The sequence below is a fragment of the Mustela putorius genome, unplaced genomic scaffold (genome assembly GCF_011764305.1).
Source record: "Mustela putorius furo isolate JIRA1106 unplaced genomic scaffold, ASM1176430v1.1 tig00001033_pilon_pilon_pilon, whole genome shotgun sequence".
In the NCBI taxonomy this organism is placed as follows: domain Eukaryota; kingdom Metazoa; phylum Chordata; class Mammalia; order Carnivora; family Mustelidae; genus Mustela; species Mustela putorius.
Genome location: NW_025421540.1, coordinates 92,592 through 236,770, shown reverse-complemented (window position 1 = coordinate 236,770; position 144,179 = coordinate 92,592). Strand labels below are relative to the sequence as shown.

Below are 144,179 nucleotides of genomic sequence, written 5' to 3'. Positions count from 1 at the left end.
ACTGGTCAATCAGAGAAAGACAATTATCACATGATCTCACTGATCATGAATTTGAGAAACAAGACAGAGGATTATAGGGGAAGGGAGGGAAAAATGAAACAAGATGAAACCAGAGAGAGAGACAATCCAGAAGAGACTCTTAAACTCAGGAAACAAACTGAGGGTTGCTGGAGTGGAGACGGGTGGGAGGGATGGGGTGGCTGGGGGATGGACACTGGGGAGGGCATGTGCTATGGTGAGTGCTGTGAATTGTGTAAGACTGATGATTCACAGACCTGTATCCCTGAGACAAATACTATATTATATGTTAATTTGAAAACAAACAAACAACAACAACAAAAAAGGCACCTGCAAGATAGACTAACTACTAAGTGAGAAGTTAATAGAGCAGCCAAGGTAAGTGCTGGATCTATTACATAACAGGTAAGTTCTCTGCACACATAAAGCATTGATATTCTGGCATATTGGGTCTTTTCTGTGATTTTGGTTAGCATAAATCCTTTCTTCAAATCTGATAATCTTCAAGTAAACTGATGAAGTCATAATAATGAAAACAGAAAACTGAAGTTTCTGCACAATTATGGAGCTGAGTTAGACTCAGTCTTAGGAACCAGCTGGCCTCCATCTGGTTATTTCATTTTAATAGTTACCCACATTTTACATTTCTTAATGAATTATCTCTCTCTAAATTTAAACACTCTTATGTAATTATTTCAAGGTGTATTTCCAAGACTGAAAAACATCTGGAAACTTCTTTCTTTTTCCCGTGTTCATTTGTTTGCCTGCTCATTCATCCCAGCTTCTCCTCTATTGTATCACCCAGTTGGCTCTCCAAACCAAGGTTCCTTATCTTGCCATATCTGTGAGCTCAGCTTTTAAGAGAAGCATTAACACTTTTTTGAAGTTCCTCAATTCGAGTTCTCCCCAGCAATCCACTACTTTTTACTGAAGTGAATACAATTCGTGGATTCTAGTAAATTCAATAGCATCAGACCACCTCGCTTACCATCACTGTGTTGTGTGATTTGTGTCATTATAGCGAGGTCAGTCCCCACTAAGTACAGAGAACTGAGTGGCTCTGTTTGTGAATCCTTACCTCCTTACCTTCACATTAGATCAACTTATGGAACACAGAAGAATATATGCACATTGTATGTATATCTAAAATATATATCTGAGTATATTTACAAATGCATGTTATATATTGTATGTGTGTATATATGTTTTATACATAATAAACTTTGTATAATATACGTGTATTTATAATGCATATATTTATACACACATATACTACTTAGAATATGTGTGCAAAGACACAGGCACACAGTCAGAAAGAATTACTTTCCCTTGAGTAAATATTCTGCCAAACCATTTTAATTATCTAAGCATTAATATACCCTTTGTAGTGACCTTAGGATTCCGTGTTTCACATAAGTGACTCTTAATCTCACAAAACAAACTGAGGGTTACTGGGGGGAGGGGTGGTTGGGAGAAGGGAGGGTGGGGTTATGGACAATGGGGAGGGTATGTGCTATGGTGAGTGCTGTGAAGTGTGTAAACCAGGCGATTCACAGACCTGTACCCCTGGGGATAAAAATATATTATAAGTTTATAAAAAATGAAAAAAAAAAAAGATTCCGTGTTTCAAAGCCTCATTTTGAGGCATCTCATCACAAAATGTGGCTGAATTTATCAAACAGGCCAAAATGGATCTATTAGGTTAAATTTTTTTTAAAAAGCTTCTTGGTCTATGAAACCTGTATAGCTTGTGGGAAATATTTGTATTCATTTAATAAGCCCAAGTTACATATAATATATAATATTCATATTCATTTAACAAATATTATGTTCAACAAAAAATTACAGAGCTCAACACTGTTCTAGGGGCAGGAACAGAAGACAATAAAACTTACATTTTAACGGTAAAACTTATTAATGAATTATAAACAGATGTATATTATGGTATCAGGTCATAGTAATCACTGATAATAAAGATATAGCAGGTGCGGGAGTAGGAAGGACACAAGGTACTATGTTAAACAGAGCAACCAAGAGAGTCCCCTGTGGGAAATGACACCTGAGCAGAGAATGGACCAAAATGAGAGAGATGCCATTTATTTGAGCATCTGGTTCACAAGCTCTACACCATCAAGAATGGAGAGGGTCTTAACAAGGTAGCAAGTTAGCCTGCCACAATGTCATCAATACTGGGAAAAGATAAGAAATTCCCAGGTCAGAGACAAAGGACTGTGTTACTCATAGCACCGCAGACCTTACGATTTCCACCTTGCCCTTGTTCCCCAGCCCCGGGGAGATGCGAAAGCTGACCCAGGTCAATGTTGCCCATAGATAATGGGTCTATGCCATAATAAGGAAGCCCAAACATAGGGAACCCCCACTCTTCTAAAGAGGGTTTCTAGACAACCTATCCAGTCCCTGCCCCAGAGAGGGATACTGTCTTTATTACACTGGTTGTCAACAAACCTGCCCCATATCATGTAAAAAGATACTACCTCTGTTTTCTAAGGCTATGCAAGCATCCTTGAAAAGAATCCGAAACAAAAACTGATCTGAGATATGCAGACATGTCCAGGAGAATAGTCTCCTCATGTCAGCTTTTAACAAGTACCAGAATCACCGGGAAGGCTTGTTCCAACACATATTGCTAGGGCTAACCCCCAGTGCTCCTGATTCAGTCTGTCTGAGGCAAGTCTCAGTGCTTGCATTTCCTAAAGTTCCTGGGAGATAGTGATATTGCTGATCAGGAATCCATACTTTGAAAATCACTGCTTTAAGTCTGTTAAACAGACCGTGTTCTGTTGTGTTGTCCCTGATTCACTTCCATTTCACTCTGCTTTATAATCAGAAAATCACGATTCTAAATTGCATCTGCATCTTGGGATCTTTCATTTCATTAAATCTGGTAAGTAGTATCTCTTATTAGAAACAATTCTCGTATCTTATAATGTGGTTCAACTCATTGACTTTTATAGTCCATTCCAGACACAACACAAAGGAGACAGTTGCAATAATAGAGAAAAAAAGAATCCTGTTTACAAAATTACCTTAGTACTCTTATAATCTGAATAGTAACCTTGTGCCTAGAGTTGATATTAATGACATTCCAGTTTTTAGCTACAAGATGTCTTGATGGAAACGCAGATGTCTGCATTGTCTAAAGAGCATTGATCATTTCCATTTACTGTAACCTACTCTTGGTTACTGCAGCTCTAAAATTTTTTGAGATCAAAATTGATCTTTAAATGACCTAATAATATTAGATGTTTCAGATTACACACATGTCCATAAAGCTATACCATTAACACGTAAATATGCCTTACAGCTATGTCAAAATTGTCTCAAACACTGCAGTGTTTTGTTGTTATAGCTCAAAAATCTAACCATTCTATGAAATTAATTCCATAAAGCGCACAGACATGCAGTTTATTCTTATGATAAAAACACTCATTCCTATTTAAAATATTTTCACATTCACCATCTATTTTAACAAAGAAATTTTGTAAGAATTATTGCATTACCCAAATTTTGCACTAGAATGTAGATTTGGAGATTTGCTTTCAGTTTTTCTTAATCCAAGGATTAACTCTATTTCACTTATAAATGGTGCTTGTGCCCATATTACTTAGCATTGTAGTAAAAATTGTGAAAAGTTCTCTCTTAAAAAAAAATGGCATTAAGTATTTGAGAAGTTCACAAACAGAAAGTAGGGCAAACTCTCACTTTATATATGACATCACAATTCCCGCAAAAATACTACAAAATTGACAATATATCAAGGATACAGAAAATAAATTGTGTGTGCATAGTCTCCCTCTCCCTGCAAATAGTGGAAGCGGCATTTGAACTCAGGTCGGCTTGACCCCAGTTTGTCAGTATCTCATACCAAACACCAAGTCCTAATACACAGAAATCCTTCACATGATGCTCTGCTACAAAGTCCATTTTTGCCTTTGTTAACACTCTTCCCTTTTTGTGCTGGACCTCAGGGATGTGTAACAGATTTTTTCACAGCTTCTCCCTCTTCCCCTCCCCTAGGCTCATGCTCTTTCTCAAACTCTCTTAAATAAATAAATACAAGATTTTTTTAAATAACTTTTTTAAAAGTCTTCAAGCACAAAAATTGAGAAAGTAGTGGAGCCCCCAAAGATCTCTCAGCCAACCTATCCATATTTCATCTTAAATCCCATGGCCAATTTTATTTCATCTCTACTCCCAACATAATGAGCAACAGATTGTTTTAAAGCAAACTTCCAGACATCATATCATTTCATCTGGAAATGTTTTATGATGTAGATCTAAAGCATAAAAAATTTTTTAGAACATAACCACTATGTCAGTACTACCCCTAAAAAACAAGCAAATAATGAATTCCTTAATATTATCAAATATCCATGCAAGGTTCACATTTCTGTGATTGTCTCATAAATGTACTTTCTATAGTTTGTCCAAATCAAGAATAAACACTCCCATATACTGCATTTGGTTTATAGGCATCTTAAGACTCCACGTGGGACACCTGGCTTGCTCACTTGGTATAGCATTAATTGTTGATCTCAGGGTCATGAGTTTGAGTCCCATGCTGGGTGCAGACATTACTTTAAAAACAAACAAACAAACAAACAAATTCTTTCTACACCAGTCTCCTTCCTGTTTTCTTATTTCTTTATGCCTGTATAAGTTTACTGATGGTATCCCCCAATCCCAATAATGTAATTTATCCTTGAGAAAACTCTCTATTGATTCCTTTTCTGTAGAGTTCAATCTGTTTCCTCTAAGACAATAAGTATATCCAATTTATATCCCCAGTTTACCTTTCAATGATTATCTTCTTTCCCCAAATGGCCATGTTAAACTCAGTCTATCCAAGGACTATACCCCTAATCCAGTTCCACCCCTCAGTCCCTCCCTGCAATCATCTCCTTCCACACCATGTCCACACCACATAGCTCCAATCCTCAACCTCACACCAGGACTGGAATACTGAAGGCTCCTTTTTTGTGATCCCCATCTCTCCTGACCAGATGCTACACAAGGAGCCACTCACACCTTCTAGCAGTTGACTTAACCCAATTTCCGAATTTCTCTTGAAAAGGTCTTTTTTCATTGTGATAGGAAAAATTCAAGAAAGTGTTGCCATTCCCTGAATTTCCACCCTTCTATTAAAATATCAAGGTATGCCTTCAAGAATAATTAGTATGTGATGGGAGGTTTTTCTTCCTGGTCTCATTTGGTTACTCCTTTTTCCATGTTAGGATTTGATTTCATTTACACAATCTCCAAATGAGCTAACTAACCTCACTGACTACTAAAAGCTGTTTCTAGAATCTCTTCTTACACCAAAAGAATGCACAGCATGGTGGAATCAGAAAGACACTTCTGTCCAGAGGAGCTCTGGTCATCAAGGACACAGTAAGGTGGTTGTTTGAAAAGTATATTGTCTGCCATTCATCCTGAAGGAAGAAACCAGAATGAAGTCATTCATGTGTGTTCTCAAGGTATTAAGCGAACGTTCTCATTCAAAATTGTCTCTTAGGTATGCCTGGGTGGCTCAGTTGGTTTAGCTGTTGCCTTCAGTTCAGGTCATGATCCTGGAGTCCTGAGATTGAGTCCCACATCGGGCTCCTTGCTCAGTGAGGAGCCTGCTTCTCTCACTGCCTCTGCCTGCCACTTTGCCTGCTTGTGTTCTCTCTCTCTGACAGATAAAAAAAAAAAAGACTCAAAATTGTCTCTTATAAGGTCCAAGATAAAGCTCTTGGATTTGAAAGCTGAACTCAATTCATACAAAAAACAACTGAGCTCTTAATAACAGAACTTTGACCATTAAAATACTTGAGAATACTTATTGCTCTTAAAGCCATGGTTGGTTTGTTCAGAAGATATAAACACAAGCTGATGAGAATTTTTTCTCACTTGGGATGCCTGGGTGGCTCAGTCAGTTAAGCATCTGCCTTTGGCTCAGGTCATGGTCCCTGGGTCCTGGGATCAAGTCCCTTCCTCAGCAGGGAGCCTCCTTCAACCTCTACCTGCTCTGCCTCAGGCTCCTCCTGCTTGTGGTCTCTCTCTGTCTCTAACAAATAAATAAATAAAATCTTAAAACAAACAAAAGAATTTTTCCCACTATTTGTTCCTTATCATTTTTTTTTCATTATTGCAAGAAAGAATAGTAGGACACAGGCTTTAGAACCTGGACTGAATCCAGATTTCAATTCATGACTTTTTTTAAAAAGATTTTATTTATTTATTTATTTGTCAGAGAAAGAGAGAGCCCGAGCAGGCAGAGTAGCAGGCAGAGGCTGAGAGAGAAGCAGGCTCCCCGCTGACCAGAGAGCCCGATGTGGGACTCGATCCTAGGACCCTGGGATCATGACCTGAGCCAAAGGCAGCAGGTTAACCAACTGAGCCACCCAGGCATCCCAATGATGTCCATTTTTGATAGGCTTCCTATCATCTCAAAATTCAATTCAAGATGGCTAAGACCCATCTTGTTACTCTCATTTGAATATTTTTAACAGATTAGTCTTAAATATTCTCAAATAGTCTTATTCTTTTAGTCTTAGTAGAATTTATACTTTCAGCAAGTTTCCAAAAATTATTGCTGGGATTTTTATTAAATCTATGTTAAAACTTTTCAATAATTCTTAGGCTGCCGGGAGACTCAGTTGTTAAACATCTGCCTGGCTCAGGTCATAATCCCCAGGTCCTGGAACTGAGCCCCACATTGGGTTCCCTGTTTGATAGGAACCCTGCTTTTCCCTCTCCCACTCCTTCTGCTTGTGTTCTTTCTCTTACTGTGTCTCTCTCTCTGTCAAATAAATAAAATATTTTTTAAAAAATTTTCAATAATTCTTAAAATATTGATAATTTTTCAAGTAGAATCTTCTTCAAATAGTGTTTCTGGACTTCTGTTCAAGTTGTCTTCTATGTCCCTTAGTAAAAGTATGTAATTTCCTATATATAGGGCTCTCTCATATCTTATCCAAGAAATTCAATTTTATGATTTTGTGGGTAACATGAATTAGATTTTATCCTATTCTAGTATATATCTCATGAGTTATTACTGGTGCAGAGCTGTGATAATCAACCAAGGAGTTATAAAATCACTTGTGGGATTTTTTCCAAACGATATTCCCTTGACGTTCAGGGATTCTGGTGTATCTTCTAGAATACAGTCCCCCACCACCTTATTTATGATTGTATATATTGCCCTTAGGAGCAGGAGCAGGGAGCAATATTAACTGCAGAGAAGTAAAACAAAGCTATGGGGTCATTGTTTTTCTTTTTGTTTGTTGTTGCATGGAATCATTTCATTATTCTCTTATTCTGAAAGTTTTCTTTTTCATTGAGCAATTTGCTTTCTAAAATAAACCTCAAGCATTTCCTCTATTAATCAATAACCAGTGAATGTAATGTGTGATAAAGCCTGTACTGAATGCTTCAAGGATACACAAACCTGAAGATCTGAACTTGCCTTTGATCAGTCAGGTTTGGGTAGGAAGTGGTACGTAACAGTTGGGTTAATTGCGCTAAGCCGAAAACAGAGCAACAACAGAAAGAAGCATGTGCGTTTTCATGAACCCTGCTAATAGTCTGTCCTTCCGCATATAGGCATCAGGAAAGTAAAAATAATTGCTGAAGGAGGATACTGAGTCAGGAAATGACCTAAATTTGGGGGGAAAAAAGTCAAGTTTCACATTTCTGCACATCCTATAATTTCATTTATATATATAAATCAGATGTGCATGGAAACCTTATGTTGACCAAGGATGTCAGCTAGATCACTCTCTTGAGGTTGGGAGAGGTGGAGGGGAGGCTTTACCATCTGATCTGGCCCTTGGAGAGAGCATTCACAGCCCTCTACCTAAAGAAGGGATTAGGTCTTCTCTTCATAAAGCCAGCACTGTCTACACTAATAATGGGCCATCTCCGAATGGTGATTTCTAAATGGTTCATTTGGAATTTGCAACACATTTTCCTATGAAAATGATGCTTTATGGCAGAGCTTCTCAGACTTCAGTCTACACCACCGTTTCCTAGAGAGCTAGGTAAAACACAGAGACTCAAGTCCAGGATGTTAATTGTGGACACAGAGAGCAGGCCCCAAAGAAATTGCATTTGTGTTGATTACCAACAAATACAAACACACACATGCTTGTTTCCTGCCTTCTGAAGCCTCTCCTCCTGCAACCCAGCTTCAAGCAACCACGAAGGCAGGTGCAGAGCCCCTGACAGTCATCTTGCTGCTGGTCAGAAATAAAACTTTGAAGCGAACCTGTGGAATCCGTTCGCCTCTTTCCTTCAAAGCCCGGTCCAATGGTTTCTACTGTTGCCTGCAGTGCTCTTCCCCGAGATTTTTCTGGAAGCATACGTCTCTTTGTTTATATTTCAGCTGCACCCCTTTTAGACAACAACATTTTCTACATGCTTGTCCCGCCAGAAGTTTGTAGCCTGCTGTCTCAGGATGTGCGCCTCTGGGGTGGTGGGTGGCAGGCTTAATAAGCTGAGAAACTTAACTTTTTCAAGTTTGGTAGATCTCCACACATGATTTTAAAAGAATCTTAAAAGTTGCTGTAGAGGGCTTACCTGGATTCCACGTAAGTATGCAGTCCCACAGGCTGAACATCACTTGAAATCCGCTGGGCTCTGCTCCTGGGCTGCTTCCAGAGTGGGGAAGGAGAGCAGAGCGCACATTTTAGGGACACAGAGGAGGTGAGGAGCCTCCAGGTGCTGGGTCCAGCTTGGGTCCATCTTGCGGGTCAACCAGGGGTCATGTCCTCTCGGTGACGGCCTCCAACACAGCCTCAAAGTTGTCAAAGATCGGAGATTGTGAATTTCAGGGGCGAGCTTTTGGAGAAATGTATTACCATGCTGTGAATCCCACCGTTTTCTCTCCTTCCGGATTCATGCTTGTCCTTCAGTTCAGGCCAAAAGGACTTGGAGAGCATAATGCATATGCTCTGCACTTTGGGAATCAGAAACCTGGTGTCTGACTCCTCCTGCAAAGCTAAGGATGGAGGAATGTCTTGTGTGGCTGCTTTCTAGGCCAAAATGGGCTAGATGGGGCCTGGGAGAGGCAGTCCCTGTACGCTTTTATTTCACCTAGAGGACCGCCTGGAAGACCAAGAACCATCAGCAGGAAGAGGCCAGAGTTATCACCAAATAACTTGGCACTTCAGGTAAGTAAGTGTCTGCAATAAAGATGGGAGTCCTCTGCCCAAAGAGCTAAGGACAGGTTTCTCCAAGGAATCCCACAAGAGAGTCAGTTTTCAATATAATCAAACCACGTAGTAAATGCAATAGGACAAATAGTAAGAGCTTGCTCCCCTTTTATCTTCTGTGTCCCAATTTAGGGGGACCAGAAACCAAAGTTCAAGAACCCAAAGAGAAAGGGTAGAAGCACCCAGAGAGAGTGTGTGAGCCAACATACTCCCTTTCCTAAACGGACTTCTGATCTCAGGCTGATGGAACATGGGCTCAGAAGGTGCAGAAACTTTAATTTTAAATCCAGATTGAATTGTGATCCTTCTTGGAAACATTGTGGGATTTTCCTGAGTTTTCAGCCAGATGAGAAAAATTACCTCCATATGGCAGATGTATAAAATCAGTAAGAAATAAGAAGGGGTTGTTCCACTAACATTTCACTGGTTCAGTGTAATGGCCCTAGAATTCTGGCCTGGAAGGCCTGAGATGCCTGCTTACCCAGGCCTTATCCTTGACTGACACTGCACATGTAAGTCTCACCAGGCACCCAGACCTTTACCACGGCTCTACCAAGGTCACTGATAATTGCGTACTGTCTTTTATTTGCTGGTTCCGAAGTACTCCTTACATATAAAGATGACTAACTCTATTCCATAAGTTGTAAATATTTTTCTAAATTCATTGATTTTGAAAATTCTTTATGCTGCTTTTAGGAATGTAGACCTAATTTTACATGGCTTAATTAATGATTTATTGTCATAATTCCTGCCTTTGGACATATTTAGAGAGCCCTCCCTCACTCAAATATTATAAAAAATATTTACCTACATTTCCTTACAACTTGATATCATTATATTTTGCATCTAAATTCTTAATTTACATGGACTTTCTTTTTGGAATTGGAATGGTGCAAATGTTTACCTTTATTGTGTTCCAAGTATTTACTCACTTATTCTAATGCCATTGGGGAACAATTGTTTATCCACACATCTTTTTTTTTTTCTTAATGTTTTTAAGAGTTTATTTATTTGAGAGACAGAGATCACAAGTAGGCAGAGAGGAAGAGAAGCAGGCTCCCTGCTGAGCAGAGAGCCTGATTCGGGGCTCGATCCCAGACCCTTGAATCATGACCTGAGCTGCAGGCAGAGGCTTTAACCCACTGAGCCACCCAGATGCCCCATATCCACACATCTTAAACAAGGTTTTATTGTGTTCTGAAGCCTAGGCATTTTGATGAATTTTCACAGTGAAGGTTTCTATGATATTATATACTTTTGCATAGCTAAAAGGAATCCATGGTAGTGTATTATATTTGCTAATTTTTTATTTAACATTGATGTATCTTCATTTATACATAAGCATGGTCTGTAATTACCTTTAACTTTTTTTGATTCTATTGTTTTCTATGAGGGTTATTCTATTTGGATGCATTAGAAAAATCTTCTTGATGCTCTGTAATAGTTTAGATAGCCTACGAATTGTTTGTTCTTTCATGATTTGATAGAACTCTAATCTACGACTCCTTTAAGTATAATGTCTTTTCCACGAAGGGATATTTTACTGACTTTTAATTTTTTTCTAAGATCTAATCAGATTTTCTATTGCTTCTAGATTTAGTGTTAATCATTTATTTTTCACAATAAAGCTTCCATTTCACCCAAAAACATCCATAAAGCTAACGGGCCTTGTGAATCTCTAAGTATAACATAAAGGGTTCTTACACATTTCTGAATCTTTTGTTGTTCTTCAATCTTTCTGTAGGACTATTCTTCTAAGTTATATAATGTCCTAGAACATTCCCTTAAATTTGTTTCTAAATTCTGTCTGAACAAAGAATTGTATTCCCTTTCTTATTCTGAATCTTTCATATTGCTTTTCTTCTATTATAAACAGTTATTTTTACTCAAAGAATTAGTTTTTCAATATGAAGAATTAGTTTTTGAATATTCTTCTGTTTTTCAAACTCTTTAAAAAAAATTTCTTTCTTCCTTACGGGAAAAGGGAAAAGAAATTGAAATCAGGAATTCACAATGAATTTGTTTCATAAAACCCAATTGGATGTACTTTTAAGTATTTAAACTAAATAAAATAAAAGGAAGCTAGAAGAATGAACAGGTATACAACATAAAGGTTTGAGTTACATATATTGTGAAATGATGTCATGGTAAGTTCAGGTAGTATCCATCATCTCATACAGGTACAATAATAGAAATGGAAAAAAAAGAGAGGAAAAAAGGTCTCTCCTTGTAATGAGAACTCTTGGATTCATTCTCTTAACTTTCTAATAAGTAACACAGCAGCAGTAACTACAGTCATCATACTATACATTATATCCCTGCGTTTATTTATTTTAAGTGGAAGTTATCATTGGATCACCTTCTCTCAATTCCCTCTGCTTCACCTCTCAGCCTCTGCTAACCCCAAATCTGATCTCTTTTCTATGAGCCTGTTTTTTTCCCTTAGATTTCACATGTAAGTGAGATCATATAGTATTTGCTTTTCTCCATCTCACTTATTTCACTGAGCATAATGTCTTCAAGGTCCTCCCATGTAAATGGCATGATTTATCTTTCCTTCTTAGGATTGCTTTGGCTATTTAGGATCTTTTATGGTTCCATAGAAATTTTAAGATATTCTTTTCTACTTCTAAAAAAACCATGGAATCTGGATAGGGATTGCATTGAACCTAATGATAGCTTTTGCCAGTATTGACATTTTAACAATATTATTTCTTCCAATCCCTGAACATGGGATACTTTTCCATATATTTGTGTCTTCTTTGATTTCTGTTATCATTGTCTGATAGTTTTAATTGAGATCATTTACTTATTTGGTTAGATTTATACCTAAGTATTTTACTGTTTTTGATGTTATTGTAAAGGGCATTGGTTTTATTTTTATTCATTTATTTTTCAGAGAATTTATCGTCAATAAACAGAAATGCTATTTATTTTTGTATGTTAATTTTGTATCCTGCAACTTCGCTGAATTTGTTGATTAGATCTAACAGCCTTTTGGCTGAGTTTATGATTTTATATATTAAAAACATGTCAGGGGCACCTGGGTGGCTCAGTGGGTTAAGCCTCTGCTTTCAGCTCAGGTCATGATCTCAGGGTCCTGGGATTGAGCCCTACATCGGGATCTCTGCTAAGCAGGGAACCTGCTTCCCCCTCTTTCTCTGCCTGCCTCTGTGCCTACTTGTAATCACTCTCTCTCTCTCTGTCAAATAAATAAATAAAACCTTAAAAAAAAAACATGTCAACTGCGAATACAAACAACTATACTTCTTCCTTTTCAATTCCAATGCCTTTTACTTCTTTTTCTTGTCTGATTCCTCTGTCCAGGACTTCCAGTACTATGTTGAATAGAAGTGGGGAAAGTAGGCATCCTTGTCTTTTTTGTGATCTTAGAGGAAAAGTTTTCAACTTTTTTCCCATTAAGTATAGTGTCTCTATGGGCCTGTCATATATCAGCTTTATTATGTTGAAATATGTTCCTTCTATTCCTATTTTGCTAAGTGTTTTTATTGTGAATGGATGTTGAATTTTGTCAGATGCTTTTACTGCATATATTGATATGACCATAGATTAATATGGTATTACCACGTTGATTAATTTGTGTATATTGAACCATCCCTGTGTCTCAGGGATAAATTCCTTTTAATGTGCTGCTGAATACAGTTTGCTAAAACTTTGTTGAGAATATTTGCATCTATATCCATCTAGAATATTGGCCTATAGTTTTCTTTTGTAGTAATGTCCTTTTCTGGCTTTGGTATTAGGGTAATGCTGGCCTCCTTTAATATGATCTCCCTGATATGAGGAAGTGGTGATGCAACATGGGGGCTTAAGTGGGTACGAGAAGAATAAATGAAAGAAGATGGGATTGGGAGGGAGACAAACCATAAGTGACTCTTAATCTCACAAAACAAACTGAGGGTTGTTGGGGGGAGGGGGTTTGGGAGAAGGGGGTGGTATTATGGACATTGGGGAGGGTATGTGTTTTGGTGAGTGCTGTGAAGTGTGTAAACCTGGTGATTCACAGACTTGTACCCCTGGGGATAAAAATATATGTTTATAAAAAATAAAAAATTATATTAAAAAAATATGAATTCTCAAGTTGCTGGTAAAGATAGGCACCAGAGACAATTAGTCCACAGATAAAATATTTTGAGTGGAAGAGGAATTATTTTATCTTTTTGCCTCTTCCATTTTATAAAATGGACAGACTTGATCCTTTCTGTATATACAGCTCATTGGATAATAACACAAACGTAGTTAAACATTGACTTAGAAATCCCATTTGGGCTGAATGATACCTTTTTCTGTATTTCAAACATATGGACTGTCTACAAACGACCATTTTGACTACGAGACCTGTTACAAAATATCAAATATCTATATAAGAGGGCAATTCAGGCATTTGGTGTTAGGAATTAAATGTTTTGGAGAGTCTTATCTGTCCTCCCCCCACCCAGCTAGTTCTCTAAGTATTTATAACTTCTAGGAATTGTTTTCTTACCTGTAAAATGAACATTATAATATATACTGAACAGGGTTTAGGTGACAATTTGAGTTAAAGGGTTGGTCTCACTATCCTATTTCCAGAGGTTATGGCCTTTTAAGACCCCTACGAAATTTTAAAAAACGATCTTTGGGGCTTGCAGAATCCTGGTTGATTTAACTTCATGATATATCAAAACATGCAAGTTTTTCAACCCATAGATATATCTGAATTGTGAAGCAAATTCTTACAAATATCTTATGGTCTAAGCCTTTTGATTTAACTCAGTGTGGCTGAATTATAATCTACATTTCATGGATTTCAAAATGCCTTTTTTTTTTTTTTTTTTACATTTTCATATCTCGGTACTCAGAATGTTTCTTACAATTGATGTCTTATGAGTATGGCTGATGTTTTGTTTCTTTCCTAGGAGTACATGATATAATGAAAGTTACATCTTATAAATAAGGACATCTTAGATTCAACAAAATACTGTAAGTTCTTTAGTATTTTCAAATTTAACACCCTCCTCCCTGGGAAAATCCACAGGCCTTAAGGAATTACTGCAGTCATCAGGAGAGGGAGTGAGTTTTTTTTTTTCCCTCCCCAATGTCCATAACCCCACTCCCCTTCTCCCAACTCCCCTCCCCCCAGCAACCCTCAGTTTGTTTTGTGAGATTAAGAGTCACTTATGGTTTGTCTCCCTCCCAATCCCATCTTGTTTCATTGATTCTTCTCCTACCCACTTAAGCCCCCATGTTGCATCACCACTTCCTCATATCAGGGAGATCATATGATAGTTGTCTTTCTCCGCTTGACTTATTTCAATAAGCATAATATGCTCTAGTTCCATCCATGTTGTTGCAAATGGCAAGATTTCATTTCTTTTGATGGCTGCATAGTATTCCATTGTGTATATATACCACATCCTCTTGATCCATTCATCTTTTGATGGACATCTAGGTTCTTTCCATAGTTTGGCTATTGTGGACATTGCTGCTATAAACATTCGGGTGCACGTGTCCCTTTGGATCACTACGTTTGTATCTTTAGGGTAAATACCCAATAGTGCAATTGCTGGGTCATAGGGCAGTTCTATTTTCAACATTTTGAGGAACCTCCATGCTGTTTTCCAGAGTGGCTGCACAAGCTTGCATTCCCACCAACAGTGTAGGAGGGTTCCTCTTTCTCCGCATCCTCGCCAGCATCCGTCATTTCCTGACTTGTTGATTTTAGCCATTCTGACTGGTGTGAGGTGATATCTCATTGTGGTTTTGATTTGTATTTCCCTGATGCCGAGTGATATGGAGCACTTTTTCATGTGTCTGTTGGCCATCTGGATGTCTTCTTTGCAGAAATGTCTGTTCTGTCCTCTGCCCATTTCTTGATTGGATTATTTGTTCTTTGGGTGTTGAGTTTGCTAAGTTCTTTATAGATTCTGGACACTAGTCCTTTATCTGATATGTCGTTTGCAAATATCTTCTCCCATTCTGTCAGTTGTCTTTTGATTTTGTTAACTGTTTCCTTTGCTGTACAAAAGCTTTTGATCTTGATGAAATCCCAAAAGTTCATTTTTGCCCTTGCTTCCCTTGCCTTTGGCAATGTTCCTAGGAAGATGTTGTTGCGGCTGAGGTAGAAGAGGTTGCTGCCTGTGTTCTCCTCAGGGATTTTGATGGATTCCTTTCGCATATTGAGGTCCTTCATCCATTTTGAGTCTATTGGGAGTGAGTTTTGATGTTTATTTTGTCCATGTGCCTTGCTTCCCTGTGACTCATAATCTCCAGCACACTCTGGCCCACAAAATAGCAGGTGCCTATACACATAAGCACATACAAAAGGGCTTCAGCGCATACCTCTGGAGGATGACATCCCCTAAAATAAAAATCTTGAATCTCACAGGTACTTTAGGTTCCTACCAACCCACAACAATACTGCCCCAGGGGAGAGTACACAAAGAAAATAAATCAAAACAATACAAGTCAGTACAACATCATGCACACACCAAGGCATAGAATCTCATTGATGAAACAATGCCAGATCCCTGGCTCCAGCTTAAAGGCACATATTTTTATTTTATTTTGAAAACAATGTTTTTAGCTCAGTTTTAGGTTTATAGCAAAATGGAGAGGAAGGTACTGAGATTTCCCATTTATCACCTGTCTCCACAGGTGCGTAGGTAGCCTCCCCATCATCATGAATCCCTGACCAGAGCGGTCCATTTAGAACCAATGAACCTACTTTGACACATGGTCATCACCACAAATCCGCACTTTATTTTAGGGTTCAGTCTTGTAAACTGTTGTGAATTCTACTAGTTTCAGCAAACGTGTAATGATTTGCATCCAGGATACTACCCGGATAGTACAATACAGAGTATTTTCCTTTTGCTCAAAACCGTCTGAAGGCCCAGATTTTAAAATGGGCTCAGACTGGGGATCCAGTTCCCATCCAATGTGAATGTTGCAATCCCTTTAAGACTTCCCTCACCCCCAGCCCCTGGAGCATGGTTGCTAGATAGGCACACACACACACACACACACACACACACACAGACTACAAGGATGAGCCTATAGCAGGAGTTAGACAGGGATTACCCTCTCCTTTCCCTTACTCTGTCCTAATGCCCTGGAGGTTTTAGAAATCATGATGAAAGAGGAAGGAAGTGTTCCTAAAAGAGCATGTACTCCTTCAGCAGAAGGCCGGAAGAAGAAGCAGCAGAGTAAGATGGGCCCTACCCCCAAACAGAGAGAAAGCATCTTTGTCCTGTGCCTCGGTTATCTAGGAGTTGGGGAATAAGATTAAAGAAAGCACAGATATGCATGTAAAAGTAAATATGTAAACAGAGTTGTACTTCTGTTCACTGAGTCAAGTCATAGATGAAAGGAATAGAAAAATGACAGATTGACAGAGAGGTTTACATCAGCACAACTAGCAAAAGAGGTAGAGAAATACATGAGAACTTTCAGCACTGTGGATGGAAGCCCACAGCCTATTCTAGAACAGTCTGGCAGCATACAAGAAAATTGAGCAAACAGTATGATGTATGACCAAAAGATCTCACTTCTAGGAATAGATCTCAAAGAAATTCTTACACATTTGATAACAGGGAGTGTAAATGCTAATGTTTTTAACAGTGAGAATTTTGCAGAAATAAAATTGTATGTCTGACTCAGGGGAGACAGGATACTTAAAAAAGAGATATCGCAGGGACACTTGGGTGGCTCAGTTGGTTAAGCACCTGCCTTTGGCTCAAGTCATGATCCCGAGGTCCTGGGATCGAGTGCCACATCGGGTTCCCAGCTCAGTGGAAAGCCTACTTCTCCCTCTCCCTTTGCCTGTCTCTCTGCCTACTTGTGCTTTCTATCTTTCTGTCAAATGAATACATAAAATCTTTAAAAAAAAAAAACCCACACAGATATTGCAGAATTCTGTGGGACAGTAATTAAAAATGAACCAATGCACAGACAGGAACATGCTGTGTTCTCACAAGCAGGGCCGACTTGATAGTTTACTTCACATATGCAAAGCGTAGGGCCCCGTGCTCAGAATGTTCTCTCACTGTTTACTCCTCGGCTGCCTACATCTTGAAATTCTTCATCGCTTTCAGCATGGCATCCTGTGTTGTCCCTTTGCACTGGCTCTCGTCTGTTAGGCCCTCAGTCCTGCTCATAAGAATAGCATAGAGAAAAGTAAGAAACAGGATGAGATTTAATATAAATACCATATGGAAAGGTAATATACTGTATTCTTTACAATGATATGCTAAAGTGACAGGTTATGGTGGAAAGGAGGTCAGGCGTGTGGGAGCAGGGAACAGAAACAAAGGTCAAAGTTAAATAAGAACAAACAAATCCACAAAGGGCCCTTATATGGGTGAATAACTCATTCACTGTGTCTCCAAACAACAATGATTTGGATTTTCTTTGGGTAAAGGGTGTCCTGCAGAAAACTCTGGGTAAAGTAGTTTAATAATGCAGTCATTGAAAACTTCAATTCAAAATTAAAATAATTTAATGCAATACTTGAAAACTTCACCTTTCCATTTCTTTTTGCCTCAGAATATTTAATTTTCTAGCATGGACTAGATTCCAGATGTTTCTATATTGCCAACACATGAACCATCTTTCCGGTGGGTTTCGTTTTTCTTCTCAAGACTGAAAATGGCGGGCTGGTAAAACATATTACCTTGTAAGTGGAGCTGCCTATGAAAAACATAGAGATATAAAAATTTTCTAATAAAAAAGTCAATCTCTAAAACATTTTAATTAACTACCAAAACTATTACAAGACAGGAGCAAAACCAATGCTGATACAATTCTTAATCAAATCAAGTCCAATCTTATTACTCACAGACACAATCCAAAGAGATTTGTTGGTGTTAAAATCAGCCTCATGCCACATAGTCCTGACTGACTGACCCCATGAAACTGCAAGTTCTCCTTTTGTGTGGGTTTTGTTTTTGTTTTTTTGTTTTTCTGAAGATTTATTTGATTGTTTGAAAGAGAGCACAAGAGTTGGGGAGAGAGGCAGAAGGAAAGAGAAACTCCTCAGCAGACACCCCATTGAGGACAGAGCCTGATTAGGGACTCGATCTCACGACCCTGAGATCCCAACCCAAGCTGAAATCAAGAGTGGGCTGCTTAACCGACTGAGCAACCCCGCAAGTCGTGTTGTGACTTCGCAACCATGTCCTGTGCTCTCAGTGGCCACAGAGATGCCAGAACCTATGGGGAAAACTCAGGGGCTGAATCAGGAAGACTTAATTTTTCTTCAGATGACTTTCAAGCATGTCAAATGTTAGTGTTTGTATCGTTTTAGAAGTTTGCTTGGTTTAGTGTCCTCAGATTGGATCTGCAGCCTCCCAGTTGTGAAAACAGAAAGCAGGATTCCACATAGGTCTAACACTCCCTGCAGGTTACATCCCACACCCCTCCAGCACCCCCACCCCCCAGTACAGACCCGGGAGCTGCTCATTTAGTATGAAAGACACTGGTTGGAGAGAGCAAAAGCCCCTGCTTCTGCCGTTAGCTGGCTGGAGACCTTGAATGAGACACAGTGTTTCTAGGTTTCCGTTGAAAGACTTGGATACACTTTCTCCGTTTCCTGCCTGTTCTAATACTCAATTTACATAAGAAGATAGCTAAAATTTGGGAAATCCAAGGCAGGAATTGGGAATGAATAACACCACATGTTTTGCAACTAATGGTGCTGGGCTGGGTCGGGGGTGGGTGAGGGGTGAGGCATTTTATGAAGATGCTTGTATGACTGGTCATAGCATCCATCCTTGGGTGGAATTATTTTCTGGATGGAGAGTCTGTGTTCTTCTGAGAATTTTCCAATCCATCTGACCCTTGAGGCACAGAAGCTGGGGACCAGCTTGGCAGGAGCAAGGTTTTAGTCCATTCATACTTCTTTTTTCTGCCCAGCTAAGAACTCACCTGACAAAGTTGCCTGGGCGGCCTCTGTCATATTTAAAGCCATGATTAATCTGCCTCGAGTTGAGAACTTTCTGGTTGTGACATCTCCCTGGCTGGCTGGAACAGAGCATGTTCTCCTGGCAACTGCTTCTGGAAGGAGCTGAAATCCATCTGAATCTTCCAGGGCTTGAAGACAGCAGACCCCCTTGTCCCAGAGACTTCAGGGATCAGGTGGGTAATGACTACTGATCTATTTGCAAAGCCTGAGTCCTAGTATTTCAATGAGACTTGGGAAATATTTGGAGACACAGAAACATCATATGTTGGTGAATAATGTTGTATTTGTTTCTACCTCATGAAGCAAGTGATAATGCAGGTATAATGGGACCACCAAGAAGACAGGATGCTGTTGGAAACTGTTTGCATTGTTATGGCTCTGGAAGCCTAGATAAAGAAGTGAATTTGGACACACTTGGGGATGCCCTTGTGTGCCAAGGGAACTTGGAGCAAGTCCAGCAGGGACGCTCGCATGGCTTGACTCTGAAAGGCTATTCAGGGTGAAAATAACATTTGTGTAGTTTTATGTGATTCACTTATGACTTGTCTTGAGAAAAAACACATTCTTGGAACCTTAAGATTATCACAAATTTTGGAGGTTAATAGCCTGTTAACATCCTGCCTGATTCATTTTTCACTGACGTATATGATTGAGTATTAATACCAGCATTGTGCTGAAGCTGTATAAAAGTGGTTACCTGAAGAAATAAAGTTGCTACTCGCCTGAGATTGGGTAGTCCTCCTGAGCCCGCTGTCTCTCTCTCTCTATTTTCCTTAAATCTCCCAGCCCTACTTTCAGGTGTTGTTCTCCGGCTGGACTGGCAGGATGCAGAGTTTTCCTGAGAGAATATCATAGCAAGTTTCAGAAAGCTGTAGCATTTGGATAGGAGATGTATCTATATTTGAGTTTCCTCAAGAGGAGGTAATGTAAGTCCACAGCTGGAAAAGGCAAGTGGCAGATTTCATGGATTTAAGAGACCATTCTCTTGGATTGTACATCTAGGGGTTTGGGAAGAATGCTTGGATACTGTTTTCAGATTTTTTGGAATTTTCAAAAAGCCTTTTATTGTCTCCTTCCAATGGCCTTGAGCATGAATATTCCTTCTTAAAAGCAGGGTCACCTGTGGGAAAATGTGGGGCCAAGTGACTAGCTGGCATTGCTGTTCTAAGTGACATTCTTACTTATGGAAATTATGAACATTCTTCCAACAATATCTGAGGACGTGTCATTCTCCCTTTCTGTTACTTTGTAATGAGTAGCCTCACTGGGCAAGGAGTGAAAAAGTGGTTCCTATGAATGCAGATATAAGAGTCAAGTGCTCCTTCAGCCCTCATAATTTCAGACCTGTGTGAACCCCCCCCCCCCGGGGAATCAGAGATTAAATGATGGTCCTCTCAGTCCACATGTCAAAGCCAAAGGTTTATTTTCTTGCTTTTACAATATCCCTATCTTTTATTCTCTGTTTTCAGAAATAAGAAAGTTGTTACCAGACGATCATGTTTGGATAAAGACAGTTGTTCAAATATAGAATCCCCTGAGCCCACTTAACACTTCATACCAGAAATATGACACCCTGTGGAGCTAACTGGGGGATAGGAAAATGGCATCAAAGGAGTCATTTTACTCTAACACAACCAGCTTCACTGACCTATTCTATGTGTCCTTTACTGCATAAGAGAATTATCTCTTCCACAGCTCCTCCTTTGTTATCTTACTTTTTATAAATTTTGATGCAATGGTTTTCCAGAGTTCAAGGGCTTTGTCCTCAACATAGTAGAAGAGACATGAAAATGCAATGCCCTCTGGTGTTTGCTCTTTTTCCTTTTCCTCGTGAGCATTTTATTCCCCATACAGCCTGAAAGTCTTTTTTTTTTTAATTTAATTTTATTTTTTCAGTGTTCCAAGATCCATTGTTTATGCACCACACCCTGTGCTCCCTGTGTTACATGCCCTCCATAATACCCACCACCAGGCCCTTCAACAGATGAATGGATAAAGAAGAGATGAAAGTTTTTTTCTGTTGGAATTCCCCTGGCCTTGATGTCCAGAGCTATTAGCCTCTCAACCCCATTTGTAGATCCTGTTAAAGCTTTGGGAGTCCTTCTTCCTTTGACACGAAGTGCTAAGTCCTCACATCCCAGATTTGCAGGCCTGGATGTCCTGTTGCGTAATGATTTCCTCCCATTCATTTGTTGATAATAATGTCCTCACTCTTCCCCATTCCCTCTTTCACTCTGGGTGGAGGACTTCAGGAAACAGAGAACCAGATTGGATCCAGATTTTGATTAACCTGGTTGCTAAATAGTGATTTAGCCTTGCGAGGCACACTTCTTTAGTGAGAGATAAGAATATCAGAGCTTTGTGGAGCATGCTGAAGAATGGACGAGACAGAATTAAAATTTTTGTAAATGCCCCATTGGTTTTGGATAGAATATGTTGGATAAAAAGGGAAAGTGTGGCAAACACCAAAACATCTTCACTGACAGACAACAGTCTTCCGGCCAACACAGTCATTGGCATCACTGCCCAAAATCCTGTAATCAACAAAAAGTGAAGGGGGATAGGGAGCTGCTGATATGGTTATTACAAAACAGAAATACTAAAACGTGTCAGCTTTTCCCCCTCAGAAGACTTCCAGTGAAGCAGGAGAGTGAGGCTTTTGTCTCACTGGATCGGAGAATGAAATCTCATGGACAAAATAGAGTTTTATTAGGCAAGGATATAGAAAAAGCTCTCAGGAGTGAGAGGGGTCCCTCACTGGGTTGCCAATGTGGGCCTCCATCCACAATCTTTTATTTGGAGCTTGTGCCCTTATTATTGTTGTGATGTCTCGTTTTGAGTGAGAGCTGGTGATAGCATGTTTAAGGGCTTACTTCTTTGGGGTCTGGTCACAGTGTGACTGCCACAAAAAGACCCCACCTCTGAGGCTCAGGGCGGCGTGGTCTGGTTTGTTCCTTTATCTCTGGTTTTGTTATACCTCATCATTTCTGGGATTTCTGTGAGCCTGACCCTGTGATACCCTACTTACCTCTCCCTACCTAGCCCCGCCTGTCCCTTACTCCATGAGACCCTTTAGATGTATGGTGGGTCATATACTTGAGAGGTGATTGCCAACATGTATTCTGGGGGTAGAGATAAAGGAAGTTTCCAAAGGAACTTTTGTATGTTAAGATAGACTTGCAGGATCCTGGGGGTCAAGGCTAAGACTGCCTGTTGTCCAGGCAGGTGAGTCCCTTAGAGGAATGTCTCTCTGCCTGTTTCAAGGACTTGACAATGGGCTGTAACTGGTAAGAAAATTTAGTAATTTTTCTTCTGTGTTTGTCTCCCACATCACTACGGCATTTACGCAGAGGTCATTGGGTTTAAATTTATACCTAATTATTTCTAAATGTCTTAAGTATATTTATATTATAAGAGTAATTCAACGTAATAAAGTCATCAAGGAAAAATATATAAACAATAAGTAGCAAAAGAGGGGAAGTGTTTATTCCTAGAATCCAAACATAATCATCATTTTGGAATAATCCTTCCAGTCTTTTTGAAGATCATACTTTTTGGTTTATTTTTTTGAGATCTTTTGAAAGTATGTATTTAAAAATATATCTGTAATTTGCTTAAAAATTGTTTTTGCCTCTGTTGTCCCAAATTGTGCAAGACTCCATGAATATGTACAAACTTTTAGGTTGACATAAAATTGTTTTTAACATAATTTTAATTATTTTTTAAAGTTTTTTTTATTTATTCATTTGACAGAGAGACAGAGATCATAAGTAGACAGAGAAGCTTGCAGGGAGAGAGAGGGAAGCAGGCTCCCCGCTGAGCAGAGAACCCAATGAGAGGCTCGATCCCAGGACCTCGAAATCATGACCTGAGCCGAAAGCAGAGGCTTAACCCACTGAGCCACCCAGGTGCCCCTATTATAATTTTAAATGATTGCAAGGGATGCACCTTAAGGTATATTGTAAACAGTTTAAATTGAAATTATTACACAATTTTAAAAATATATCCAATAGAATGTGATTTGAAACTTAATATCATCCTTTGGAAAAAAAAACAAACTCTTGTTTAGTGGATTAAAAAATTATATCTTTTGTTTGTTCCTTGAATTCATATTCCCATTCCACTTTTTTTCTTCATGTGCTTTATATATTTCTATAAATGTATATCCAAATGTATTTGTATGCTTAAAAAGTCTTTTATTGATCAATTGGTGCTTCTCTGCAGCTGAAACAGTGCATATGCATTGAAATTAGAATTGTTTTTATTTTCTGATCATAAAGTTGCATTTTCTTTTAATTTTTTAATGACTTGCCATTGTGACTTTCATTAGCATGTATTCAAAGGATCATAAATATATTAAAGGTTTAATGAATAATTATTAAGCATTAAAACCAAATGTTATTAGGAATGCATATCTTTTTTTTTAAGATTTTATTTATTTATTTGACAGACAGAGATCACAAGTAGGCAGAGAGGCAGGCAAAGAGAGAGAGAGGAGGAAGCAGGCTCCCTGCTGAGCAGAGAGCCCGATGTGGGGCTCGATCACAGGCACGCCTAGGAATGAATCTTTTAATGACATGAATGGAATTTCACTTTTTAATCCATACACCCACTGAGGATGATTATTGACTAGCAGATAAAACAAAATTCATCATCAATTGCTTTCCATTTATTCAACAGATGTAAGTGCTGAAAAACCATGTTTATATAGTGTCATTCAGTTCCTCAAATTCTTTCTGAAGCTCTCTGTCACAAATCAGATGGTAATACATTCACAAAAATTATTTTTAATGATTGACCTCCTGACAAGTCAAGTAGATTTTTTTTTCCAATTTTTTGAAAGCAAAGAATTAAAAATCAACACATTTGCAGAGGTAACTTGCCCTTGGAAAACGATTGCTTCTTTATCAGCAATGCTTTTGCCAATACCAGTGTTAATATTGTCAAGTGTTCCTCTGCATGATTTGCGGTCCTATGATTCAGGAGATGGGATGGGTAGACCTTCCCTTGTGGGGTTCAAAAACAGAAACCAGCTTGAAGTCAGAAATTCTCAGATCATATCAGTTTTAGGAAAGAATATACAGGAGTCAAAGATCTATAATCTGATTTTTTTAAAAAAGCTATTTACATGCCTACATATTTCTTGGAAAGTCATCGCATATCCCGGGGTGAAGACCACTGATATGTACAGTTCTTCCTCCTGACAATTTTTTCCTCACTAAATGTAATATCCTAAGTGTGTCTTCATGTTATTATGTAGTTTTCATGAACATTTTCATGGTTTTTCTCTACAATATTTAATTAATCATCTAACCTATTATATTTTATTTAAGCAGCCCTTTTCAATTGAACATCTGTTTTTATTTCATTTATTTCAAATAACAAGCCTGAAAACAACTTTGTAAAAAAGATGCCTCCCCAACCCAACCTTCAAAGTGAAAGATATATTCTCTTAGTATCTATTTATTGAGTGGAACCTCTGGGACATAAGATATGAATCGTATGAAGTCCTGGTAAATGTAGCAATGTTGTTTACCAACTGACTTGCACTAATTCATTCCAGAACTAGTAATCATTGAGAACACCTGCTTTGCAACATAGTTTCCAGGGGTTTTTTTTTGTTGTTGTTGTTTTTTAATTAATTTATTTATTTTTTATTTTTTATAAACATATATTTTTATCCCCAGGGGTACAGGTCTGTGAATCGCCAGGTTTACACACTTCACAGCACTCACCAAAGAACATACCCTCCCCAATGAGATGGGATTGGGAGGGAGGCAAACCATAAGAGACTCCAGTTTTTTTTTAATCAAGTTGTAATCATATACAATAAAAATGCACAAATCTTAAGTGTGCAGTTTGGTGAGTCTTGACAGTCATCCTGGTCAAGATACAGAGCACTGTCATCACTCAGAAGCTCTTGTACCTTTTCTAGTCAATGCCACCACCAAACACTATTATTTTTTCTATTCCAACATATTTATTTTACCTGTGCTTTTTTCCCCCTTAGATTTTGTTTTTAAGTCATCTTTACACCCAACGCAGGGCTCGAACTCACAGCCATGGCATCAAGAGTCATATGCTCCACCAACTGAACCAGCCGGGAGCCCCTAATTTTACCCATTCTTGGTCTTCATAGAGAAAGAATTATCAAGTAAGTGTTCTTTTGTGTTTGGCTTCTTTCACTCAGCAAACATTTGTGAGATTTATCTATGCAGTATGTGTCAATGAGTTGCACTGTATAAATGTAATCTAATTGTGTGTCCCTTCTAATATTGATGGGCATTTGGGCTATATTCAGTAATTCACTATTCTGGAGAAGCTTCAAGAAACAAGTTTGTAAACAAGTTTTTTTTTTATAAACATATATTTTTATCCCCAGGGGTAAAGGTCTGTGAATCACCAGGTTTACACACTTCACAGCACTCACCAAAGCACATACCCTCCCTAATGTCCATAATCCCACCCCCTTCTCCCAAACCCCCTCCCCCCAGCAACCCTCAGTTTGTTTTGTGAGATTAAGAGTCACTGATGGTTTGTCTCCCTCCCAATCCCATCTTGTTTCATTGATTCTTCTCCTACCCACTTAAGCCCCCATGTTGCATCACCACTTCCTCATATCAGGGAGATCATATGATAGTTGTCTTTCTCTGCTTGACTTATTTCGCTAAGCATGATACGCTCTAGTTCCATCCATGTTGTCGCAAATGGCAAAATTTCATTTCTTTTGATGGCTGCATAGTATTCCATTGTGTATATATACCACATCCTCTTGATCCATTCATCTTTTGATGGACATCTAGGTTCTTTCCATAGTTTGGCTATTGTGGACATTGCTGCTATAAACATTCGGGTGCACGTGTCCCTTTGGATCACTACGTTTGTATCTTTAGGGTAAATACCCAATAGTGCAATTGCTGGGTCATAGGGCAGTTCTATTTTCAACATTTTGAGGAACCTCCATGCTGTTTTCCAGAGTGGCTGCACAAGCTTGCATTCCCACCAACAGTGTAGGAGGGTTCCTCTTTCTCCGCATCCTCGCCAGCATCCGTCATTTCCTGACTTGTTGATTTTAGCCATTCTGACTGGTGTGAGGTGATATCTCATTGTGGTTTTGATTTGTATTTCCCTGATGCCGAGTGATATGGAGCACTTTTTCATGTGTCTGTTGGCCATCTGGATGTCTTCTTTGCAGAAATGTCTGTTCATGTCCTCTGCCCATTTCTTGATTGGATTATTTGTTCTTTGGGTGTTGAGTTTGCTAAGTTCTTTATAGATTCTGGACACTAGTCCTTTATCTGATATGTCGTTTGCAAATATCTTCTCCCATTCTGTCAGTTGTCTTTTGATTTTGTTAACTGTTTCCTTTGCTGTACAAAAGCTTTTGATCTTGATGAAATCCCAAAAGTTCATTTTTGCCCTTGCTTCCCTTGCCTTTGGCGTTGTTCCTAGGAAGATGTTGCTGCGGCTGAGGTAGAAGAGGTTGCTGCCTGTGTTCTCCTCAAGGATTTTGATGGATTCCTTTCACACATTGAGGTCCTTCATCCATTTTGAGTCTATTTTTGTGTGTGGTGTAAGGAAATGGTCCAATTGCATTTTTATGCATGTGACTGTCCAGTTTTCCCAGCACCATTTATTGAAGAGTCTGTCTTTTTTCCATTGGGCATTCTTTCCTGCTTTGTCGAAAATTAGTTGACTGTAGAGTTGAGGGTCTATTTCTGGGCTCTCTATTCTGTTCCATTGATCTATGTGTCTGTTTTTGTGCCCTACCATGCTGTCTTGATGATGACAGCTTTGTAATAGAGCTTAAAGTCCGGAATTGTGATGCCACCAACGTTGGCTTTCTTTTTCAATATCCCTTTGGCTATTCGAGGTCTTTTCTGGTTCCATATAAATTTTAGAATTATTTGTTCCATTTCTTTGAAAAAGATGGATGGTACTTTGATAGGAATTGCATTAAATGTGTAGATTGCTTTAGCTAGCATAGACATTTTCACAATATTTATTCTTCCAACCCAGGAGCATGGAACATTTTTCCATTTCTTTGTGTCTTCCTCAATTTCTTTCATGAGTACTTTATAGTTTTCTGAGTATAGATTCTGTGTCTCTTTGGTTAGGTTTATTCCTATGTATCTTATGGTTTTGGATGCAATTGTAAGTGCGATTGACTCCTTAATTTCTCTTTCTTCTGTTTTGCTGTTGGTGTAGAGAAATGCAACTGATTTCTGTGCATTGATTTTATATCCTGACACTTTACTGAATTCCTGTACAAGTTCTAGCAGTTTTGGAGTGGAGTCTTTTAGGTTTTCCACATATAGTATCATATCATCTGCGAAGAGTGATAATTTGACTTCTTCTTTGCCGATTTGGATGCCTTTAATTTCCTTTTGTTCTCTGATTGCTGAGGCTAGGACCTCTAGTTCTATGTTGAATAGCAGTAGTGATAATGGACATCCCTGCCGTGTTCCTGACCTTAGCGGAAAAGCTTTCAGTTTTTCTCCATTGAGAATGATATTAGCGGTGGGTTTTTCATAGATGGCTTTGATGATATTGAGGTATGTGCCCTCTATCCCTACACTTTGAAGAGTTTTGATCAGGAAGGGATGCTGTACTTTGTCAAATGCTTTTTCAGCATCTATTGAGAGTATCATATGGTTCTGGTTCTTTCTTTTATTGATGTGTTGTATCACATTGACTGATTTGCGGATGTTGAACCAGCCTTGCAGCCCTGGAATAAATCCCACTTGGTCGTGGTGAATAATCCTTTTAATGTACTGTTGAATCCTATTGGCTAGTATTTTGTTGAGTATTTTCGCATCTGTGTTCATCAAGGATATTGGTCTATAGCTCTCTTTTTTGATGGGATCCTTGTCTGGTTTTGGGATCAAGGTGATGCTGGCCTCATAAAATGAGTTTGGAAGTTTATCTTCCATTTCTATTTTTTGGAACAGTTTCAGGAGAATAGGAATTAGTTCTTCTTTAAATGTTTGGTAGAATTCCCCCAGGAAGCTGTCTGGCCCTGGGCTTTTGTTTGTTTGGAGATTTTTAATGACTGTTTCAATCTCCTTACTGGTTATGGGTCTGTTAAGGCTTTCCATTTCTTCCTGGTTCAGTTGTGGTAGTTTATATGTTTCTAGGAATGCATCCATTTCTTCCAGATTGTCAAATTTGTTGGCGTAGAGTTGCTCATAGTATGTTCTTATAATTGTTTGTACTTCTTTGGTGTTAGTTGTGATCTCTCCTCTTTCATTCATGATTTTATTTATTTGGGCCCTTTCTCTTTTCTTTTTGATAAATGGGGCCAGGGGTTTATCAATTTTATTAATTCTTTCAAAGAACCAGCTCCTACTTTCGTTGATTTGTTCTATTGTTTTTTTGGTTTCTATTTCATTGATTTCTGCTCTGATCTTTATGATTTCTCTTCTCCTTCTGGGCTTAGGGTTTCTTTCTTGTTCTTTCTCCAGCTCCTTTAGGTGTAGGGTTAGGTTGTGTACCTGAGACCTTTCTTGTTTCTTGAGAAAGGCTTGTACTGCTATATATTTTCCTCTCAGGACTGCCTTTGTTGTGTCCCACAGATTTTGAACCATTGTATTTTCATTATCATTTGTTTCCATGATTTTTTTCAATTCTTCTTTAATTTCCCGGTTGACCCATTCATTCTTAGAAGGATGCTGTTTAGTCTCCATGTATTTGGGTTCTTTCCAAACTTCCTTTTGTGGTTGAGTTCTAGCTTTAGAGCATTGTGGTCTGAAAATATGCAGGGAATGATCCCAATCTTTTGATACCGGTTGAGTCCTGATTTAGGACCAAGGGTGTGATCTATTCTGGAGAATGTTCCATGTGCACTAGAGAAGAATGTGTATTCTGTTGCTTTGGGATGAATTGTTCTGAATATATCTGTGATGTCCATCTGGTGCAGTGTGTCGTTTAAGGCCTTTATTTCCTTGCTGATATTTTGCTTGGATGATCTGTCCATTTCAGTGAGGGGAGTATTAAAGTCCCCTACTATTATTGTATTATTGTTTATGTGTTTCTTTGATTATGTTATTAATTGGTTTATATAGTTGGCTGCTCCTATGTTGGGGGCATAGATATTTAAAATTGTTAGATCTTATTGTTGGACAGACCCTTTGAGTATGATATAGTGTCCTTCCTCATCTCTAATTATAGTCTTTGGCTTAAAATCTAATTGATCTGATATAAGGATTGCCAGTCCTGCTTTCTTCTGATGTCCATTAGCATGGTAAATTCTTTTCCACCCCCTCACTTTAAATCTGGAGGTGTCTTCAGTCTTCAAATGAGTTTCTTGGAGGCAACATATAGATGGGTTTTGTTTTTTTATCCATTCGGATACCCTGTGTCTTTTGACAGGGGCATTTAGCCCATTCACATTCAGGGTAACTATTGAGAGATATGAATTTAGTACCATTGTATTGCCTGTAAGGTGACTGTTACTGTATATGGTCTCTGCTCCTTTCTATTCTACCCCTTGTAGGCTCTCTCTTTGCTTAGAGGACCCCTTTCAATATTTCCTGTAGAGCTGGTTTGGTATTTGCAAATTCTTTCAGTTTTTGTTTGTCCTGGAAGCTTTTAATCTCTCCTTCTATTTTCAGTGATAGCCTAGCTGGATATAGTATTCTTGGCTGCATGTTTTTCTCGTTTAGTGCTCTGAAAATATCATGCCAGCTCTTTCTGGCCTGACAGGTCTCTGTGGATAAGTCAGCTGCCAATCTAATATTCTTACCATTGTATGTTACAGACTTCTTTTCCCGGGCTGCTTTCAGGATTTTCTCTTTGTCACTGAGACTTGTAAATTTTACTATTAGGTGACGGGGTGTGGGCCTATTCTTATTGATTTTGAGGGGCGTTCTCTGAACCTCCTGAATTTTGATGCTCGTTCCCTTTGCCATATTGGGGAAATTCTCCCCAATAATTCTCTCTAGTATACCTTCTGCTCCCCTCTCTCTTTCTTCTTCTTCTGGAATCCCAATTATTCTAATGTTGTTTCGTCTTATGGTGTCACTTATCTCTCATATTCTCCCCTCGTGGTCCAGTAGCTGTTTGTCCCTCTTTTGCTCAGCTTCTTTATTCTCTGTCATTTGGTCTTTTATATCACTAATTCTTTCTTCTGCCTCATTTATCCTAGCAGTGAGAGCCTCCATTTTTTATTGCACCTCATTAATAGCTTTTTTGATTTCAACTTGGTTAGATTTTAGTTCTTTTATTTCTCCAGAAAGGGCTTTTATATCTCTCGAGAGGGTTTCTCTAATATCTTCCATGCCTTTTTCGAGCCCGGCTAGAACCTTGAGAATTGTCATTCTGAACTCTAGATCTGACATATTACCAATGTCTGTATTGCTTAGGTCCCTAGCCTTCGGTACTGCCTCTTGTTCTTTTTTTTGTGTTGAATTTTTCCGTCTTGTCATTTTGTCCAGATAAGAGTATATGAAGGGGTAAGTAAAATACTAAAAGGGTGGCAACAACCCTAGGAAAATATGCTTTCAGAAAGTGGTTGTTTTTCTGTTTCCAGAATTGCTGTTCTTCTTCTCTTCGATCTGCCGATGGATTTTCAGGTGTTTGCAATCTTTAGATAAGCTATCTAGCTGATCTCCGGCTAGCTGAAGTAGTCTCAGCCTGCTACTTCTCCGCCATCTTCTTCATCTCTAGAGATCCCATTTAGGTCTATTTTAGATCTTCCTTTTCCTTTTTTTTTTTTTTTTTTGGCTTAAAATCTAATTTAACTGATATAAGGATTGCCACCCCAGCTTTCTTTGGATATCCATTAGCACGGTAAATTGTTTTCCACCCCCTCACTTTCAATCTGGAGGTGTCTTTGGGTCTAAAATGAGTTTCTGCAGACAGAATTTTTTTTTAATTTTTTATTTTTTATAAACATATATTTTTATCCCCAGGGGTACAGGTCTGTGAATCACCAGGTTTACACACTTCACAGCACTCACCAAAGCACATACCCTCCCCAATGTCCATAATCCCACCCCCTTCTCCCAAACCCCCTCCCCCCAGCAACCCTCAGTTTGTTTTGTGAGATTAAGAGTCACTTATGGTTTGTCTCCCTCCCAATCCCATTTTGTTTCATTGATTCTTCTCCTACCCACTTGCAGACAGAATATTGATGGGTCTTTTTTTTAATCCATTCTGATGCCCTATATCTTTTGATTGGGACATTTAACCCATTTACATTCAAAGTAACTATTGGAAGATATGAATTTAGTGCCATTTTATTGCCTATATGGTGACTGTTACTGTATATTGTCTCTGCTCCTTTCTGGTTTGTTACTTTTAGGCTCTCTCTTCGCTTAGAGGACCCCTTTCAATATTTCCTGTAGGGCTCATTTGGTGTTTGCAAATTCTTTTAGTTTTTGTTTATCCTGGAAGCTTTTATCTCTCCTTCTATTTTCAATGAAACCCTAGCTGGGTATGGTATTCTTTGCTTTATATTTTTCTCATTTAGTTTTTCCTCTGACTCATCTTCCCTATTCCTCTTTTCAAGGGTGTTTTCAACATGAAGTACCATTGTACTGGAACTTACCATGATTCTGCTGCTTTTCATTTTCTTCCACCAAACTCCAGCTTCCCTAGCTATATTTCACAGTTCCTCATGACCTGACTTCACTTGCTTTTCTAGATATATCTGCCTCTGCTTCTCTAACCAGATGCCCATCTTTCATTTGAATGAGGTCTATTTATTGCAGTCTTCCCATGCATCTTCCTCATTCTCCTCGACACATGATTGGCCCAGGCTGTTTGCCCTAAACAGAATGGAATTCAATTAAAATTAAGTCACAATGTTGCATTTCTTGATCAGGTTGGATTTTCTTGCCTTTAGTGCTGTCTCTTAAAAATACTCTTTAAGTTTATAATTTATTTTCGGTAAAAGCTTCAAGGCACATCACTATCACTCTCATCAATCATGTAAATATCGTATTTTTAGTTTGATTTTGTATTACGTGTTCAGGAATCTGAATATTGGCAGCTTCCAGAGGGGAGAAAGCTTTGACATGGAACCACTTTTCAGTTTCACCCTAAGCCTACTTTGTTCAGGACCAGGGGGCTAAGGGTTCTCCATCTAGGGGTGTCTTTGTGACCCCCCAACAAAGAAATTTGTAAACAACTCCTCAGAGTTACAAGTCATTCTTTTAAATAAATGTACTCTGTGGGGCACCTGGGTGGCTCAGTCAGTTAGGTGTCCAACTCTTGGCTTCAGCTCAGGTTATGATCTCGGGGTTCTGAGATCGAGTCCCCCTTTGGGCTCTACACTGAGTGTACAGTCTGGTTGAGATTCTGCCTCTCCCTTTGCCCCTCCCCATGCTTGTGCTCTCTCTAAATAAATAAATACATAAATAAAATCTTAAAAAATAATTTACTCTGGGGCATCCAGGTGGCTCAGTGGGTTAAAGCCTCTGCCTTTGGCACAGGTCATGATACCAGGGTCCTGGGATCCAGCTGCACATTGGGCTCTCTGCTCGTCAGGGAGCCTGCTTCCTCCTCACTCTCTACCTGCCTCTCTGCCTACTGTGATCTCTGTCTGTCAAATAAATAAATAAAATCTTTAAAAACAATAATAATAATTTACTCTGCACCTCCTATGTGTCAGAGGCTGGAGATAATAGGACATTAAACAAGGAAAATGTGGTTCTCATCTTATGACTTATACCGAGGTTAAAAGATGCTAGGGAATTTCAACCCAATGAGGGTAGTAATAAAAATAGCTAACAGTCTTTCCCACTTACTGACTTCTAGGGGATTTACCAAAGGCATGGCCTGAGCCACTTATCCCTGCCCAAATCTCGGTGATAAAGGGATTAGGCTATTTCAAAGACCACAGACGCCCAGAAGCCTTGCATACTACCTCGGGCCAATCAGGGGCAAGTCTGGGTCTTAAAAGTTCTCTGAATCTGGATTACAACTCTCATCACTTCCTTGTGTTGTCTCTATAAAGAACAGATAAGGAAGCGCAGGCGAGACCCTCTGGTAAGGGAGGCTCTTGTTTGGTATGGGGGTGCCTGGCCAGGCCAGAATTTCATACTGATTTTAAGAAACAGAGCAAGTAAAACAAAATCTGTGTCACCAGAACTGCAGAAAGGGAGCTGCCTAGCCAGCCCCAGGGGCAGGGGTGAAGTGGGTCAGGTCAGACTGGAGCAGGCAGGTCCTCCAGTAGGTGAAACAGGACACCCCAGTTCTGAGTTGAACCCACCCCAGCAGAGAGGAGAGCCAGGTTCAGCAGCTGGGTTGTTATTCCTCTGATGGATCTGTTGACAGGTGTGTTAGGGTGGTTCTCTCACAGCCACAACACATCAGGGTCACAGCCAGGAGTCATACCTTTGACCCCATGCAACCCAATTCCTGTCAGGGAAGCCTTGCCCTGCCCCACTGGAGAATTACCCAACCTTCAACAGAGCCCTGTTCCCTCTGTGGTAAGGAGAACTGGAAAATCTGAGAGGTTGCCATCCTCTGCAATAACACACCTTTCCTCCTTCTTCACCCGAGCTTTCTTATCTGAGGCTGCACATTTTCCCATCTTTGGGTTTCCATCTTCTAGGCTCCTCTTCCAGGCCTGGTGGCATCTGCTATCCCACCCATCAGCATGGCATCAGAGGGATGCATTCTGTTTAGAGAAATGAACCACCAGTTCTCAGCCCTTCCTTCAAGGGTATCATGGGGACCCTTGAACAGTTATAAAGATCATCATTACACACACACACAAAGCAGCAAACCCTTCTCTCTATGACATCGCATGCTCTTTTCAAAACAGACTGATCATGGCCAACATTGAGGAATATAAAGGATTATTGAAACAGTGTGTTGTACCCCTGAAACTAATATAACATTGCAAGGCAGTTAGACTTCAATAATAAAGAAATGATAAAAGAAAATAAATTTTTAAGTGCTTTCTCATGCATGATCACCTCTTCTCTTGACTGAGCAGGAACATGGAACTGCTATGGAAACAATCCTCATGGTCACATTAGACACTGGAAGTTCAGAGCTAACGTCACTATTTATTAGCTGTGTGACCCTAGAAAAGTCATATCTCATGGATTCTAGCTACTCGTTTTTTTTTTTGTTTTTTTTTTTTTTTTTTTTTTTTTTTTTTTTTTTTAATGAAATGGAGACCCTCATTCCTGCCTCGGCTATATGCAGCCATCATGAAGACTGAAACTGTTTGTGAAGTAAATTTGTAGAGGACAGCACTTCATCACAGACCCTGAACTCTTTCGGTTTGGTTCCTAGTCCACTGTTACCTTTATATAATAGACAAGTTAGTTAATCACCCTAATCCACATTTTTCCTACCTTTAAAATGGAAATATTGTTAAGTGCCTCTATATTGAGTTGTGAGGTAATAAAGCAGAAGAATTTAGCACAATGCCAGTTCCATAGAAAGAGGTGGGTAGATATTATTATTTATAAAGTGCTGGGTACATTATGGTTTCAGATTTCCAGTCATGATCTATATCCCATATGGAAAAATAGAATTCTTGTTTCACATAGGAATTAGGTATACCAAGACGTTAAATGGCACATGTGAAGTCTTATTTAATCACAAGACCTGTTTCCTTGGACATACTTATCTGAGTAACATTACTAGAAGTCATCTCTACTTATTTCTTTGAGATACATAACACTTGTCAACCATGCTGTTTAGTGATTTCTAGATGGTTCTCTCATTGCATTCTCACACTGACCCAGAAGATGGACTCCATGGTTCCTCTATTTTACAGATAAGAAGATGGAATGTTTGAAAAGCTAATAAGTTCCTCAGGCGATGGAGTCATTTTTGCAGGGATAGAGAGGATAAACCCAAAGCTGTCTATAAGTTCAAGAGACAGTACTGAATCACAGTACCATATTGCCAGCATCATAGTATTTGTCAATCAATTATTCCCCATTTATTCACACAGTCAATTAAATCATCCCTGATATTTTGTCTGACACTCTACTCTCCAGTGCTATAGGGAGAGAAGGGGAAGGGTACTGAGTGTGGCATGGAGATGAGAATGAATATTCTCATAGTGTCTCTGCTGTGTGACATAATGAACAAGATGCACATTATCTCCCTTAATCCTTTGGATAGTTTATGACCTAGATATTAGTATACCCACTTTACAAATGAAGAAGATTAGTACCAGAAACAATTAACTAAGGTACCCAAGGTCAAATAACAAATAACCAGGTGGTCACTCTAGTTCCCAAAAGCACTTCTGCATGCTTTCAAGGAGTGGAAATAAAATCACGTGTACGTAGAAGCTGATAGCTTGTCATAACAGACACTAAGCCCAAAGTGTTACTGAACCTCAAAGAAAGGAAAGATCACAGAAGGCTGAGAGTAGAGAAGACAGCCCAGAGGAGAAAAGGAATGGCCTGAATCATAAAGGAAGTCTTGGGTGGATATACTGAAAGAGGAAGGGACAGGGAATATAGAGATTAATCTGGTCTCCAAATGAACTTGGGTGGGAGTCCAACAGCCTAATGACTGTGGATGTTTCTCATTATGATTGTACAAAATCAGTCGTCAATAAATAGCTGCTGAATGGCTAGGAGTGTCCTCTCTGTCCTCTAGCACTGGTTTAGGTCCTGTAGGAATTGGAGTACTTTCAAGATATATGATTAATATATTTGGACCAAGACTCCTTTCTCAAGAATTTCTTATCATATATAAAGGAGCTTTAGATACGAGGGGGACGGTATTGAATGGGGAAGTTTGGCTGGCAGGACAACAGAAGGCTTCACAGGGAAGACCCTCTTCAGTGATGACGGCGTATCAGCCTGGCATATGGCGACTCTTGTTCCTAGCAGTGTCCCAGAAGTGATGGCGCTTATGTAAAACTGAGCCACATAACTAAAATTACCATAAAGTGCAAAACATAAATCAATACATGTGTTTATAATTTTCATTGGGAAGTATAGCTGTCGAAAGAACTGTATCATTTTTATGACCAAATTAGTTTATTCTTTCCCTGTAATAAAACACCTAAGTCCTAGTATGTGAATGTTACCTGGTGTCCAAGGGAACAAACACAAAGGAAGTATATGCTTTGGCAAAAATCACCATCTACACATCCTTTAAGAACATTGAGTCCTTCCCACATGTAAATAACAGTCTCATCACTTTATGTCTGTTATTTACATCTATTCGGTTTAATCTTCATAATAATCTCATAAAATGGTAATTTCCTCATCCTTTCTTTCCAGATGAAGGAACTGAATTTTGTAAATATTGGACAACTTTCCCCCACAATATCAGTTCTCTAAAATTTGGGATCTTGACTTTACCAAGTTCTTCATCTTTATGTTATGAGGCTGTGAGTACCTATTACAACCTAACTGGGCATTCAGAACGCAAAGAGCAATAAGGTAGACACTGTTCCTGTCCAAGTGAAACTTATAGACTCATGAGAAAAGCAGATATCTGACAGCTGTTTACTCACATAATTAAATCTTTAATTATAATATTGATACATCTACCAGCAAGAAGGACACTCTCATCTAGGTGGACAGGGAAGGAAGTCTCTGAGCAAACAAAATTTCATCTCAGATCTGTCAAGTGTTCTAGATATTGCAGGCAGGGAACTGGATCAGGTGGCAAAGAGCTAGGCTTGCTGGAGACAATTAAAGAGGCAAGGGGAGCCAGGAGAGAGTGGGGCAAGATGAACTCCAGAGGGAGGCTGTGGGCTTTCCTAGACAGTCACAGAACTTTGAATGCAAAGCCATTTAAGAGTTTTAGTTACAAGAGTGCTCAAAACAGACTCAGATGTGTGATTTAAAGGGATGACAGTAGCTGCAACATGGATAAGGCATTACTAGAAAGTTCTAGCGCTCCAGCTGAAGGTAAGGCTGCTTTGGATACCACAGGTCTACTTGGAACCACAGATCTAGGCATGGACAAATACTTTCACAATTCTACATTAAGGACTCCATCACCTTTTAGGGATAATCAGTGAAACTGTGCTGATACCCCTGGTCTCAAGGTAAAAACCTCTGAAGAAAAGCTAGACTAATCATACATATATATAACTACTATTTATTCAGCCAACACTCAGAAGGAGTGGATCTAGGAAGCTCTCAATCTTGTAAATGAATTTAAATGATGGCAAAACTATTCTAGTGACTTTTAAAATATTTATTTATTCATTTGAGAGAGAAAGCATGAGCAGGGGAAGGGGCAGAGGGAGAGGCAGACTCCCTGCTGAGCACAGAGCCCAATGTGGGGCTCTCCATCCCAGGACCCTGAGTCAATGACCTGATTCAAAATCAAGAGTGGGGCACTTAACTGACTGAGCCACCCAGTGGAAATATGAAATCCTTTAAAAAAAAAAAAAAGAAAAGAAAACTTTTTAAATAACAGTTTAGCATTTGTTATTGGCATAGAGTTAATGTAACAAGCTCTCTATCTAGATTTACTGAGCTGGAGAAGACTGGTGATCAAGGTTCATTTGATGAAGTATTATAACTAAATATTGGTGAGCAAGATGTTTGGCTGGACAGGAAGACTCAAGGCTCAGCTGGGGAGAGCAGAGGCTGAGTACTTGAGAAAATACGTTCGATGAATCAAAGAGTGAACAGTCATCTAATTCAGGTCAGACATATGACACAAAGCTATGTATCTGGGTAGAGTTCCAGTGAAGAAATAAGGTATCTGGTTGGAGAAAAGTGCAAGCACAAGACTGATAGGACAGTGCTGTCCCCTCCAATACACAGTCACTAGTCTGATGTGGCTCTAATGTTTTTACAATGTGTTAGTCCTAACGGGGATGTGCTGTGAGTGTCACATAGTCACCAGGTTTCAAAGACTTAGTGCAAAAATCATAATAATAAAAGAAAGTCTCTTGTTAATAATATTGATTACATATTGAAATGATAATATTGGGGTTCTATTGGTTTAAAGGAAGTATAATATAAAAATTAATTTCACCAGTTTCCTTATTCTTTAAAAAAATGTGGTTACAAGAAAATTTAAATGATATGTGTAGTTCACATCACGTTTCTATTGGACAATGCTGGCATACAGAAAAGGGCTATCTCCTAAGAAATCTGGTTATTTGTAGAAAAAAACTTGAATGGTTCTACATTGATGAGTTGTGTTTTTTTTAATGTATGGAGAAATTAAGGAAGAGAGGTTGTGGGAAAGATATCTGATTATGCCATAATAGACTTAAGGGTATATTAATAATAACAGAAAAATGACTCTCCAGTAGTAATTTTTTATTGTATTAATATGCAATGTAATCTATGACTAACGGTGGAATTATACCCATTTAGTACAAAATCAAAAACAAGATTGACTTTTCCTATGAGTTTACTCTCTTATTAAATCTACTATATAATGAAGTTAAGAAAAATGTCCTTCAAAGCATACTTAAAAGCAAAGAAATCCAGTAGAATCTATAGAGTAACGAGGTAAAACACCTGATACAAAGTAAATAATAAATAGTTAAGATTTCACTATTTTTATGAATAATAATATTATGCCTCAGTAATTAAGCAATGTTTTCTGGACTTCTGGATTCATCCGTTTATTTATTCACTCACTCAGCAAATACATTAGAGGTTGACAGTGATTAGGAGAGGGATGAAATCAAAGCCATTGGCCCATTTTTCAGGGGTGTTGAGGGGATTTGAAGGTGATTTAACAGCAATGTAACACAGCAGAAAATTCATTCAGAAAAGAAACAGGAGCATGTATCAAAATAGTCAGTGTTATCTTGTTGCTCTTTCCAACGGCCTTTCATTTACCCACAAATTGATGAGATGGTGTCTAAAACTAGATACGACATAGATTCCTGGCCAAGTGTCTTGTGTGTGTGTGTGTCTGTGCATGTCTGTGCATGTTAAAAAAAAAAAAAAACAAACAAAAAACAAAACAAAACAAAACAAATTCCCACTTGAACATACCCCCTACAGGAATCAAATACAAAATGAGCTATAGGGAATACCATACATAAATTCTGCACATTAAGTAGGCAGGCAGGCAGGTAAGCAGACTTGGAGGATTAGATGCTATAAATCTCCTCCCAGCAGATGATATGGCTCCTCCTCTTCATTCCCTTGAAGCTTTGACCTTTGCCATGAATGTGGTCCTGATCCAGCCACTCCAGGACGTGGAAGTCATCAAAGGCAAACACCTGCACTTTTGGTAACAACTTCTCTTTAAATGGACATGATCTTTCCTTTGCACATTTCCGATCAGGATGAGCGTCCATTCAATTAGCTTTTTATGACCTCTTTTCAAAAACCTTTAAAATTTCAGATATTTATGCTAGATCTTTTCATTTGCCTTTTCTCTCTTCCGCCTCTCTATCCTATAGCCATCCAGTGATTGAAGGTTGGTACAGACTACTGGAGCTGACTGGGAGATTCACCAACAGCAGCCAGCATTAAAGAGAGCGTGCTCCATTCTGATAGGTAACTTCAGAAACAGCATTGTTTCTTAGACATGTCATGAGCATGGCCAACTCTGCTTGATGGGTAAAGAAATAAAATAGTTAAATGTAATTTAAGTGCCTTTTCTAAGGCCAAGGTGGGCTAATCAATCATTGTGTGTGTGTGCGCGCGTGCGTGCTTAAAGCTCTGTTTGAATTTTAGGATGCATAATGAATTAGATAAATTATCCGGTGAACAAGCAACAGATTCTGTCTTTCTGTTCATGCAAAGTCTTTTATTCCAGAGGAAAATATGTCTAAAGGGGGTAAGGCTTATTTGTTTTTCTAAAATTCTCATTCCTTTCTATTTTTAACCTCGACTTGCTTTCAAGGGAAAATGATTTCCCCTTTGACACAAAGTTATGTGTTACAAAAAAAAAAATCAATCTTGGGGGAGAAAGAAGCAAACAAACAAACAAAAAAAGATAAGATGTAATAGCAAAAGTATTTTGAATTAGAACATCAGAAGGAAAATAATAATCATTGTCACCAATAGATACCAAATTCAAGGATCCATGTTCTATGTTCAAGCACATGTTTTTAGACACCTTGATATTTGAATGAGGATCCATCATTTAAAAAATTGGCTCAGACTGCAATATGATCTTTGGACCAAGGTTTCAGAAACACCACCTTGCTTAAGAATGCTTGGATCAACCAGGAGATCAAAGAAGAACTTAAACAATTCATAGACACCAATGAGAATGAAGACACTTCGGTCCAAAACCTATGGGATAGAGCAAAGGTGGTCCTAAGAGGGAAATACATAGCCATCCAAGCCTCCCTCAAAAGAATTGAAAATCCAGAATGTACCAGCTGTCTCTACACCTTAAAGAGCTGGAGAACAAACAACAAATCAAGCCAACACTATATGTAAGAAGGGAAATAATCAAGATTAGAACAGAGGTCAATGGGGTAGAAACCAGAGATACAGTAGAATGTATCAATAAAACTAGAATCTGGTTTTTTGAAAGAATCCATAAGATTGATAAACCATTGGCCACACTAATCCAAAAGAAAAGAGAGAAAGCCCAAATTCATAAAATTATGAATGAAAGGGCGAGATCACAAGTAACACCAAGGAAGTAGAAACAATTATCAGAAGTTATTATCAACAGTTACATGCCAATAAGCTAAGCAACCTAGATGAAATGGATGCATTCCTGGAAAACTATAAACTCCCAAACTTGAATGAGAAGAAATTGACAACCTTAATAGATCAATATCTAGTAACGAGATTGAAGTGGTGATCAAAAACCTCCCAAAAAACAAGACCCCAGGACCTGACGGATTCCCTGGGGAATTCTACCAAACTTTCAAAGAAGAAATAACACCTATTCTCCTGAAGTTGTTTCAAAAAATTGAAGCAGAAGGAAAACTTCCTGACTCTTTCTCTTGACTCTTGCTGGAAAAGCCAGCATTTCCCTGATCCCCAAACCAGGCACGACCCTACCAAAAAGGAGAATTTCAGACCAATATCACTGATGAATATGGACGCTAAGATTCTCAACAAGATCCTAGCAAACAGGATCCAACAGCACATTAAAAAGATTATCCACCATGACCAGGTGGGATTCATCCCTGGGCTATAAGGATGGTTCAACATTCGCAAATCAATCAATGTGATAGAAAAAATTAATAAGAGAAGAGAGAAGAACCACGTGGTCTTCTCAATTGATGCAGAAAAAGCATTTGACAGAATCCAGCATCCGTTCCTGATTAAAACGCTTCAAAGTATAGGGATAGAGGAAACATTCTTGAACTTCATCAAATCTACCTATGAAATACCCACAGCAAATATCATCCTCAATGGGAAAAAGCTTGTGTCCTTCTCGTTGAAATCAGAAACACGACAAGGAGGCCCACTCTCACCACTCTTGTTCAATATAGTATTAGAAGTCCTAGCAACAGCAATCAGACAACAAAGGGAAATAAAAGGTACCCAAATTGGTAATGAAGAAGTCAAACTCTCTCTATTCGCAGATGACATGATTCTTTATATGGAAAAGAATCCACCCCCAAACTACTAGAACTCCTGCAACGTGGCAGGATACAAAGTCAATATGCAGAAATCAGTGGCTTTCTTATACACTAACAATGAAAATACAGAAAGGGAAATTAGAGAATCAATTCCATTTACTATAGCACCAAGAACCATAAGATACTTGGGAATAAATGTAACCAAAGAGGTAAAGGATCTGTAATTGAGGAACTACAGAACACTCATGAAAGAAATTGAAGAAGACACAAAAAGATGGAAGACCATTCCATGCTCTTGGATCGGAAGAATAAACATTGTTAAAATGTCTATACTGCCTAGAGCAATCTATATTTTTAATGCCATTCCGATCAAAATTCCATCAGTATTCTTCAAAGAGCTGGAGCAAATAATCCTAAAATTTGTATGGAATCAGAAGAGACCCCGAATCGCTAAGGAAATGTTGAAAACCAAAAATAAAACGGGGGGCATCACGTTACCTGATTTCAAGCTTTACTACAAAGTTGTGATCACCAAGACAGAATGGTACTTGCATAAAAACAGACACATAGACCAGTGGAACAGAGTAGAGAGCCCAGATATGGACCCTCAACTCTATGGTAATTTAATCTTTGACAAAACAGGAAAAAATGTACAGTGGAAGAAAGAAAGTCTCTTCAATTAATGGTGCTGGGAAAACTGGACAGCTATATGCAGAAGAATGAAACTCGACCATTCTCTTACACCGTACACAAAGATAAACTCAAAATGGATAAAAGACCTAAACGTGAGACAAGAATCCATCAGAATCCTAGAGGAGAACATAGGCAGTAATCTCTTCAATATCAACCACAGCAACTTCTTTCAAGATATGTCTCCAAAGGAAAAGGAAACAAAAGCCAAAATAAACTACTGGAACTTCATCAAAATCAAAAGCTTCTGCACAGCCAAGAAAACAGTCAAGAATACAAAGAGGCAACCCACGGAATGGGAGAAGATATTTGCAAATGACAATACAGACAAAAGGTTGATATCCAGGATCTATAATGAACTCATCAAACTCAGCACACACAAAATAGACAATCATATCAAAAAATGGGCAGAAGATATGGACAGACACTTCTCCAATAAAGACATACAAATGGCTATCAGACACATGAAAAAATGTTCATCATCACTAGCCGTCAGGGAGATTCAAATTAAAACTACATTGAGATATCACCTTACACCAGTTAGAATGGCCAAAATTAACAAGACAGGAAACAACATGTATTGGAGGGGATGTGGAGAAAGGGGAACCCTCTTCCACTGTTGGTGGGAATGCAAGTTGGTGCAGCCTCTTTGGAGAACAGTGTGGAGATTCCTCAAGAAATTAAAAATAGAACTTCCCTATGACCCTGCCATTGCACTCCTGGGTATTTAGCCCAAAGATACAGATGTGGTGAAAAGAAGGGCCATCTGTATCCCAATATTTGTAGGAGCAATGGCCACGGTCGCCAAACTGTGGAAAGAACCAAGATGCCCTTCAACGGACAAATGGATAAGGAAGATGTGGTCCAGGTCCATATACACTATGGAGTATTATGCCTCCATCAGAAAGGACGAATACCCAACTTTTGTAGCAACATGGACGGCACTGGAAGAGATTATGCTGAGTGAAATAAGTCAAGCAGAGAGAGTCAACTATCATATGGTTTCACTTATTTGTGGAGCATAACAAATAGCATGGAGGACATGGGGAGTTAGAGAGGAGAAGGGAGTTGAGGGAAATTGGAAAAGGAGGTGAACCATGAGAGACTATGGATGCTGAAAAATAATGTGAGGGTTTTGAAGGAGCAGGGGGTAGGAGTCAGTTTCCAGGTGGTGGGTATTATAGAGGGTGTGGATTGCATGGAGCACTGGGTGTGGTGAAAAAATAATGAATACTGTTATGCTGTAAATAAAAAATAAATTTAAAAAATAAATAAATAATTAAAAAAAAAAAGACTGACCTTTAATCTACATTTTGCCCAAGATCATGTTCCAGCTTTAATATCATCTAATTGGTGGGGGGGGGGGAGTGAAGCAGGGAAATTTTGAGCTTTTAGAAAGTAGGAGCTATAGTTTTGTATTTCACAGGGCCAATGAAGAAGTTGCAATGTGTTTCATTTTAGCTTATTTCAACAGGTTGAAAGCATTCAAGAGGGGATCTGAGAGGGCCACGAGGTAGGGCCACAAGTTAGAATTCTGAAATTCTCCCTGGTCTGCAGCCTGTCAAGGCTGGAGACATTTAGCTCCATTCCTGCTGCTCCCACACCATGCATGGTCACAAATCTACATTAATACTAATAACATTGTGCCTCTCAGAACTCCCCAGAGAGTTTGCTAAGTTCTGTTTGAAGTGATTCTGGAAGTCAGAAGCCATGTGCATTTCCCAACAGGTCCTCACCCCTTTCACTGGGCCGTCTTTGTCAGGAACAGTGGAATCTTGCCTCAAAGGGGGAATAATCTGGGCGCCTAGGGGGTTCAATGGGTTAAGCATCTGCCTTCAGCTCAGGTCATGATCCCAGGGTCCTGGGATCCAGCCCCGCATTGGGCTCCTGCTCAGCCGGGAGTCGACTTGTCCCTTTCCCTGTGCCCTGCTTGTGCTGTCTCTGTCTCTCTCTCAAATAAATAAAATCTTTTAAAAAGTGGGAGGGTGGGGGGGGCAGAATAACAGATAATCCTCCCACCTATTCCAACAATCATGAATTCATGAATTCATGAATCAACTGGCATGAATTCCCCATTCCAGTGGAACAGATCTGAGGGTTTGGACAAATGGAAGTAATAGCTTTGTTTTTGAAAGGGGTGCAGAATGAGTCCAGACTCAGAGAACAAAAACTACTGCCTCTGCTAGGTAGGACTTCACTGTCTCCCCACTTCTTGTCCCGGAGAGCTTCAGTCATTCCTGGGGCCCTAGAGGGTTACTGAATACAGGGTGAAACAGAAACCCTGTTTGTGTGCCTCCACTAGTGTTTGGGGAAGAGGGTGGAGCTAAGTTTTGTCATTCTCCTCTGGCCTCTTTTTCTACTTTGTTTTTTGTTTTATTTTTTGTTTTTAAGATTTTATTTACTTATTTATTTTAGAGAGGGAGAGAGTGAGAACAGGGGGAGGGGTAGAGTGAGAGGGGGAATCAGGCTCCCTACTGAACAAGGAGCCCGATGTGGGGCTGATACCAAGACCCTGAGATCATGACCTGAGGCAAAGTCAAGAGTGGGACACTAGGCCCACTGAGCCCCCCAGGCACACGTGCTTCTGCTTTGCTTTAATTCAAGGTGAACTGGTCTGTGGTTCAGCGCCCACAAGGGTCACTGCCTCCCTTGGATGTATGATGCTCTGCTAGTTCTAAGTCCTACCGACCTTGGGAGCCCTGGAGTCAGGGTGGCCTCATCCTCACCATTTAGCCCACCATTTAGCCCCCTCCTCACACCACATGGTTGACATCAGTAGTTTTCTAGACTTGCTTCATCTGACTCCGAACAGAAATGGTCTGGTGTTGAGGAGATAGATTTTGCTTCTATGCCTGGTTCTGTCCATTAGGATCCCGAGTCCGTCCAACTACCCCATTTCATGCCAGGCTTGGAAAAGATAGCTTAACCCTCCCGACAGCAGCTGCCACTCCAAGGAAACATAAAGGATTCAGTCATACTGGTCACTTGGCACTCCGCAGATCACTATTTCCCAATCTGCAAGCACATCAGGGCATTTGGTGCATCAGGAAGACATTCTGGGAGGTGCCACGGCCTGGGGTTTCCTCATTGCCATTGGCTTCCGGTCTCTGCTCTCTCTAGCTGCTGTCACTGCAACTACATCTTGTTCTTCAACCTGATGTCATAGCCAGAAGTTTAGAGGTTCTTAGTCGGTAAGGAGTCTTCTGGAGCAGAGGGCACTCATTGAGCTAGGCAAGGTCAAGATCTATCACAACTGGGAGGTGGGTTGGGGTGATGGTCAGATCCAAGGGCACTGCTGGGAGGCTGCCTGCCTTCTCCACCCAGTTCTGGCACCAGTGGGTTCTGTGACATGGGCAGATATGAAATCTCTCTAAGCCTTGGGTTTTTTTTATCTATAAAGTGAGGATGATAGGACCCACTTGATGGAGTTTCTTTGAGATTTAAATAACACACCCCAGGCATTTAGAAACATTCTCTGCACAAGCTTTAGCACTCAGTAGATCTTAGCTGTTGCTAGTTTTAACAATGTTTTAAATAATATAACATTTGAAGATATAAAATCATCTTCAACCCGACAGCAAATGCATGGGAAGCTATTTAAAATCTTCAAAAGTAAAGCTCTAAATTTCTAGAAGTCGGTCATTAATTTGTTACAGCTCTCTGATGTTACTTTCTGGCTCATATAGTGAAAGGACTGACCTGTTTCTTGCTTTGTAGGTCATTTAATCCTTCCTGTAAACCCTGCAGGGTAGGCTACATTATTATTCTAATTTCACCCACAAGGAAACCAAGAGACAAAGCTGCAAAATAACTTGCCCAAGGTCAGATATCTTGTCTGTGGTGAGGCTGGACCTCAAAGTCAGGTCACAGTGGGGATGGGGAGGGTGTCATAGGAGGGTCAGTCTGGACAGCCATGAGGTTGTTCTGCCTTGGAAGGCATAATTTAAGCCCTGCCAAGGAAGAGATCACACATTTAAATGTGCAACCTTCCCCTTTGGGTATCCACAAGAGAAATAATCCCATCCCTGGAAGCCCATCTTCCTCCTCTCTGCTCACTGTTCTTGTTTGTTTTGTGGGAGGCCGGTTAGAGTAGAGAATAATGCCCCTTTTCCCTTTACTGTGGCTTGGACACCTGTCCAGGTATCCTGGCAATTTGCAGGTAAGCAAAGACTTAACATGATTCAAAACCTTTGATTAAAGGACAACCAAAACAATAAGTCTTGGTGCTTGATGAAATGTCTTGCAAGAAATGGATTGGGTCAAAGCACTTTCCATGCGAAGAATGGATTCCCACGCTCAGAATTAGCTCACTATGTTTGTTTGCTCCCTTCCACAGTTTCTCAGTGTCCCTAGGATGTCCGTCCAATTTTCCGTAGGGCACTATTTCCATTTCTTAAGCAATGTTGATGTATAAAATTAATCTGTGATTATTAAATGTCTTATGTCAGGCATTCCCACAATGTGGCTGGTTTTAACAACAACCTGTTGTTTGATCTGAGGAACTTTAAATGCTGGTAGATTCTTCAATTTGGAAAATGAAGCCAATCCTGGAGTGTGGATGAATATTGTAAGTCATGCCAAGTTCCAAAGGACATCACATAAGGCAGATGCATGGTCTTGTGAAAGCAGAAAGTCTCAAATAAGAGAACAGATAAAACATAGGTGATATGTAAGGTTTCTCTGAGAGTCAAGCTAGGGAGAACTTCCCTTTTGGCTGAGTAAATAACACTTTCCAGTAATGTAAAGCAAAAAATAATTTATAGGCAACGTCCTTGTTTGAATTTATATTTTTAAAATATTAAAAATTTCTATTCTAAGCCCCTTGGATATTATATATGACCACCTTCTCCGCAATCAAAAGGGGTCTCGAGAATTAGCTGGAGAACATAGTTCTGTTAGAAAAATGGGTCAATACCTAATACCATCTCTACCCACTACCCACCCCCAAATTTGCCAATAGCAGACATTTTTTAATATTCTGCTAATTTTTCTAAATCAAGACTTTACATAGTAAATCGATTTTGCAGTTACCTGGGGCTACAGATTTCAGATAATTCACCCCAATAAGTACACACAAGATACTTTGTTCTAGTTCCTTCCAAAACCTTTTAGAGAAGATGTAGAGCTAATGTCTGTGTTTTCACCGGGCAGAGTGAGATCATCACCTATAATGGCTACCCCAGTGACGAGTATGAGGTCACCACTCAGGACGAGTACATCCTCAGTGTCAACAGAAATCCCCATGGACGAAGAGATGCCCGGAGCCCAGGTACGAGATGCGTCTATCCTGCGAAGGCGACAGCATATCACTACACCTTAGGACTGGCTTTCCACTGAGAGAATGACTGGTTTATCAAACTTGGTTCAATTCTTAGATTAGTCTTTAAACAGTTAAAGGGAGTCTCCTTCTTTTCCAATTTTCTGAAGACAGCGAAGAACCTAAAAATATGACGGGCAAGACAGATCTTGTTGACAGCAAACAGGCTCGCTTGCTGGGGGTGTGAATGCAAAGGTGGGACCAACATTTCTTTCGTTCATGACTCATTTCTCATGCAAAAAATTGCTGCATCCCAGGAACGGGATTTCCTCACTCGCAAAGAGGTTGGCTGGGTTGCATGAAGTCTCTCCTGCCCCCTTTAGAATCAATAGGCCCCCTTCGGCAGGACTAAAAAATCAAATTAGATGCTTCTGAAACATTTTCCAGCTAGGAAAATTGGAACATTCTTCCTATATTTTGATCAGAGGGACACAAGTTTTGTGGGAGGAAGGAGCATGGTGTTGATATGGCCTAAATTCTAGCATGAAGAGTCAGCCACGCAAAAGCAGAGGAAATTACTCTTTAAGTAGGGACAAGTCACTGCAAAGCTGAGGATGAGTGAGGAACAGAGAAGAAGGAGCAGAGTAACTGGGAAGACAGGAGGGCAAATACTGTACCCCATCACTGCACTTGTCTATCCTGCCATTCATATTCAGAGGTGGCTAAAATCGCCATTTGACTTCTGTCCTCCAAGAAAGAAAGGCATAATTCTAGAGATTCAGAATAAAATTTGAGAGTGGGACAAAGGTGAGGGTAAGAGACAAATGGCAGAAGTCGAAGTTGATTCTGTGATCATTAACAAATCAGTTTCTTGGACAAGTTCCTCTTTAGAATGTATTTGACCAAAAATTATTCATCCTGTATCTGAAATTCAGATCAACGCCATCCTGAGTCTTCCTGTTAATCTTTGTTTTCTTTCTTTCTTTTTTTTCTAAATCTGGCAACACCAGGCTTGGAGGGAGGGGGCTGGGAATCATAAAAGGAGGGCATTTTTCTCCTTTCCAAGGATGAAGAATTTGGGGAAGGTTTGGAGTTAAGAACCATGGGTTAAGTGTATTATTCTAAAAACTTTACATTAATTTATATCTGAGAAACCTCTCAGCATCCCTAAGAGGTCAGTACTATGAATAGTTACCATTTTACAGGTGATGAACCTGAGCAGGCTGTGTAACAGGCTCAAAGTCACACGCACATAGTGAGTGATGGAATCAGTACTCAAACCCAGCCAGCTCCATAGCCTGTGCTCTTAACGCACTAAATTATGGTGCCTTTTGGAACCTTCTGCGCTGGTTCACCTCATCTCCCTGAATACCCTCTCCCTCAAGAATTTGACAGTCATCAGAGGGATGTTAAGCTGACTCTATTATATTTGGGGTTTTCAAATGCTCTCTGGTGGGCAGAGGCTTGGGATTTGGCTAGAAGCTTGGAGAGAAAATCAGTCACTGTCCATTTATGCTCCCATCCTCCTCCTCCCTGGAAGAGGCAAGGGATTCCATCAGACATGATCATTTTCCTGTCTTTGCCAGACCCCTGATATATGCAAATGTGAATTCCTAGAGCTGGGAGCACAGTTTACAAGCACCCACTGTGGTGTGAAAAAGAACTGGGCTTGTGTCCTGGTTCTGCATCTTGTTAACCAGGTGGCTCCTTGGGAAAGGTACTTCACTACCTTAAAGCTCAGTTTCTGCAGCTGCAAAATGAGGATCCTTAAAGTAGTAGCTACTTGGTAGAGGTATAATGAGACCATAACAAGCTCCTGCATGTTCATCCATCAGCACAGCACATGCTTGAGAATAATAAACATGCTTGAGAAACTTACACGTGACTCTCCCCCTCTACACCAATGAATGACAAGGGGAAAGGTGAATGCTGGTTTTGGGTTTTGCTTCTTCTGGTGTGGGGTGTGTATGTGGGAGGGGTTTCTATCATGTTCCTGAGATGTTCTCTTTATCATAAGTTATTTTCTCTCCCCTCTCTCTCTTCTCCCTTCCTCCTTCCAGGATCCCGGCCAGTCGTGTATTTGCAACATGCCTTATTTGCAGACAATGCCTCTTGGTTGGAGAATTATGCCAATGGCAGCCTTGGGTTCCTTCTAGCAGATACAGGTTATGATGTCTGGATGGGAAACAGTTGGGGGAACACTTGGTCAAGAAGACACAGAACACTGTCAATCACTAAAGAAAAATTCTGGGCCTTTAGGTAAGCCTCATCTAAGAAAAATCATGTGGAAAGGTGGAGACAATTTATTTGAATATAATAGTGTGGGTGATATTAATACTAATCCATAACATTGGAAGGCACATAGTTCCTTGTAGTTTCTACTAATATCTCAAAGCAAAGAAACAGCAGGAATTTAGATTTCCACTGATTGGCCCACAAGTTAGTTACATCATTTTAACGCGATGGTTTTTTAACATCCAATTTTATCCAATACTATACTATATAAATATGTCCCAAGAGACAGCTCAGGGAATTCCTGTGACCAGGGCACACACTCATTCAATCAATGTTTGCTGACTGTCTCCTGTATGTACAGTTATAGGCTCTGAGAACTCAAGAGTGAGAAAAGTGCCTGTCTTCGTCTATTCATTCTAGTGCAGCTAATCCAGGTCTTTTCTCTTGGACAGAGATGGGGTGTGCCAGTACTGTATTTTATTTAGAGAAATTCTGGTTGTAACTGTAGTAGATACCATTTTCAAGAGAACCCCAATATAAGGTTTTTAAAACCTTGCTGATGGGCCATAGAGAACAATCTCCTCATATGCTACCTCCTTGTTTTACTGAAAGTATTTCTGCTGTCACCAGAGGACAGGCTGATTCTTGCAAGATATTTCCCTGTTCATGGCTAAGCTCCCTGTTGGTTTGCAAGCCTACTGCTAGAACAGAGTGTGCTTTCCTACCATGCTAATGAAATATTCAGCACCCGCTGGCAGGTGGGGAATCAAGGAAGGGTAGAATAAATTGTTAGGGTCAGAACCTTTGGGCAGGAACAAACATCAGGAAATATTTTGTGTCACTGCCCCTTGGCAGGGAGCTTGGAACTTGTTTGCTGTAAGACATCACAAGAATTTTCTTATACTTGGGAATGTCAGTCTACAGATTTCCTTACATGTCCTTTTGATAAGCAACCCTCGAGCTCATAGACTACCTGGAGCCACTGAGTATTTTGAAGGTCTTTTTGTTCTCCTGCGTGAATGCCAGCTGAACTGGTGCTGTGGCATTTTGGTAGATACGGAACATGTCTCTGATATGGGAAGAAACATCAACAGCAGGTGCACCTGAGTCATGCCTTGCCTGTCATCCAGTCCCTTGAGCAGGCCTGCTCCCAAATGGGCATGATGATCATTTCACAGATGAGCAAACTGAAGCTCAGAGTGTTTAAGTAATGTATCAAGAGTTTCTCAGCCAGAGTCATGATCTGCCTCCAGTTCTGCTTCCAAAGCTGAGTGTTCTGTAGCCTGAAGGTCTGGAAGGGCCCTGTGGCTGTTTGAAGAAGAGGCGGGCCGAGCAGGGGACGGGGGAGGGAATGGGAGGAGGAAGGGGTGGACAGGCCTTCAGACATACACACAAGGCTGAAATGAGTCCTGCTATTAGACAGTAACACACAGAAATGCAACAAATGGGAGCTACACTAGCCCACGTGAAATTGGATAAAGAATGAAGTGCCCACCAGCATTCTGGGCATGAAAAATAGGTGAGCAGGTGCTCTGAGTGTTCAACTTGGTGGCAAGTACTTACAAGCCCCTGTTTCATTTTGCAGTTTTGATGAAATGGCCAAATAAGATCTCCCAGCAATAGTGACTTAATTGCAAATAAAACCAGTCAGCAGAAGATGTATTTCATCAGGCACTCCCTTGGCACTACCATAGATAGGTTTACAAATGTCAATGTTTTACAAGGGTCAAGGCCTCGTAGGCGTTCACCTTTCTTGAATTTCAGAAACTGTGTGTCAAGCAAATCTTTCCTCCATTTCTGGTTACAATAGCACTTTTGTAATGGTGATAGAATTTCCATGTGCCCCAAATCTAACATATTTCCAAAGAGTAAGTTTCTAGGTCCCTTATGCACGAAACTAGTAAGGCCTAATGACATGAAATATCCCTGAAAAATAAGTATGTGTTGATCACATCTTCCTCACAACCCATTTGGGATTTTAAAAAATAGTAAAAGAGTGAGGTTATACTTACATTTAAATGAATTGAAAATAATACGATCACTTTTTTTTTTAAGATTTTATTTATTTATTAGAGGGAGAGAGAATACATGAGAAGGGGCGGGGTGGAGAGAGAGGGAGAAGAAGACTCCCGGCTGAGCAGGAAGCCCAATGCGGGGCTTAATCCTGGGACTCCAGGATCAGGGCCTGAGCCAAAGCAGACATTAACCAACTCAGGCGTCCCTATGGTCACTTTTTTTTTTTTTTAGTTGATACACAAAAGCATATATAAGCTGGGTTTATCTATTTAACATGCAATTTAGTATTTATGGACTAGCAATTTAATTTAAGTACTATGTAGAAAATGTTTAGAAGTCCAAGATCCTTCTCTTTGAAAATGTACTTCCTAATGATTTCCTAGATCTTTTCAGAGAAAATAAAAAATCCAGCTCCAAATAAAAATTTAGAGGAATCATTATATGAATATTGTGAATTTGTTAGTGATCTTCCACTAAAGCTTCCAATTTTAAGGACACAGATTCAAATTAGGTCCATCTGAACACCCCCTCCCACCCCCAGTGAGGGTGTTTGGGCATGTGGAGGAACCAGATGGAGAAGGAATAGCTTGAATAGGGTCTAGAAAGTGGGCAGGATGTAGATGTGCTCTTACATCTGATCTGCAAAGAAAACAGAAAATATCTGATCAGCATTGCTCTGCCTTATATGTAACGCATGAATTTTTCAGTGGGCATCTTCTGCATTTGGGGCAGAGCAATTTTTGTTATGTGGGAAGGACCCACTCTTCACAAGACATTTAGCAACCCAGGCTCTGACCCACACTGCTGGTCAGTGTGAGCACAGAACAACTCACCTCCATATACTTCCAGAGATCTTCTACAGGAAGTGTTAGACCAGTATACAAGTTTCAATTTTTGTATCAATTGCTCAGCCAATTAATACAAAGTCAGTTCTTTTTCTGGCCAAGATGGTTTTAGTGTTTCAATAAGACTTTCAGGGAGGGAAAAAAAAAAAAAAAGCAAGCGTGTGTGTGCACACGCACACACACACACACGCTTACACACAGTGGGGGGCCCAGAAAGGCATCTTAGAGAACCAAAATACACAGATAGATCACATCCTTGCCCATGCAGGGCTGCTCTCCACCCTTATCTTCATGGGGCTTGAAATGCTTGCTATGCTGTTGCTGACAAGTCAGAGCGGATAGAGATGGCTGGTCCTTACCAGGACCACAGGGGACTAAGAGAAATCAGGGAACATTCTAGAGGTCGGTCAGCACCCAGTAAAGCCCTGGAAGGGATGACATCTCTGCACTGTGAGAAAAAAGCAACTGCGGGATCACTGGATAATACCGCATCAAGAACTGATGCGTTTCCCTCCCGTGAACCAACTGTTTACTTCTGGAAGCTCTGTGACTCATCCTGGCATCTCAGGGTTGGGGTAAAATGACAGCATTGCCAGTGCTCAGCCCACACTGGGGGGTGAAGCTGTCCCCGAGACCCCTCGACAGTGGAGGCTCACTCAGTTTATCCCTCACTCTCCCCAGAGGAATTGAATTGTCTAGAATACAAGAAAAATGGACATGAGAGCAGACAGGACTAAGGGCATATTATCTTCACAGAAACTCAGAAGAGTTTCTCAGTTCACCCGTGGGATTATTGCAACAGAAGGAAAAAGTGTCAAAGCAGAATCCCACTTTTGTTAGTAGAAACGTTGCCTCAGTATTTTCCAATTTTTACAAGATTGTCTTGTCTCCTGTTCTCTTAGGGTTTGTAGCCTTTTCCACCATGCCTGAACTGGCACAAAGAATCAAAATTAATTTTGCCTTGGGTCCTGTGGTCTCATTCAAATACCCCATGGGCATTTTTACCAGTTTTTTTTCTACTTCCAAATTCCATAATCAAGGTAGGCTCCTCATTGTTGCCAAAATGTCTCTGAGGATTCCATTTTGGATCGTAGATCCTTACTACTTTAAAATCTATTATGAAGCAATAGTGGGAAAGTAGGAAATTTACATGAAATCTGTAGAAACCAGACTCTGTGACCATGTGCTGTGTGTGTGTGTGAGTGTGTGTGTGTGTGTGTGTGTGTACCCATGTACATGTCTACGATTCCCATACATAACTTACTATACTCAGATCTATGAACAGATCTGGATTGTCAGAATTTCTAGATGAAGTGAGCACAGTGTAGCTAAAAATCCACTCAAGGTTTCTTGTTCCATTCTTATTCCACTGGGCAGGTCAGTAAATTCACAATGCCCAAATGAAAGACATTTTTCAAGTTCCCTATAATTCCTGACATTTCTGACTTTAATATTAGATGAGCCTGGATACTACAACCCCTTCCTGTAGGGGGGTTTGCTTTAATTTACCAAGGTTACGATTCCAAAATCTAAATGTCTAACAGCTCAATTATTTGTTCAGAATTTATTGGTTAATTTCCAAGGTTGAAGATGTAGTTTGGTTGCCAATTGTGAATTTGGGACTTTATCCATCAGAAGTCTTTTATATTTTTTTTTCTGTTTGCTTTTTCTTTTTATAAAAAGGTCATTGCCATGATAAACATAGTATTTTGGCAAAATTGCCCCTTCAATTTGGGGTGTCAGCTAAAATGGATATTGGCCAAAATGAAATCAAGTAGACTGATAAGGGCTTCACAGTAATTCACACGTAAAATGAGGCCCGGGCTTAAGGTGAAGGAGGGAGAATGGGAAAAAAAAAATTATTTGTGGGCGAACACAAGGATGAATTTCCATAGAACCTAATGATTGGTTGCATAGTTTATTGTGTTGTTTACTATAAGCTCAGGTGATGCAAGTTCCCTTTTGTGGGGTTAATGGTTCTGTTGCCAAAATGTGACTAACATCGGTTAGTTTGGGATGTTTTCTACATTTGGGTAGAGTTGAGCAGACAAAATAGTTACATTACATTGGGAGGCAGATACGTCTGTCTCTATGTCATTTTTATAATATATGGCTTTGTGGGCATAGGTAGGGTCTGAGGCTTATCTCAGTTTCCTATAATTGACTGTCAGATTTCTTGCCCCTTTCAGTGCCATTCCCTGATCCCTCCCACCACTTCATGTCTGTGGCCAGAAACTCCAGTCTTTCCAACTGGGAGCCCCGCTCCCAAGCTTACTCTCTCAAACCCTACACGTTTTAACTCTACTGCATCCCGTGATTTCAAGTATTTTCTGTCCAGTGGTCCCCTTCCCTCAGTACGAACACCATAGTCTACTTTCCAGTCCAAGAGCTGGCTCCACTGGGACACTGCTAAAAAGACAGTGTGCCCATGGGTAGTAGGGGAAACCCTGCTTTTCCTTCCTAGTCAAGGCAATGTCTAGCCTTAAGGAGAAAATGTTCTGGCTCTCTTGCCAGTTAATGAGAAAGGAGAAACACAGGCAATCACTGATTGGACGGGATAGGGGAGCTCCACCATGGAGAAGTGAATTTGGAGTTGAAGAGCCTGACTGCAATCTCTTTTTAAATGATAATTGTTGATCTTCCCTGGATAGAGATGGATTCATAAGTAGTTCCTTTTCCCAAGTGACTTAGTCTTCTTAGCAGAAACACCAAATACAAATGGAAATGGATCTCTAAGAATCCTTATTCCTGGGATGAAGGGAATGTCAAGAAGCCAGAAATCAGTTCTTGAAAGAATAATTATTGTTTATTTTCACAGGGTATTTTTGGTACCAAAGGTGTATTTCTAAAGACAGGAAAGGAACCCACTCTCAAAATCTGCAACAATAAAATATTATGGGTGATTTGTAGTGAACTTATGTCCTTACAGGCTGGATACGACAAGAAAAATATGAATATGGTATGTACAATGATTATGGGGCCATTTGATGCTTTAAGAGATTCTAGCTTTTTTAGACTCACTTTGGTGGATCTATCACGCTGCATAAACAAATGTGGTTCTCTAAACTGTAAAGGCAGAGATTTGCTATGCCTAGATTGAGTATTCAATGGTGCATGATTATGAAAACTGGGGGGGAAGAGTATGTTGGAACATTGTTCCATCCATGGTCATATTAGGAAAACAGATGTCCATCATGAGTTTTGCACATTCCTTATCAGCCACCATTACTATAGTTAATGTGATTTTAGAAATGATACCCTGCATTAAAAAAAAAAATCACAGGGCACCTGGGTGGCTCAGTGGGTTAAAGCCTCTGACTTCAGCTCAGGTCATGATCTCAGGGTCCTGGGATCGAGCCCCACATCAGGCTCTCCGTTCAGCGGGGAGCCTGCTTCCCCCTCTCTCTCTGCCTGCCTCTCTGCCTACTTGTGATCTCTGTCTGTAAAATAAATAAATAAACTCTTTAAAAAATAAATAAATAAATAAATAAATAAATGAAAATAAATCACAGAAAAGAAGAGAAGTCCATATAAGTATACAGCTTATTTCCTCTGTGCCTTCCTTTGTTGGGTGACTTTGGCCCCAGTTAAAACTCCCCACTTAACTTGGAAAGCACAAGACAAAATGGAACAAAGATAGAAGTCTTCTCCCTCAAAAGATGGGCAAGGCTGCTTCATCAAATCTTTGTTTCCTGTTATGGAGAATTCAAGGAGGAAGTGTGTACATCTGCGGGGTACTGTGGTTGGATGGCTAGTTCTGTCACATTGCATATGACGGCCAGCAAGGCTGATACAGTGAAGCCAGTCCCCAAATGACCCTTCTCGCCAGCCCATCCTACTCCTATTCAAGAGGCGAACTTGTACCAAACCAAAATAAGAGAAGGACCATTGTTCAAAGTTTGCTTATTCAACAATAGATATTTTCAATAGATTACTTTCCTTCTGCAGAGTTCTAAAACATAGGATTCCCATTACTAGTATATCTCTATAATTTTTATCTCTATAATGTTTACAAAGACCAAGCACAGTGCATCTGAAGTGATTATATTTAGCTTTTCTTCTGCAATATTTTATTTAGCCTCAAAAAAGCCTGGCACAGTATGATTTTTGTATCTTCATTTAATAGGTGAAAATACAGAAACCCACAAGTTGTCCAAAGTCACAAAGCTTATAATTAACAGAGTTAAGTTCCAATGCTCAGGTGGTGGGATGTGCCCATCAGGGACCATGCACACCCACGCACATGCGCACAACACCCCTCCACGCCCCGAAACCCCGCTCGCAATTTACCCTGGAGCTAGTGCAGGATTGCGCTAAAGCAACCCATGCTTTTACTCATAGTCAGGTGCCTGACATGAGCTCTTCTTTACCTACGTGATTCAGCCTCGTCATTTCCCAAACCCCATCTTGGTTTGCTACTCTTAGAACACTCATTCTCTGCTTCTGTGAGGTATCGTTCCTTTCCCTGGGTGATTTCTGCTATAATATGTTTTCTTTCCCTCCAGAGTCGAATGGACGTGTATATGTCACATGTTCCCACTGGATCATCAATGCAGAACATCCTGCATATAAAATAGGTAGTGTCTTTGCCATGGAAGGACTCTTCGATCTTATTTCAGCACATCTGAAAGGAGAGAGTTAGCAGGTCTAACCCCTAGAAGTTTTGAAACTGGCTTCTACTTTGTCTCCATCACCATCTCTGGTTTGATTTTCCCAGATTGTAAGGAAAAGGGCAAGTTATGGTACAGACCAAGTATGTGACAAAAATGAACCCAGTCTTAGATGGGAGCTTGGAAAAAAGACCCTGAGCTGAAGCAGGAGGTAACCGGGGGAAAGCCTCATGGGATTGAACCTTCCTGGACAGAGAACTACCTGAGCTTTGACTTCCCCCTGAGGAGTCCTGATTTTCCCTTAGCTGTCCCTTCAAACCAAGGGCAGTCATTGCTTCCCTTTCTGCTGGCCTTGTGCTTCTAGAGGTAAAAATGTATTTCTATCCTTCTAATGACACAGGAGTCTTATTTTCTTCCCAGGGCACAGTGGTTTTCTAAGATTTACTGTTAACAATTGTGATTCTTACTCTGATGATTTTTTCCAAAAAACATGTATTTCAGCTTTACAGATCTGATGAATTCAGAGCTTATGACTGGTGAAGTGAAGCAGAGAACATGCATCACTACAATCAGGTGAGCTGTTTGGAACGGCCCCAGAAGGGTGGTTTTGAGACATTATAATAAGAAATTATTGGAGGGTGAAAAGAATCCAACCTGACGATTGGTGGCATTCCCACTGACAGAGCTTTTTAAAAAGTGACTAATTTAAATATGCGTTCATTGCAGAACATCTAAAAATAAATAGGCTAGAAATAAAAGAGGCATGTCCGAAGGAATTAATATAATGTATAATCCCTCCACTCACAAAACACAAGATGTATCAATATTTTACTGCATTTATCCCAGTCTTCTCAATGTTGCCGCTTTCACACAATTTTTAATCTTGCTTTTTCATGTACAGTTATGCAAGACCTAGCCAATGCCATGGAGGTGGTTTTTAACATATTTTTCGTTGACTGTATAATAATGAAAATTGTTTTTTAAAAATCTATAAAAGTATACAGGGAAAATGAATACCCAGTTCTTGATACCAACAGAAAAAAGTATAGGATCCCACATGAAAATTATAAGAATATTATCCACCCATGATGAGTTGAGCCATTAGCCACTTTTTGTTGTTGTTGTTGTTGTTTATTAAAAGATTTCATCTATTTCCTTGACGGAGAGAGAAAACACAAACAGGGGAAGCAGCAGGCAGAGGGAGAAAAAGAAACAGGGTCTCTGCAGAGCAGGAGGACCCCAATGTGGGACTTGATCCCACTGACCCTGGGATCATGACCTAATCCGAAAGCTTCACCAACCAAGCCACTCAGACACCCTTTAGCCTCTTTTTTCCATCTGATATTTCACACTAAACTTTGTAGACTCATCTAGGCTCTCTGTTCCTGTGATAAATCCTGTTGTCACCATTTCTTTTCTCAAATTCAGGTGCTGGGCTTCTCCATATGAACCAGACACATTAAATTAAATTTTCCCAATGTTTTCCCAGACTGATGTATTGAAGGCAATTTATTTGTGCAAATATAGACCAATTACATTGTTTCTAAGCATCAAAACAGTCAATCAGACCAACTGATTTCTCCATTAGTGAATGGATTGAATTGTGGGACAAATGATTCTACTAGCCCTAAGGACAACTTAAGAGAGCTATGTATATTTTTATTATTTTTTAAGCTTGATTAAGGTGTAATTTATATATAATGAAATTCACAAATTTTCCAATTCAGTGAGTTTTAGCAAACACACTCATTTGGGTAACCATGCTATAATTTAGATATAGAAGTTACCACTATGCCCAGGTGTTTTCCCCTGCCCCTCAGACTATATATTCACAGATGAATATATTTGCAAATGCTTAGAATAAGGCCAAGAAAAAAAGAAAAACAGAAAAACAAAAACAAAACAAAATTTTTTTAAAAAGCCACAACAAATGTGAAAAGAATTACCTTCAGAAAGGGGAAGAAAGGCAGACTGAATGGGGAGAATGTGAAGGAATTAAGGAGACTCTCAATTTGGATTTGACATAATTCTTTTTTCTTCCATTATTTTTTAAAAGATTTTTATTTATTTATTTGACAGACAGAGATCACAGGTAGGCAGAGAAGCAGGCAGAGAGAGAGCAGGAAGCAGGCTCCCCGCTGAGCAGAGTCTGATGTTGGGGGGGCTCCATCCCAGGACAGAGGGATTTTAAGGCAGAGGCTTTAACCCATTGAGCCATCCAGGTGCCCCTCTATCATTATTTTTAATGGGCATATTATACTTATAAATTGTTTCCATTTACAAGAAAATAAAATAAAAATGTCACCCATACACTTAAGACCATTGTTAGTCAAGCTCTTTCTTTTTCAGCTTTATTGAGGCAAAATTGACAAAATTGTAAGATTGAAGGATACAACGTACTGACTTAAGTGTGTGGGAGGGTCAGTGTCCTTAGAATTTATCCATGGTTCGCTGGTTCCACCTGAGTCCAGGCTGAGCCTGTTTGCTTTGAGTATGATTTTAGGTCACTTGAAGTTAATTTTTATTCTATTCTAGCCTCATCACTTTGTCATCTTCTTAAGTTCCCAGCGCAATCTTTGAGCCTGTCACATTTTATCGAGAATAGGGAGATTCAACCATGTAAGCTCCACGAGGGTAGAGATTTTCTTCTGTTTTGTTCACCAGATGTTTTCTCAGCTGGGAGAGGCCCTGGCACTTCGTGGGCCCTTAACACCTACTTGTTGCATGAATAAAATTTCTTAAAGTCCCTCTTATGCATCTTAAAATGTCACTGTCCCCTTCTCTTCTTCCTTCCTCTTTCAGAAAATGAAGACACACTTATTTCCCAAGTTTGTGGGCCTGTGCCCTTGGGCCCATCTCTTATTATCTCCTCTTTTTCCTGGTTCCCATTACACTCTTTTTTTTTAAGATTTTATTAAATTTTTTGACAGACAGAGATCACAAATAGGCAGAACGGCAGGCAGAGAGATGGGTAAGCAGGCTCCCTGCTGAGCAGAGAGCCCCATGTGGGCCTCGATCCAAGGACCCTGAGATCATGACCTGAGCCAAAGGCAAAGGCTTAACCCACTGAGCCACCCAGGTGCCCCTCCCATTACACTCTTAAATGAATTGCTGTTCTTTATGAAAAACAAACAAAAAAGCCTTCCATCAACCTATGGATTCTATCACTCATCATTCCAACCCTCTCAATTTAATCAACATTTTTTTAAATATTTGAAAGGACTGAGTTTCTCCATTTTTTTCCCTCTTCCATTCACTCCTGAACCCCAGAGCTGGAGTTTGGGTCTTCATCTTTCTATTACAGCTACTGTATTTAAAGTCACTTGTGCCTTTTGATTGCCACAATCCAGTGGCCTGCTCCAATGCATGTTCTGTGAGCTCCCAAGGCACCTTTGCCATTCACTTCCCCAACCCAGACTTCCATAATGTGGTGATCTTGAGTTTTCCCTTCTCTTTCTGATTATTTCCCTCATCCTCCATTGCCACTGGCTGCTTTCTATCGCCCCCATTCACAAATGATCAGCCTTCCTCCTCTCTCCCTTTCTCCATTGGAGAATGTAGTCCTAACCTGTAGCTTCAATTATCCCTTCTCTGGACCATCCCTGCTGCATGTCTAGATTGTTCCAGAATCTACCTCCAGCCTATTCCTTCCTCAAGGCATCTCAGACCGATGGTCCTTACAGTTACCCTCAGACAGAACTCTGAGAAATGACCCTGCCTCATCCTCCCAAACTTCTGAAAGATGTCAAAATACCTTAGGCTAGCCCTTGACTATCTGTCTCGAATCTTCTATCCTCCTGCATTCTCTCACACAGTTTCATCCCGGGGTTCTCTGGACAGCTTGTCATCCTGACCGTGGTGTACATGTTCTTGCTACCTGCTAGGAAGCCCTCTCACCCTCATCCCTATGTGACAGAATCCAACAATCCCTCCAGAGTCATTTCAGATGATTCCTCTTCCTCAGAAGCCCCCAGGTGGAAGTTGTGTCTTCTTCACCTTCACTGCCATTGTATTTGGGGAGTGTTTAGTGGCATTTGACATACCCTACTTTGTAGGCAAATGTCTGTTGACCTATCTTACATCCTTCCTTCATGCTCCTTGAAGATGCAGACCATTGCAGGTGTTCTTTCTACTTCCCTCAGTGCCTGAAAGAGCTGCACTTGTAGTCAATGCTGAGCCCAGTAGCTGAACCCAGCAGTTGCCATGAGGAGATTTCACTCACAAATGCTCTTTCTCTCTCTTCCGTAGAGCCGTCCCCTGCTCTATGACTTGACTGCCATGAAGGTGCCTACTGCTATGTGGGTTTGGGGCCATGACAGCCTTGTGATGTTCCGGGATGTGGCCAGGGTAATTCCCCAAATCAGAAATCTCCAGTATTTCGACCTCTTGCCTGACTGGAACCACTTTGATTTCATCTGGGGCCTGGATGCTCCCCAGAGAGTGTATAGTAAAATCATAGCCTTGATGAAGTCATATTCCTGATGGCAAGGAATTCCTTTTTGTTAAAAGTTGCTTGCCAGACCAGGGGAGGCTTTGGGAAAGAGACTGATCAGCAGGGAGGCCTCCTCTGGCGTCCTTCCACTCATTTGTGTTGCTAAGGGTTTCCCTTACCCACCATCCCCGCTAGGAGTTATTTCAACTGTGTTGCTCACCAGCTGAGAAATCTCCAACCTTCCCCCCTCAGTCAGGGGAGGCCCCATTTTTCATCTCTGCGAAATATGCCCATGGGAGAGTAGTTCAAGGCCTTTTTCTTTCCTCATTAAAGTCAATTTCTTAAAAGGAGAGACTTTGCAAAGGCAGCCATTTAGAAATATATTTGGGGAGGCAGTGATCTTATGACCTACCTGTAATCACCGTTAGGGCCAGAGACATGATGGCCATCTGTAAACAGGCCATGAAAATAAGCTCTGGCCCACATCCAGTAGGAAAGAGAACATCACGCTGGAAAAGACTAACAAAATGGAAGTATTCCCATGAATGACTAGGTAGGATATGCTGAATTACTGATTATTCTGAAGGTACAACACATAAGAAGTAAATCTCTCACATCTTGCCCTAAAGATAAGTTAAACTGATCACCAGCAGTGTCTTCATGGTCAAAGTGGGATTTATACTATTGTTTGTACCCAAATGACATTTAAAGCAGCTTCCAGAAAGCCTATGTTGCGGGGGGCACTAGGAATATTCCCAGTCTTGCTCTATTTTATTCTCTAAATGATGCCAGACATTGATTCTAGGATTTAGTACAGAGTTCCAAGAGCAGCATGAAGTTTTGTGTCCGTTTCTGGATTCCTGAGCAGTAGAAACTTGGAAAAGTTCTTTACCCTCTGTGAAGATGTCACTAATGGACTACTGTTTACATCCCTCAAGGAATGAACATACCTCCCACAGTTAATTTTTAAAAGGTAATATATGTTAGCCCCCCCATATTTGCATATTGGACCAGGGTCTTTTGGATGTCAAATACCACATAATCATTCTTTAATAAATAATTCGTACCTCATCATTTTTAACCTTAATTTTAATGTCTTTCAAAAGAATAACAATTTTAATACACTTGGGAAGCCATTTGAAATGCAAATCCATCCATATTTATGTAACTTTTATTTACCAAGATTATACTATCCAAGTTTATCAGTTTTAAGTGAGTTTTATGGAACTCTTCTGAAGAATGAAATGTAGTTTTCTTTTTTATTTTTTTTAATTTAAATTCAAGTAGCCAACATATAGTATATCATCAGTTTAAGATGTAGTGTTCAATAATTTATCAGTTGCGTATAATGCCCAGTGAAAATGTGGTTTTCATACAAACAATTCAGCCTTTCAAAGTCACATTTAGCCAAATTAACCAAAATGTATTAAATAATATAACTATTATAACAAATAGAAGAGGCATAAGTAAGTCTGAGAACAAACATTTAACTCTTAGTAAGCTTACAGTTCAACTGGAAGGAGGGGGAAGATGTGACCGAAATAGATGAGCCTATTTGTTAGGACTATTTAAGAGGCATTGGGCATCAGTTAAGATACCTACAAGAGAGAAAAGAGGCACTGGTTCCTATAGGAAACTACTTATGTGGAGTTCAGTTGAGAGAGCTCCTAAGAGGATTTATCTAACTCGGCTATTGCTATAGTAACACTGTGCAGCAAACAGTCATGAGGAGCCCACTGGCTTCCAACAGTGAACTTTCCTTTTTCATGCTCACAGCCCTGTGGTTTGACTGGGGTGGCTCTGCCTTGCACTGGGATCACCAGAACCCCGCTCAACCCTGTGGGATGGGTCCTGGTCTTGATGAGGGAGCAGGAGGCTGGCTGAGGACACAGCAAAAGCTGGCGCCTTGCACCCCCTCTTCACCCGCTCCCCTCCATATGTGTAGCATTCCTCAGGCACCCCTGATCATCATAAAATGATAAATAGTTAACTTGCAGGGATCGCAATCCTGCAGAACAGGAATCTCCCTTGCTCTACAAGATGTCCTAGAGACCTAAACAGGGAGGTTACCTTATCAATAGCACAAATTTCCAGAGGCAAATAACTCTTGGTTCCTGAAGCCCTAATGTCCCCCTCCCACCATAAACTGGAGGAGACTGGGGTAGAAGGGAATGTAAATGATAGCCTGATCATAATGCCCCACCAAGAATCTCCCAATTATCTTGATGTTAATGCCTGACCTAAAGACGACATTGATCAGGCCATAAGGGCAAAGACTCCCCCCCCCACCCCCGGCACCTTGTAGGCCCTCCCTAACATGTGAGAACTCTGTTGAAACCTCCCATCCCTTTGCCACCTCCCCCAACCGTGGGGTATATAACATGCCCACCCTCACAACCCGGGGCAGCAGCTCTTCCTGCCCACGGGTCCTGTCCCCGTGCTTTAATAAACCACCATTTTGCACCAATGACGTCTTAAGAATTCTTTCTTTAGTCGTCGGCTCCGAACCTCCTCACCCCACTGAACCTGACTTAGGTTATGGGACTTCATCAGTCTGATGCACATGCAAGTTCATTCTGGAACGAGCAGCTAACGGGACTCTGTTCTTCCCAGGGTAGATCCCAAGAGCAGGAGAGGACTAGCTAAATCACAGCAGTGTGTTTACAACTCTGATGGCTGCTCGGCTGCTCCTACACTTTTCCCTGCCTCCAGTCACAAAGCCAGGTCTGTCCCCAGTGGGTGGGGTAGTCAGCCTCGCATATGGGGGAAGGATGCTCAAACTACAGGACAAAGAACATGTACCCAGAATGCTGTGATTTGGGAGTACAGAAGTGGGAAAGAATCCATCCTACCACAGACAGGCACAAAACTCAAAAGATGAAAATAGGGAATATAATAAAATGTATGTCCCTCTCCCTGCCTTGGCTCCAGGCCCCACAGTCTCCCCTTCAAAGACAACTCTTTCTTACAGTGTTTTTGAAGACTTTCTAGGGATGGTAGTGAACATTTTCAAATAGATTTATAGAACTCATTGGGTTTTTTCACCTAAATGTACCATACTACACCTACTTCTTCACATTTGACTTTGATCACTTAATATATCTTGGAGACCTTTCTCTATCAATCAGTTCACTTAGAATATTATTATAGACTATGTGTAAATTCATAATCAACAGAGATTCAGATGGATTAGGATCTTTTGTAATTACCCACATTGCTGTAAAGAATATCATACAGACGGGGCGCCTGGGTGACTCAGTTGGTTAAGCATCTGCCTAGGGTTCAGGTCATGATCCCAGGGTCCTGGGACTGAGTCCTACATCAGGCTCCCTGCTGAGCCTGCTTCTCCCTTGGTGGCTCCCCCTTCTCATGTGTGCTCTCTCTTTCGAACAAATAAAAAGGTCTTTTAAAAAATTATCAATCTATACCTTTGCAATGTGTGCACTTTCTCTGATTTGTGCATTACATTTCAAGAAGTGTGTATTAAAATACCCTAAGTTTTTCTGCTTTAAATCAACAAGCTATGAAGTACAGAAGGAAAGAACACTTTTTACTAATACCACTACTTTTTTTTTTTTTTTTTTAGCTTTTTTGCTCTGCATATGGTAGCAAATACATTGACTATGATAGCTCTGAATAATAGTTCATTTTTTGCTAGGAGTTTTATAGGAAATCCCTCATTTAAAACTTATAAGCCTATAGAATAGAACTATGGTCACATGAGACATAGAGAATAATGAGATATAAAAGCCAGCTTTTCCTCAGATTGCACAAGTGAAGGAATCTTGATTTTAATCCCAGATGTCTAATAGTATGTATCTGTATAAATGTGTCCAAATGGTATATAAATGTCATTGTGACACCATAGAGAAAATCATGTTTGTACTACCCTAGACCACAATTACTTGGAAAATTAAGGCAAGAGATGAGAAAATGCCTTGGAGTTTGGGGAGGTAGGGAGGTTGTTGTATTTTTTATAAACTCTAACCATAAAAATGAGATGAGAAAACAGAACTGCCCTATGACCCAGCAATCCTACTTTCAGGTATATATCCAAAGGAATGAAAATCACTGTCTCAAGAAGATATATGTACTTCCATGTTCAATGTCAAATTATACACAACAGGGGTGCCTGGGTGGCTCAGTGGGTTAAGCCTCTGGCTTCGGCTTGGGTCATGATCTCAGGATCCTGGGATTGAGCCCCACATTGGGCTCTCTGCTCAGCAAGGATCATGCTTCCCTCTCTCTCTCTGCCTGCCCCTCTGTCTACTTGTGATCTCTCTGTCAAGTAAATAAATAAATTTTTTAAATGTATTCACAACAATCAAAATATAGAAACAAACTAAGGGTCCATTGACAGATGAATGGATGAATAGTACACATACACACACACACACATACACACACACACACACACACAGAGTAAAATAATACTCAGCCATAAAGAAGGAAATCCTGCCATTTAGGACAACACAGATGGACCTTCAGGGCATTATGTTAAGTGAGAGAAGTCAGAGAAAGAAATGCATTGCATCATCTAGTTATTTTCATAAGAAACAGAGTAGAATGGTGGTTGCAGGGTGGGGGGTTTGGTGAGGGGGAAATGAAGAGATGTTGCAAAGGGCACAAACTTTTAGCTCAGATGGCAAGTTCTAGGGCTCTATTCCAGCATGGCGACTATAGTTAACAATCTTGTATTGTGTGTTTAAAGGTTGTTATGAGAGATTTAGTGTTCTCACCATAACAACAGAAGAGTAATTGTGTGAGATGGAGGATGTGCTAATCTTATTTGTGGCAGACACTTCACAACACCTAAGTGTATCAAGTCATCACATTGTGTATCTTAAACTTACACAATGTTTTATGTCAGTTAGATCTCAATAGGCTGCATAAAAAACTTAGATGAGTAGAAGATAGCTAGTCAGGTCAATTATAACACATTTTTCATCACTTTGTCTGAAATTCCAGAATTGCTTCCGAGGAAGCATAGAATCTAGCAATCCACTGATGCTGAATTTGGTTATAGACTTTGTAATATAAAGTTATCAAAAATTTAACGTTTCTCCTTTTTTTTTCTTACCCTTACATTTACACAAAGCAGGAAACTCACAACCCCATAACAGACTCTCTGGGGAACTATACTTTCTCAAGCCTGAATATCCCATTAATATTTTGTATAGAACAAGGAAAATAATAACATTAATTTCTAGTACAATTCCATGTCACATGTAAAGTCTTTGGTGAGTTTCTTTGAGGAGGCATAATTAGTTTCAGAGAGGCGAGACTGGACTAAAATAATGGTTTTCAAGACTCATTAATCAAAGAGCAAGGAAGTTATCTGATCACCTAGGGCCTTGGTCAGGTCTGACCACTTCCCCGTAGTCCTTCTATGCAAAGCTCATCCACTCCTTCCAAGGTCTGGCTCAAACACCACCATTTCTGAAAAGATTTCCTTGAACTTCACACCCCCAAATGAATACTTCTGCTAAATAACTTTTTATCATCTCCTGAATTATCTCTTTAGTCTATCTTCCTAATCAAAGTAGCTTGATAAAAGGAGCTTGGTGTTTCTTAAAATCTTAAAAATATTTTAACTTTTTAAAATCTTTATTTTGAAATAATATAGATGGCTGTGAAATTGCAAAAATAGTACAGAAATGTCCCACATACTTTTCATTGTTTCCCCCAAAGGTAATACCTTACATGACTATAGCGTGCTCTCAAAACCATGAAGTTGACCTTGGTATAATCCACAGACCTTATTCAGACCTTGCTATGCTCTCCCGTGTGTGCATGTGTGTGTGTGTGAGTGTGAGTGTGTGTGTGGTGTGTGTGTGTGTGAGAGAGAGAGAGAGAGAGATCCGTGTTATCACGGGTGTAGATTGTGTAAGACAACCACAATTAAGATACAGAATGGCCCATCACCACAAAAATTTCCCTCCAGCTTTCCCAGCATAGTTAACAACCACACCCATCACTCCCCAGCCCTCCTTGAACTTAATTTGAACAAACTCTAATCTGTTCTACATCTCTGTAACTTTGTGTAAATGGAATCTTGCGGTATGTGACCTTTTGATAGTGGCTTGTTTCACTCGCTTCAGAGCCATCCGAACTGTTAACTGTTAAAGTGTATCGCATTTGCTCCTTTTTAATGGTGAGAAATATCCAGGGCATGGCCCCACTATAGTTTCCATTTTAGAAGTTAAGAAGTACTTTGGGGTCCAGTGAAAACAGATTCCTGGTACTCACACCTTGGTGGTTATGAAATAGTCCCCCAGCCAGTACCACGATGTGAGAGGGTCTCTGATCTCAACATCTCCATCAGCATCATCGCAGCCCCACAGAGCCAGTCCAAATGAAAAGAAACATGACAATAATACTGTGCCATCATTAAAACTTTTGGTGAAGCACTTTTTCATGTGTCTGTTGGCCATCTGGATGTCTTCTTTGAAGAAATGTCTGTTCATGTCCTCTGCCCATTTCTTGATTGGATTATTCGTTCTTTGGGTGTTGAGTTTGCTAAGTTCTTTATAGATTCTGGACACTAATCCTTTATCTGATATGTCGTTTGCAAATATCTTCTCCCATCCTGTCAGTTGTCTTTTGATTTTGTTAACTGTTTCCTTTGCTGTGCAAAAGCTTTTGATCTTGATGAAATCCCAATAGTTCATTTTTGCCCTTGCTTCCCTTGCCTTTGGCATTGTTCCTAGGAAGATGTTGCTGCAGCTGAGGTCGAAGAGGTTGCTGCCTGTGTTCTCCTCAAGGATTTTGATGGATTCCTTTCGCACATTGAGGTCCTTCATCCATTTTGAGTCTATTTTTGTGTGTGTAAGGAAATGGTCCAATTTCATTTTTCTGCATGTGGCTGTCCAATTTTCCTAGCACCATTTATTGAAGCGGCTGTCTTTTTTCCATTGGACATTCTTTCCTGCTTTGTCGAAGATTAGTTGACCATAGAGTTGAGGGTCTATTTCTGGCCAACAGACACATGAAAAAGTGCTCCATATCACTCGGCATCAGGGAAATACAAATCAAAACCACAATGCGATATCACCTCACACCAGTCAGAATGGCTAAAATCAACAAGTCAGGAAATGACAGATGCTGGCAAGGATGCGGAGAAAGGGGAACCCTCCTACACTGTTGGTGGGAATGCAAGCTGGTGCAGCCACTCTGGAAAACAGCATGGAGGTTCCTCAAAATGTTGAAAATAGAACTGCCCTATGACCCAGCAATTGCACTACTGGGTATTTACTCTAAAGATACAAACGTAGTGATCCAAAGGGGCACGTGCACCCGAATGTTTATAGCAGCAATGTCCACAATAGCCAAACTATGGAAAGAACCTAGATGTCCATCAAAAGATGAATGGATCAAGAGGATGTGGTATATATACACAATGGAATACTATGCAGCCATCAAAAGAAATGAAATCTTGCCATTTGCGACAGCATGGATGGAACTAGAGCGTATCATGCTTAGCGAAATAAGTCAAGCAGAGAAAGACAACTATCATATGATTTCCCTGATATGAGGAAGTGGTGATGCAACATGGGGGCTTAAGTGGGTAGGAGAAGAATCAATGAAACAAGATGGGATTGGGAGGGAGACAAACCATAAGTGACTCTTAATCTCACAAAACAAACTGAGGGTTGCTGGGGGGAGGGGGTTTGGGAGAAGGGGGTGGGATTATGGACATTGGGGAGGGTATGTGCTTTGGTGAGTGCTGTGAAGTGTGTAAACCTGGTGATTCACAGACCTGTACCCCTGGGGATAAAAATATATGTTTATATGTTTATAAAAAATAAAAAATTATAAAATTAAAAAAAAAACTTTTGGTGAAGTATAAAGGTACCAATACTTTGCTTTTCAGTAACTCCTACCTTTGTTTGTCACTGAAAAATTTTCTTTTTTTTTTCCTAAAGATTTTATTTATTTTATTTGACAGAGATTACAAGTAGGCAGAGAGGGAGGCAGAGAGAGAGAGAGGAGGAAGCAGGCTCCCTGCTGAGCAAAAAGCCCAATGCGGGGCTCAATCCCAGGACCCTGGAACCATGACCTGAGCCAAAGGCAGAGGCTTTAACCCAGTGAGCCACCCAGGAGCCCCACCACTGAAAAATTTTCTTGATCGAAACCTAGTTGACACATAATTCTACATCAGTGTCAGGTATCAACATAGTAACTCAATAGCCTAGCCTTATACTTGTGCCTTATGTTATGCTCACAAGCGTAGTTCCCATCTGTTACCATCTAGGGGTATTGTAGGCCCTCTGTACCCCGAGCTGTGTCTCTTATTGTCAGGACCTGTTCATTCCATAACTAGAAGCCTGTGTCTCCCACTCTGCTTCACGCATTTTGCCCATTTTCTCACCCCTTCCCTCTGACAACCTCTCGGCTCATACCCTGTATTTATAGGTCTCTTTCTGTTTCTGTTTATTTGTTAGTTTTTGTTGTTTTGTTTTTGTCATTTTTAACCTGTGTGCAAATTGCTTCCTTAACCAAACCTATCAACTGAGCTAGGGGAAAAAAAAATACTCAACTGAGCTGAGTATTTTTGGAATACTATGTGCCCTTCAGTTTCATCAAAATAAGCATTTTGAGTGCTTACTTGGACAGCACATACACTAGATTTGGAACAGTAGAAGATTAGCATGACCCCTTGCAGGGAGAATGCCTCACAAATTCATGAAGCATTCCATATTTTAAAAAAAAAATGAGAAACACTAGCAAATGACTTCCATGCCCTGCCACCATACCCCTCCCCAAAGAAAGATCTCTGGAAACTCTGCTATAAGTAAAAACACCTGGTCCTGGACTCAGGACCTGGACTCTCATTATCCATATAGGGTGACGAAGCTCCAAACACAGAAGACAGAGGCCAAAAAAATCAGGGCTGAAATGGAAGAAAGGAAAAATTGTTAACTACCTATGCAGCGAGATTTGCCACAGTGATATATGGAAACTACATAGGTTTCAATATTCTAGTAAGATAATATGATTTATATTACTAAAAAGTACATGAGTATGATAGAAAATTTTAAAAAATGCAAATATTATAAACATTGTTTAATATTGTGGGTTCTTTAAATGGAATTTTAGGCAGTCGTGTACTACATACCCTTATTTCCAACAGTTTAAGGTTTCAAAAGGCAATATAGGAAGAAGTTATAGTTGCAAACAAACAAACAAACAAACAAAAAACAGCTTAGCTCTTTTCATATGGAAAAAAACTCAGTTATTCTAAGTAATCAAAGATCTGATAAAGACAACATGAAGTATAGGAAGTATTTAAAAAGACACAGAATATTTGCTTCTGAGGCAGATTACATAAAACATAAACAAAAACCATTTTATCATCTTTTATTAAAAGAAGACTAATAATCTAAGACATGTGATTTTAACAGAGAGAAAATTAAAGTCTAGCTTTGTATCACCTATCACTGAGACAATCTGGCAAGTGGTCAGTACTCAGGAGATGCTCATGGTACTGGGGTTGCCAGCAGGGAAAAAATTATGAAGTTCCCACCACAAAATCTTCTTGGGAAAATCCCTGGTAAAGTCCCTGTCTTCACCATAAAAAGTTCCTTGACCCTTCCATTGCCATATCCTCCATCCTTACCCTCTCCCCTCTACCTCCAAGCTGAAAGGATAGGACTATTTGAACTCTAAAGCACCTTCTGGTTCCTTTATCTACAGACCTAGCTCTTTCCTGTCTAAATTGTCTTCATCTGTCATCAGCCACCAGAGAGAGAACCACATAAGCACAGGAACTTACCTTAAGCTCTCAGCAAGATTTGCAAGGAGATTTGACCATAGCCCTTGCCCAATAAACCATACCTCATTGCTGATTTGCATTCTTCTTGAATGAAGAAAAAGGTCTATCTCCCAATCTTGTTGACCCATCCTCTATAGAGAATGTAGGGAACATATTGTCAAAGATGCAGAATGGAGATTGGGTTTTTTTTTAAGGTTTTTATTTTTAAGTAATCCTCACACTGAAGGTGGGGCTCGAACTTACAATCCTGAGATCAAGAGTTGTGGGCTCCATGGTCTAAGCCAGCCAGAAGCCTGGAAGCAGAAAGGAAGTTCTATCACATTCTTCAAGGGAGGCCTCATACAGAGCAGAGTCATCCCTGAATGTCCAAACCCTTCCTTAATTTTAAGTAGGGTGGTGTTCTACCCAAGGCAATACTTCTCAAGCTTTTGTCATTCCAATTTCTCATTCACAATGTTTGCTATATCTGCATGCCATCCATAATACTGCTTATTCAAAAGTCTCAGAATCAATTCTTGTAATTTTTTTTTTAAGAAACTTCCTGTTGGTGTGCCTGGGTGGCTCAGTTTCAGTTAAGCATCTGCTTCAGTTCAGGTCATGACCCCGGGGTCCTGGGAACGAGTCCCACATGGAACTCCCTGCTCAGCAGGAATCCTGCTTCTCCCTCTCCCACTGCCCCTGCTTGTGCGCTCTCTCTGTCTCTCTCAAATCAATAAATAAAATCAAAAGACATATTGTCTATGTTGATAGCCATTAGCTCTGTTGCAGATGGTCCATCCTCTGTACTTTTCTTCTGTTGGGCATTCCTCCTCCTAGTCATTTTGGTGAGAGATGGCTGAATGAGTATAGCTAAGGAAAAAAAGAAAGAAAGAAAGAAAGAAAGAAAGAAAGAAACTACTATAAATGGAAGGAGAGGTATAATTTGCCAAAACTTGAAAGTCGCCAGAAACATAATAATAGCACAAAACATAATTGGTGACAAAACAGATGCCATGGCTTGTCAGGGCACTAGAGTTTAAAAACTTCTTTTCTTGTTAAATGCGCTCTTTCCCAGGGAGATGAGCAATGGCTAGAAACAAAGACATAAGCCAAAGTTAGACTCTCACCTTGTGACATTCAGAAGGTTGAAAGAAAAGACATTTTCTTAAGGTTTTATTTTTAAATAATGCCAACACCCAATGTGGGGCTTGGACTTAACAACTCTGAGACCTAGAACTACATGCTCTACTGACTGAGCCAACCCTATGTCCCAGAAGGTTGAAAGAAATTTGATAGGGAGACATGGTAGGATGTATAATGGCCCCCCAAAGATGTCCAAGTCCTAATCCCAGAAGCCTGCAAACATGTTACCTTCTTTGGCAAAAGAGACTTTGCACGCGTCATTACGTTAGGAAACTGGAGGTGAGAATTTTATTTTGGGTTATCTGGGTGGACCCAATGGAAGCACAAGGGTTCTTATGACAAGGAGGCAAGAAGGTCAAAGTCAGAGAAAAGAAATACAGCTTGAAACACCCGGAAATGGTGTGATGCACTTGGAGTCGAGAAATGCCGGCAGCCCCTCGAAGCTGGGAACCATAAGAAAGCAGATTCTCTCCAGAAGTCTTCATAAAGAATGCAGCCCAACCAGCACCTTGATCTCCACTCCCTGACCTTGATCTTGGTTTTCAAAACCGTAAGAGAATAAATGTATGTGACTTTAAACTATAACTTTTGTGGTCATCTGTTACAGTGGCAATAAGAACTGACCTTCCCATCCTGTGATTCTGTGTCATTTAACTCCTCTGAATGATTTAGTAGCCTGCAGCCACTAAAATCTCCCATAGTCCCAGGGGAGTCTAGCCCACACTTCGGGAAACAGTGCCTAAGGAGCTCCATTGGTTCGACAGGGGAAAAAGTAGCCATAGATTAAAGCAGCTGCGGAAGAACTGGGGCCTGAGGCAGTGAAGCTGGTTGTTAGGTGACAGGGGAAGCTGTGTGTGACTAGTGTCTGGCTTCCTCTCCTGCTTCAGTCCTTGAGGACGACAACATTCTGGAATCAGCCCTCCTTAAGCAAATGAACCCTGCTCTGAGGTAGGCCATCCCTGTGGTTCTTTCTGCTCCCAAACTGCACTGCCTTTCTCTGGATTAAAATAGGCTTGGGAATAGTCTCTTAAATTAAAAAAACAAACAAACAAAATTTATTTTGTTAAAGTAAAATCTGTTTATTATAGACATTTTAGAAAATAGACACTAACAAAGAAAATAATAAATAACCAAAATCCTTACCATCCTAACAAAAAAAATAATACAAAACCAAAATTCTCACTGCCAAAAGCTACTTGGTTCACATTTTGATAGATTTCTTTCTGTTCTTACTTCTATTCAGTAAATATTATTTAGTAGCCTTTATATTCCCCATTGAAACATATTGTAAACATGTTACTATCTTGCTACAATAGATCTGTAATGACTGAGTAGTACTCTGCTGTGAGATTGAACTAGATTTTCTGTAACCATTTCCCTCACCTGGTCACTTAATGCTATTTCTGTTTGTCACCAATGGGTCCTAGAAATAAATTTCTGAATGAAGAATATCTCATTGTGGGGGAACCTGGGAAGCTTAGTCAGTTGAGCATCTAACTCTTGGTTTTGGCTCAAGGCATGATCTCAGAGTTGTGAGCTGGAACCTCAGGTCTGGCTCCAAGCTGGGAATGGAGTCTGCTTGGTCTTCTGTCCTTCCCTCTTCCCACTTGTGCTCTCTCTCTCTCAAATAAATACAATCTTTTAAAAATGTATTTAATTCTGGAATTAATTGCAAGTTTGAGTGAATAAAAGAAAGGGGAATAAGTAGTGACCTTTTGGGGAAAAGAGTGAGAAAAGTCTTTCTTCCTATTTTATGTGTTAAATGAGAGAACATACTTGCCTTCCTCTTGACCTTGTGTTGGAGAAAGAAAAAGGTCAGAAAGAGATGCTCTGGAAATGGAGTAATTCCTAAAGAGGACAAAAAAATAGGGGAGGGTCAGTGCTTTCTGGTTGCAGAAAGGTGTAGCATGTGGACAGCCCTCATTGTGGCTCATTGAGAAGCTCCTTCCAAGTCTTTCCAAAGTCTTGGCCTTTATCATAAAAGTCGCAGGGTATGCCCTCAGATGGAAAGAGACCTGTGCATTATAATCAACACAGATGATCAGATTGTAAAGCCACAAAGTCAATTTCTGCCTCAGCTGTCTATGCAGGTTGTTAGAGGCAGAACTTCCAGATACCCTCCTTGCCAAGTGCTGTCCTGGCAAACCCAGAGGCGACCAGAGCCGCCCAGCATGGGGTGGGGATCAGGCAACTGCCCACACCCAGCCTCACAAACCTGAGCTGCTAGAGACTATGGTCAGAGGTCGGTCAGGATTGCCTGCTTCAGGCTCCTTATGTACTTTAACTGAAATGTGAGGCAGAAAATGTCCGAGTAATCTGATTTCTTTTGGGTTTTCTCTGCATCAAGCCTACAAATTGGTATTCAATCTCGTGATAAGAATGGCAATAAATACCAATGACATATTAAGGAAGCTTCTAGATGCCAGGCACATTGCTGTGCACCTCATACGTGTGTGTGTGTGTGTGTGTGTGTGCGTGCGTGCACACATGCACACATGTGTTTTAGGTTTTACTATAATGCTGCAAGGAAGGTGTTATTATTTATATATAAGTAAGAAAAGGGAAAATCAGAATATGGCCCAAGAGTGCACAGGTGGTGAGAGCAGTGCTAGGATTTGAACCCAGGGCTGTCAGATTCCACCATTCCCGATGCTTCTGGTAGACGGGATTCCTTGCTAGGTTTCCTTGAGGTTTCAGTTGGGATTTCCAGGTTCCATAACTGAACCCACACATCCCCATGCTTACCCTTTAAAAAAAAATGGCCTTACGGGTGCCTGGGTGGCTCAGTTGGTTAAGCAACTGCCTTTAGCTCAGGTCATGATCCTGAAGTACTGGGATCGAGTCCCGCTTCGGGCTCCCAGCTCTAGGGGGAGTCTGCTTCTCCCTCTGACCTTCTCCCCTCTCATGCTCTCTCTCATTCTTTCTCTCTCTCTCAAATAAATAAAATCTTTAAAAAATATATTGAAATAAATAAATAAATATGAAAAAAATGGCCTTAGGGAAAAAAATTTTTTTAAGATTTTATTTATTTATTTGACAGAGAGAGAGAGAGATCACAAGTAGGCAGAGAGGCCGGCAGAGAGAGAAGGAAGCGGGCTCCCTGCTGAGCAGAGAGCCTGATGTGGGACTCAGTCCCATGACCCTGAGATCATGACCTGAGTCAAAGGCAGAGGCTTAATCCACTGAGCCACCCAAGCACCCCTTTGGAAAAAAAATTTTTAAAGAGACTCAATGATACTTCTAGTCTTTCATGTTCCTCAGTTGTTCTATCATTCAGTAGGTACATTGTGGGTTTGAAAAAGCAGGAATAATTTTTTTCTATATTTTTAAGGAACTTGTAAGACTGTAGAGTTTCTGGATATGTTGTTGTTGATGTTTGTTTTATTTGTTTGGTGTTTATTGATGTGAGGAAGGAGAGGCTTCATAGTCCCTGTTGATGAGCTATACCAGGCATATTATAGACAATCAAATCAATGTTCTAAGGCAGGAACCCTTGGGGAGAATCTTCTAGAAATGATCTATGTTAACATTAGCGCCAGGGAGAGGTAGGCTGCTATGTTCTGGACATGGGCAGAATCCCCAAGCAAGAATTCATAGGAAGGAGAACCAACTTTTGAATCCAGAGACACTTCCTATTTAAATCTCTTAAAGCATCACAGTGGATGTGGCTAGGATGTCCCCTGAATCCCAGTGAAGTGACAGAGGGAGCTGTCTCTACCTTACTTCCTCTGTCCTCCTCCTCTCACTTTGCATTCTGCAGTGCTCCTTGCCTGCCTTGGCCCTCATCATGTGGAAACTGATATTAAATATATCAGCAAATTGTTTCCTTCTTCTGGGCCTTTTTATCTATAAAATAAATTAGCTGATCTTCTAGGTTTTCATCAGCCTCAATATGTGTATTCCTATAAATGTGATCACTTTTAAAACATCAACTTGGGGGCGCCTGGCTGGCTCCATTGGTAAAGTGTCTGACTCTTGATTTTAGTTCAGGTCAGGATCTCAGGGTTGGAGATGGAGCCCCACATCAGGTTCTGCAATGGGCATGGAGTCTGCTGGTGATTCTCTTGCTCCCTCTGCTCCTTTCCCTCCCCCCTCAAAAAAAGTAAAAAAACAAGAAATAAAGTATATTTTAAAATAAAAAATTTTTAAACGTCAAAGGAGAGATTATACAACCATCTCCCCCTTGATGTTAAAACCATTTTAGGACAAAAAAAAAATCTTTTCAAACCAAAAAATAGGACCTAAGGCTCTGACAAGTGTAAAATCAATGAATAGTAGATGTTTAGTCTAAGTTTATCAGATAAAATTCACTTTTATTACCTTCTGCCATTATGAAGAGGTAAAGATAAAATTACCTTGATAATCCTCAGAATTAGGAGTTTTTATAAGCCACAGTACTCCAGGGACTCAGTCTTGGCTTTATGTTGAGGTAAGTGATATGATAACATCTGCACACAAAAGTACTTAAAGTCATAATTGTCGTTAAACCATTAAGCAGTTTCAAACAACGTCCATTCTCTTCAATTGTATAAGATAGCATAGGACATTCTAGCATAACTTAACGAATATATGGCTATTTATGTGAACTTTGATATGCAAATAGACATTTGCGATTACCTGGGAAGCAAAGTTATTTAAATGAGTAAAATTATGTTCGAAAACAAAATTGAATGCCTCCCTTGGCAGACTTCTCGAAGCCCTTCTACAGAACCCAGACTTAACAAAATACTTTGAGAACTATGATCTGCTGAGTGAAATAAGTCAAGCAGAGAGAGTCAATTATCATATGGTTTCACTTATTTGTGGAGCATAACAAATAGCATGGAGGACATGGGGAGTTAGAAAGGAGAAGGGAGTTGGGGGAAATTGGAAGGGGAGGTGAACCATGAGAGACTATGGACTCTAAAAAACAATCTGAGGGGTTTGGATTAGCAGGTGGGTGGGAGGTTGGGGTACCAGGTGGTGGGTATTACAGAGGCCACGGATTGCACGGAGCACTGGGTGTGGTGACACAATAATGAATACTGTTATGCCAAAAAAAAAAAAAAAAACTACTGATCTGGTTTCAAAGAAATTGTATAGATTCCAGGGTCTAGATGGGGGAAGTGAATTCCTCGGGGTCACAAAACTAGCTTTTCCAGGGGCCCCAGAACCCTGACTCCCACTCCAGTGCTCCCGCCACTTCCCTAGAATGCCTCATTAACCAAGTTCCTTTTTATCAGTGGAACTTCAGGCCTTATGACAAAACAAAGTAGAGATTTTTCCTAATTAGGAGGAAAAAATACAGCTGAGGACAAAGGCACTGATTTGGATAGCTCCCAAATTACTTATCTGCATTCTCAAGTGGTTGAATCCAACATCTGATGACTACTAGCTCTATTTACCTGTATAAATGTGTTCACAAGTTTTAGGTACTTTAAGTTCAATATTCACACTTATTTGCCTGCTGACTTATATCAGATGTGAAAGTCCTAAGACCCTCCTTTTTCCTTATTGGTGTTCTCCAAAAACCATAAACCTGCAATCACTAGCCCAGACCCCTTACCCCAGAATGCATGCACTCTGGACGTGGCTTCAGAAGGAGAGAAGTCAGTGCTCAGATCAGAGCTACTTGGGTCCCCTAATTTTCCCTGTGGGTAATATACATGGGAAAAAATACCCCTCCTTTGCAACACTATGCAATTATCAGCCAGACTTTATCACCAGGATGCCAGATGGATATCAATTGATGGACATCAATTACCAGGCTCCTGGGGTTTACAGGGTCCTCAGACATACTCTGGATTCTGCCCTTCACTTTCCTTTTTTAATTTTTTTTAGATTTTATTTATTCATTTGATAGAGAGCGACAGACGAGCACAAGGGAGAGGGAGAAGCAGACTCCCTGCTGAGCTGGGAGCCCAACATGGGGCTGAATCCCAGGACCTGGAGATCATGACCTGATCCAAAGGCAGACTCTTAACCCTCTAAGCCACCCAGGTAGCCCCTACCCTTCACTTTATTTCACCAAAATGCTCCCCTGCCCCTACACCCACACAGCGGGGAACTATGTTTAGCTAGGGCTCAGATTTATTTTTTTAACTAATTATTTCATGACAAATATCTTCATGATTTGCAAACATATACTGCATTTTTGTCAATTATTCACTTCAAATTTCTCTTTCTTCCTTGACATGCTCTCCAGGAAACTATCTTAATATTACATATAATGGATCCCTTTAAAGCTAAAGGAATTGGTAATGCTAAAGTCTAAAGTCTTCAAGAAAAACCATCTGCTGTTGCTTTCTGGTTTTTTTTAAGATTTTATTTATTTATTTGACAGACAGAGATCACAAGTAGGCAGAAAGGCAGGCAGAGAGAGAGAGAGGGAAGCAGGCTCCCCACTGAGCAGAGAGCCTGATGTGGGGCTTGATCCCAGGACCCCGAGATCATGACCTGAGCTGAAGGCAGAGGCTTTAACCCACTGAGCCACCCAGGCACCCCTGCTGTTGCTTTCTAACTGCCAAGTTCAATGGTCTCATTGAAGTCATCTTGGAAGTTCAAGCCCTTTCAGGCTATTCTCAGACCTCTTTTGTCTCAGATTGGGAGACCCTGGAAGCAAAACTTCTGTCCTTTTATCAGTCTATTTGAGAACCCCCTCCATGGGCGGCATTAGGTCACTCCCAGCACTTTCTTGGCATCGCTCACACCAAATCCGTGTGATCTTACTCTCTAGGCTTAGCTATATTTGTTTATTAAATGCAACCCAGATTTATGATAATTAATGTTTAAATACCCTTTGAGATAAATCCAAATGGAACCAACACAAGCTATCATTAACAGCCATAAAAAGTAACCCACATGTTTGTTTCTTCAACCCCCATGGTTTTCCCTGATATATTTTAAAATATCAGAGAGGCCGTGGTTATTATGAATCATCTTTTTACTATATTTTTCAATGCTGGTGAACACAAGGAAAACTTTAATCCTAAAAGCTCCAGTCGTAGTTTACCCTCGGGATTAAATTCACTTCTGAGGCCAGAATTACTCTGGAAGAATTTGCCCCACAGCAATGGGTGATTCTCTCCCTGCGGGCAGGTGGTCTGTGAGTGCATCCCAGCAGTGACCCCCCCCAAACCCAGCTCACCCCCAGAACCATCTGGGGGGTGATAAAAATATAAATCCTTGGATCCCAAACCTGGAGATACTGCTTCAGCCAGTCTAGGATGGAAACTGAAGTCAGCATCAGCTATTAGATGATTCTCAGTCTAATTTCAACAAATATGGGAGGTAAAGTCAGCTGGGAAAACCTCAGCCCCGCCTGGTCTGATCAAAGCCAGTACTTTGGAAAGAGCACACATTAGTCTGTGCGTGTGTCATCCAAGGGAACAAATGATGTGTTCTAGAGTGGGTGAGAATAAAATGCTTCAGTAGTGGAGCATAAGGAACATCTCATAGAATGTCAGTGCCAAGAGTCACATTCTTTCTCACCTGGAAAACAGGCACTACATCATGGTAATTATTAGCTCATAAGCAAAACTACTTTTGGGGGATTTATCAACAGTTACAAAAAGCCAGCAATTTTTAAAAGATTTTTATTTATTTATTTATTTAAGAAAGAAAGAGAGAAAGAGCACAAATGGGGGAGGAGCAAAGGGAAAGGGAGAAGCAGGCTCCCCACTGAACAGGGAGCCCCATGTGGGGCTCAATCCCAGGACCCTGAGATCATGGCCTGAGCCCAGGGCAGATGCTTATTCGAATGAGACACCCAGGCGCCCCCAAAAGCTAGCAATTTTAAAAACTGATTGTAAATCATGTTCATATACCTTTTCCAAGTAGAATTTGTTTTCTCAGACCTATATTCATATGCTGCAATGATGCGAATGGGGAAATTCTTTGCAGGAGACTGCCTCCTGCCTTGCGGTATGTTTAGCGGCATTCCCGGCCTCTACCACTAGGTGTCAGTAGCACCTCCCGAAAAACGTCTTCAGGTAAGGTCGGAAAGTTCCCAGGAAACAACATTGTTCCTAGTGGAGAAGCGATTCTCTAGGAAAATCATGTAAGCTTTCTGGGGCTTCTGGAACTTAGAAGATGAAAAAGTAAAGGTGTCATTCACCGCAGTGGAATCAGAAAAGACTAAAGGATAAGTTCTAGTTGTAAAATTAAATAACTGCTTATATTTTAAAAATCAAGATTCAATATGCACCCGTATTGAAAAATAATTTTTTTAAAGATTTTATTTATTTATTTATTTGAGAGCGAGAGAAAGAGCACAAGAGTAGGGTGAAGGCAAAGGGAAAAACAGGCTTCCCAAGAACCAGGGAGCCCAAGATCATGACCTGAGCTGAAGGCAGACATTTAACCGACTGTGCAGCCCAGATGCCCCTTAAAAAAATAGATTTCAAATGGTCTGGAGTTCTAAATGGGAAAATATTGGTAAATATACAAAATATATTTATGTAACCTTGGAGTAAAGAAAATTTATCTTGGGGGGAAAAAATCAGGAAACCTGGAAACCCAAAATAAAACCCTCAAGAGTCTTAACTCTGTAACATGTTAACATTTCTGTAAAATGAAAAAAGAGCTAAAGAAAGGCAACATAATCAATATTTTATAAAAGAGGAAAAAGAAAAAAAATATTTGTAATACATGTAACAAACTAAAGGTCAATATTCATAAAAAAATGAAAAACCCAACAAATCATTTTCAAAAGGCAGAGAAAATAGGCTAATATTTTGGAAGAGCAATTCATAAAGAAAAATCAAAGAGCCAGAGCACAGGAAAATTGTTCAAGTCAGTCATAACACAAACACAAGTCAGTAGAACACAAACAAAAATTACGGTATCATATTGATCCCATCAGATTGACAAAATTAACAAGATTTATGGAACTTGGAACTGGTGAAGGAGGATGGGGAGGAATAATCATTCTCACACCCTATTAGCAGAACTTGCCCTGGGTCAGTCCTTTGGGGGAAATTTAGCAGTAGCTTTGAAAATGTAGAAACTGCATAACCTTTGAGCTAGTATTCCCCACTTTAAATCTACCCCATAAAAATACTCTCATATGTGTACACTATATGTAGATATGAAGGTATGGTATTGTCTGTAATAAATAAATATTACAAGCAGAAGGATGTTAGTCTTCTATAAAGAATGGTTGGTACATCGTTATATCTTGATACCTACAATGTGACTATTTGCAGTAGTGAAATCGAAAGAAACAAATTTAAAAGATTGAAATGAAAAGGCCCTTTTATATGACAAAGTTCCTTTGCTTTTTCTTTTCTTTGTTTTTCTTTTTTGGGGGGGAGCAGATGGAGGGGAAGAGAGGGAGAATCTGAAGCAGGCTCCAAGCCCCACATGGGGCTTGATCCCATGACCCTGAGATCATGACCTGAGATGAAACCAAGAGTGGTTCACTAAACCTACTGAGCCACCCAGGCGCCCCTGACAGAAAATTTCAAAGCTATATAGAAATATGGAGATAAACACAATTTATATAAATAAATTTATTTATTCACATATATAAAGTTACATGCATTTGTCTGTGAATGTATAATTACACATATATGCAAACATATAAAAAGCATCTTGAAGGTTACACATCAAGCTATTATTGAGAATTAACTTCAGGAAGAAAAGTACAATGTACATCTCATTCTATGTGCTGTATAGTGTTTTGAAGTTTCACCGCAAATATACAGAATGCATATTATATCATTTTGGAACAAAAGTCAGGAAGTTGAACTCTGTGATGTCAGAAGTCTGTGATTTCAGCTCTAACCAACATTGGGCTGGATTCATCTTGGGTTAGAAGTAAAATGTGAAAACTTAAGCCACCCAGCTGGGGTCTCTTTCACAGGAAAGAAGGAAAGAAACAGGGAAAGAAAGTTTGATGCCTTAAGCACCTACATGGGCTTATTCCATTTGTATACATTTTCCCATTTATCATGGTGATGTCATAGTTTACTGAGCCAGGGAGAGCTAAGGGGCTCCATAAAGATCACAGAGCTGGAAGGGACGGAGTCAGGAATCAGACGTGGACCCGTCTGCAGGGGGTATGACCTTGGCTCTCCACACTGAATGATTCCAAGTTTCCTTGGTTGATGGAGAAACTGGCTTATGGTCTAACATCAACTCGGCCAGCAGGAGGCCACGGTGAGGAGCAGCTAGCCAGCCCAATGACTATCATGACCCACAAGAAGCAAACTTGCTGAGATGTGCTCTTTTCCTGCTCTGCGTCAGGCATTGCCTTCATACCCACTTAACCTGCACAGCATCCTGGGAAGAAGGGCCATTACTATTCACATGGTACAAAATGGGGGACGCCTGGGTGGCTCAGAGAGTTGAGAGTCTGACCCTTGATTTTGGCTCACGTGGTGATCCCCGGTCATGAGATCGAGCCCTGCATTTGGGTGTTGGATCTGCTTGAGATTCTCTCACTCCCCTTGCCCCTCCCTTGTGCTCTCACTCTTTAGCAACAACAACAACAACAAAAAGTGACACTGAGGCCCAGCAAGGATAAGAAAGTTGCAGAGAGATACCCATACAGTAAGTGTAGGACATGCCAGCCTCCGACCCCACCCACAAAGATCAACCATTAGATAACTATCCACAAATAAAAGAGCTCTGGGAGCTGTCAGAGTCCTCTTAAGGAATCTCAGTGTCACAGTGTAGTATATACCCTGACAATAGCCACACCCAGGAATAATGGAAGACAGCCTCATTTTGCCAGCATCCCTCCAGCCCCAGAGCCAGTTGTCCAGTGTCAAGAGGGATCTCCCTAGCTGACAGAGTGCCCCTTGCTGAGAAAGGAAGAGGTGGTAAGTGGGGAGCTTCCCCAGCCTTTCAGGACACCACATCAAAGACCTGCTTTGGTTTCACCCCACCCATTTGGCAAAGCTGAGACACTTAGGGACAGCTAGGAACAACGAAGTTAACAGGGGCCACGAATGACAGCCACAAGGCAGGAGCCACCATGGTGCCCAGTGACCTGTTCTGTGGACAAACCCAGCAACTTTTCCCACTCAAGAAATCAGTGGCCAGGGGCGCCAGGGGGGCTCAGTCGGTGAAGTGTCTGCCTTCGGCTCAGGTCATGATCTCAGGGTCCTGGGGTGGAGTCCCACATCAGGCTCTCAGCTCAGCGGGGAGCCTGTTTCCTCCTCTCCTTCTGCCCTTCCTCCCCACTCATGATCTCTCTCTCTCTTTCTCAAAGAAATAAAAATTAAAAAGAGAGAAAGAAGTAGGAAGGGAGGAAGGGAGGAAAGGGAAGGGAAGAAAGGGAAGGGAAGAAAGATGCCAGTGGCCAGCACAGCCCCCATAGACCCCTGCTGATTTCACTAGGTTTGCTCCATGTACAGCCCAGATACAAGCCTCCCAAAACTCTGCTGCCCTCCACTCCCCCGCCCCAGTCCCTGCTCCCCTTCCCTCTCCACTCCCCTCCTCCTTCCACTCCCCTCCACAGACACCTCTCTTGCGCCCTCCCCCAACTCTGCCACAGCAGCTGCCTGGTCCCTCACTCTGTACTTGTGCACTACCAGCCTGACTCAGGTCACGGACCGTCACAGCCTTGCACATGGCCAGTGGGAGATGGCAGGCACAAGATTACACACTGACAGCCAAGGCCCCCAGCAGCTGCCAGTGTGCCTACAGCTGTGTCCAGTCCTTGCCACTTGCCCTACAACCGCCACTATGAGTGTGTCTATACTTGACTCCCCCAACTAACAGCCCAGTGGGTATATAACACCAGCTTCAGCCCCCACGGCTGCCTACCCTGATTCCCAGCTGCTGGGCCTACTGAGGACCCCATCAGCCCTGGCCACCACTGCAGACCCCCACACACTCACAAAGGGCCACAGAGTTGTTGATGCAATGGTCCTTGGCAGCCTGAGTCAAAAGACCTCCTTCCCCTCTGGACCTGGTACGGACACCCAGCCCCACACTTGGCAGCCTGTGCCATTAGACCTTGTATCACAGCAGGCCGCAGCATGCTCCCACCCACAGACAAAAGGTTTCCCTCACCAAAATCAGCTCATCAAGTCTGAATGAGGTGACCGAATCTTCAAATACAGACACCCGTTTGACGCTAAGGTGATCACAAAGAATGAGTGAAACATGACTCTAGCAAAAGCATAAGGCATACCTCCAGGAACTGGCCCCAAAGAAATAGAGATCCAGAAATTGCCTGACAAAGGGTTCAAAATGTTTCTTCTATAGCTACTCAGAGGGCTAAAAGTACAGAGGTAACGATTTAATGGAATCAGGAAAACAATACTAGAACACAATGGAAAGTTCAACCAAAGATAGAAAATATAAAAAAAAAAAATAGAAATTTGGGGGCTAAAGAATACAATGGCTAAACTGAGAACTCAACAGAGAATTTGAATGAAGACTTAAATGAAAAAACGAAGCCATGAGCTTGCAAACAGGTCAATTGAAATTATCCAATCAGAGAAGCAAAAGCTAAAAAAACAAAGAGAAGAATGAAAAGGAATGAAGAAAGCATATGGGATTTATAGAAACAGCGTCTGTACTGCTGCAGTCTGGGAAGGAGAAGAAGAGAAGGCATAGAATGCTTATTTAAAGAAAAACTGGTGGAGAATTTCCCAAATCTAGGGAGAGAGATGGATATGTAGGTTCACAGAGCTCAGAGGTCACTCCAAAATTTCAATCCAAAACGATCCTCCCCAAGATACATTATAATAAAACGTCTAAAATTAGAGACAAAAGAGAATTTTAAAAGCAGCAAGAGGAAAACAATTCTCTGATACAAAGGAGTCCCCACAGAGGCATCAGTGTAGGTCTTAGCAGAGACATTGCAGCCCAGTAAGAGTGGAATGAGATACTCAAAGAGCTTAAGATGCTTACAACGGAGAATACTTTCTCAGCAGTCATCCTTCAGATAGACAAAAGCTGAAGGAATCTTTTTTTAGGGTATGACCATTTGGTTATAGAAATTAACCTACCCTGAGGCACCTGGGGGGCTCAGTGGGTTGAGTGTACCACTCTGTTTAGGCTCAAGTCATGACCTCAGAGTCCTGAGATCAAGACCCGCCTAGGGCTGGGTGAGCAGCGGGGAGTCTGCTGGGCATTCTCCCTCTCCCTCCCCTTCTCCAACCACCCTCCCTCTCTCTCTCTCTATCAAATAAATATACAAAAAGAGCTTTGAAAAAAGGGGATGAGCCCACATTTTAGGCTCTGCCTTCTTTCCGCCCAGCTACCATGATATTGTGCAATTGTTATTTTAAAACCCTGTAGTTTTCCTTATGCCTAACACACACCTAAGCACATTCCATTGTCTTATTCTGCAATCATGTTTTCTTAAAGATTTTATTTATTTATTTGAAAGCAAGAGAGAGTGCACATGAGTTGGGGGAGAGGGAAAAGGAGAAGTAGACTCTCTGCTGAGCAGGGAGCCTGACACGCGGTTCTATCCCCAGGACCCTGAGATCATGACCTGAGCCCAAGACAGATGCCCAACTGACTGAGCCATCCAGGCGCCCCACAGTCCTGTTTCAAGTGGTCTCAAAATGAGAATCCTGTGTTTTCAGGCATGTCTGACACATCGGGAAGGCAGATAAACCAAAAGGCCATTTACCTAAAGGGCTGGGGTGTCCTTCGAGATAAGTCTTGGTGATAAAGGAAGGGGTCAGGCCAAAGTCTGAGTCAGCACAGAAGTTCCTGTCATTTGATGGCAAAGAGAGTCTTCCCACAGCACTGACTGGTACTTTCATTAGATTCTGGTGCCCAGGCCCGACTGGCCATCAGGCTTCAGCTTAGACGACCTGAAGGAACTGTTTTAATAAAACTCAATTCAGTGTCAGGCGAGCACAGCGCTAAGTCAAGACCTTTTTCATACACAACTCAAGCAGAAGAGAGAACTTCTCTCCCAGATGAAGGGGCTTTTTCAATTTGCCTTTTTTTTTTCTTACTCTCATGTTACTATTTGTTTTCTGTTTGGGGGATTTTGTCCTATTTTGTTTGTTTTATTTTTATGGGGTTTTTTAATGATTTTATTTACTTATTTGAGAGACAGAGATAGGGAGAGAGAGAGTTTTTGTTGTTGTTGCTGTTGTTTTAATTTTGACAGAAAGGGAGAGAGAGCCCAAGCAGGGGGAGCAGCATGCAGAGGGAGAGGGAGAAGCAGGCTCCTCACTGAGCAGGGAGCCCAATGCAGGACTCGATCCCAGGACCCTGAGATCATGACCTGAGCCCAAGGCAGAGGCTTAACCTATGGAGCTACCCAGGCACCTCTGTTTTGTTTGTTTCTTATAGTTTTAACATGCAGTACAACTTGGGGTAAGGCTACATGCTGATTCGTCATTCACTTTGTTCTTAGAAAGTTTTTCTTTAACCTCTGTCCTATTGGGCCAGTTGCTTTTATGTCATTTTGATACTGAATTGATTTCTACATCATGTACATTAGGGGAGACCCATTTTTCTAGTTTTGAGATACTGGGGTCTTTCAGATCCTCCATCTTTAGGTATGGACACAATAAAAAGCCATTTTAAAAGATGACAGAGTTCTCTGATAGAAGCCTATACAGATAAATCTCTTGAGAGAAACACTTCCCAGCTGGAGGTCAAGTTTGTTGGCACATCTGGACCCCCATTCTGTTTATAATGCTTCTGATGCTTCCAATGGCTTGAAAGTTGCTAAGGTAGTTAAAATTCTGGAGTGTGGAAGAAATGTACTTACTTCATGTTTGTTCAAAATTTATCTCCTTGAGCTGGACTTAGAATGTCACTTTCCTGGGGCGCCTGGGTGGCTCAGTGGGTTGAAGCCTCTGCCTTCGGCTCGGGTCATGATCTCAGGGTCCTGGGATCGAGCCCCGCATCCCGCTCTCTGCTCAGCAGGGAGCCTGCTTCCCCCTCTCTCTCTGCCTGTCTCTCTGCCTACTTCTGATCTCTGTCTGTCAAATAAATGAAATCTAAAAAAAAAAAAAAAAGAATGTCACTTTCCTGCTTCCAAAAGGACAGTTGGGAGCTCATAAAGTCACCCAAGAACTTGATAGCCAAATCGAACTGTACTTTCTCTGTATTATGCCCTCACCTAAGGAGGCATGGCTCAGAAAGGCTGAAAACAAAGCCATCCAAAATGGCATTCTTTCTGAACTAAGCAGTTTAATTGGCATCAATTCTTTTGTTAACAAATCCATATAATTTTCACAAGTTTATTACTTCAATGTGGGCGTTGATCTTACCTGAATATATTGGAGCAAATGTGAGTAGATTATGTTTCCCAAATTTATAATGAAATCATTGAGAATAATCTCAAATCTCAAACTCAGGAGAGAATTTTAAAAGAGTTAAGTTTCCAGAGATTGATGCCATTTCATCTGATGCAGGTAAGGCTCTGTGCTCGAATGGGGATGAGGACACTGAAATGTCACATTTTTTTCCATGTAGTAATAACATTAACCAATGAATTAAAGCTCCTGAATTTTTGGTATTTGTGTTGTCACAATCTACCGAGGTAATGTTGGGCGAGTCTTCACGCTTTTCTTAAAAAAAAAAAAAAAAGAAAAAAAAAAGAGCCGAATGTGATTTTCTGTGTTGTTGTTGTTGTTGTTTTTTCTAGCTTTCTAACATTTAAAACTCCAAGATATCAGTGATGGGAGCCAAAGTTCCCTTCAAAAGTCTCACTTTGCAGAAGGTCAGAGCGGGTTCAGCGGGGACTGAGGTCGTGGGGCTCTCTGCCGTGTTAGACAGACATCCCTGCTCTTCTGAACTAGGTCAGACGGCCCCTCCTTAGCAAGTATCATATCCATGCAGTGGGAACGCTGAGATGGGTCCAGATAAGAGCCTCAGGCTTGCATCATCAACCTCTGCCACCAGCCCAGCACAGGTGAGGCTGAGACCGTGTGCCATCCATTCTCACGGACTCTCACGTCCTGTTCCTTTGATGTGCATAGTCTGTTGGCATGTTGTAGAGAGTAGGGAGGACCACACAATGGAGTGTCTAAACCAGGGTCTCTGTAGCATGACCCCTGGAATTTCAAACCCAACTCTGCCTCTTACTAGCTGTGTGATCTCAGGGAAATTATTTGACCTCTCTGTGCTCAGTTTGCTCATCACAGAAATGGAGATAACAGCAGTATTCCCTCATGGGACCAGTTAATGATAAGCAGTTAGAGCCTTGCCTAATACATAGACAAACTATATAGGAGTTTCTTATAATTATTAGTCCTTCTACCTACTCAAATACTGTGCCCACCTTTACTTTTAAAGAATTTAGGAAATGCTTAATATTTAAAATCTCTGTGTCTCTACCAAGGAATTCTATTTCATGGTGAAATGATACCCAGGCTCTGAAACTGGGATTTAACACTGACCATCTGTGAAACATGTTCTTTGAAACACCTTAAATTTTCAACTCAGAAAGAACTCCATTAATCCCATGTCGCTCATTTATTGACTCTGTATATCTGGGGAGATCCTGAGTTTCTTTTCCTACAACTGCCAACTAGAGATTAAAATACTTACTTCTCAAGGTTGTTGTAAGGATTAAGAGAGAGAATGGAGGCAAAGTGCTGGAAAATATCTTTATCATTCTTTATGGCGCCCCGCTCAGTCGCAGTGTGTGTGTAACCTGAGGCAGGATCTGTGGAATTGCACAAGATACCCCAAGATTCAGAAATGAAATGTCTCGGTGGGACGCATCTCTCTTGGATGAGAGTCACTGACAAGAGAATGGGGCCACAGGTGGCATCACTGTGGGTGGGGATGGCGGGGGACACATGATGCCCCACAGGGGACCCTGCCCACATGTCATCTCCACAGCTCTCATGCCTGAAACTGCTGGATGTTTGTTTGTTGTTTTCTCCGTCCCAGTTTCTGAACATTCAGTACCAGTTGGCTGAGGAGGCAGAAAATCCTCTTATTCGTCTCACAAGGAGAATTTCAAAATTGTCTTTGTGCTTAGCATTTTTCTTTTTAATGTGGACTTTGTATGTTAAGGGCATGTGTACTAAATGGTTTTGCTGGATCATGCTGCATTCTCTGCTTTCTGCCACAGGTGCCCCCAGAGGGGTAAAGGCAGCATTGTCAAAGCGGGGATATGACCAGGAGCAGAGACACATGAGGCTCTGAAAGGAGCCAATCTATCTCTCTGTTCTCTCGTCTCTAAATGGAATATTTCCAGTGAGGTGTGCCCTAAGGTCTTCCCTTCATCTGCAATCCTTGGATCCCCTGTGATCAGATTGTTTGAGAAGTGAAATTCAGAAGTGGCCACACCCGGGCAGAGAGACCAGGATGGGGGCAGCACGAAGGTGGTGTCGAAGACTGGCTCTTCCAACAGAGCCTTTGGGCACCAAGTGTTTTACAAATACCTCTCCACTGACTTTGGGGAATGAATACACTATTAGAATACTGGAAGGAACTATTTTTCTTTGTATATTACTTTAAAATATATATTTATACTCCTGGCTGAATGATGGTAAGTGTTCTGGCACTTTCAACAGACATGGGAAGAAAAATGGGACCTCTTTATCCTCAATGTCCTCTCCAGCTATAGAAGGACTACAGACACGGACACAGCTATTGAAAGCGCTCAGGGAAGGTGACAGTTTATCATTGCAAAGTAGGCTTGGCAAATATCCATTTTTTACAAGCACAGTCCAAATTCCAGCAGCAAACCTGAGGTCTGGAGTGACCTGACCCAGAGTGCCAACAGGTGGTGGGAAAGTCCTCTTTGCTGGTACATCATGGGTACAGAATTTACCAAGTGCCACAGGATGAGATCAGGGGTTTTATAGGTTGGAGGCAATATTTTTATATCTTATCAGGAATGAAACAGTAAGACCGTGAAAGCAGGCAGAAATATTTTTTTTTCTTTTCCATTGAGAAGCACTTGTGTTCTTTAATGCTTATACTTGATTTATTTCCAGAAAGATATATACTTGATATATTTCCGGAAAGCCTCGGCTGTCATGCGCAGTTTTTGTTCATGACCTTTATGGAAATGAGGAAAAGAATTAGACCCCCCCGCTTGCAGTCTAGGATAGAACCCGGCACTTAAAGCTTTACGGTAAAATCACTTGAGAAGAAACTGGCTTGTGTGAACCTTTGTGGTCCCTCCATCACAAAGCCGATCTCTTGGCTTCTGGAGGAAGTGGTGCCTCTCCCCATGTTAGCTGCCCACCAGTGACCTTTCATCATATTCTTGCTCTTCATTTATAATCCTGTCAAACTGAGACTAAACGTGATTGTTGATGCCCATGAGGACATCTAGATGTTTGTGGCTACTTGTTCAACTTTGAATCACTTTTTGTCTTTGCAGAATCCATGGCATTTGTATTAATTCTTAGAAATATAGGTACTTTCACTGCATCCATTCCTTATTTGAACATGCTAAGAAGGCATCCCAGCCTTCCTTAACAATGAGGACATGGAGGCTGGGTTCATAGCTCAACCCAACCAGAGACTTAGTAACATTCTGCTTTTGTATTGACTTTGATTTTGGGTTCATCTCTCCTGAACCAGAGTTAATGACTAAGTGTCTCCCGGTGGAAACAAGGCTTTTTCCTTGGACCTAGCTTATTACCTAGACTCTATCCTCCCTCAGGATGAGATCTTTCTCCATAGACTTCTTGATCACTCGTGCAAAAACACGAGCCTTGTCCCGTCACTGGAATGAGTATGGTCTAGGCTCAAGATGGAACCCTAGAGTGGCAACTAGGTGGCTCAGTTGGTTAAGTATCCAACTCTTGATTTTGGCTTGGGTCATGATCTCAGGGTCCTGGGATCGAGCCCCTCAGTGGGCTCGCCACTTAGCGGGGAGTCTGCTTGTCTCCCTTTCCCTCTGCTTGCTCTCTCTCTTTCTCTTTCTCAAATAAATAAATCTTAAAAAAAAAAGATGGCGCCCTATAACCCAGAGCTTTCCATCCACAGAAATCAGAAGGTTGTGCCCTTGAAGGAAAGAGCCAGATGAGAGGAGTGGTCTCTCAAATTCCTCCAGGTTTTTCAGATCCTCTTCATGGGTCACATTGTCCTATGATCTTCACACTACATCCCAGTGTAGATCGAAACACTACACTTCACACTACAACCCAGTGGAGATTGAAACAGGACCTGTTGGAGGAGGCTGATACTCTCAGAACCGGTGTATACATGGGATTCCACCTCCACCCCAAAACTCATTTTTACCAACAGAGGAATTCTTGTATACTAAGGGGAATTTCATTTCAAATCCCCAAGATGTCCTGTGAATGTTGTTCATGACTGAAGGCAAAAAATGTCCTAGTGGAATCCAGGAGAGGATCTCGCTTATGATTACTTTCAGCAAAAAAATTGCCTCATTACCAAGTCCTTCTGGTCCCTCTGTAGCTCTGTTCCCTTGGACGGTGTCCAAACCCAAGCTACCTTTACACCAAATTGCTCTGTGCCCTGAATACTGAGATTATCGCTACAACTGCCTGCTCCCACACTTCCTTCCTGCTTAATTTAAATAAACAGTGAGTTGTTTTTCGTTTTGACTAAGAGCCAGTCTATACAACAGCAGCAGGAAGATTGCTTTCTATCTATATGCAAATAAGCTGAATTCTCTCCAAACCCTGGGAAAAGACCCTTTTAACCAAATGACTTATACTTCTGTTTCTTCATGTATAAAATTAGTGGTTTGTATAAAATAACCTGAGCTCCCCTCCAGCTGTATAACTCCACATCACGAACACTGGAGAGGACCAGCTTTGCACATACTCAACAATTAGAGAACAGACAAAGTGGTACGTGTTTAAATGCTCAATGAATACCCAACTCCCTACCATGGTACTCCAGCTCCTTCTCAGCTTGATGTCAACTTATTCCTGCCCCACCAACACCATAAACATTTAGGCAGCGAAAACACCAGCCACTCAGGGATCTCCAGAGTATCCTGCAATTAACCTGCTGCTGGCAGTCAAGTTCTTATAGTCCCCACTCACCTGAATGCCCCTTACCTTAACTTCTACTTTTGATGACTCCTACCCAGTCTTCAAATGTCTCCTCCTCCGTGAGCCCTCCCCACCCCCCTACTCTATCCCTCACACTCAGCAGAAGGGTGAGCTCCATTTCTGGGTATCCATGGTTCTTTGATGAGACCTAGGGTGTTACACTTGACATATGGTAGCAAAACCTACTATGGATTTGGCTCCCTCTGTCAACTAGACCAAGAACCACTCAGCTATCACTTACCTTTCTGCCCCCCCATGATCTAGCATCATGCCTGACATACAGCAAGTTCTCAATGACACCTGTTGAGTACAGCTTGAATAAGTTCCATCAGGGAAGGTTCTTAAAATAAATCTGTTTAGGATAAAGTTTAATATATGCACAAGGCTGTATCCTTAAGGTCGATGCTAGAGGAAAAGCAGATAAGGATACGGGCAAGCTTTGGCTCCTGGCTATTTAGCTCATTTTCAATACCTGGAGATGTCAGAGGACAAGTCTGCTATGGATTTAGGTGACTGGGCTGGGGATTAAGGGAGAAGTGCTGGTTTACCTTAAACCACTATTTTGATTTAAGCATGCTTTCCTGTTAGTAATGTTTTGTCTGGTCATGATAAAATATGAAGCACATGGAGCTCTTGCTGGCCAACATGAGACTCAGCAAATCTTGTCATTTGGGAGTCTCCATGCCAGCTCATTCTTGTAACTTTTTTTTGAGGACAAACAGAGCTGATTCTGCCTTTTTTTTCTCTTTTCTCCTTTCCTTATTTCTTCCTTCAATGAAGACATAAACATGTGAATCTTTTATAGATTCCTGTGGTCTTTAAGTGAACCAGTGCCTGCTCTGTTCTCAGCACCATAGGAAACGTGGGGCAGGGAATCAAAACATCATTTGGGCAGTGATTTTTGAGATTATTCTTTTTGCTTGGAAAAAAAATAGGTAACAACAGTTGACTTTCTTCTGTGTGTGAAGCCATTATAAGAGACAGATGAATAAAGAATGGTTGTCTACCTCAGAGTCTTTAGACTTTCAAACAATGGTTTTCGGGGTACTGGGGTGGCTCAGTCACTAACTATCTGCCTCAGGCTCAGATCCTGAACCCAGGGTTCTGGGATCGAGTCCCGTATCAGGCTCCCTGCTCAGCAGGAAGCTTGCTTCTCCCTCTCCCACTCTCCTGCTTGTGTTACCCCTCCTGCTCTCTCTCTCTCTCTCTGTCAAATAAATAAACAAAACCTCTTAAAAATGGCTTTCAAGTTTCAAGACATGAAATCAATGTAGGAGATGGAGAAGTGCATTTTTATTTAGACTAGTATAGAATAGAGAGATCCCAGTACCTCTCATGAAGTGACAATACTACCCCACATGGTGGCATCGCAGTAGAGTGGCTAGGTGTGCACACCAGAACACAGTAAAGAATGTCTTTCCTTCTGTAAGACACAGTCAAAAAAGTCAGAAGGCCCTGGTTCAGAGGAACCAATGAAGATGTACATGAGTCACTGTGATTCGGGTTGTAAGAAATGAGAGTTGAGAAGAGAAGTGTGAGAGACTCCAGTGTCAAATGAACAAGTGTCCAATGTCAGAGGATCCAGACTGCCCCAGCTGCATCACATTCGGCCCACTTTGCCTCTCTCCCTTCCCAGGAGCACTGAGCTCTGTATGGAAGTGGTACCCTAAGCATCCCTTCATACAATAGTGAACTCAGATGAACTGAGTCTGGCTGCTGTGTTTTAGTTGTTATCATTCATAACGTGTAGGAGGAGACAAATGAAAAGATTTCACATATGTCTTCTGCCATATATTAATATTTACTATCTTTATTATAACAATAAGGCAAATTCACCATATTATAGTGCAAATGTAGAAAAATGACCTGTAACATCATTCCCCAGAGATAACCATTTTTGGTATTTTCTTTGAGGCCATTTTCTGTACATACCATATACTCTGCATTTATATACAGATCGCTTTTTTGGATATCTAAGTGTGTATGAATAAAGCTTAGGTATTCAGTCTTGTTCAAAAAAGAACCAACCACAGGGCACCTGGGGGTCTCAGTGGGTTAAAAGTCTGCCTTCAGCTCAAGTTGTAATCCCAGGGTCCTGGCATCAATGCCCCCCCCCCACTTCCACTAAGCCCCATAAGGGGCTTCCTGCTTGGGGGAAGGTCTACTTCTTCTCCCTCTGCCTCTTACCCCCAGCTCGTGCTCTCATGGTCTCTCTCTAGCTTGCTCTTCTATCAAATAAATAAATAAGATCTTAAAAAAAAAAAAGGAACCTGCCATATCTGTGACATATCTTTTGCAGCAACTGAAGGAAAACTTTAAATATTTTGAAGCTAATAATCTTTAGAGTTTTATTTTCAAGTTAAATGTAAGAAATAGGCATTAACCATCTTTGTGCTAATCAGCATGAACACAGAGGTATAAAACATGGTCCTTGCCCTTAAAGGGCTTGTAATCTAGTAAGGAGAAAGAAAGCATTAAATCGCTATCAAAACAATGCATTAAGCACAATAAAGAAAAGCAAGTACCAGGTGCAGAGGAGAAAATGATCCAGCTTATGGGGGGGTTATCAAAGGAAGCATTCCAGAAGCTCACCTGGGTAGAGAAGGACTACTGGAGTTGCTAGGCAGTAGAGAATCTACCTAATGGAAAGCCAATCCAAGAATGATATCCAATGCTGGCAATGAAGTTTGACACTAGGTAAGAAGAGCAAAGTAGGAGGGAATAAATCAGACTCTTTTGCTCAACATTTGGATTTTCATAACCCCACTTGCATCTCAGGAAATGCGGGTTTCTCAGGAAACCCGTTCATTTTCCCTGTGAAATGTCTATGCAAATGCCCAGTAAATAATACCAGGTACCACCCGCAAAGTCAACTCAAAAGGACAGGGGCGCCTGGGCGCATGCGCACTCACTACTATATTCAGTGCAGAAAGAATACAATTAAGCAGGGTAATTTAGAGGAAGGCTTCCTTTGGGCTGATGGAAATGCATTCGTGGAGAAGAAGGTGGCTGCTGCCATCTGTGCACAGGCACACATTTCTCCAAGAAAGGAGCTCCCAGCTGGTGTGACCTCTTGTTTCAACCGAGGAGTATATTGGCTTCAAATCGATGAAACTCGCGTGACCAACTCCCCATTCAGCAAATTCATAAGTGAGAAATAGAAACACTTAACACAACATCAGGAAATGCAAGCTGCTCTGGTCCCATCTCTCAAATCTATTTCAAAAACAAAGTCTTTTCCTCAGACCAAGAAAGGGTGTGGCTTTGGAGAAAGTGTGCTTTTCTCTTCTGTCCCCCGCTGAGCATCTAAGCTTGGCACAGCGCTTGCTGAATGAAGCCATATCAATTCCTTCTCTTTTTTAGAGAGCAGAATATAAATATATTTCAATTGATAAAAATATAAGAAACCCTGTGATTATGTGATTCCTATCCCAGTATATTTCTTGGCTGCGAAGCCACAATAAGGATTCTGTCCTTAACATCCTGCTCTTCTAGAAGTGTGGGATCCAAATCCATTCCCACCATTCCTAAACACAAACCTCACAGCTCCTTTTCACCTGAGACCAGATGCTCCTGGGATTCCTGGGCCACCATCGACGAAGCAGGAAGCAGTAACAAAAGGGAAAGTTCTTAAAGTATAAGATGGTTAGAAGTGGGCAAGAAATCTTGGGCACATATAGTGAGCATCATTCCCCGCTGTCAGAAATGCATAATAAATAGTAGTAAATTAGTAAAGGAGTAAATAAATAGTAAAGAGAAGAAATTGAGTCATTTTGCCTCGTACTTCATGCATCACCCACTGAAATGCTAGCTAAACCGTGAACTGAGAATCTGTCATGCCTCATGGTGTACGAGCAGAGAGAACAATCTTACTTTTCTTTCATTTCCATGCTTGCCCTTTTTTTTTTAAGATTTTATTTATTTATTTGACAGAGAGAGATCACAAGTAGACAGAGAGGCAGGCAGAGAGAGAGAGAAAGGGAAGCAGGTTCCCTGCTGAGCAGACAGCCTGATGCAGGACTTGATCCCAGGACCCTGAGATCGTGACCTGAGCTGAAGGCAGTGGCTCAACCCACTGAGCCACCCAGGCGCCCCATGCTTGCCCTTTGAAGTGTCTGTTTAGAGCCAATAAAATGACACATTTGACACATCCTTAATGATAGCTTGAGAGAGCCAGGAAAATATCCAGGGGGGCTGGAATTGCAAAATTAGAATGAATCCGTAGAGGGTGTCCTCTTGTCTCCAGATCTTCCTGAACCTGACATTGCCAATTAGATTTGACAGGGAAGGGACCCTGCTGAGGGGGTCAGGTACCGGTCCTCACTGTCTCCCCCTGTTTGTCCTATCCTCCTCAAAAAACTGCAAACTCTGACAGACATTTGCAACCAATTAATCCAGGGACTTAAGGGCTATGTCACATTATATAAGCTTCTGGTTAGACACCCCAGAACTTAAGGCAGAGCCTGGCAGTGACAGCTGTCCAATCATAGTCAATTTCAGCTCCTGCAAAATATCTTTGCCCTTAAGCCCCTAACTACCCAATTACATAATGACGGCTAGACATCTCTCCTTCAGAATTGTATAGAGTGCTGACTTCATGTGTTGATCTGGAATCCATTGCCAGTCTCCTGGAGAGGGTTATAGTGGGGTGTCCTTTGGATATTCTGTGACCTGTGTCAACTGAACGCCATCCTTCTCGCTCACGCCTTCCTTCATCCGTCCATTCACATTTGCCGAGTTTCTATTAAGTGTGATGTACTGGGCCAGGCTGTACAGGTACGCAGAGGCTGAAACAGGATGGCTCATGCTCAGAGAGTCTGCAGTATAACTGGGAGGGTGAAGTGTGTGCATAGGTGACAACACTAAAAGGTAGGATTGGTAACATGGCAAAGCTCTGCAGAGTTTTAAAGAAGAGAGAGTGTCCCTCAGTAGGCATGATTCAGAAGGATCATGAAGACAGTGACATTTGGCCTGAGTCCTGAAGACCAGGCAGGACGTATGAAAACGGGAGAGAGCCTCACTGATAAACAGTGAGGAAGGAAATTTCAGGGAGTATCTGGTGGGTGGGGGGCAGTTTACTTTGAAGGACAGGGTTTATAAATGGAGCTATGGACACCGGACGGAAGGGGAGAGTGGAGTCGGACAACCGTAGGCAATAGAACTTCAGATTGAGTCTGGATGGTGGGGACCCATGGAAGGTGCTTGATCGGAGACAGATGTGTGTGGGCAAAGATTCCAAGCTACGCCACAAACACCATCTGTTTTCAGGCAGTTTGGGAGAACACTACAGTATATAGGTATCATGTCGGCTATAACGAGCCAAGCAGAACACACATACAGAACGCATTCCTTCTTTCGTTGCTCCTGCTCACATTTGTAAACTCTTTAAAACCACCAAATCCGTTTGGTATGCATCTGATCTCATTTATCCCTTGCCGCAAGCCTATGAAGTTTTTTCCCACTTTAGGTGAAGAAAACAATGTTCAAAGAGGTTAGGGGATTTGTTGTCTGGTCACATAGCTGGTTAGTGACAAAGTAGACACTGGAATCTTTTGTATGCATATCCAGAGAATTCCCTACTATGTGACAGGGTCCCCAGCATATAGTTCTCATTGTACTCCTAACCACCACCCCATAAAATATGGGTCCTCATATGTGGAAAATATTATCCTAGGGAAAGAAGAGAGCTCTCGTTGCAGAAATATGAAAGTATTTTCTGGAAACTGATACTTCTGGAAAATGCAGCTAGATATTCTTTTATGTATTCAGGACAGGACCAAGAAAATTCAAATTAGATTAAGGAAGATGTCAAACAAAGCATCAGGTCATCTAAAAAAAATTCAAGCTTGGATGGGGACAGATTTTCTAAGAGGACAAGTTCAAAGAAGGGTGTGTTACATTCATCTTTGAAAATGTAAAATGCACAATAAATACCCCTTCCAATTGATTTGTCCTTCAGGGCAATCTCAAAACAGCTGATCCTCCAAATAACCCCTTAGCATAGGCATGGTAAGTATTATTATGCCTTCTTTGGTAAATGAGAATATTGAGGCTCATTAACTTGCCCTGGGTCACACAAGTAAATACTGGGGCTGAAACTCAGGTGGTTTTTATAGATCTTAATTCAACTTTCACTGCCTTTAGATGCACATCAGGCCGTTTGAGATAAATTAATAATAAGGTGTTATAGACTGTGTATTTGATTCAGGATGCATAATCTAGTCTAGTGGTTCTGCCAACTGGTCAACCACATCTTTTAGGTATTATTGGGATAGATTTTTGTTTAGGCTTTGGGAAGCACTCTCCAAGTCAGAATAGAATGCTTAGGACTATTATCATTTATGTCCCTAAGTGTTTAAATGCTTTAAAATATCCAGAGTTGGTGATAAAAACCTCCTAAGGTTCCATTTACTTGTATTTATTCTTTGAACAGAGAAGCAAGTGTCAGCCAGCTTACAGTGAAGTAGCTAGGGCCATAAACAATTTGGGAATTATGTTATAATGAATTTGGTAGGGGATGTGAGCAGGGATTTCCCATAGTGCTCTCAGGGCTGGAACAGAAGCAAAGAGAGAGGGAAGGAGAGAGGGACCCCCAGGCTCTTCTCCCAGCACACAAAGAAGAATGTCATTCCCTGGTGTGGAGGGCAGTCCAGCTCACACCTCAGTTTTTAAATCCATTCATGTAATCGTTACAAATTCTGTTTGTTTTTAACTTGGACAATGATGCATGAATAATACATTCTCACTCTAAAATCTTCTAACAAGAGAGGTGGAACTACCATTTCCCTTGACCAGCACTCAGTCTCGCTCTCCCTTTCCCAAAGAATTTTCTGCTCCCTCAATTTTGGGCATATTCCTCCAGACAATTGTCTGTAAATTTACCTTTATGCTCAATGTGCATTTGGAATCATATAGGTCTATTTTGATAGTGGCCTCCCATTAAAGGAGGCCTCCCATTATAATGCCACCCATTATAGTGACATCCCATTAAAGACACTAAAAAGTCAGTTACCTGAAGACACTTTGTAAATTCTAGAATTTGGCTCATTAACATTATCTATATGCCCCATAATGCATTTAAGAACCCATCACAGGTCTCAGCACTAAGACCCTTCACAGGGAATCGGTCTCCTATGCTCAGTCATGCTCAAAGAAGCCCAGTCTAGTTCAGCAATAAACTCCTAATAAACCGCTATTTGGGAGAAAGTGACACTAATCTACAAAACCATATTCCAATTCTGCAAACAAGTAAGTTACAGTGAATGTCAAAATAGGATCTCCTGGCATGGAGGAAAGGCTTGGGCAGCACAAGTAGACACCATCGGTGCATATAGAAGGATGTTAGACTTGTTCCTGCCCAAGGTGCAGCCTGTTATTCTGGGATAAAAAGAAAATGGTTTTAATGACCTGATTTTAAAAGCCAAACCCAATAAAATCTTCAGAACAACAGAAACATCATCCTTGGCATCTGTGGGTTCCTCCAGTAACCCCAAGAGCATTCGCTCAAAGATGAGAAAGTTACGGCGGTGTTTCCTCTCTAGAACTTCTGGAATGATGTCAGTGTGTAGTATTCTAATCAGAGACAGAGCACAGTCACTGTTTGTTCCATTCCCTTGTGATTAATATTCATTGCTGTCACCCTGGCATATGAAGTGATTGCCATTTGTTCATGGTGCACGTGTGGGCAGCAGCAGGCACTGAGGAAATGCAATTTTAGGCCATTTACAAAATCCCAGCTCCAAGAACAGATGGATCAGAGGCTGTCCACCTACGTTGTGCTTCAAGGCACCCTACCTCTCTGTCTGCTTTAAAAATGACCCGAGATGTCTTCTTCAGTAATGAGCAAGGATTGAGAACATGAGTGTTGCCTTTCACTGATCCTGAAAGGTTGAGAAATGATTGTAGCTATGATAAAGCTCTGTACACTTAACTGAATTTTCTCATGGAATCAACCTCTCCTTGAATAATACCCATGGAGTACATGTTAGATATTGGCACTTGGGGGACAATTTGCTAGAACTTTCTGTATGAGCCTTGAGCTAATGTTCTCTGGAGATGAATTTTAGAAGAAATGTGGGGTTTTGGTGGGACATGTCCAAATCTGTATTGCATGCTGATAAGGCATAATTATGTTCTTTTTCAGTGACTATTATGGAATCACAGTAGAATTTTATTGTGTGCAGAATCACAAACTGCCAGCCATCTTCAAAGAATGAAAGGAAAGATGAAAATGCCATTATTTGTTGACTTGCTATTTTTTATTAGGCCTGCAGGGCCTCAGTTTTTTCCACAATGAAGAGGAATTCCATGTGGTTAGAAATCCAAAAGGGTATGGGACTTGATCTCCTAAATTCAATGGCAATTAATGTAGAAACTGAACTCCAAGAGAGAGAGATGGCCAAAGCCACAGGAGCTGACTAGACTTGCCTTGTTTTCTTCTTAGAGTCAAGAGTAGTGTGTGGCTCTTGAATAACATGGGTTAAGGCATTAGCATAACTGGCTTATATTCATCTCAGTGGGTAGATGGACTTCAGAAGCCCCAGAAAGTGGTCTCTGTCTCTAGGTGCTGATAACTAGAAATAAACAGTGTTGAATGAGGAAATGGCCTGAAGAGAAGTTGTGCAAAACAGAATTCTAGAATAATAAGAATTTAGACCTGGAAGGAAATATGGAGTTCCCTTACTGTAGGGATTCTCAGCTTGTAGAGGTGGGGAAGAAAACTATATCAAAATCTTGGGGCTCTGTAGTTTGAAAAATCTCCTCTAGGTATTGCTGAAATGGGCTGCCTCTCGTTTTACTAATGAGGTTCAGAAACAATATAACATTTATTTAAGGTTATATAATTTATAAAAAAGCTAGAATTTGAGTCTAAGTCCTATGGCTGTTGCCTATCATGCAATTATAATATTTCATCTTGAAATCCCATTTCCTCCTCCTCCTCCTCCTCCTTCACCTCCTTCTCTTCCTCCTTCTCCATCTCCTTCTTCTCCTCCTGCTCCTTCTCCCCCTCCTTCTTTATTGATGATGGGTAGGGAGAGCTGAAGGAGAAAAGAAGAGAAAGGGGTATGATTGATCAACACATTACAAGAATAGAGCATTACTTTTTTGTCCCAGATTTTGATCACTTTGATATATCAGGAATCCAAGTGTTTTCATAAAATACCTTTTGGATGGATCATCTAGGACACACACACACACACACACACACACACACACAAAATAAGGGATAGCAGCAGATTTGGGGGGAAGAGTTAAAATGATTTCTCAGACTCTTGGATTTCCATTCTCGTGGCCACCACCCAGGACTAAGACCCTCATCACCCCTCCCCTAGACAATATCACTAGAGTCCTAAATGGTCTTTCTATCCATAGACTTCCATTGTTTTTGACCATCCTTTAGACAAGAACATACAATTTTGTGGCCACATCATTCTTGTCTTCCATAAACCTCAGTGTATCTGATCCTATCACTCACTGAGTAAGGATAAAACATCTTAGGTGGGTTTCTTGTCCTGAGTTACTTTTGTTGCTTTTTAAGCCCTATTACTCCTTACTTTCCAGGTGATATAAATGTCCTGTCCCCAAAGCAAGGACCATGCTTTAGTGACTTTGTGGCTTTTCTCATATTAATCCTTCTCCCCATACACTCATTACTATACTTCTTTTCCCCACTTACCAAATTCTGCCCAGCCTTCAGAACTTGAACACAAATGTAGAATGTGTTATTTAGTGCTTCCATAGCCCCAGGGACCCATGATGACTTATGTCATAGTTACTTATAGACATCTCTTACCTATTCCATTAGATCATAAACTCTGTTGGACTCTCACATTTCTTAGCATTCCTTTGAGGCCTTATTTGTTTTGGTGTAGCAGGTCAGCTGGAGGCATGAATGACTCAGCAATGGTCTTATACAGGTAGAGGAAGAAATCCAGCACAAGATTTAGCTATCAGTAAAAGAAACAGTATATCCCACACTAAAATACAGATTAACCCTGTACATTTGGTATTTCCACAGGTTACCAGCATAAACATGTAACTTGTCCATATAGAAGTACTGTGCCTCTATTCTTCTTCCAGCAAAAGGAAGAAACAGATTAAAACTTTTTAAATTTTTTTTAATTCCAGTATATCAATCTACAGCATTATATTAGTTTCAGGTGTGCAATATGGTGATTCAATTTCCATACTTTACTCAGTGCTCATCATGATAAGTGTACCCTTAATCCCTTCAATTATTTCACCCATCCCCCCCCCCCCGCCTGACCCACCAATCTCCCACTGGTGATCAGTTTGTCCTCCAGTTAAAAGTCTGCTTTTTGGTTTTTCTCTTTTTTCTTTGTTCATTTGCTTTGCTTCTTAAGTTCCACTTATGAGTAAAAGCCTATGGTACTTGTCTTTCTCTGACTGACTTATTTTGTTTAGCATAATACACATTAGTTCCATCCACATTGTTGTAAATGCTAAGATTTCATTCTTTTTTATGGCTGAGTAATACTACACACACACACACACACACACACACACACACACACTAGGCTAATGTGTGCCATTTTAACTTGATTGAGGGAGAATTCCCTGATATTTACTATTAAGGATAGAGCAAACTGTGATTTGTTACTCTGCTCAATCCTTCCTCTCAGAAGATTACATTATGATCAAGCCGATTTCACCAGTAAGGACATCGAGATGCAAAGAGACTGAACAATTTGTTCTGATTTACTTGATGAGTAAGGGGAAAAACAGAAAGTCACCCCCATGAGTCTGAGTTTAAAGGTCAGGCTCTTAACCAAGACACTGACACCCATCTTTGTAATTAAATGTGCAGGGATGCAGAGAACTTGGTCTGAGAATGTTGTAGATGGAATGCAATGCCAACAAGGGGAAGGGGCTTATATATGATTCTGGAAAATTTTTTCCAACCTCCAGATTCAGTGGAGACTTAGTCGATCTCTAAAAGACATGTTTACTTTAAAGAGAACAGAGGTCACAGATGGGCTGAGTGGCATGATACCTGAAGAGGAGAGGTTGTACTCCGTTCAGTTAATTTTCCCTTATACCCCACTTAGTCACAGTAGAAAGAAGTTATATAATGCCTGTGCAAGAGCTGATTAAGAAAGAGATACTAGAAAACTGTAGGAAATGCTTCCTCAATGAGGTACTGAGTGAGGAAATAGGATGGTACAAATAAGATGTAGCAAACTAGCAGCCCCTGGGCCAAATTATACCAACCAATATGCTGTTTTTCATTAGTTTTTGGTTGATTTTTACCTGCTCATTTTTGTGCAGTATTTTTGTTTTTTCTTTTTAAATAATTAGTTACCAATATCTTAAAGTAAGGATATTTACCATGCTTTTCTTGGAGAGACAAATCTGAAACCATTGGATCTGAATGCACAGGTCAACCATCCAGTGTTTCTAGAAGTTTCTTACCATGCCCTGTCTTCTTACGGCTTGCCTGCTTCACTCAGTATGTCTTCTACCCAGCTCTTTTTATCATTTGGGCATAGACCCTGCCCTTTACACTAGCTTGAAGAGTATTTTTTAAGTCACTGGAGTTCACTACATGGAACAAGGCATAATTTTATTTCTGAAGTAATTTTGCATAAAGGAGCATTAAAGAAAACAAACTTGCAGTATATCTGAAGAACATCCACAGAACAGTTGAAAGCTCAGGTCTTGCATATCAAATTCTGACTTCTGGCCTGTTTTACAGATACACACTAAAAGATACTTTAAGTATGGACATTTATTTATCACTGTAACCATATACTTCCATCTGGGTCCATACTTTTTTTTTAACTTTTTTTTTTTAAGATTTTATTTGTTTATTTGACAGAGAGAGAGATCACAAGTAGGCAGAGAGGCAGGCAGCGGGGGGGGGGGTGGTTCCAGCTCCCCACTGAGCAGAGAGCCCAATGTGGAGCCTTATCCCAGGACCCTTGGATCATAACCTGAGCTGAAGGCAGAGGCTTTAACCCACGGAATCATCCAGGTGCCCCTTCATGCTTATTTTTTAATATTACTTTGTGCTTTTCTAAAATAAGATCACTCTTAAGCATTGCATTTACAGAAATAGATCTTAAATTTATATTGGTTTTTACATAATATAGGTTTGGTAGAAAGTAATTTATCAATAGAGACACAGGTGGGCACATTTTTTAAATACATACTAATAAAATTTTAACTGTTGAAGAAAATGTATCTTGATACACTTATCTCAGGTTCAGATTTTTGTTTTGTTTTGTTTTGTTTTGTTTTGTTTTGTTTTAAGCTATGATTGAGGTGCCTGGGTGGCTCAGTTGGCTAAGTCTGACTCTTGATCTCAGCTCAGGTCTTGATCTCAGGGTCATGCGATCAAGTCCCACATTGAGCTCAATGCTGGGAATGGAGCCTACCTTTAAAAAAATAAAATAAAAGATATGATTTAATAGTACTTGAGGAACTACAGAACACTCATGAAGGAAATTGAAGAAGACACAAAAAGATGGAAGACCATTCCATGCTCTTGGATCGGAAAAATAAACATTGTTAAAATGTCTATACTGCCTAGGGCAATCTATACTTTTAATGCCATTCCGATCAAAATTCCACCAGTATTCTTCAAAGAGATGGAGCAAATAATCCAGAAATTTGTATGGAATCAGAAGAGACCCTGAATCGCTAAGGAAATGTTGAAAAACAAAAATAAAACTGGGGGCATCATGTTACCTGATTTCAAGCTTTATTACAAAGCTGTGATCATCAAGACAGCATGGTACTGGCATAAAAACAGACATATAGACCAGTGGAACAGAGTAGAGCAACCAGATATGGACCCTCAACTCTATGGTCAATTAATCTTCGACAAAACAGGAAAAAATGTACAGTGGAAGAAAGAAAGTCTCTTCAATTAATGGTGCTGGGAAAACTGGACAGCTATATGTAGAAGAATGAAACTTGACCATTCTCTTACACCGTACACAAAGATAAACTCAAAATGGATAAAAGACCTCAACGTGAGACAGAAATCCATTAGAATCCTAGAGGAGAACATAGGCAGTAATCTCTTCAATATCAGCCACAGCAACTTCTTTCAAGATATGTCTCCAAAGGCAAAGAAAACAAAAGCAAAAATAAACTTTTGGGACTTCATCAAAATCAAAAGCTTCTGCACAGCAAAGGAAACAGTCAAAAAAAACAAAGAGGCAACCTACGGAATGGGAGAAAATATTTGCAAATACAGTACAGACAAAAGGTTGATATCCAGGATCTATAATGAACCTCTTAAACTCAACACACACAAAACAGGCAGTCATATTAAAAAAATGGGCAGAAGATATGAACAGAGACTTCTCCAATGAAGACATACAAATGGCTATCAGACACATGTAAAAATGTTCATGATCACTAGCCCTCAGGGAGATTCAAATTAAAACCACATTGAGATATCACCTCACACCAGTTAGAATGGCCAAAATTAACAAGACAGGAAACAACATGTGTTGGAGGGGATGTGGAGAAAGGGGAACCCTCTTCCACTGTTGGTGGGAATGCAGGTTGGTGCAGCCTCTTCGGAGAACATTGTGGAGATTCCTCAAGAAATTAAAAATAGAACTTCCCTATGATCCTGCAATTGCACTCCTGGGTATTTATCCCAAAGATACAGATGTAGTGAAAAGAAGGGCCATCTGTACCCCCAATGTTTATAGCAGCAATGGCCACGGTTGCCAAACTATGGAAAGAACCAAGATGCCCTTCAATGGATGAATGGATAAGGAAAATGTGGTCCATATACACTATGAAGTATTATGCCTCCGTCAGAAAGGATGAATACCCAACTTTTGTAGCAACATGGACCAGACTGGAAGAGATTATGCTGAGTGAAATAAGTCAAGCAGAGAGAGTCAATTATATCAATCATATGGTTTCACTTATTTGTGGAGCATAACAAATAGCATGGAGGACATGGGGAGTTAGAGAGGAGAAGGGAGTTGGGGGAAATTGGAAGGGAAGGTGAACCATGAGAGACTATGGACTCTAAAAAACAATCCTAGGGTTTTGAAGGGGCAGGGGATAGGTGGGTGGGGTACCAGGTGGTGGGTATTATGGAGGGCACAGATTGCATGGAGCACTGGGTGTGGTGAAAAATGAATGAATACTGTTATGCTGAAAATAAATAAATTTAATTAAAAAAAAGATATGTCTTAATAGACATTTCTAGGCCAGGGCTCCTGCTGCTACAATAAATCTGCGCTTTGTTTCCTTGTAAATTTTCTGACATAGATGGCAATGTCAATGTCATTTTTAAAGTAAGTTCCAGAAAATGCCTTCTCTTGAAAGGCCTATAACAAAAATTATATTCTTGGGACTGCTATAGTATTGGCCTAAGCATGGAAAATTATTACTCCTAGTAGATATCTACTAATTTGTTGTTATAAACTCAAGAAAAATCCAACAGACTTTATCTAAATTTGATCAAACTCATCACCTCCATATCACAGAAAGAAAGGACTAACACATCGATGGACAAAATGATGAAAAATATTCCAAAACTGCCAGCTTGCCGAGATCTGAGAAAAAAACTGAGGGACAGGTCTCCCCACACAGCAAGTGAGCCAAAGACAGAGCAATATGGACAACCCATGACATATGCTAATTCAGAGGAACAGCTGCAGAAATAGATCTGCATTTCCCAGAGTGCACTGTGAGGAAGGAATACTGATAACCCTAGATATTAATAAGTGTTATTTGAAAAATTTAAAAATCTCTGATTAGATAAATTTGGAGATAAATGTGTAAATGAAGTCAGACACTTTTATTATAGGATTCTCTGAGTTTTTATTCATATGAATTTAAGATATACGGCATACAGTGATTTACCTAAAAGAAATCCAGTTTGGATAGAATATCTTTTTGGATAAGGACTCTACATAAAACACCTTGAGTATTGACCAAGGTCAAGTTCAGCTGCAGGAGACAGAATGCTAAGCTTCAGTAATAGTGACTTATTTCTCTCACAAGTGAAAAAGAAGTTTAGAAGCAGGCCAGAACTGACATGGCTCTGTTGTTGCAGGGTACTCAAACTCCTTCCAGTGTTCTGCTCTGTTCACCATAGAATTTTTTTTTAATATATTATTTATTTATTTGAGATAGACAATGAGCACGTGCAGTTGGGAGGCGGAGAAGGAGAGGGAGATGCAGGCTCCCCACTGAGCAGGGAGCCCAATACTGGGCTCAATTCCAGGACTCTGGGGTTATGACCTCAGCCAAACAGGCTCTTAACTGACTGAGCCACCCAGGCACCCCTTCACCACAGAAGTTGATCCACTGTGTTATAACCCAAGACTGCTGCTGTAGCTCTGCCCATCATATCTGTATTTCAAAAATAAGACAAAAGTGGGTGTGATATGCCACTTGTCTTTTAAAGAGACTTCTGTACCATCAACACTTCTTTTACTTAGCCAAAATTTAGTCCTGACACCAGGATAAGAAATACAGTCTTCTAGTGAGGTAGTCGTGCATATGGCTAAAAGCAGAGTATCTGTTTATTTCAGAGAAAAAGAGAGAATGAGTGGGGTGCCTGGTGGCTCAGTCATTGAGCTCAGTCGTTGAGCCTTTGGCTCAGGTCATGAACCCAGAGTCCTGGGATCAAGCCCCACCTTGGGTTGCCTGCTCAGTGGGGAGCCTGCTTCCCCCTCTCCCATTTCCCCTGCTTATGTTTCCTCTCTCTCTGTGTCTCTTTTTGTCAAATAAATAAATAAAATCTTCTAAAAAAGAGAGAGAGAATGAGTATTTGCAGACCTATGCTCAGCCTTGGAAACCACTAAATAGATGATTGAAATAATATATAACATAAATATTTATGTCTGATTTAGATACATCTAAGTATTACTTAGAATGCCTTTGATTTTCTTTTTTTTTTTTTTCCTAGTATGACTTTCTTGAACCAATAACAACAACAACAAAAACAGATGTAGGATTGAACTACGTGGAGAAAATAAGCAAAGGAAAAATAACTACATGAATAGTGAGAAGCTGATCTCCTTCTTTGAAACCAATCTTTAACACGCTTTAACATAGTCTTCACCCTCGTATTAAAAATACCTTTTTGTTAAGACTTGTATGCAAATATTTTCCTAATTATAATAGATATCTCCATCTATCCATGGTTGGGGAGACAATGTCCAAATCCGGAAAACGTTCGTCATCCAATCATAAAATTATCATAAAATAAATCACTACGTTAATGCTTTTAAAAGGAGGGAGAGCTGTGATCAATCTTTTCTGCTATTCAGAATTAGTCTGGAAATAGGTTGACCTCAAAATTATCTTGGTTTTCTCAGTCACTATTGCTGCTGGGTTCCGACCCATAGCAAATTACAGTATAATTTAGTTATCAATATTTCGCTGCTGCTGAGGATGATTCTGCGGTTGACCCTTGAAAACATGGAGGTTAGGGCCACTGACCCCTGTACTGTTAAAATTTCCATGTAACTTCTGACTCTCCATAAACCTAAGTCCTAATACCCTACTCTTGACCATAAACATTACTGATAACACAGTCAATTAACAGATATTTTTATGTTGTATGTATTATACACTATATCCGTACAATAAAGTAAACTAGAGAAAAGAAAATGTTACGAAGAAAATCATAAGAAAGAGAAAATACAGTTATAGCACTGTAAGTCTCTTTATTGAAAAAAATAAACCCATGAGTAAGTGGACCCATGAAGTTCAAATCCTTGTTGTTCAAGGGTCAACTGTATATGATGTTAATAACTCTCCACAAAAATTATAGAAAACCAGGACAATTCCTGACTGCTAGGTACTGTGTTAAGTGGTCTGTTATAACACTGTCCCTTTACCTTCATCAGATTTTATTGCTATTTTTCAAATGGAAACTAAGACATGGAGAAGTTAAGTACCCTGACATTCATATCTAGGGAGCAACAGATGCTGGGTTTGATCTTAATTTCTGAATCCCAATTATATCTCCAACTTGGGAAGAGACGATTCATCTGTTTGGTAGTATTTGTACATATTTGACATTATTTCTGCAAGGGAATCTCAGTATTCCATATTTGCATGTAACAGAACAATGCACACTTCTTTTTTTTAAGATTTTTTTAATTTACTTATTTGACAGAGAGAGAGAGAGAACACAAGTAGGCAGAGAGGCAGGCAGAGAGAGGGAGAAGCAGACTCCCTGCTGAGCAGAGGACCCTGAGATCACGACCTGAGCCAAAGGCAGAGGCTTAACCCGCTGAGCCACCCAGACACCCACACTTCTTGGTTTATTATCAAGAATAGGTAGAATTGTTAATCTAATCATGGTGCCTCTGTGTCATGGTGTTTACACAGCACGTCCAAGAATATAATTCTGAACATGCTTGGTCCAATAAGATTTGAAAATAATTTGATCCTCTATAAATAACATCACCAAATCATCACTACAGTATAGAGTTTTCAAAAGAAATTATTCCATTTTCCCCATACAATCTTTGAGGCTTAGTTTCATAGATAAAATTTCAGCAATTTTAAGAAAAGGGTTTGAATGCTGGTTTCAGCTGATTATATAAAAAAATGATGATGGATAAATGGTCTTTTAAAAATCAACATCTGTTCCCTGTGTATCCTCTAGTCATATTTGCTTAGTTTACAATTCAGGAAAAATCTGGGCTGCTTTTAGCAAAGCCAACACATCAATGGAGGAAAACGCTGAATACCATTCTGATTTTGCATATTTACTTTACTGTCCTCTGAGTCTTTATTACTGGTGATGATTCAAGTATCACTGTAGCATGAAGATAAAACCCACAGCTACACTCATCCATCTACAGACAGTTCCTATTATAGGTGCACTGAACACCTGGGGGTTGGGTCTTAAAACAGAGCTAAAATCCCAACTGCATAACAGGATTGTCGACTTCATCTCTTTGAATACTAGAAAAATTGCCACATGAGACGATAAAATTTACAAGAAATAAAATACCAATATTTATTGTGCAATAAAATGCAAAGAGGTCCTGTTAAAATATGTTGCCATTTCCCCCGTACTCTGAAGTAGTGAGGCACAGGTGTTTGAAGTAGGTTGATTCTGACTTGATCGATGAAGCTCGTTGTTTTGCTAGCTGTGTGACTTACTTGAATCATCTGGTGTTTTCGCAAATTCCCCATCTATAAAATGAAGATAGTACAGTAATACTTGTCTCACAGAGTTTTTATAAGAAATAAGAGAATAGGAGCACCTTGGTTGCTCAGTGGGTTAAGCCTCTGCCTTCGGCTCAGGTCATGATCCCAGTGTCCTGGGATCAAGCCCCACATTGGGCTCTCTGCTCAGCCGGGAGCCTGCTTCCTTCTCTCTCTCTGCCTGCCTTTTTGCCTACTTGTGACCTCTGCCTGTCAAATAAATAAATAAAATCTTTAAAAAAAAAAAAAGGAAGAAAGAAAGAAAGAAAGAAAGAAGAGAATATAGGGAAAGCTGCTAGTGCATCCCCTATGAATGTCAGTTCTTATTAATATTAGTAACAGATGTACTTGTTCTCTCAGGCTCATGAGCCCTAATTTTCCTACTGAAATGTATTTGATCCATTGTTTACACTTACCATACATTTTTAATATAAAGTTGCTGAATTACTGGAGAAGTACTTAAGAAATGTATGATCTTTTCAAAACTTTCCCATCAATTGGTGGGAAATCTGTTGTAACCAGCCGTTGATGGGGTAAACGTTTCCAATTATGGGATATGCCAGCCTCTCACAATATTGTGTGCTGTATGTTCCCACCACTAAGAGATAAAATGGAATGACCCAAGACAGAAAAATGAAGTGACTCTAGCATTCCCGATATTTTTATCAAGCGGAAGAAAAATCACACTTGTGTTTTCCAGACTTTGGTTATCCATGACACATGCAACATTTTTTTAAATATTTTTATTTTTATTTATTTGAGAGAGTGAGAGCCAGAGATATCACAGAGGGAGAGGCAGACTCCCTGCTGAGCAGGAAGCTTGATGTGGGGCTCAGTCACAGGATCCTGAGGCCCTGACCTAAGCTGAAGGGAGACGCTTAACTGACTGAGCCACCTGGGGGACCCCACATGTCATGTTCTTATATCTGTTATGAACCTTGAGAATCAGAGGCTGTATCCCAAAGGACAGTGATGTTCTGGGAAAAAAGTGAGTAAAAATCAAGGATGGCTTAGGAAAAGTCATATTGATAAGGTAAACTCACTGTTAATATTTTCCAGTGAAATATGTAAAATGAACTGAATGAATAAAAAATTGCGCTTCATTTTCAAAAGAAATGGTTATCTAACAAATCTGATCATTGATCTCAGAAATGAAAAATTTAAAAATTCAAGGAAACACTCAAGTGATTTTAAATCCTTCACTAAAAAAAACAACTGGCTGTTTTAGGGAGGATTCACATCACTAAAATATGGAAATTTTAAGAAAAAAATAATTTCCATCCTTTTTATTCAAGAAGAACCATCTCTTTACTAAATTATTGCAAATGTAAACAAAGTGTTTTTATTTTTCTATATGATGTAACTGGAGCAAGCAACACTGTAGACTGCAGGCTTAAGCCTCTTGCTTCTTAACAGCTTTGAGAAAAAGCTTTTCCAGATAATGCAATCGTCCAACAAATGACATTTACATCCATAGGAATCCAAGTTTGATTTTAACCATGTTCGATGAAAAACCCTCTCTGAAACATATTAAACACCCACAGCCTTTTCCAAATAGGAAATAAATAGCAAAACCTGACACCTTCTCAGGAACCGGGATCGTGATAATGGGGACATGGAGGAAGCGTGTGCTGCTCTCAGCAGTCGCCTGGAGCTCGGTTTGAAGGAAGCATGGCTGCCATCTGCTTGCTTGCTGACTCTTTGCTCTATCCAGTAAAGCTAGCCTAGGAAAGGCGTTGCTTCCTTCGCTCCAGAGAGGAGTCTACATAAAAGTTACAAAATGAAAGCCTTTCTCCCAAATGGCTCTCTTACCATCTGGTAGACACCCACTTCTCAAAGTGACCGGCAACATCATCATCACTTGGAAGCTCATCATCAGAGCTGAGGGATTTCAAGTCCCAACCCAAGCCCCCCGGAGAGGAGTCTGTTAGTGAATCAGGTTCCCAGCTGATTGGTAAGTCACGCTGAGGTTTGACTAGTACCCATTCTGATCTTTACTATCACGCATCAGATACTAGTTCTAGTTCAATCCCAGCTACCTCGCTCTGTTCTTATTAACAATGAATTTGTCAAGGGTTTGTAAAGGGTTTTTTTCTCCTCACCAATCCAAGGAACGGTAGTTTGGAAAGCACTTATTTTATTACACCTACGCTTGTTTGGTAGAAGAGAGGTGGAGGAAAGGGGGATTTTGACAAATTTGAAAAAGCAATGAATTTGACATTGCCCTTCACTGTAATGGGAACTTGGCCTAGTCATTGCAGCTCTGCCGGTTTCCGCTACCTGAAAGTCCTCAAGTCCCTTCCCTCTTATAATGACTGTGCGCTTGTGCAAGTGTAGCAACAGGCATGCTTTTCAAGTCTTCAGTTACGTTCTTTGGAGCATAGTTTCAGATACGAGCAATGTCATATCCTCCAGAGAAGGAGTTTTTCATTTGAAACAAAGACCATAAAGTCGTAGTTAGCAGCCAAGATGGGAACCCAGGTCTCAGCATTCAAACCCACAGTGCCAGTAAGTTCTCCAGAAATGTGTAAATCAAAAAGGGGCTCATAGAATCTTGGATTATGAACAGCCAATCTCAAATATTCCAGCTACCCATATTTTTATTAATTCTTCTTATAGTCCAGAATTATTGAGTAAATATTTTCAATCATGAGATAAAATATTTTCAAGTAATCCCTAATGGGGCTGTATGGTATATTTAGAAGTCATTAAGAAAATAGATCCTGACTTCTCATCACGAGGAAGAAAAATTTTTTTCTTCTTTGTGTTTTTTTTTATTGTATTTACAGGAGATGATGGATATTAATTAAATTTATAGCAGCGATCATTATTTTTTTCACAGTTTATGTAAGTCAGATCATTATGCCATACAGCTTAAACTTTCACAGTGCTGTGTGATAATTATGTAACACTGTAAAAATAAATGAACAGTGAAGGAATAAATGAGTAAAAGAAACTTAACATGTCAAAAAGGACTTTCAAGTGGGGCACCTGGGTGACTCAGTCAGTTGAACATGCAACTCTCCATTTCAGCTCAGATCATGATCTCGGGGTCATTAGATTGAGGCCCATGTTGGGCTCCATGCTTATCACGGAGATGGAGTCAGCTTGTCCCTCTCCTAACCAGCTCCTCCCCCTCGTCCCATCAGTCCTGCATGCTCAGTCTCTCTCACAAATAAATAAGTCATACTTTCAAGAAATTAAATGGAAATTTAAAAAATATTGCACTTGATAGCATTACTAAGGGGAATAGCTGAACTACTCAACTTCATGGTCATCATTCCCACCAAAAGTAACATAAATGGTATTTCCCAAAACATACTTTACACTGAACAAAACACATGCTTTTTCACTTTGCTCCATCCATGTTACAAATAATAATAAAATTCATTCTTTTTAAAATGATTAGGAAAAATAACTCAGTGCTAGAATTTTTCTCGGGGACAAGGATGATGGTAAGGATGGAATGATACTGCACTGGGTGGCTCCGTTACTTATCAGGCATTTTAAACCGTAAAATATGGTTCTTATCCCTGGGGATGCCATACTGAGCCACATGGGATGTCCAGGGAACTTGTCAGCAGAAAAAGTGACAAGGACAGGAAGGCCTCATGCGTTTTACCTATGAAAGTACAAGTGAGAAAACAAGAGGTAAGAGGAAGAAGGAATACTAATCGTTAACAAAGTTACAGTAAACTAGTAATAAATGTTACCCAGAATACCGAGTTCTGACAAGGGACTATCAGTAGGGGGCAAGGACTGCAGAGAAGCAAACAGTCGGAAAGAGGAAGAAGCAGAAAACTATTTCTTTTCATAGGTTTTCATCCACAGTATAGGTTTTATAAGTTTTTAAGCCCAACCTCAATTGTTCTTGTTCTCTCAACAATAAATTGCATAAAGTAGAAAGCATTTAATGGAATTCTGGAGAATAAAATGTGAGTTATTAAAATATGGTATAGAAGACAGGCTAAGAGTGTTGCTCACATACTTTTGAAGAGAATGAGGTTTCAGGAGAAGTGTTTAAAATAAAATGACTAGTATATACATATAGCTAAATATATGTATATAGACATATCCAGAGAGAGAGAATCATTTAAAATATCAATACGGGGTGTCTGGGTGGCTCCATCGGTTAACGGTTCCCCTTTGGCTCAGGTCATTATCCTGGGGTCTTGGGATCAAGCCTGGAAATGGGCTCTCTGCTCAGCAGACAATCTGTTTCTCTCTATCTCTCTCTCAAATAAATAAATAAAAGCTTTAACATATCAATTCCATCTATGATAGAGAGCAATTTAAAATATTTGAGTTACAAATAGTTTATTGAAGTAGAATACTTTCAACGTGATTTTTGTAATGAATAAATATTGGGTCGAGACATAAATAACTACAGTTCATTTACAATGTGTTTTTAGGCTTTGTGCTTTTAGGTGTTTTATAACATTCACACTGTGTTATATGAACCAATATACATACAGAAGGAATGAGGAAAGAATGTGGGAAAGGAGTGGAATTATTTATTTTTTTTAACTGGGGTTTTTGTTTTCGTTTTTGTTTTATTACTACTTATTTAAATTGAGGTACAACTGAAATATAACATTATATTAGTTTCAGGTGTACAACATAATAATTTAATATCTGTATATATCACAGAATGGTTGTCACATAAGTCTGGTTAACATCCACCACCACATGTGGTGACAGATTTCTTTCTTATGACAAGAACTTTTCTTTAAGGTTTTTTTTTTTTTAATGTAAGTAATCTTTACACCCAATGTGGAGCTTGAACTCACCACCCTGAGATCAAGAGTCACATACCCCTCTGATTGAACTGGACAGGCACCCCCTTATAACAAAAGCTTTCAAGATCTATGCTCTTAGGAGCTTTCACATGTCAATACGGTGTCATCAACTATAGTCACCATGCTGTCTGTTACGTCCCCGTGACTTATTCATTTTGTAAGTGGAAGTTTGTACCCTTTGACTCCCTTCCTGCATTTTGCTTATCTCCCACCCCCCACCTCTGGCAATCACCAGTCTGTTCTCTGTATCTATGAACTTGTCTTTGTTGTTGTTGTTGTTGTTGTTATTGTTGTTTTAAGATTCCACATGTAAGTGAAACCATATGCTGCACTTTCTTTATCCATTCGTCAGTCAGTGGACACTTAGGTGGCTCCCATGTCTTGGCTTTTGTAAGTAATGCTGTGAACATAATGCTGGATGTAAATATCTCGTGCTTTTCTTCCCTTCAAATAAATACCCAGGAGTAAAATTACTGGATCATACAGTATTTCTACTTTTGATTATGCTAACGCTGTAGAATTTTCCACAGTGGCTGCACCAATTTAAATTCCCACCAACAGTGCACAAGTATTCCTTTTCTCCACATCCTCGCCAACCCTTGTGACCTCTTATCAGTTTCTATCAGGTGTGAGGTGACATTTTATTGTGGTCTTGATTTCCATCTCCATGATGAGTGAGGTTGAGCTGTACTGTATGTCTTTGGGAAAATACTTATTCAGATCCTCTGGCCATTTTGCCATTGGATTCTGTGGGGGCTTTCCTCTATTTCATTTTCAAATAAGGAGCAGTGAAAAACTGAACTCTATTGTGAAATATAGTTCAAAGGGCTTTTATAATGGAAGTTACTTTGGGTCATCCTATGCAACTTGAGAAGTCATTTTACAAGGTTTTCATATTTGCAAATAATTATTAGGAGGAGTTTAGGACAGATATGCATGCAGAGCCAGCTGTGTGTTGTGAATATTTTGAAATGTAGTTACAAAAGAGTAAATTAGCAAATCTAAAATTATCCCCATGCTGTTCCTTTCCAATTGAGATCAAAGATGTAACCAAAACAATGACAGACCTGCAAAGATGATTTGAAAATTAAATTCCGTGATTTCTGCTTTTTCTTTCATTTATGTAAAACTAGCAATACTCCTCAAGAGACAAGCATGACAAGGGCAAAGATGATATTTTCTCTGTAAGTTATTTAATCAGTATATTGAATTTAATTGAGCTAGCTGAATCTCTTTCTTCCATGAGCTTCCGGCCCTCCCAGTGTTGTAGAGATCTAACTCGACAGAGGTACATTGATAAGTTCTAGCAGTACATTGATAACTGCTAGAAGAGTTTAAAGCAAATGCTGTCAGTTCTGTGTAATTTCTGTCTCACCACAGTTAATTTCTATAGTCTATGCTGCCGTCATTTTCACTCGCTAATTGTTCCCAGCCAGAGTACAAGCTCTTGAAAGGCCATGCTTTGTGCTTTTGACTTCTCTTATGCTTCACCATAGCACTGAGCACACAAGAGGCCCCTAATACCACTTGATTGATCATTTGAAATGCAGGCAGCATGTGAGTGGAACAGTCAGTGGTTTACAAAAGCTGAAGTAGATTGTTTCCTGGTTATCCTGAAGAGCACATTTTATTCTATGTCTGAATCTCTTTGTTGAGAGCACCTGGAAAATTCTTGGTTAGAACCCAGCAGTCCAAATGTAAAGAAGCTAAAGAAATCGTCCTTTTCTATGAAGACTCTTGCCTGTTAAAGCCCTCTGGTTTTTTATTAAACCATCTCTGTGGTTTGAAAGCATTAAACAACACCATCTGCCATAGTGGCTACATCCCTGTAATGAGGAAATTTATCAAGATCTATTGAGTTCATAGGCATTTAAGCTTACATTTGTTCTTTGCCCAATGTGTAAAATCTTCTACTGGGCACGTTAAAAAACAAAACAAAACAAAAAGGCAAATGCCAAAACGCTCAACTTTTATGGGCTCCATCTAGCCTGGAGGTGATCTACAGAAAACATAACCCACAAGCCACCTGGGTTCGTGATGAAAAAAACTACTCTCCAAACCACCTGTTTGTCACCTCGTCTTTTATGCCTAAGGAATCTTATCCAGTGTGAATTGTGGGCCCTCTGCCGTTATTACTCCCAAGGAAGAAATATAATTCCAAAGTTCTTACTAGTCTGTTCTAAATCACTAAGGCTGTTAGAGACTTCGGAAATATTTTTATGTGGAAAATTTACTTTAAGCTCTAGCATGTTTCCTTCACTCTTTTAAAGCATAATGCGACACGACTCAAAAGAATCCAGATAAGTGGAAGGCATTTTAAAGTTAATTGCTCCATTTTATAAATTGCATTGCTTGAATACAAGAGTAAAAGCCATTTCCTAGTTTTGTCAGGTACCTCTTTCCCTGTGTTTCAGATGTCACTTCATTCATAAAGTCTACAAAGATTGAACAGTCTCATGCAGTTCTTTCTGGTAATTCCCTTCACTCTTGACTTTGCAAATTGAAATATATTTTATTGATCATATGCATTAAGTTTTCAGGCACTCTCCAGCATATTCTACCTCACCAGGCCTTTAATAACAACTGCTTCAACATAAACAATGAGTGTCCTGGGATAAATCCTTGCCTTTCAGTAATGGCTTCAAAGTGGCCAAAATGCTCCTGAGCCCTCATATGTTCCCAAGACATTTCTTAGCACTTGAATAAAAAATTACAGAGGGGTTTTTAGGCTTGAATTTGACCTGTTTTGATGAGCCTCTTCCTTGTGAAATCCATTCAGAAACCACATAACTCATTCTCCATCAAACATCTTTATGTAAGCTTCAGAAGAATTACTATTTCCAAAACACTGCCTCCATTAAGCAAGAATTTCCTTCACTATACATAGACAAGGCAGACTATGAATGAGATGAATGCACATTAGCTGAATATACCATATGTCCTGTGAACCTAGTCAAGATTAATAGGTTTACTACCAGATGGACCATTTTACAGATTTGCAACACATAGCCAACACTCACCCATGCATGCATCGGCTTTATTGACAGATAAACCATCTGGGTGGTTTGACCAGTGGGTGAAGTAAGAGATCAGCTCTTTTTACATCATAACTAGCTTTTCTCCAACAACGAATAGAAAAATATTTCAATACTAAAACACAAAGAATTTTACAGTGAGCATCTCTAAACCCACATCCTACAGTCAGTAAGCATTGCTGCCACCCTATTTGCTGTAGTACATATCTGTGTCTGTCCACCCAACATGCCATCATATTTATTCAAACATGATCCCCTAAACATTTCAGAAGACCCATCAATGTAACTAATTCTTTTTTTTTAAGATTTTATTTATTTATCTGACAGAGATCACAAGTAGGCAGAAAGGGAGGCAGAGAGAGGGGGAAGCAAGCTCCCTACTGAGCAGAGAGCCTGATGTGGGGCTCAATCCCAGGACCCTGGCATCATGACCTGAGCCAAAGGCAGAGGCTTTAACCCACTGAGCCACCCAGGTGCCCCAGTGTAACTCATTCTTATATAACCATTTCCAATAAGGCATCATTTCAGGTATCTTAAGTATCATAAGCTATTCACAATTTTCATCTAGTTAGTCTGGCTTCTGCAAAGATCCAATATTCTCCCTTCTCTTTTTTTGGCTTTATCCACTGCTCCCTTGGGCCTGAGGCTAATTGTCCTACAGCACACTGACTTGTGTATGCAGCCATGAATCAGTTTGAGGCCTTGAACCAAGGTGCTTAAAGCTGTGCAGGTGGTATGAAATCCCTACCAGAAAACATGGGTGATAGCCTCAGAATATTATAAATCCTGAAAGCCAGGGGTAGTTGATAGAGTGCCTCACACAGTATCTGACACATAGATGGTACTCAATAAACATTTATGGATGGGAGAATGGAAGGATAGAAGAGAGGGAGGGAGAGAGGGGGAAAGGGAGGAAATGGATGCCATTAGCTAGGATGCTAAGTGAAGGCTCCTTAGAAGGGTTGACATGTTCTCGAATAAGATTTCATGAAGAGAATAGACTCATCTCAGTAGGAAATTTTAAGCAAGCCCTCAGCTATACATAATCTTCTTAACACATTGATTAAAAGTGGAGATGGCCAAAGAGGATTTGTATTCTTGGTGGTGGGAACTCGACTGGGGAAAGCTTCCAGAAGACAAAGTGGCATTCAAGAGTGTTTTTAAAACAGATGGTTTTGTAGGCAGCTGTTTCAAGGACTTAAGATTCAGGTAGAAGCTGCAGGGGTAGAGATGACTGAGTGGCAAGTGTGGGACACACAGGAAGTTGCTAAAACCAAAAACAGATGCGTAACTTTAAGTCAGTGATCCCAGTATTTATAAGGAAGATGATCATGTCTCAACACACATTTTCTACAGAAAGAGCAAAAATAATGTTTTTGACACTTCCATTTGGAACCAGAATCCTTCCTATTTAGTACATGAACACAAAGTGCTTTCCCAAGTTGACTCATGATGATAGCCCACCATAATATTGGCATAATATTGGTGTGTTCTCCCAAAATTAGGAGGTGAGGTTTATTGCTTCCAATGGTCAAAAATATTTAATAATCAAGAAAACTGTGTGTGCATGTGTAATAAAAATCAAGATATAAATAGAGCATCTTTCCAAAATTTATGTTATAATTCCAAAAGATTCTAAAGTGACAGCCTGGGTGTGAGGAAACTGAACTAGGATGTGTCATTATCTTATTTATTTAAATCACTTTTAAATTATTCTAATTATTTAGCAGTGCCAGAGGCTCACTATAAGTAAACCAGACTGTCACTTGAAGTGCTTCTATTTACTGTATCTGACCATGGCCAGACCTGGAAGGCAGCCGGGTAAGCCTAGGGATGAGACAGCACCATCAGATATGAGGGGTAAAATAATGTATCAGCTGACAAAGGGCTTGTTCAGTTCCGCATGGTCTTTAATCATGCCTCGCCACTGCTGCTCTCTCTCTGAAGACACGTACTTGAATGTGGTAGAACATGATCTGAACTTGCTTGGGATATTATCAGTGTGGTTCCTCAGGAAAATAGGCAGTTATGTGATACAGATGTTAATTAAAATGGCTTATCTTCTGGATATAAGGCTATAAATAACAAGTAGACATTATGCGGTTTACACTGCGTCTGTCGTAACTCTTCTTGGTTGCCAAAGAGCGAGATGACTTCAATTTAATTTGCTGAATGGCGCACTGGCCATTTTATTAGATAGATCAGAAGCCCCAGCAGTTAAAAATATTTGACCGGTTTTCAAGAACACTCACAGCCTGGCATTGTGCTTTCACAATATTGCACAAGCAGGTGGTGTTCTTTAATCATACACATGAATGCATTCCCTCTTTGTATATATTGGATCATCCTTTACCTTCGCCACACTTCCCCCTCTGGAGCTGGCTCTGAGCTTTTATTGTCACTTCTCAAAGAGTGTCAGAAAGGAGTAACAAGAGGAGCGTTAGTGTGCCGTTGCTTCAGTGTGTGTTCTGAAATCAGACTGCTGAAACTTCTACTGTAGTTGTTCCATCAACTGCCTCTGAAACCCGCTGTGCACGTTGCCCAGCTGGCTCAGTCAGTGAAGCAGCTGCCCTCGGCTTGGGTCATGATCCCGAGGTCCTGGGATGGAGCCTGCATCACATGGGCTCCCTGCTCATTGGGGAGTCTTCTCCCTCTGCCCTCCAACCCGGCTCGTGCCCTCTCTCATTCTGCTGCCTGTCCCTCTCTCTCTCAAATAAATAAATGAATAAATCTTTAAGAAAGAAAGAAAAGAAACCCACAGGAAGTTACTTAACCTTCCTATGTCTGAGAAGTTTCATTTATAAAAACAGAGATAGTAACCATAGTCACTTTATCTGGTCTTTTTAATGGATGTAAAGTTTCCATGACACACTAACCACTAACCATTTTAATTCAGTGTCATTTTAGGATATTTGCAGCATTGGTCACTTCCCTCTGTCTAGTTGCATGATCTTGCCTTCACCCCTGAAGCCAGCTCCATTCACATTAAGCAGTCACTCCCCATTGCCCCCGACCTCCAGCCCCCAGCCACAGCCTCTCTGTTTTCCTTCTCTAAGGACTTATTTATTCTAGACATGTCACATAAATGGAATTATATGATATGTGACCTTTTGTTTCTTGTTTCTTTCACTGAGTGTGATGATTTTGGGGCTTATCCACATTGTATCAAGTGTATGTCATCACTTTTGATGGCCGAGTACTAATCCATTACATGGAAATAGCACATTGTGTTTACCCATTCATCAGCCGATGGACATTTAGGTCGTTTCCACCTTTTGACTGTCGTAAGTAATGTTCCTGAGAACATTTGTGCATAGGTTTTGGTGTGCGTACATGTTTTCATTTCTCTTGGGTGACCTAGGTGTGGAACTCCTGGGTCACGTGGAAAGTCTGTGCTCAAACATTTGAAGAAGTGCCACACTGTTCCCAAAGTGGCTGCCCCACTTTATGTCCTCACCAAGAGTATGAAGGTTCTAATTTCTCTGTTGTATCCCTGTAGATACTTATTTTCCTTTTTATTTTTATTTTTTTGTTATGCCTTACCTAGTGGCCATGAAGAGGCATCTCTTTGTGGTTTTGATTTCATTGCCCTAATAATAAATGAGGTCGAGCATCTTTTCATGTTCTTGTTGGCCTCGTATCATTTTTTTTTTTTACTTAGCTCTTTTTTTTTTAAATATAATTTTTTATTTTTTATAAACATATATTTTTATCCCCAGGGGTACAGGTCTGTGAATCACCAGGTTTACACACTTCACAGCACTCACCAAAACACATACCCTCCCCAATGTCCATAATACCACCCCCTGCTCCCAAACCCCCTCCCCCCAACAACCCTCAGTTTGTTTTGTGAGATTAAGAGTCACTTATGGTTTGTCTCCCTCCCAATCCCATCTTCTTTCATTTATTCTTCTCATACCCACTTAAGCCCCCATGTTGCATCACCACTTCCTCATATCAGGGAGATCATATGATAGTTGTCTTTCTCTGCTTGACTTATTTCGCTAAGCATGATACGCTCTAGTTCCATCCATGTTGTCGCAAATGGCAAGATTTCATTTCTTTTGATGGCTGCATAGTATTCCATTGTGTATATATACCACATCTTCTTGATCCATTCATCTGTTGATGGACATCTAGGTTCTTTCCATAGTTTGGCTATTGTGGACATTGCTGCTATAAACATTCGAGTACACGTGCCCCTTTGGATCACTACTTTTGTATCTTTAGGGTAAATGCCCAATAGTGCAATTGCTGGGTCATAGGGCAGTTCTATTTTCAACATTTTGAGGAACCTGCATGCTGTTTTCCAGAGAGGTTGCACCAGCTTGCATTCCCACCAACAGTGTAGGAGGGTTCCCCTTTCTCCGCATCCTCGCCAGCATCTGTCATTTCCTGACTTGTTGATTTTAGCCATTCTGACTGGTGTGAGGTGATATCGCATTGTGGTTTTGATTTGTATTTCCCTGATGCCGAGTGATATGGAGCACTTTTTCATGTGTCTGTTGGCCATCTGGATGTCTTCTTTGCAGAAATGTCTGTTCATGTCCTCTGCCCATTTCTTGATTGGATTATTTGTACTTTGGGTGTTGAGTTTGCTAAGTTCTTTATAGATTCTGGACACTAGTCCTTTATCTGATATGTCGTTTGCAAATATCTTCTCCCATTCTGTCAGTTGTCTTTTGATTTTGTTAACTGTTTCCTTTGCTGTGCAAAAGTTTTGATCTTGATGAAATCCCAGTAGTTCATTTTTGCCCTTGCTTCCCTTGCCTTTGGCGTTGTTCCTAGGAAGATGTTGCTGCAGCTGAGGTCGAAGAGGTTGCTGCCTGTGTTCTCCTCAAGGATTTTGATGGATTCCTTTCGCACATTGAGGTCCTTCATCCATTTTGAGTCTATTTTTGTGTGTGGTGTAAGGAAATGGTCCAATTTCATTTTTCTGCATGTGGCTGTCCAATTTTCCCAGCACCATTTATTGAAGAGGCTGTCTTTTTTCCATTGGACATTCTTTCCTGCTTTGTCGAAGATTAGTTGACCATAGAATTGAGAGTCTATTTCTGGGCTCTCTATTCTGTTCCATTGATCTATGGGTCTGTTTTTGTGCCAATACCATGCTGTCTTGATGATGACAGCTTTGTAATAGTGCTTGAAGTCCGGGATTGTGATGCCACCAACGTTGGCTTTCTTTTTCAATATCCCTTTTCTGGTTCCATATAAATTTTAGAATTATTTGTTCCATTTCTTTGAAAAAGATGGATGGTACTTTGATAGGAATTGCATTAAATGTGTCGATTGCTTTAGGTAGCATAGACATTTTCACAATATTTATTCTTCCAGTAGCATAGACATTTTCACAATATTTATTCTTCCAATCCAGGAGCATGGAACATTTTTCCATTTCTTTGTGTCTTCCTCAATTTCTTTCATGAGTACTTTATAGTTTTCTGAGTATAGATTCTGTGTCTCTTTGGTTAGGTTTATTCCTAGGTATCTTATGGTTTTGGGTGCAATTGTAAATGGGATTGACTCCTTAATTTCCCTTTCTTCTGTCTTGCTGTTGGTGTAGAGAAATGCAACTGATTTCTGTGCATTGATTTTATATCCTGACACTTTACTGAATTCCTGTATAAGTTCTAGCAGTTTTGGAGTGGAGTCTTTTGGGTTTTCCACATATAGTATCATATCATCTGTGAAGAGTGATAATTTGACTTCTTCTTTGCCGATTTGAATGCCTTTAATTTCCTTTTGTTGTCTGATTGCTGAGGCTAGGACCTCTAGTACTATGTTGAATAGCAGTGGTGATAATGGACATCCCTGCCGTGTTCCTGACCTTAGCGGAAAAGCTTTCAGTTTTTCTCCATTGAGAATAATATTTGCGGTGGGTTTTTCATAGATGGCTTTGATGATATTGAGGTATGTGCCCTCTATCCCTACACTTTGAAGAGTTTTGATCAGGAAGGGATGCTGTACTTTGTCAAATGCTTTTTCAGCATCTATTGAGAGTATCATATGGTTCTTGTTCTTTCTTTTATTGATGTGTTGTATCACATTGACTGATTTGCGGATGTTGAACCAACCTTGCAGCCCTGGAATAAATCCCACTTGGTCGTGGTGAATAATCTTTTTAATGTACTGTTGAATCCTATTGGCTAGTATTTTGTTGAGTATTTTCGCATCTGTGTTCATCAAGGATATCGGTCTATAGCTCTCTTTTTTGGTGGGATCCTTGTCTGTTTTGGGATCAAGGTGATGCTGGCCTCATAAAATGAGTTTGGAAGTTTTCCTTCCATTTCTATTTTTTGGAACAGTTTTAGGAGAATAGGAATTAGTTCTTCTTTAAATGTTTGGTAGAATTCCCCTGGGAAGCCATCTGGCCCTGGGCTTTTGTTTGTTTGGAGATTTTTAATGACTATTTCAATCTCCTTACTGGTTATGGGTCTGTTCAGGCTTTCTATTTCTTCCTGGTTCAGTTGTGGTAGTTTATATGTTTCTAGGAATGCATCCATTTCTTCCAGATTGTCAAATTTATTGCCGTAGAGTTGCTCATAGTATGTTCTTATAATAGTTTGTATTTCTTTGGTGTTAGTTGTGATCTCTCCTCTTTCATTCATGATTTTATTTATTTGGGTCCTTTCTCTTTTCTTTTTGATAAGTCGGGCCAGGGGGTTATCAATTTTATTAATTCTTTCAAAGAACCAGCTCCTACTTTCGTTGATTTGTTCTATTGTTTTTTTGGTTTCTATTTCATTGATTTCTGCTCTGATCTTTATGATTTCTCTTCTCCTGCTAGGCTTAGGGTTTCTTTCTTGTTCTTTCTCCAGCTCCTTTAGGTGTAGGGTTAGATTGTGTACCTGAGACCTTTCTTGTTTCTTGAGAAAGGCTTGTACCGCTATATATTTTCCTCTCAGGACTGCCTTTGTTGTGTCCCACAGATTTTGAACCGTTGTATTTTCATTATCATTTGTTTCCATGATTTTTTTCAATTCTTCTTTAGTTTCCCGGTTGACCCATTCATTCTTTAGAAGGATACTGTTTAGTCTCCATGTATTTTGGTTCTTTTCAAACTTCCTTTTGTGGTTGAGTTCTAGCTTTAGAGCATTGTGGTCTGAAAATATGCATGGAATGATCCCAATCTTTTGATACCGGTTGAGTCCTGATTTAGGACCCAGGATGTGATCTATTCTGGAGAATGTTCCATGTGCACTAGAGAAGAATGTGTATTCTGTTGCTTTGGGATGAAATGTTCTGAATATATCTGTAATGTCCATCTGGTCCAGTGTGTCGTTTAAGGCCTTTATTTCCTTGCTGATCTTTTACTTGGATGATCTGTCCATTTCAGTGAGGGGAGTGTTAAAGTCCCCTACTATTATTGTACTATTGTTGCTGTGTTTCTTTGATTTTGTTATTAATTGGTTTATATAGTTGGCTGCTCCCACATTGGGGGCATAGATATTTAAAATTGTTAAATCTTCTTGTTGGACAGACCCTTTGAGTATGATATAGTGTCCTTCCTCATCTCTTATTATAGTCTTTGGCTTAAAATCTAATTGATCTGGTATAAGGATTGCCACTCCTGCTTTCTTCTGATGTCCATTAGCATGGTAAATTCTTTTCCACCCCCTCACTTTAAATCTGGAGGTGTCTTCGGGTTTAAAATGAGTTTCTTGGAGGCAACATATAGATGGGTTTTGTTTTTTTATCCATTCTGATACCCTGTGTCTTTTGACAGGGGCATTTAGCCCATTAACATTCAGGGTAACTATTGAGAGATATGAATTTAGTGCCATTGTTTTGCCTGTAAGGTGACTGTTACTGTATATGGTCTTTGTTCCTTTCTGATCTACCACTTGTAGGCTCTCTCTTTGCTTAGAGGACCCCTTTCAAGATTTCCTGTAGAGCTGGTTTGGTGTTTGCAAATTCTTTCAGTTGTTGTTTGTCCTGAAAGCTTTTAATCTCTCCTTTTATTTTCAATGATAGCCTAGCTGGATATAGTATTCTGGGCTGCATGTTTTTCTCATTTAGTGCTCTGAAAATATCATGCCAGCTCTTTCTGGCCTGCCAGGTCTCTGTGGATAAGTCAGCTGCCAATCTAATATTTTTACCATTGTATGTTACAGACTTCTTTTCCCGGGCTGCTTTCAGGATTTTCTCTTTGTCACTGAGACTTGTAAATTTTACTATTAGGTGACGGGGTGTGGGCCTATTCTTATTGATTTTGAGGGGCGTTCTCTGAACCTCCTGAATTTTGATGCTTGTTCCCTTTGCCATATTGGGGAAATTCTCCCCAATAATTCTCTCTAGTATACCTTCTGCTCCCCTCTCTCTTTCTTCTTCTTCTGGAATCCCAATTATTCTAATGTTGTTTCGTCTTATGGTGTCACTTATCTCTCGAATTCTCCCCTCATGGTCCAGTATCTGTTTGTCCCTCTTTTGCTCAGCTTCTTTATTCTCTCTCATTTGGTCTTCTATATCACTAATTCTTTCTTCTGCCTCATTTATCCTAGCAGTGAGAGCCTCCATTTTTGATTGCACCTCATTAATAGCTTTTTTGATTTCAACTTGCTTAGATTTTAGTTCTTTTATTTCTCCAGAAAGGGCTTTTATATCTCTCGAGAGGGATTCTCAAATATCTTCCATGCCTTTTTCGAGCCCGGCTAGAACCTTGAGAATTGTCATTCTGAAGTCTAGATCTGACATATTACCAATGTCTGTATTGATTAGGTCCCTAGCCTTCGGTACTGCCTCTTGTTCTTTTTTTTGTGTTGAATTTTTCCGTCTTGTCATTTTGTCCAGAGAAGAGTATATGAGGGGGCAAGTAAAATACTAAAAGGGTGGCAACAACCCCAGGAAAATATGCTTTAACCAAATTAGCAGAGATCCCAAATCGTGAGGGGGGAGAAAGGGGATAAAAAGAGGTTCAAAAAGGAAGAAAGAAAAAAAAGAAAAAAGAAAGAAAGAAAAAAAAAGAAAAGAATTTTTAAAAAAAGAAAACACCTAAGAAAAATATAAAAAAGAAAAAATATATGTATTAGATAAACTAGTAAAAAATCGTTAAAAAAGAAAAAGGTAACAGTTAAAAAAAAATTTTACCCAAAGGCGAGAAAAAAAAACAAAAAATGAAAAAGAAAAAAATTAAATTAACTGCAAGACTAAAAAAAATCACAGGAAAAAAGCCATGAGTTCCGTGCTTTGCTTTCTCCTCCTCTAGAATTCTGCTGCTCTCCTTGGAATTGAAACCGCACTCTTTGGTAGGTGAACTTGGTCTCGGCTGGATTTCTTGTTGATCTTCTGGGGGAGGGGCCTGTTGTAGTGATTCTCAAGTGTTTTTGCCCCAGGCGGAACTGCACCGCCCTTACCTGGGGCTGGGGTGAGTAATCCGCTTGGGTTTGCTTTCAGGAGCTTTTGTTCCCTAAGCGCTTTCTGTAGAGTTCCCGAGGACGGGAATACAAATGGCGGCCTCCTGGTCTCCGGCCCGGAGGAGCCGAGAGCCCAGGGCTGCACTCCTCAGTGCGCGCTCAGAGAACCGCGCCCAGTTACTCCCGTCTGCCTGACCTCCGGCCGCGCTCCGAGCTCACCGAGCCTGCGACCGGTTCAAGGTAACACGGAGCTGCGAGCTTACTGTCGGCTCTGTCTCTGTAGCCGGCTTTCCCGTTCCAATACCCGCAAGCTCTGCGACACTCAGACACCCCCCCGATCCTTCTGTGACCCTGTGGGACCTGAGGCCACGCTGACCCCATGTGGGCTTTGCCCCGGGTAGCCTCTGGAGCGATGTCCCTCAGCAGAACAGACTTTTAAAAGTCCTGATTTTGTGCGCGGTTGCTCCGCCGCTTGCCGGGAGCCGGCCCCTCCCCCCGGGGTCTATCTTCCCGTCGCTTTGGATTCACTTCTCCGCCGGTCCTACCTTTCAGAAAGTGGTTGTTTTCTGTTTCCAGAATTGCTGTTCTTCTTCTCTTCGATCTGCCAATGGATTTTCAGGTGTTTGCAATCTTTAGATAAGCTATCTAGCTGATCTCCGGCTAGCTGAAGTAGTCTCAGCCTGCTACTTCTCCGCCATCTTGACTCCTCCCCCCCGCCTCATATCATTTTTTAACAGAGATTGAGTAGTAGATAGTATGTGTATAGTATGTACCATATGTCATGCATTGTATTAAGTACTTATTAACATATATACACACGTGTACACATATCATCATTTAACCTCAAAGTAGGTGAACTATTATTATATGTGAAGTATTTAAAAGTGTACTTCACAAAGGATAAATGTGAGTTAGGATGGAAAACCAGAGAGAGCGAGTATAGAAAAGAGCACGGTGTCTTCCCTTTTCTTACTATATCATTAGTTAACATTTTCTCTGAACCCCCAAAAGATATCGGAGTTGTTTCTCCTGCTCTCTCTGTCATTCCAGAACAGGCCAAGGTAGGACAATCACTTCATTGCTTGTAGTTCATCAACAGCGAGGATATTGTTCTTGAGGTAGACCAGAAGTGCTTTTAGGGTTCCATTCACGCATAAACCTGAAAGGAGCCCTCTTCCGGATGTTCATGCCTTCATGTGTTCCTTCATTCTTGCAACAAACACGCATCATGCTTGTCGTTTGCCAGATGCTGTTCTAGGAGCTTCATAATAGCAATTTACAAAAAAGAAAAAAAAATGTGGAGTGGGGAAGGATCTTCCTTTTGGAGATTACCATCTTAAGGCAAAAAACCAAGAGGACAAATAAATAATAATTATGCCACATCATGTGGCAGTGAGCACCGTGAAAGGAAAGAAACTGGAGGAGAGTGGGAGGGACAGAGCGACTGGGCGATGGGGATTGGAGAGGGTGTGTGTTGTGGTGAGCGCTGCATACTGTGTAAGACTGATGAATCAAGACCTGTGCCCCTGGGGCAAATAGTACATTATATGTTAATTTAAGAAAAAAAGGGCAGAAGAGATGTGACCTAGGGACGCACAATGCAGGGTGAGCTGAGGAAGTGAGATGAAGTCCTGTCCCTCTGTTCCTCAAGACAGATTCCCCTCCTGTCCCTCACTGCCCCTTTTAGTCCCTGTCTGGAAGTGGGAGGAAGGGTAGGGTCATGATGAAAAGAGCAGGCACTACTGAAATGCAGCCACCCTTTTAATCCACTGTGGGAAAAATCAGCCTCTAATTCTCATATCCATAATCTTGACAAGGAGCAAGAACACACCTATCTTATGCTTTCCTTAGTATTTGCGTATGACTTAGAGATTTACTTCTTTCATATATCATGGCCCATTTGGAGCAGCTGGAAATAGAAGGTTTGCCTTTGGCAGGGCCATTGCAACAAATACAGCCTAATTGTTTGGAAACGTCCAATGAAGTTCTGGGAAACCAGGAAGGAGCCAAGGATGTACATAAAATCAGAGGTTAGCATGAAAGTCTTTACTAATAGACAGGGCTGTGTTCCTAAAGCTCCAAAAAGATTCTGGCCTTGAACAGTGGTCTTCCCATGACCACGTGTGTGAGACTCACACCACTCTAAAGCCACTTTTTCTTTTCTGCACTTGGATCCTCTTGTAAGAATTAAAGATTCAGGGGGAGAGTAGGAAGAAATTAGACCCAGACAGACCTGATTTTGATTCTTATTGCTAGCATCAAGCAGTCTGACCTTGGGCAAGTCCATTGCTTTACTATAACATGGCTACAGTAACACCTGTTTTGCAGTATTATTGTTAAAATGACATATAACAGGTAAAAAAAAAAAAAAAAAAGATCCAGGACAACATCTGAAACAGATTAGGCACTCCTACATTACAATGGTAGGAGCTACAGTGTTTATGGTTACTGTTGGTGGTGGCACCTGACCAAAATCACCCTGACCCCAGGTGAGCATGAGAAGAAGCTTCAGGAGGTGCCTGGGTGGCTCAGCTGGTTAGGCAACTGCCTTTGGCTCAGGTCATGATCCCCAGGTCCTGGGATCAAGTCCTTCATCTGCCCAGCAGGGAGCCTACTTCTCCCTCTTCTCCTCTCCCTGCTTGTGCTCTCTCTCTCTGTCAAATAAGTAAATAAAATCTTAAATAAATAGATAACAATAAAAGAAGCTTCAGGGAGCACCTGGGTGGCTCAGCTGCTTAAGCATCGACTCTTGATCTCAGCTCAGATTCTGAGTTCAAGCTCCATGCTGGGCTCCATGCTGGGCATGAAGCCTACTTTAAAAAGGAGAAGGGGAAGGAGAAGAAAAGAAAGTGCTTCAGAGACACTAACACCCAACCTCAAACTCTACTAAGGCTAAAATATGCCAACAAAAGAACCAGACACTCAGCAGTTGGAAGGGAAGTCCACATTTTATACCATTTGCAGCCATAAGGAGAAGAAATCTGCTTAGGGACCTGGAAGGTGGTGGGAATTCTCAGGGAGTCAGATCTGAGCTTGACACTCGGGCAGAAGATCTCCACTCAAGTATCACCTCTGTGTCCTAGACCCGTGAACCCGAGCAACTCACCAGTCACCTCGCATCAAGAGAGCCTGTTATTATCTCAACTGTGAAACTGGACCCTTATAATGTGTATAAAAGCCCAGCATAAAGGACAAAGCACTATACAAAAACATTATTATCATTAACATGTGTGAACACCTCTGTTTCTGCATCTAACAGCAAGCATAGTGTCAAAAGTATCCAAGCTTTTTAAACTACAAATTATTACCAAATTTCCTTGTCCATTAATTATTTCTAAATATGTAGATAGTGACTGATAGGGAGGACTTGAGAAATTAGTCCAGGCAGCTCAAACTTGTGGCATCAAACGCTCCAGTCATTCAGTTTATTCAAGAAATCTGAAGCATTTCAAATACCCCTTAAATTAATCCCAAGCAGTTACAGTCATATATATGGCTTTGTTTTTATACTGTCCTTTGAACGCTGTGATTATTGTCCCTATCCACGGGCTGAGTAAATGGAGGACTGAAGCAATGCAGTCCCTAGGGTCACAAAAGGCACTTAATGGGAGAAATTTGACTATAATTTAGGAGGCTGTTTCTCTATGTCTGTTATTAATAGTATTCAGTGCATACTCTACCGGGTGTGTTCCCTGAGTTGGAGCCTGGGCCGAGCTCTGGGAATGCACCGTGTGGGAAAGAGGCCTCAGAACTTCTAAAGCAGAAAGGAGCGTGTGGTCCGGGAGCCACACAGTCACAACTGGAGAAATGTCCTTGTATTTGGGAATCATGGCATCTGCAGGGGAAGCTGAGGCTGATCGGGAAGGACTTCCTAGGGACATGACGGTGGAGTTGACATCTGAGGATGGCTGTAGATGGCTCAGCAGGATGGATCCAGACAGAAGAAAGAGCCAGAGCTAGCTGTGGCCACCACGGCCACAGAGACTGTGCAGAGGAGGACCCGAGACGAGGCTAGGGATGCTGACGGGGCCACGCAGGGCCTTACAACCGTCCCCATGACCAAGGAGGGCAAGGTGGGGCAGCAGATGCTGAATCACATGTTCAAGATCACATGGACTCCTCATTCCCCTTTTCAGAGGCTGCCTTCTCCGTGAAAGCACATCTCTGATGACTTTGGAAATGTCCCTGGGAAACTCAGGGCTAGGCCACTGAACCCTGTATCTCATTGTGTTTTCTTGTTCCAGGGCTTCTTAGTTTGAGTGATTTTAGTAATTGGTGAACTGATCAAATTAGAAGAAAAAAATAAGTGTTTTAATAGAAAGACAAGAATGGCTTTCGGAGAGAGGAGCAATTTTGCCAACAAGAATCGAAATTCTCTAAAACAGGCCTCTCTTTGAGACTGTCTGTGGGCCCATGCTAGAGGTCTCAGAAAGATCCAAAACAGCTCGCAGTCCGTGAGCCTCCGTCCCTGGTTTCCGGGAGGTGACGGCTTGTCTCTCTCCAGACCCAGCCTCTCCGTTCACTCAGGATGGCTTGTCTACAGGAAGCCTGCAAAATCAGAGACCGTGGAGCCCTCTAGAATCCATGAAATTCTCTCACAATTTTGTCTATTACAATCTGATGTGAACACAAGAGGAAGTTTGCTATGTTTCTCAGTAATTATTCAGACTTCGAGAAAACGCAAGTTTTAGATTAGTAGATTTCCCTCTTCTGTGAGCAATCCAGGTATTAAAAAGGAAGCTGTGTCGGAAAACTGAAACATCTCTGCAGCATCATGGCTTGTCCCTTTTACTCCATTTATGGATTACATCAAAGAAAAACACTCGCGAGGACAGGTGCATCCGTGCTATGATGAATAGACTAGGAAGTCATGGAATGCCAATGCCAACGACGTTATTATTTTTACTTTGTTGTCTTCACTGAGTCCCAAGAGGATGGTAGAATGTGAAAAAAAATGAGGACTGACATTTTAAAAATAGCACTTCGAGATCTTCAGGTGGGGTATGTTGAAACATGTAGGCAAATCATTAAATTTCATGTTTTGGGAGTTATTAACTTGCTTTCTGTGAGTGGCCTATTACTTAGTAACAGGCTATGAAAGTAAACATGACTAAGATTGTCATGCCACTTCCCGGCGCAGGAAGCAAAAGACAAGAGCTCAGAGGCTGAGTCACCCAATCGTGGTTCACGTTCACAAGCCCTCCTTCCACGTGCCTATATGGGTCAAAGCACCTGTGCCCGTAAAGTTCAGGGGCACTTTACAGAAACAATCACAGCAGTTTTCCAATTTACTTTCAACTTTATAATTCTAAACGAAAAGCATGCGAAAGCAAGATTTACAGAAAAATGCCTCTAACCCTTGGATCATTACAGTGGATACGAGGTGACAGAATCCATTTGTTCTCGGGATATCAGGAGGCATTTTTGTCTTGAGGAACCTTCCAGGCCGGTTAGGAGTCTTAGAGCAAGTGATGGGAGGCTGAGGGAGGAGAGGCCAGAGCTCATACCCAGGCCTGCTCCACTCTAAACCCTGTACCCTTTATGGCTAAGCCATGTCTTCTTGTGTTGTTGGGTTCTTAATATTATTGCAAGGAAAAGACACTTGGCACACAAGCTCAGCCCAGGTTGTTCGCAAGGCCATCCTCTGAGAGCATGGGGGTACCTACTGGCTTTATTCGGGCTGTGGTGCCATGCCTGCAGGGACACAGTCATCATTTTCCAAGGCCCTGAGCTGCCTGGGCTGCTTTCTCTTTCTTCTGTGCAGGCAGCTCAGGTGCAGAACCCCACGGGCTGAATGCTTCAGTTCCCAAGTCACTGTACATCGAGGTGAACTTACTGGCCAGAAGCTTGCTCCAGAGCACCTGACTCCAGCTGCTGGGTGTCACCCTGTGGGAGCCTAGCAGCTGGGGTGGCAGATAGAACCACTAAGGGCTAGTGCCTTAAAATGGGACCATGAAGGGCAGTCTACTATCCCCCCTTGCCTGTGTGTTCTCACTTGCTCGCAATCTGATAAATAAATAAAATCTTAAAAAAAAAAATGAGACCATGAATAGTGCTAGATGTAGGCAGTGTCCAAGGGGAACTGTACCAGACTTTTCAGGAAGAGATGCCCGATGCTCTTCAACTTGTTCAGGACACAGTGTGGAGTTGGCAGGGAGGGCCAAGAAACCTAACAAAACAAGCACATGATGATATAAAGCTCACCAAAGGACAAAAATCACCAATAATATTCTGTTTGAAAAGGGTCGGACTAACCCTTAATAGGACGGTGGCAGCCAGGACACAGAGCCCTTCAGATTAGGATGAAATGCCCCACGACCAAGCCTTGCTTATTCCAGGAACGGAAGGACAGTTTGCCATAATGAAAACGATTAATACAATTCCATTCACTAAGGTATCAAAGGAGAAAATGATAAGAACTGTTGCATAGATGCTACATCTTGAGTCCCAAACAAGCACCGAGCCTAAAGGGGAAAGACCAGACACATTTCAGTTCAATCAGGAGTAAGACAAGGAGGGTCTGCCCCCACAATCACTAAAAGTGTCCTGAAATTGCTGCCATCAAACAAGAAACTAGAAGTAGGGATATTTTATTAGCTGATTCCCAACTGAGCAATTCTCAAAGAACAGACTCACATGCAGATTAAACTCCTCAAGATCTCTTCTGTCAACCTCTCATATTGGAGAAGACTAGTAAGAGTGAGCCGACTCTCGCCCGCTCGCACCTTGCTGATGGGAGTGTGAAATGTCATGTCTTCTCCGACAGCGGCTGTGGCAGCCTCAGTCACAATCACAAGTGTACGTCTCTCTCCACGGTCAAGTGCACTGCTGGGAATATTTACACGCACCAGTTACACATGTTACATAAGGGAAGGACATAGACAACAACATTGTGTCTAATAATAAAAACACAGAAAGAACCAAAGTGGCCGCCAGTGGACTAAGCTATCATCCATCCATCCATCCATCCATCCATCGTGATCCATCCGCGAAGTTGAATGCAGCCATAACGGGAAGGAGGACTCTCCCTTGGGAAGGGATGTGGACACGTTCTCCTCCGTGGTATAGCAAGTGAGAAAGAGCAAGACAGAGTACAATATCTATAGTAAACTCCTATCTGTGTACAGCATGCTCCCACTTCTATGAAAAGAAAATAGTATACACACATATATGCATAAAACGTCCTTTAAAAGGAATCATGGGACACAGAAGGCATTGCTAGTCTGTGGGGCAGAACACTCAGTGTCTGAGGGATGAGAATGTCAGGGAAACATTTTCAGATGGAGGTTTTGGATTTTGAACCATCTGAATATATTCCCTTCTCAAAAAAATCAGTGAACAAAATGCACATGAAGGAAGAAAGGAGAAAGCAGGGGAAGTGCAGGGGGATAGGGCGGGAATCGCCCTCATAGGCTGATGGTGTCCCAGCAGATAGAAGAACGCACCCTGTGGAGGAGGGGTGAGGGGAGAGAGGAACAGTGTGGGCGTGGTATCTGCTGGGACTCCTGGAGCAGGGTCTGGGCTGTAAAGTGCAGGAGGGGAGGGTGTTCGGAGTGTCACAGGAACTCAGGTTTCACCGGGATGAGCAGAGCAAGAATCAAAGGCAGAAAGACTGGGACAGCATTGCACAGGGCACTGGGCTCCAGGCCTGATGGGATGCCTTTTATCTGGTAGACAATGGAGAGTCATCAGAGGCTTTTCATTAGAGGAGAGACATGATCAAAGCTGTGCTATTAAGGGCTTAACCTGATGCCAGCTGGGAGAATGACTTTAAAAGAACCATGTGCCAGACACTGTCCTAGTGTGTTCCATGAAGGGCTTCATTTAATCCTAGTCACAGCCTTAAGAGGATGCTCTCTATTGTTCCCATTTTGCAGATGGGATAAATTGAGGGTTGGGTTCATTGAAACCTTTGCCCAGAGTCAAGGCCAGGCAGGGTGGAGCTGGATTCACCAAGCACTGTGGCTGTGTAGTCTGTGATCTTAAAGAATATTAAACTCTGTTTAAATGCCTCTGTAGGGATGCCTAGGTGGCTCAGTTGGTTAAGCAGCTGCCTTCGGCTCAAATCATGATCCCAGCGTCCTGGGATCGAGTCCCACATCAGGCTCCTTGCTCAGCAGGGAGCCTGCTTCTCCCTCTGCCTCTGCCTGCCATTCTGTCTGCCTGTGCTCACTCTCTCCCCCAATCTCTCTCTGATAAATAAATAAAATCTTTAAAAAAATAAAATAAATGCCTCTGTAAACTAAAATTGTGGTGGTGGATGTGAACAGGAAGGCAAAAATTCAGAAATCCAATAGCACACTAAGCCGGGAAATGTTATGCTGATACCTTCACAGTTGCCATTGAATAGGATAATGAATGAGAAAGAAGTTTAAGGACAAAGAAGACATAATGCAACATATGTCTTTATCCATTCAACAAATATTATTAATTACTGCATGCAAAGGAATTCACCAGACTGGATACAGGATAAATAGTAAATACAAGCCCTATTTCAAAACATATATTAAAAACAGTAAATATCAGGGATGCCTGGGTGGCTCTGTCTGTTAAGCGTCTGACTCTTGATCTCAGCTCAAGTCTTGATCTCAGGGTTGTGAGTTCAAGCTCAGTGTTGGGCTCCATGTTGGGCATGGATGCTATATATATATACATATATATATATGTATATATATATATATAATATCCTTTATCATTAATCACTTGGAATTAATAAATCTTTACTTGGGGTTTTGTATAGACCTTCTCCTGGAATTCAGCAATCATGCAATAAAATAGATATCACTATTCCAATTTTATCTCGGAAGAATGGATACGTAGGAAACTGCCTTGCCAAAGGCCACACAGCTAGTGTATGGTAGACCTTCAGGCCTGCATCCTTGGACTCTGGAGCCCTGGGCTGACTCCCGGGGCTCCCCCTCCCTGCCAACCTCCGAACAGCAATGTCTGCACAGAGAACTTTTCTAGCCCAAAGCCTCCATCAGGCACCCACAGTCTGGAGGGACATTGCTCTATTCCAGTCCAAATAGAGTTCTAAGACGAATAAATACAATGCCATTTCCGGGACACCATCCCGGGAGAGGATGGTTTTTAAATGCAGACTGTACTGAGAATCAGTGAGTCTCCGACTGTGTTCTGAATTTTTGAAAATGGTATCAGATGGTAGGGAACAGAAATATGCCCTCTTGGAGGATGGCATTTTCCAAGACACACTGACAGTCACATGCCACCTGTGACTTCCGTGGCGCGAGCCCTAGGAGCCCACCAGAGAGGTACGGTGTGCTCTTGTTGCCCTGTCCCTAGCCCTGCCCTTGGGCCAGAGACCACACACAGCCCCTCTCCAAAGGAGCTTTGACTGTGCATAGAGGGGGCAAAGGGCCCGGGGATGGGCGGGGCCACACTTCTCCTGGTTGTGAGCATCCAGAAGGGCCTGCAGCCTCGCGTCTTGCATTTAGCGGGACCCGTGTGAGCCCAGGAGGAAAATGAGGCAGGGAAGAAGCCCACCAGCTGCATGCCCACGCAGCTCTTCTCCAGATGCCGCCTGCCTAAGCCTTTCCAGCCTTCCACACATCGTAAAGAGAGCCCGCAAGCCAGACCTCCGATGGGGTTTGCAGGAAGGTAGGACCCCAACCTGGGGACCTCCTGGTGCAAGTTCCTATAAGCCGCATCCCAGGACCAGAAAGGATTCTGCTGCTTCAGGGGACAAATTTCTAGTGGGCTTTGACTACATAAATGCTGCCTGTGCAGCTTCTCACGGAGCAGCTGCGCTGCCAGGCAGGGGCCACTAGAGGCGCTGTTCACCCTACATTTTCTCTCCGGCTAGGTCTCTTGTCAGTCACTGCTCCTGAGATTAAGTGCCAGGCAAGTAGATAAGGAACATCCCCAGTAAAGCCCACTTGACTATGAATGTCCAGGAGCTGTTTATATCCTCACCCATGGCTTCAAACCCTCAATTCATGACCCCCACTCTAGAAAGTTCTCCTGTCCTTCCCAAGCCCCGCTGGCACTCTATATTCTTCTTTACCTCCCGTCTCCATGCCCAGCATTTCTTTTCCGCACAGACTTATCCAGGAATCAGGTAGGGGGCCCCAGAGCCTGGGGTCCACTTTCAGCCCCGCAGAAAGAGAGGAGGAATTCGTGACGTTGGATGCTGAGAGCGAGTGAGCCTGGTTCTGTAGAGGAGTCGTTGTCACTGTGACTTTGTGAGTGGAAGCCTCAGCTTCAGCTAAGAGAGTGTAGATAAACAACCTGCCTCACTTGAAGTACACCTGAGAAATTGTATTTTAAGCCTTAGGTCCAGTTCCTAAGAAGCAAAGCCCGAGGCAAGGGTTTATGTATCCACAGAGGCTGGGGATGAGGCAGCATGTTCTCAGGAGCTGAGCAAGGATGGGCCTGGGCTGGAGCCTGCTTCAGCCTGATCCCTGGATGGCTCTGGAATCCACCTGTCTGCAGAGTTGTCCCCACCGTGATGCCAGGCCCCAGCACAGCCGGGTGGAAGGGAACCCTGCTAGTGTCAGCTGCTGGTCAGTGGGGGGCCATGTACAAGTGGGATCTACCCGAGACCCCAGCAGCAGGTACTAAAAGCAGCCACAATACATCACACCTACAAACTGTCAACCGGGTGTGATGATACAAATAGGGCTTAGACTTGGAGGGAGATGATGGTGAGTGTGTCCAATAGCAAAGACCAGAGGTTAGCCGGGAAGGACCCAACCACACTCTCTCACTTCCAACTCTGGCCTCTCTGTCTGGAAAGAGCCTTGAAAGCCGGGGCAGGGGAATCAGGCACTTAGGTGGGGCTCTGGATCCTCTTGACCTCCAGGCCTGCCCTCCCTTCATGGAGGTGAGCCTCTGTGTGGCCTTGCCCCAGAGCCCCAGTCCCCACTGTCTGGAACAAGCACTTCCCAAGCTGGCCTCACCCCAGGAGCTGGGTGCATGCCTGGTACAGGTTTTATTGCTTCTTATTAGGTATGATCTCTTTGTGTGCCCAGATTGTGAATTCTTGTAAGCAGGGACTATGTCAAAATGTCTCTGTGCCTCATTCTTCAAGGGTGTTTGGCAAATACTCAATGGGTTGGTCACTGTTTGACTCGTCGGGGGCCAGAGGCTCCAGACAGCTGCAAAGGGACAGTCTGTGGAGGAAGGAGCACTCGGAAGGCACTTGCAACTCACTGATTTCTGGTTTTGAGAACATTCTCTTCTGTTTAGAACAGGTCATTTTGCCATTATTGCTTTTTTTTTAAGATGTCTTTTTCAATAATCTTTACACCCAAGGTGGGGCTCAAACTCACAACCCCGAGATCAATAGTTGCATGCTCTACGGACTGAGCCAGCCAGGCACCCCTTGGTATTCCTGTTTTTGCTGCCATGTGAATTCTAAGTTGAGGAGGCCATGCTGGTGTTCTTGTTCTTGAGTTGTTCCTTGGTACTAGAAGCTGAATAGAACCAAGGCCCACCCTTGAGGTGCTCCGGGAAGATTCTAAATGTGTAAATTGTACAGTCTTTGCACACAAAGAGTTTATTATTTGAAGAGGGACAGAATGGGTGTTTTTATACTGGGCAGAAGAAGGAAATAGGGCCAGAAGTCATGTGTCTGTGGAGTCATGTGTTTATACTCTGGACACTGAGAGAGGCTGGGGGCAAAACGCTGAGTGGCCATCCATCTCCCAGGTATGCACAGTTGTCCAAATAAGCAGAATTGTCCCTTCCAGGCAGGCAGGACAGATGAAACCTTGTCCTTTAGCTTCCTGTGCAGGCCTTCAATTAAGTCATATGATGAGGATTAATATTGTTTGTTGAGTGTCAGCAATGAACCAGACATACGACACCATCCATTCCCGGGAGCGCTAGACAGATGATCAATTCAAACATAAAATGGGCCCACTGATGGGCTGTCCAAGGCTCAGCGATGAGCACTTTCAGGGTATATGGGCTGGTTCGCTGTTTGTTTGTTCTTTGGTGATTTTTCCCCAAAATTCCACCTGCTGCTCTGGGAAGGAACGCCGTCCCTCCTATGTATTCTGCGCTCTGTGTTCACTCCATGGTGACGCTTCCAGAATAGCTGTGGACCTTGTTAGCCACTCTCTTTCATACTTAAATCTGGTCAAAGCAGAACTGCTCTGAGGAGATCCTGCTTTCCATACATTCTCACTGGTGCATTAAGTGCGCACCAGATCGTGAATGCCGGGTGTGTTTATCCTCTCGTTGACTCAAATGATGATCATTAGTTTTCACCTGAGGCATTCCTGAAAGCAAGCTTCACTTGGAGGGAACAAGGCAGAAACATAACAGCCAGCCACAGAGGTTATTTTGTGTCTCCCTTCTCCCTGCATTATCCAGACCCCCAGTCGTGTGCTCTGGTTCTGATCTAAAGTACGTTTTCTGACCATCCCAGTAGGATCCCCCCTCTTTGAGTACTGCCAGTGGATTTTGCGAATTTAGGTTTGTGGAATCAGTCCACACACGTAGTAGTGAGAGAAGACGATCAAGAGAAGTGGATGGGGCACTTGGGTGGCTCAGTAGGTTAAGTCTGCCTTTGGCTCAGGTCATGATTCCAGGGTCCTGGGATCAAGTCCCACATCGGGCTCCCTTCTTAGTGAGGAGCCTGCCTCCCCCCTCCCTCCGCTGCTCCCCTGCTTGTGCAAGCTCTCACTCTCAAATAAATAAATAAATAGATACATAAAATCTTTTTTTAAAGATTTTTATTTATTCATTTGATAGACAGATCACAAGTAGGCAGAGAAGCAGGCAGAGAAAGAGGGGGAAGCAAGCTCCCTGCTGAGCAGAGAGCCCAATGTGGGGCTCCATCCCAGGACCTTGGGATCATAACCTGAGCCAAAGGCAGAGCCTTTAACCCACTGAGCCACCCAGGTGCCCCAAATAAAATATTTTAAAAAGAAAGTAGAATGTTCATACTCTAATAGCATGGATGGGCACACATAATATTACAAACAAAGAGGCCGTCTGTTTGAAAGAGGAAAGGCCAGCTGGGATGGAGCAGAGATGACTTCATGGCTTGTTACACTCTTCTCGGTGTTTTAGTCACAGTGTGGACGGAAGCAAGTACCGCGGTAAACCTGAATCACAGTGCGCATGCTTACAATTTGTTCCGTCTCCCCTCCTTTGTTTTGTTTCAGTTTTGTTTGCAGTTTTTCTGGATTCATGGTAATGAGGGAAAATTTCCAGGCATTTCTACTAAGCATTTCCCACCGTAATGTCCCTGATTGCCAAGTATTCAGCAGCTGGACCAACAGCCACAAAAGGGGCTCACTGTGAGTTACACTCGGGTCATCACCACAAACTCTACTTTGACTGGCGGGCTATAGTCTCCTTTTGAGTGAGCTGATAGAGGGCTATACTTTTCTCCTGGAGTCCTTTCACGGGTTTGAAAGTTGCACCCAAGAGTATGGGAAGCTAAAACAACAAACAAACAAAAAAACACAAAAAGAAAAGAAAAGAAAACAAACCAGCTAAAAGGCTGAGAAGCTGAGCAGAGCCTTCAGCACTCACATGGGGCAGGACACACAAATATTATGACCCACCGAAGAGGAGAGGCCCCGATCAACCCCTGATCTTGCAAATGGGACCCCAGGGGTCATTCCATGAAAGGAGCTGGAGACCTTGAAATAAACGTGCTTCCCCAAGTTGGAAGTTTTAGCTTCCAACCAGCTCCACCCTTGATCAGATCAGGATCATTTGCCCCAGTCTGTCTGCGGAATAAAAACTAATCCTCTCTGGAGAAAGATATAAACACACAAAGCCTCAAATTATCCCTCAGAATGTTTATGCTCAATGTCCAGCACTGAAGTAAAAGCAAAAACATCAACAATAATGCAAGAATCAAGGGAAAGAATTTTTTTTCAATAGATGATGCTAAGTCAATTGTGTATCCACATGAGGGGAAAACCCGCACTACACAAAAAATCAATTCTATACAGATTGTAAATGTAAATGTGACAACTAGAGGCACTTGGGTGGCTCAGTCAGTGAACCGTTTGCCTCCGGCTCAGACCATGATCTCAGGGCCCTGGGATCAAGCCCCATGTTGGGCTCCCTGCTGAGTGGGGAGTCTGCTTCTCCCTCTCCCTCTAACCTTCCCCATACTGGTGCTTTCTCTCTTAAATAAATAAATAAATAAATATCTTTAAAACAATAAATGTGACAAGTAAAACAATAAGGCTTCTAGAAGATAATGTAGGAGAACAACTTCAAGACACTGAGTAGGCAAAGTAGGCAACACAATTTCTTAAACAGAACCCAGAAAACATTATCCATGGTGCAAAAGATTGATAAAGTATACCACATTAAAATGGGAACTTCTGTTCCTCAAATAACATGATAAAAGGAATTGAAAATGAAAGACATGGAGTGGGAGAAAATATTTGTAATAATCATAATGATGAAAGTTTTGATTCCAGAATACATATTTTTTTAAAAATTCTGATACATCTAAAAGAAAAAGTGGGGGGTCAAATAGGGAAAGGGAAGTAAGAGCACACATACTGTGATGAGCCCTGGGTGATGTGTCCAAGTGTTGAACCATTGCATTGTACATGTAAACCTAATATAACACCATATGTTGATTATACATGAGTTAAAATAATTCATAAGGAAAAAAGAGGATTAATTAAAGTAGATATATTTTTATATAAAAAGTATTTGAGATGACGACAAAAAAGAAAGAAAAAAGACCAAATAACCCAATATAAAAATGAACAGAGGGCAGATTCAACCAAGCACTTTACAGAAGCAGGTATTTCATAGGATAAGCCAATGAAAATATGCTTCAGTCATCGGGAAAATATAAGTTAAAATTAAAGTGAGATTCTAATACTAATCCGCTGAAATGATCCAAAGAAAGAGGACTGACCCTATTCAGCAAAAAAGGGGAGTGGCTGAAATATTCAGATAGTGTTCCGGAGGGGAAATTGGGACAACTCGGGGAAACTATGTGGTAATATTTTCTAAAGCTGTGTTTATATGTGTTTATATGGTGTAGCGATTCCATCTTTAGAGAGTGCCTGTGTCAAGCACAATAATGGCACCCCCAGGGGCACCTGGGTGACTCAGTTGGTTAAGTGACTGCCTTCAGCTCAGGTCATGATCCTGGAGTCCCAGAATCGAGTCCGGCATCAGGCTCCCTGCTCAGTGAGAGTCTGCTTCTCCCTCTGACCTTTCCCCTCTCATGCTCTCTTTCTCATTCTCTGTCTCAAACAAATAAATAAATTAAATCTTAAATAAAAATAATAGCACTCCAAAAGATGTGTGCGTCCCAATCACTTGTACCTGGGTTTAGGTTACCTTACTTGGCAAGAAGGACTTTGCAAGTATATTTAAATTGAAGATCGTGAGATGGGGGTTGGGGCTCATCCTGCATTACTGAGGTGGGTTCAATCTAACACATGTGTCCTCGTGTGGGGGGAAGCATGGGGTCAGATTCCGGAGAAGAGGTGTGACCTTGGAAGCTGGCATCTGAGTGACAAGTGAGGGCTGGAAAGGACGGCAGGTCAAGGACTGTGGGTGGTCTCTAGAAGCAACAAAAGGCTGACAGACCTTTCCCCGGGCTCTCAAGAAGCAATGCATTCCAGCCAAAACCTTTATTTTAACCCAAGGAGACCCATTTGGGGCTTCTGATCTCCAGAACTGTAACATTATAAACTTAATGTTGTTTTAAGGCACTAAATTTGAGGTAATTTCTTATACAAGCCATTCGCAACCAATACAACAGCAAAAGAAATGAGTACATATGTGTGCCAAAATACATTCACAAGAATGTTTCAAGAGCATTACTTGTTCAATCTAAAGCCGGAAATCTCAGCTCTTTCCATACTTCGGCTATTGTGGGCATTGCTGCATGTGAATGGATAAGGAAAATGTGATATGTATAGATAGATAGATAGATAGATACAGATATATAGATATATGGGAATATTACATATTACATCAGTATTACATATATACATATATATGTATGTGTACGGATGTATACATATGTATACACAAAATATTACTCAGCCATCAGAAAGGATGAATAATTACCATTTACACTGACAAAGATAGAACTGGAGAGCATTATGCTGAGTGAAATAAGGCAGAGAAAAATAATGATATGGTTTCACTCATATGTGGATTGTAAGAAACAGCACAGAGGGTCACGGGGGAAGGGAGGGAAAACTGAGTGGGAGGTCATCAGAGCAGGAGAAAATCCATGAGGGACTCTTAGCTACAGGAAACAGACTGAGGGTTGCTGAAGGGGAGGGAAGTGGAGGGATGGGGGTAAATGGGTGATGGGCATTAAGGAGGGCAT

The 144,179-nt window shown here is 40.9% G+C and overlaps 1 protein-coding gene and 1 non-coding gene across 2 annotated transcripts; both read left to right on the top strand.

Moving 5' to 3' along the window:
- The first annotated feature begins 37,003 nt into the window (after nucleotides 1-37,003).
- LOC101686111 (lipase member N) lies at nucleotides 37,004-61,752 on the top strand. Its single transcript, XM_045087080.1, is given in 12 exon segments — nucleotides 37,004-37,046; nucleotides 46,756-46,874; nucleotides 47,459-47,576; nucleotides 49,625-49,823; nucleotides 51,385-51,419; nucleotides 51,422-51,490; nucleotides 53,560-53,669; nucleotides 53,671-53,700; nucleotides 55,479-55,619; nucleotides 57,166-57,237; nucleotides 57,772-57,843; nucleotides 61,519-61,752. Coding segments are annotated over 12 exon segments (1,242 nt in total).
- An 8,550-nt stretch (nucleotides 61,753-70,302) lies between these two features.
- LOC123393873 lies at nucleotides 70,303-70,407 on the top strand. The gene has a single exon (XR_006608679.1). It is a non-coding gene; the product is annotated as a U6 spliceosomal RNA (small nuclear RNA).
- Nucleotides 70,408-144,179: the final 73,772 nt, after the last annotated feature.